The sequence below is a fragment of the Ranitomeya imitator genome, chromosome 6 (genome assembly GCF_032444005.1).
Source record: "Ranitomeya imitator isolate aRanImi1 chromosome 6, aRanImi1.pri, whole genome shotgun sequence".
Lineage (NCBI taxonomy): Eukaryota > Metazoa > Chordata > Amphibia > Anura > Dendrobatidae > Ranitomeya > Ranitomeya imitator.
The window spans coordinates 253605234-253749412 of record NC_091287.1 but is presented as its reverse complement, the minus strand read 5'-3'; the positions used below and the strand labels follow the sequence as shown (position 1 = coordinate 253749412).

At 45.2% G+C, this 144179-nt stretch overlaps 1 protein-coding gene across 1 annotated transcript; it reads right to left on the bottom strand.

Moving 5' to 3' along the window:
• Positions 1 to 24801: 24801 nt before the first annotated feature.
• Positions 24802 to 102070, bottom strand: UBE2QL1 (ubiquitin conjugating enzyme E2 QL1). The gene is made up of 2 exons (XM_069730581.1): positions 101145 to 102070; positions 24802 to 25636 (listed from the first exon to the last, which is right to left on the bottom strand). Exons 1-2 carry the CDS (start codon positions 101922 to 101924, stop codon positions 25505 to 25507), a joined length of 912 nt encoding a protein of 303 aa, XP_069586682.1. The 5' UTR covers positions 101925 to 102070; the 3' UTR covers positions 24802 to 25504.
• Positions 102071 to 144179: the final 42109 nt, after the last annotated feature.

Below are 144179 nucleotides of genomic sequence, written 5' to 3'. Positions count from 1 at the left end.
GTGTCCGATAGTTGGCGTAGTACCTCAGCCGTGTATAGTGTGTGGTCCATGACTACTATGGCCCCACCCTTGTCCGCTGGCTTGATAATGATGGACCTGTTGTTCCGTAGTGAAAAAAGTGCCTGTTTCTCGGCTGGTGTCAAATTAGCGCGTGTGGGGAATAGCCCTAGGCGGTGTTGATGTGACAGATCTTTAACATCCTTATCAACAAATGAAATAAATGTTTCGACCGCATGGAAAGTCTGTGGTGGATTAAAGGAACTCTGGTTCCTCAGTCCTAATGATGCAAGGGGAATCTCCGCAACAGAGACGTCCCCAGTGGGAGACACTCTGTGACCTTCACTTGTATCCCTCCATTTACCACTAGATTCATTGAAATGGGGACTCCACCATTAGATTTATAGATATTATATTGTTCTTTTTTTCCCTTGGATAGACGTTACTCTTTCAGACCCCATTCTCCCACACATGAGTGTAGCACTACTCCTCATTGTATACTGTCCAGCTACCTATACATTTTATGTTTTATCATGACAACAGGTTATGCTTAAGAGGATTTGGTCGCCTACTTTCTACTATTGCCACTCTTGTCTAGTTGTATCATAGGATCAGAGGTAAAATACTTATGTCTTCCTTGCCATTGTTTACCTAATGTGACCATAGTAGCGGACGTTGCTCCTTACCGCCAGCCCTCTACCATTATTGGCGGCTTTTAAGTTTTCAATTTTTTGTACCACTGTATATATTTTTGTCTTTGCATGTTGGTTGGTTTGTTTTTTCTTTAGGGAGTACTTATTAGTTATTTATCCAGTGTGTTTGTTTCTTTTATGATTACTATGTTGTATGACTTACGTTGTCTCCTTGTTTCCCCAGTAAAACCCATGAATAAGACCCAGGAGGGTCGAAACGTTGGGTCGTTGTCTGTACATATTTCTGTCTACCAAAAATCTGTGGCAATTTTGAAATTCTTTGTTTAAATAAAACCTGGCATATACCTTTTTTTTGCATCATACCAGTATTGTGTGCGGTAATTTTTCTCTACTTTGATTAACTGGACCACACGGTCCGTTTTACCAGCACCTACTTGTCCCTGACCAGAGTGCACACCATTATCCCTCTATATATGACTTTTTTCTTGGTGTAGCACCGGTCCACCAGATGACGTCGGACGTTTTTGCATATGATGCCGCTACCAGCTCAAGTATCCTATCCCAAGTATCTAACTCCAGTGAGTTCCTGAAAACCCCTCTTCACGAACTAAGGACGAGGGACTACGAGAAGGAGCGTCGAAAACTAATATCATACGACCTACATTGTGTTACCTTGGCAGAATACCATAAGCAAGGCAAGATCCCGAGGGGGCTAAGGTGTAACCTACGCCCAACACTTTTTTCCGAGAACCCTGATTTCTGTGACAAATATAAGAGGATACTGAACAAGTGTTCTCTGGACATCATAATCTTGACCATTGAATTCCTGCAAAAGGCCATCGCAGACACAAAAGAGAGTATCAGAGCTATAGAAACTCAATTATCTACAACGTTGGCCTCATCCGACTGGACTAACTTGAGAGAAAAAACCGATAAAGTACTTGCGGACCATCAGAAATTCCTGGAAGAAAGAAAGCGCCAGAAATTCCAACGTGATAACGAGGACTATACCCATAACAGGGTGTATAAATGGAGCGATACTGCAGGCAACAATCCCTGGCGCCGTCCATATCAGCGCAAAACAGGTTCCTTCAGCACGGAAAGCGATTCATCCACCGGTTCAAGCAGACCCCGTTTTTTACCGAAAGGCCGCAGGGGAGGATACCAGCGTACCGACCGACCAGAAGATCGAGAAAAAATGACAACCCGGTCACAGGTAAGATACCTAACCTAGTCATTAACATTTCAGGTTATACGCTCTCCCCTGCGGAACTCAACTTATTACAAAAGGGACTATCCTTCTGCCCTACTCCCAACTGGGACAGCTTCCAGCTGGAGAGGGATCTGCAACGACTCTACGGTCTAGTGAGGCTCAAGACTCACTTTGGGACACTCAGGGGCGACTCCGAGAACAGAGTGTCTCCCACTGGGGACGTCTCTGTTGCGGAGATTCCCCTTGCATCATTAGGACTGAGGAACCAGAGTTCCTTTAATCCACCACAGACTTTCCATGCGGTCGAAACATTTATTTCATTTGTTGATAAGGATGTTAAAGATCTGTCACATCAACACCGCCTAGGGCTATTCCCCACACGCGCTAATTTGACACCAGCCGAGAAACAGGCACTTTTTTCACTACGGAACAACAGGTCCATCATTATCAAGCCAGCGGACAAGGGTGGGGCCATAGTAGTCATGGACCACACACTATACACGGCTGAGGTACTACGCCAACTATCGGACACAAACACATACAGTATTATCCCAAGGGACCCTACGTTTGAGATACACAGGAAGATTCAGTCGGTTATTAATACATACGTCGACAATGGCACGATTGATCAGCAGACAGCTAAGTTCCTGACTAACCCACACCCAATAACCCCTGTCTTCTATGTTCTTCCAAAAGTTCACAAATCTCTAACTAATCCCCCCGGACGTCCCATAGTGGCGTCTACCGAATCCGTACTTGCGCCCCTATCTATCTTTTTAGAAAAAATCCTGACACCACTGATCAAAACCACCAAATCTTTTGTACTGGACACAGGTCATTTCCTCAGTATCATCAGGCAACATGGTAGCATACCCCCAGACAGCGTCCTGGTCACCATGGACGTTTCTAGCCTCTACACGTCCATTACACACGAGAAGGGCATTGCAGCATCAAAACGGCTATTGGAAAGGTCTGGTAGATCCAGTAATTCCACACAACTCTGTCTGGACCTATTAAGAATAGTCCTATACGAAAACTTCTTTCTCTATGGGGACACCTATTATGTACAGCGCCAAGGGACTGCGATGGGCTCCAACGTCGCACCGGCGTATGCTATAAAGGCACAGATGATTGGCCTCGGGGAGACCAAAACATCCAACACCGCGGAGACACCATCACGTGTTTCTCAACGCAGTGATTCCAGAACACTGCCCCCATCCCTTATGGGAAATATGCAGATGCAAGTAAAGAAGCTGCGGAGACACCATCACGTGTTTCTCGACGCAAGCAGTGAATAGCCAGGCCTTTCCCCGGGAAGGAACAACCACGGGAAGGGCAGCATCCTATGAAGGAAAGCCACCTATGCCAAGCATGGTATCCATCCACAGACAGCTGTTTCGGGGTTTTTGCCCCTCATCAGTGTGGAGTAGGAATCTGGCTAACGCATATATGGACTCTTTCGTGGAGACTTTTGTTTACACGGATGATAGGTTTAAGCGGTATGTAGATTGTTATCTCCGCTATATAGACGATATTTTCTTGATTTGGACAGGGCCCACGGATATACTACAAGCATTCCATCAGACCCTTAATTCAGTCTATCCAGAGCTTCATTTTACAATGCAATATGACCCGGCCCGGATCTCCTTTCTGGATACCCTTGTACAGAGGGACGATCAGGGTCGCCTCTCGACTGACATTTTCTCTAAACCTACAGACTGTAACAGTCTTCTGCACTATTCGAGTAGCCACCCTAAGGCTACACGTAACAGCCTCCCACGTTCCCAATTTACCAGAGTAGCCAGGATTGTATCGGATCGGGACGTACTCCCTACACGCTTAGACAATATGTCCGAAAAATTTCGAGAAAGAAATTATCCCCAGCGTCTTTTAGATCAGGAGAAATCACGGGTGCTTCAACCACAGTCACCATCACTGAGACCCACCAACGAGGATAGAGTACCGTTTGTCCACACTTTCCATCCTCTCATGCCCAAAATAGAGACCGCCATTAAAAACACTGGCCCCTCTTGGCTAGGGCCTATCCCAGTATTCCAAGCTTTACTAAACCACCCCTTATGTGCAATAGGAGAGCCACCAACATTAAAGACAGACTTGTTCGAGCTGACATTGGCAGCACACGCCCCTCAAATAACCAAAGTGTTTTGGCTCCACGACGCCAGGGGACATTCCCTTGTCTGAATTGTGCCTCCTGCTCTAACATAATTAAATCCGATAGTGTGACACATCCCAGAACGGGTAAAACATACCCCATCCGGGGTTACTACACGTGTAATACGAACTTCGTGGTTTACGTCATAAAGTGTCCATGCGGCCTCCTTTATGTAGGACGAGACAACCCAACACATCAAGGACCGAATAGCGAGTCACAAGTCTACCATCCGTTGCAATAAAACGTGGCTACCTATTCCTGAACATTTTGCTAAGCATAGGCATACGGTAGCACAACTACAGTACCAGGTGATTGAGCAGGTACCCAGACCAAGACGTGGGGGTAACCATATTAAACAATTAAAATTGAGGGAAGCATTTTGGATCCATAAACTTGAGACCCTAACCCCTAAAGGCCTCAACAGAGAGATGGACTGGCTGTTGTAACATCATACTAACCTTTGTACCATTTTACTTTCAGACACGTTGAATCCATTATCTTTTAGGTGAGTCCCCTTCATCCTCCATATTACCTATTTTTATTTTTGTATTTTCTTTTTCTTTTTTTATTCTCTATTTTGCATATTATCCTTCATTTTTTATTTTTTTATTTTTATTATATTTTATCCCATTTTTTCATTTTTGTCTTTATTTTTATTTTTATTTTTATCTTTTCCTTTTAGTTTTCTCTATTTTGTGCCATTATTTATTCATACAGGTGATATATTTTTTCTACCATTTACATTTCCCCCCTCCTCTTACATGCTTGTTTTCTGTTCCAGCATTTTGTTTCCATCCACCTACTCCTCCCACACCATTCATTAGCTTCACACTATGTAGATTACCATGCCACACCTCCTCCTAGTGCTCGCAGGGCGGCCAACCTCTGCACACTCCCACATCTGGGCACTACCATGCCCTTTCTAGCCTGCAGCGCCGTCTGCGCATGCGCGGCTCTCTCTGTGACATGACACCGCGTCACTTCCGGTCCAGGAGCACTTACTTCCGGTCCGGCGGTATTTCAGGGAGACACCGCTGCCTTCCCTCACTTCCTCTCCTGTTCATTGCTGCAGCAGGGCGCGGGAGCGCCGCTGAATACACACCTATACACAGGACTTACAGGTATTACGGCGCTGGTTCCCTCATCTCCCTTCCAGGCTTTACTGCACACTGACCTATGGGTACCTTTTCATTTCAGGCCATCCTTTAATGTGCTGGCTCCTGTTTCCAGCCTTTCTTCACCCGGGACATATAGGCCCCATACTGGCCCGACTACAAGGTATCCCACAGTGCTTTTATTCCCATTGTGCCCATTATATTAGGGGGTATTTTCCATTACAATCACGGCCCTCCTTGTACCTTGACACCATAACTTTTTAACCATTACGATGCCACTCTGTGACCTTCACTTGTATCCCTCCATTTACCACTAGATTCATTGAAATGGGGACTCCACCATTAGATTTATAGATATTATATTGTTCTTTTTTTCCCTTGGATAGACGTTACTCTTCCAGACCCCATTCTCCCACACATGAGTGTAGCACTACTCCTCATTGTATACTGTCCAGCTACCTATACATTTTATGTTTTATCATGACAACAGGTTATGCTTAAGAGGATTTGGTCGCCTACTTTCTACTATTGCCACTCTTGTCTAGTTGTATCATAGGATCAGAGGTAAAATACTTATGTCTTCCTTGCCATTGTTTACCTAATGTGACCATAGTAGCGGACGTTGCTCTTTACCGCCAGCCCTCTACCAATATTGGCGGCTTTTAAGTTTTCAATTTTTTGTACCACTGTATATATTGTTGTCTTTGCATGTTGGTTGGTTTGTTTTTTCTTTAGGGAGTACTTATTAGTTATTTATCCAGTGTGTTTGTTTCTTTTATGATTACTATGTTGTATGACTTACGTTGTCTCCTTGTTTCCCCAGTAAAACCCATGAATAAGACCCAGGAGGGTCGAAACGTTGGGTCGTTGTCTGTACATATTTCTGTCTACCAAAAATCTGTGGCAATTTTGAAATTCTTTGTTTAAATAAAACCTGGCATATACCTTTTTTTTGCATCATACCAGTATTGTGTGCGGTAATTTTTCTCTACTTTGATTAACTGGACCACACGGTCCGTTTTACCAGCACCTACTTGTCCCTGACCAGAGTGCACACCATTATCCCTCTACATCTGTACTATGAAGCGCCGTCCAATCAACTTTGCAGCATTTGGCTGAATCTGGGCTGAAAGTATATCCCGGTACACTTCAGAATTCATCCGGCTACTCTTGTCTGCTCTTATGTCATCAATAAACACAAGTGACCCAGTGCCATTGAAAGCCATGCATGCCCATGCCATCACGTTGCCTCCACCATGTTTTACAGAGGATGTGGTGTGCCTTGGATCATGTGCCGTTCCCTTTCTTCTCCAAACTTTTTTCTTCCCATCATTCTGGTACAGGTTGATCTTTGTCTCATCTGTCCATAGAATACTTTTCCAGAACTGAGCTGGCTTCTTGAGGTGTTTTTCTGCAAATTTAACTCTGGCCTGTCTATTTTTGGTATTGATGAATGGTTTGCATCTAGATGTGAACCCTTTGTATTTACTGTCATGGAGTCTTCTCTTTACTGTTGACTTAGAGACAGATACACCTACTTCACTGAGAGTGTTCTGGACTTCAGTTGATGTTGTGAACGGGTTCTTCTTCACCAAATTAAGTATGCGGCGATCATCCACCACTGTTGTCATCCGTGGACGCCCAGGCCTTTTTGAGTTCCCAAGCTCACCAGTCAATTCCTTTTTTCTCAGAATGTACCCAACTGTTGATTTTGCTACTCCAAGCATGTCTGCTATCTCTCTGATGGATTTTTTCTTTTTTTTCAGCCTCAGGATGTTCTACTTCACCTCAATTGAGAGTTCCTTTGACCGCATGTTGTCCGCTCACAGCAACAGCTTCCAAATGCAAAACCACACACCTGGAATCCACCCCTGACCTTTTAACTACTTCATTGATTACAGGTTAACGAGGGAGACGCCTTCAGAGTTAATTGCAGCCCTTAGAGTCCATTGTCCAATTACTTTTGGTCCCTTGAAAAAGAGGACGCTATGCATTACAGAGCTATGATTCCTAAACCCTTTCTCCGATTTGGATGTGGAAACTATCATATTGCAGCTGGCAGTGTGCACTTTCAGCCCATATTATATATATAATTGTATTTCTGAACATGTTTTTGTAAACAGCTAAAATAACAAAACTTGTGTCACTGTCCAAATATTTCTGGCCCTAACTGTACATACAGTGGGGCAAAAAAGTATTTAGTCAGTCAGCAATAGTGCAAGTTCCACCACTTAAAAAGATGAGAGGCGTCTGTAATTTACATCATAGGTAGACCTCAACTATGGGAGACAAACAGAGAAAAAAATCCAGAAAATCACATTGTCTGTTTTTTAACATTTTATTTGCATATTATGGTGGAAAATAAGTATTTGGTCAGAAACAAAGAATCAAGATTTCAGGCTCTCACAGACCTGTAACTTCTTCTTTAAGAGTCTCCTCTTTTCTCCACTCATTACCTGTAGTAATGGCACCTGTTTAAACTTGTTATCAGTATAAAAAGACACCTGTGCACACCCTCAAACAGTCTGACTCCAAACTCCACTATGGTGAAGACCAAAGAGCTGTCAAAGGACACCAGAAACAAAATTGTAGCCCTGCACCAGGCTGGGAAGACTGAATCTGCAATAGCCAACCAGCTTGGAGTGAAGAAATCAACAGTGGGAGCAATAATTAGAAAATGGAAGACATATAAGACCACTGATAATCTCCCTCGATCTGGGGCTCCACGCAAAATCCCACCCCGTGGGGTCAGAATGATCACAAGAACGGTGAGCAAAAATCCCAGAACCACGCGGGGGGACCTAGTGAATGAACTGCAGAGAGCTGGGACCAATGTAACAAGGCCTACCATAAGTAACACACTATGCCACCATGGACTCAGATCCTGCAGTGCCAGACGTGTCCCACTGCTTAAGCCATTACATGTCCAGGCCCGTCTGAAGTTTGCTAGAGAGCATTTGGATGATCCAGAGGAGTTTTGGGAGAATGTCCTATGGTCTGATGAAACCAAACTGGAACTGTTTGGTAGAAACACAACTTGTCGTGTTTGGAGGAAAAAGAATACTGAGTTGCATCCATCAAACACCATACCTACTGTAAAGCATGGTGGTGGAAACATCATGCTTTGGGACTGTTTCTCTGCAAAGGGGCCAGGACGACTGATCCGGGTACATGAAAGAATGAATGGGGCCATGTATCGTGAGATTTTGAGTGCAAACCTCCTTCCATCAGCAAGGGCATTGAAGATGAAACGTGGCTGGGTCTTTCAACATGACAATGATCCAAAGCACACCGCCAGGGCAACGAAGGAGTGGCTTCGTAAGAAGCATTTCAAGGTCCTGGAGTGGCCTAGCCAGTCTCCAGATCTCAACCCTATAGAAAACCTTTGGAGGGAGTTGAAAGTCCGTGTTGCCAAGCGAAAAGCCAAAAACATCACTGCTCTAGAGGAGATCTGCATGGAGGAATGGGCCAACATACCAACAACAGTGTGTGGCAACCTTGTGAAGACTTACAGAAAACGTTTGACCTCTGTCATTGCCAACAAAGGATATATTACAAAGTATTGAGATGACATTTTGTTTCTGACCAAATACTTATTTTCCACCATAATATGCAAATAAAATGTTAAAAAAACAGACAATGTGATTTTCTGGATTTTTTTTTCTCAGTTTGTCTCCCATAGTTGAGGTCTACCTATGATGTAAATTACAGACGCCTCTCATCTTTTTAAGTGGTGGAGCTTGCACTATTGCTGACTGACTAAATACTTTTTTGCCCCACTGTATATTTGCGGCACTTTTCTTCCTGTCGATATTCTATTTGTCACAGATATGAGCCCAGCCTAAGATAGTAAACAGACTAGGATGTGTAATGGCTGAAGCAAACAAAGAAAAAAGGGGGAAAAGATGGAAGAGGAAGGATCTCTCATGAGGTGAACAGCTTCATAGTTGTCTTCTAGTGTGAGAAAGCCTAGCGTATTGCCAAAAGGAAAAATATTTGTCAGGCAAGGGGACCATGCAACAGTTAGCTTTGCTTGGCTAATTTAATTCTTAAAGGGACACTGTCACCTGAATTTGGAGGGAACAATCTTCAGCCATGGAGGCGGGGTTTTTGGGGTTTTGATTCACCCTTTCCTTACCCGCTGGCTGCAATATTGGATTGAAGTTCATTATCTGTCCTCCATAGTACACGCCTGTGCAAGGCAAGATTGCACTGTGCAGGCATGTACTATGGAGGACAGAGAATGAACTTCAATCCAATATTACAGCCAGCATGCAGCCAGCGGGTAAGGAAAGGGTGAATCAAAAACCCCGCCTCCATGGCTGAAGATTGTTCCCTCCAAATTTAGGTGACAGTGTCCCTTTAACCTTTCATTTGTCTATTTTTATGCTAAGGGTCTATGACTATTCCACTAGTGGACACAGCCAAAAACCTCCCAAGAATATACAGACCCTTTGCAATCTATTAGCTCATAATAATGCACAATCCCACCTGTGTTGGAGGTGGAAATGGCTCTCTTTATGTTTTGGGCCCTTGATTGCACGAATGGTATGTCCACCCCTGAACTATCCTACTCATCTGCTAAGCTGTAATTCAGAGGTGCTGTACTTTTAGGTGGGGCCAAATAGTATGTAGGAAGTTAAATGGGACAGAGCAAGATCGATGAAAAGAGGGTAGATTGGTAGAAGGCAGAGTTAAGCTAAATGATTTGCAGGACCCTGGTTCAGCGTGCATGCTGGTGCTCTGTGGCAGCCAGACTAGGAGAATGTAAATTTTTTAGGTCAGTACTTGAATGTCAGCATCCTGGGCATCAATTATGATTACTAGTCCTTCGTGCCAGCAAAACGTAGGCCTCATGCGACTAGTGACAAGGTCTTATGCCAAGACATGATATGCGTTGCAAACAATGTCATAAACTTTCAAGGGACTAACCAAGTACCACTGCATGATTATCTTTCCCAAGTTGCAGAAACAGCATAGATCGCTGTGCTACATTAATTATGTAACTCCATGAATTTTTATGAGCGTTACACAAACAGTGCAGTGCAGCTGAGCATGGTATTTTTTTTTACCGCCACCTCTAGTGCCCAGGACCAAAAAGTAGTTATTCACATCTTAGCCATGAATGGCAGTGATGGAAATAACCCTTTAAGTAAGGCTTAATAAGGATTTTTTTTTACATTTCTTATGGGGGAAGAGATAGATGATCCACAAGCATTTTGGGAAACCCTAAATTACTATAATGTATGGGAATTTTTGGGGGACCATGATTTCAAGTATATAAAAGTTCAATTTCACTTCATCACTGTAAGCCGACAAGCAATCTGCACACTAAATGCTAATAAAGCATTTAAAAGGCCATTGTACTATTTGTCTACGCATATGAGTTCTGTGGTGCAGTGTCCATCTTTTTTAGATAGCTTTATAGTGCACAAAAGTGTAGTCTTACAGTTGAGTAAATCCATACACAAGAAAGAACACTGAATAAAAAGAGGCAAGAAAGAGTGAAATTGATTAACAAGTTATGAGATCATATTTCTCCTATTGTCAGATGTGGTGAAACGCTACCTGAGTGGGTTGGGGAACACTCGCTTGGCGTGGGAATTAAGCACTCAGGCACGATTTCTCCACGTAAACAGTCTTATTCGGTTTATTAGACATCATAAACTATAACACAAACAGTTAGTTACATAGATCAATGGAACATATTTACCATATTTACAGATCCGTGTCTGCCCGTAACCCCTTGTTACCTGGAGTTACCTTACAGGAGCTGCGGCTCCACACACTGACTCCTGCCAGTGCTGGTTCACAGGGGAAAGCTGCCTCACTAGGATCACCGTCCTTGTGACCAGGGCACCTCAGAAATTCCAGACCCACAGTTAGGAACTAAACTCTACTCAGTCACGAAGTGTTTAATAATTAAAAAGAAACCTTTATTCACATATAAACAATACACACAATTAAAAACAGTGCCTCAAAATCAGAACAAAATTTCATAGCAAAGGTAGACAAAGGGAACCGCAGGTATCCAGATAAGATTACTCAAAATTACTGCTGCACATACCCCCATGAGAATTCATTAATCATTGGAAGAAAATTCCTTGCAGCAAATATCAAAGTTTTCAAGTGACAATGCAAAATTGCTGCTACACATATATTCATAAATGTTTATAAAGAATATTCGGTCACTAGGTAAAAATTCCTTGCAGTATATACTCCAAGTATTAAGGTGACAGTGCATAATAGTTCATATTGGGTCAACAAATGACAGTGCAAAATGATCCTTATTGGGTTAAATCCCAATAAGGATCATTTTGCACTGTCATTTGTTGACCCAATATGAACTACTTTGCACTGTCACCTTAATACTTGGAGTATATGCTGCAAGGAATTTTGACCTAGTGACCGCTACGTCATCTGGGGCATTTTACCTAGTGACCGAATATTCTTTATAAACATTTGTGAAAACTTTGATATTTGCTGCAAGGAATTTTCTTCCAATGATTAATAAATTCTCATGGGTGTATGTGCAGGAGTAATTTTGAGTAATCTTATCTGGATACCTGCGGTTCCCTTTGTCTACCTTTGCTATGAAATTTTGTTCTGATTTTGAGGCACTGTTTTTAATTCTGTGTATTGTTTATATGTGAATAAAGGTTTCTTTTTAATTATTAAACACTTCGTGACTGAGTAGAGTTTAATAACTTTACGATCAATATGTTTATATCAAGTTTGGAGTGTTGCCCATCCGTAACCTAAGGAAAAGGGTTGGTGCGTTATGTTTACCACAGTAGGAACTGTAGCTTCCCCAACACAGAAACCGTCTCAGGCTCTGTAGATGCAGCCTCTCCCTGCGCTTCCAGGAAGTCCACTCACACGGAACTTCCAACACACAGGCCATCAGTCCATGATCTCACCTGGTGCTTGCAGGACTCCAGTCCATCCCAGGACAATCCAACACCCTGAGCGTTCAGGACTCACACTCTCACCAGGTGCTTGCAGGACTCCAGTCCATCCCAGGACAATCCAACACCCTGAGCATTCAGGTTAATGGTCTCTCAGGTGCTTCCAGGAAGTCTCCACTCACAGGAGACTCCAACACAGACCACCAGGTCCACGGTCTCTCAGGTGCTTCCAGGAAGACTCCACTCACAGGAGCTTCCAACACCAACCGTCCAGGACCTTGCACATGGACCAAACAGATCCATACACTCTGATCATGTGACCAGACCTCAGTCACATTATATGGTTGTAACCACTCCCCTAGATGGGAGTGTGTGTGGTTAGCTAGTCCCGCCCAGCTCACCAGCTAACCCTATAAGCCCGCCATTATAAGTAAACACAACAAACTCTTGTGGAACTATAAGTCCCAGCATAACCATATCATTTTGGGCTTACAGCGCAGAGCACCTCTGCGACACATACCGGCCATTTACAATCCTGCCGGACTTTGTCTCATCACCATAATTATGCCTCCAAGCACATCCTGAAGCACACACACAGCGCCCCCTGGCTGTAACATGGGTTACCGCACCACACAGAATATTACAAATTTAGGGCGAAAACAAAATTGTTGAGGATAAAATGCAATTTACTATTTTCATGTCTAAGGCTGTGTGCACACATTCAGGATTTTTCACTTTTTTTTATAAAAACGCAATAAAACTGTGAAAAAAAACGCATACATTAAGCATCCTGTTATTAGAATGCAATCTGCAATTTTTGTGCACATGTTGCCTTTTTTTCCGCGGCGGAATCGCATTCCGAAAAAAAACGCAGCATGTTCATTCTTTTTGCGGAATGACGGGGATTCCACACACATAGGAATGCATTGATCCGCTTACTTTCCACATGTGGCTATGCCCACCGTGTGGGAAGTAAGCGTATCATGTGCGGTTGGTACCCAGGGTGGAGGAGAGGAGACTCTCCTCCAGGCCCTGGGACCCATATAATTGTTAAAAAAATAATAATTAAAATGATAAATCGTGATATTCTCACCTTCCGGCGTCCCTCGCAGCGTTCCCGCTCTTCGCGATGCTTCCGTTCCCATTGATGCTTTGCGGCAATGACCTGTGATGATGTAGCAGTCTCGCGAGACCGCTACATCATCTGTGGTAATTTCCGCAAGGCATTACTGGGAACAGGAGCATCTCGAGGAGCTGGAACACTGTGAGGGATGCCAGAAGGTGAGAATATCACAATTTATTATTTTTTTAAATTATTTTTAACATTTAATCTTTTTACTATTGATGCTTCATAGGCAGCATCAATAGTAAAAAGTTGGTCACACTTGTCAAACACTATGCTTGACAAGTGTGACCAACCTGTCAATCAGTTTTCCAAGCGATGCTACAGACCACTTGGAAAACGCTAGCATTCTGTAAGCTAATTACGCTTGTAAAACGCTAGTGTTTAGCGGGAAAGCGGAAATTTCAGCTGCAATTCCGGACATGTGCACATAGCCTAAGTGTTGTTGCTGTTTTTAAAATAGCATTGCTTTTTGATGTTTTCTGAAATACAGGTGCTTCTTACAGAATTAGAATATCATAAAGTTATTTTATTTCAGTTTTTTTTAATACAAAATGCGAAACTCGTATATTATATAGAGTCATTACAAACAGAGTGATGTATTTCAAGTGTTTATTTCTGTTAATGTTGATGATTATGGCTTACAGCCAATGAAAACCCAAAAGTTATTATCTCAGTAGATTAGAATACTTTATAACAGGGGTGTCAAACTGCATTCCTCGAGGGCTGCAAACAGGTCATGTTTTCAGGATTTCCTTGCATTGCACAGGTAGTAATTTAATCACCTGCAGAGAATGATTCCAGCACCTTGTGCAATGCTAAGGAAATCCTGAAAACATGACCTGTTTGCAGCCCTCGAGGAATGCAGTTTGACACCCCTGCTTTATAACACCAGCTTGAAAAATTATTTTAAAACCTGAAATGTTTGCCTACTGAAATGTATGCTCAGTAGTGATGAGCGAGTGTACTTGTTGCTCGGGTTTTTCTGAGTACGCTCGGGTGACCTCCAAGTTTTTGTTAGTGTTCGGAGATTAAGTTTTCATCCCGGCAGCTGAATGATTTACAGCTATTAGCCAGCTTGATTGCATGTGGGAATTCCCTAGCAACCAGGCAACCCCCACATATACTCAGCCTGGCTGGTAGCTGTAAATAAAACAGCTGAGGCGATGAAAACTTAATCTCCGAACACTAACAAATACTAGGAGGTCACCCAAGCGTGCGCGGGAAAACCGGAGCAACGAGTATAGTGCTCAGTAAATGCACTCAATACTTGGTTGGGACTCCTTCTGCATTAATTACTGCATCAATGCAGCGTGGCATGGAGGCCATCAGCCTGTGTCACTGCGGAGGTGTTATCGAGGCCCAATTTGCTTGATAGCAGCCTTCAGATCATCTGCATTGTTGGATTTGCTGTCTCTCAGCTTCCTTTTGACGATACTCCATAGATTCTCTATGGGGTTAAGATCAGGCGAGTTTGCTGGCCAATCAAGCACAGTGATACTGTTGTTTTTAAACCAGGTATTGGTACTTTTGGCAGTGTGGACAAGTGCCAAGTCCTGCTGGAGAATGAAATTTCCATCTCCAAAATGCTTGTTGGCAGAGCAAAGCATGAAGTGCACTAAAATTTCCTGGTAGATGGCTGTGGTGACTTTGGTCTTGATAAAACACAGTGGACCTACACCAGCAGATGACATGGCTCCCCAAACCATCACTGATTGCGGAAACTTCACACTAGACCTCAAGCAGCTTAGATTGTGTGCCTCTCCACTCTGCCTCCAGACTCTGGGACCTTGATTTACAAATAAAATGCAATATTTACATTCATCTGAAAATAACAGCTTGGACGACTGAGCAACAGTCCAGTTCTTTTTCTCTTTGGCCCAGGTAATACACTTCTGGTGTTGTCTATTGGTCAGGAATGGCTTGACACAAGGAATGCGACACTTGTAGCCCATGTCCTGGATACCTCTGTGTGTGATTACTCCCATAAGCCTATACCTGCTGTCACTAATAACAGTGAGAGCAGGCAGCGGCTGATGGGAGTAGTTACACTATAAATAAATAAAAAAACCTGCTTGGCTCCCCTGTGTTTTGGACCACCAGCCAGGCAAAACTGACTGCTGTGGGCTGCAACCCTCAGCTGTCAGCTTCAGCAAGGCTGGTTATCAAGAATAGAGGGGTCCTCATGCTGTTTATTTTTAATTATTTAATTTAAATAAACACTGATGAATGAGCTACTGTGAGGGCAGGATCAGTGAGGCTGCATTCCCATGCGGGATGAACTGCGGTAACCTCAGCACCGTGCAAAAAAGTCACTGAGATCTTTGATCTGCAGTGAACTCACTGTGCTGAATTGCGGTGAACTCAGTGACTTTCTCACAGCGCTGAGGTCATCGCAGTTTAGGCCAGCTGGGAGCACTGCCTCAGTGACCCACAGTAACCTCGATGAGGTCACCGCTAGTCACTGATGCTGTACTCACAGCAGCTCATTCATCAGTGGATCTTAAGGTACCGTCACACTTAGCGACGCTGCAGCGATACCGACAACGATCCGGATCGCTGCAGCGTCGCTGTTTGGTTGCTGGAGAGCTGTCACACAGACAGCTCTCCAGCGACCAACGATCCCGAGGTCCCCGGTAACCAGGGTAAGCATCGGGTAACTAAGCGCAGGGCCGCGCTTAGTAACCCGATGTTTACCCTGGTTACCAGCGTAAAAAAACAAACAGTACATACTTACATTCAGCTGTCTGTCCCTTGCCATCTGCTTCCTGCACTGACTGCTGGCCGTAAAGTGAAAGCACAGCACAGCCACAGCGGTGAGTCACCGCTGTGTGACTCACCGCTGTGCTGTGCTTTCACTTTACGGCCAGCAGTCAGTGCAGGAAGCAGACGGCAAGGGACAGACAGCTGAATGTAAGTATGTAGTGTTTGTTTTTTTACGATGGTAACCAGGGTAAACATCGGGTTACTAAGCGCGGCCCTGCGCTTAGTTACCCGATGTTTACCCTGGTTACCAGTGAAGACATCGCTGAATCGGTGTCACACACACCGATTCAGCGATGTCTGCGGGGAGTCCAGCGACGAAATAAAGTTCTGGACTTTCTTCCCCGACCAGCGACAGCACAGCAGGGGCCTGATCGCTGCTGCCTGTCACACTGGACGATATCGCTAGCGAGGACGCTGCAACGTCACGGATCGCTAGCGATATCGTCTAGTGTGACGGTACCTTTAGTCTGGACGGTCTCATCTTGACACCATCCAGGTTGAAAACTATTTATCCCCCATGGATTACGGCATGGGACAGAATGTCAAACAGATGAGGAATATTGTTGTTTTTTTATTTTTGTTTTATTACAGTTGACATTGGCTTCAATGGAATGGTGGAGTATCAAAAAATAATTAACAGCAACAAGTCCATGTTGATGCATGATATTCGTGTACAACGATTCCACATCAATTGTCACTCATAAAGCTGACTCAGGTAAGTGTAAACTCCTCAATTTATGAATGAGGTCCAAATAGTCCCTCAAATAGGATGGCAATGTCAACACTATTAGTTGTAAAAAAAAAGTCCAAGTAGATACAGGCTCTCTCTCTCCAAGACTCCCAATCCCGGCCACAGTGGGTCTCCGGGAGGACAATTGAGGTTCTTATGCCCTTTGGGCAGGAGGTAGAAAGTCGGTATGACTGGTTTCCTTACAAAGATATAATCCATTTCCTGTTCATTAATAGTGCCCTCAGTCAAAGCCGCCAAAAGTAGGCGCTCAAGTTTTTGATTGAAAATGACTGTAGGAACAGATGGCAACTTTACGTAATAATTCTGGTTATTTAATTGTCTCCTTGCTTCATGAATGTACATATCAATGGGCCACAGAACTATATTGCCACCTATATTTTTCCTGCTTTGTGGAATGTGCTTTGTGTGACTGGCGCATGCGCACTGACTGTTTGCCATTCATCTAATTAGAGTATTCCATTTAACACTGCGCACATTGGTACGAACTGCGCATGTGCTGCCCAAGCCTTTCCGGTATGTGATACCCTACTATCTCCTGCTTTTCGGCATGCAATTGATGTAACTAGCGCGTGCGTATTGATTTCCTAAAATTTTTTTTTTCTCTCACTTCTCTAATCAGAGTCTCTCAGTGGATGCCGCGCACCTGTGTTGGCGTCTTAAGATTGACTAGGAAGTGCACTTGCTACCTATAAATTGGGCCTTTATGCGCACCATGACACTTCCCCTGATGAAGCTGTTTTGAGGCAGCAACACGCATTGGGCAGACCGAGGGCATGTTGATTTAGTAAGTATGACATGACACAATACTAGCACAGTCCACATTTACTACTCTTTGATAATGGTTTTTCATGGCCTATTCTTGCATGTGATTATATTTAGCCTATCTTTGCCTTGCTATTCTGTCATACACATAATTGATATGTTTACATGCATGTTTTATATTTATAAGTGCCATTCTTGTAACTGTATATGTATATTGGTATTAACTTCATACATGTCATTTTTTTTGATTAGTAATTTATATATTTGTATATTTTTTGGCTCTTAGGAGTGTACACCCTGGTCCAGGACCTATAAATCATAGCTTTACTATCGTCTTATTTACTAGTCTAATATCACTCTACACTTATTTTATGGTCCTGCACATTGGAGGCCACTTCCTTTTTGAGCTTTTTTCCCCCCTATTTATTATACATATTGTTTCTGCCATGTATGTGGTATGTGGACTGTCTCTGAGAACATTCAATATTTTTTGTATTGTTTGCACATTTCTTACCTGCCCTGCATTGTCTTGCATGTCGCTCCATCACAATTTTAAATGTTTTTAATTGTATTTTGCTGTCTAACTTGGCATTGTTGTTAATAAAGCTGCCTTTTGATATATCATCGCCTTGTGTGCACTATACTTTGCGCTTTCTTCTCATTTTTTTTACAGTCTACAGCACTCGGCTCCGGTGAAAGAGCACTAACTGTACTACTGATTCCCCGGTGCCGTACGTATCACACTGAAGACATCTGGATATCATCTGTGTGTCATCAGTGTGCACATGTGCGGGATGTCTTGCGGCCCGTGCTGCTGTTAAAAAATGGACAAGTCAGGGTATTTTGCTCACAGACACAGGGTCATTGGAAACACACTGACATGTGAACAGACCCATTCACTTGAATCGGTCTACATGTGTGTCTCTGGTTCGTGTGAAAACGGACACCACACGTACTGGACACACTAACTTGTCAAAGAGGCCTTATTCTTTGGTTCTGTATGATTACAGCAATACCAGATGTATATAGTATTTTTTATCATTTTTAGTTATTTTTGCACACTAAAAACAACATTTATTAATTTTTTGTTGGCATATTCTAAGTTATTAGGGACTGGTTTTGTTAGACGAGTTGAAGTTTTTATTTGTACTATTTTGGGGTATTTAATATTTTTTGATCACTTTCTATCCCAATTTTTGGGATGCAGAATGAAATAAACCCAGCAATTCAGGAATTGTTTTTAGTTTACCAAATATAGTCAGAAAGGGAGCCATCTCCCTCTGTTAAACATCTAGATGTTTCTGTCACAATTGACAGTGTCATCTATGGTGCTAAACGATCTGAACAATACTAAAACCAATTAAGACCAATGCATCTATGTCAAGACCTGCTGCATATTCATGGGAGGAGCTACTGTATTTACTAATTCTTCAGAACGATAAAAGGCAGCGCTGAAAATAAGGCCCATTAATGACCTCCTCAAATACACATATTGGCCATTAAACGGTTAAAGTAGACAAAATGCTGATGTGGGTCATAAATAAACAATAGAGGCCATGACACAAGGAATGCTGATCATTTACAGGATTAACTTGTTGGTCTTTGTTCACATTTTTCACAAGCCCTGTGGTGTTTTGCAAAGGTATCCATTGTTCTGGTGAATATATATCTGCCTCAATGTTCCTATTGGAAGGCACATTAGTGCTTGGAATGGTCAGATGACCTCAGACCTTGGTCATAAAGACCTGTCCTAAGTGCAAAGATACAATTCCCAGGTGGATGACGACCACTGCTACCATATTTGTTAATTAACCTTCCATCTGTAATCCATTTTTGACATAAATATGACCGTTGATGAAATGTCAACGCCAGCAGGAATGCTTATGCCCAAGGCCAGTGACCTGATGGGATGTGGAGGTGTCACAGTGATGGATATTGTATTGGCTATGCTTGAGTCTGCTTGATGAGATAGCCCAGAGCTAATCACTTTCCATCCTCCACTACCTTTCCCCTCTGTCTATACTCTTGTCCTTTGCTGTTTCTCCTATGTCCAGTATGTACATGTAAATACCCTGTTGATAATAAATCCAAATTTAAAAATGAAGTAGCTATATATATACACAGATTCTACGTGCAGTGCAGTGCCTAATAACTACCTAAAGTGGTCCAAAGAAGGACCTGGTGATAGGGTCATGGATCTATCTATCTATCATGGTACTAACCTCTTTTAGCAAAATAATGAACCCGACAAACTGCCAAAACTGTTCAGGAATGGTTTAATAGGAATTCAGATTTTACACAATACCTTCAGAGGTTGGATGGCGTTCATTCCTGAAGCCAGGGCTTTTCTGGTGGTAAGAGAGGTCCTACGCAATGTTAGGGAGACAGCTTTAATGTTATGGCTGATTGGTGTTGTTCATAGAATAAACTACGTGAGGCCAATTCATCAAAGGTTTTACGCCGACTTTTTGCAGCTTGAATCAACTCATACGAAATGGGCGGAGAAGAGAAGTAAGGACATGGCAGGATCATGGCCACATCAGCCCATCAAATGGGTCAGCCTTTTTTACATCAGAAATGCTACTGGGGATAGCCTTTAGGACAACCTGCACAACACTCAAAAGAGGTGCCAAATTTCTTAAGTTGTGTGCGCCTGTTAATGAATGCAGAACCTTCTACTCCAGCAAGAGAGGCATACTGCCAGCCTTAGCTATACCAGTCTTGATGAATCAGCTCCTTAATGTTTTTAGATTTAGCAGCCATTTTTAAAAAATGTAAAAGTAAGCATATACTGAACTTCCCAAGAACAGCGCTACTGTACACGATTTGTGACTGTTATTGTAGATCAGCTCCAATGATGTCTCCTGCAATGCCACATGCAGCCCATAAACTAGAATGGAGCCATTTCTGTTTAAAAAAAACAAGTTGGCATATCTAGGACTGTCAGCCGTCAGTCCCTCAAATAGGAAAGTGTCATTAATGTTCTAAGATAAAATATTTGCAATTATCGGAATATGCTAAATCAAACTGTGAAAACCTAAGTAAAGACCCCCATATACATTAGAACGTTGCCTGAACTCACTGATATCGACGGGTTTGGCAGACAGTCTGTGTATGAAGTATCCAGTGAAAATGAAAGTTAGCGGCACTCACCAATTTCCATAAAAAGTATTTATTTCAAATCTTTCTTAAAACCATCTCTGTGGCAGAGGGAACGATAAGAGGGGGAGGGTAGGAGGTGTTGCACAACAGACAGCCATTTTGTGCTGAAGTGCACTTCAACGGGTCTCTCCAACGTTGAAGTGCACTCCAACGCAAAACGGTTGGCGTCTGTTCTGCTGCACCTACCGCACTCCCTTTTCCCACTCCCTCTGCCAGAGATAGATTTAAGGAAGACTTGAAATTAAGAAAAACTTTTTATGGATATTGGTAAGTGCCAGAAACGTTCTTTTCACTGGGTACACTATAATACCTTTTGGGTCTAGTTAGCTGAGCACCTCCATACACTTTGGGCTTTGGAAGTCAGACCGTATTCACACAGGAGCTTCCCATGTGAATTACATGATAGTGCCAAGTCAATTCCCTTCTTTGTGAGACATCTACCATATAATTGTCTATGGGTCACTTCCGTCTATCCTTCTGTCACGGATATTCATTGGTTGCAGCCTCTGTCTGTCATGGAATCCAAGTCGCTGATTGGTCGTGGCAAAATGCCCACGACCATTGCCATAACCAATCAGCGACGGCCACAGTCTGGCGGCAATATGGCCGCTCTTTCCTCCCCGCAGTCAGTGCCCGCTCCATACTCCTCTCCAGTCATCCCTCACACAGGGTTAATGCCAGCGTTACCGGAGCGCGGTGTAAAGCACTCCAGTTACGCAGCTATTAACCCTGTGTGACCAACTTTTTACTATTGATGCTGCGTATGCAACAGCAATAGTAAAAAGATCTAATGTTACAAATAATAATAATAATAATAAAAAAATGTTATTCTCACCCTCCGATGTCACCCCTGTCCTCGGCAGTGCAAGAGGCAGGTTCCGGTGCTAAGGATGCTATGCGAGAAGGAGCTGCCATGACGTCATGGTCATGTGACTGCGACGTCATCACAGGTCCTGCGCTCATACCAACCCTGGGACTGGGAGCTGCCGCGTGCACCGCACACAGGCGACAGGACTACAAGGGCCCCTCAGAAGGTGAGTATGTTTCTTTTTTATTTTTTAACCTGTTACATACATATACTACGTGTCTGTGCTGTATACTACGTCGCTGTGCAATATACTACGTCGCTGTGCAATATACTACGTGGCTGGGCAATATACTATGTGGTTGGGCAATATACTACGTCACTGGGCAATATACTATGTGGTTGAGCAATATACTACATGGCTGGGCAATATTCTACGTGACTGGGCAAAATACTACGTGACTGGGCAATATACTACGTGGCTGGGCAATATACTACGTGACTGGGCAATATACTACGTAGATGGGCAATATACTACGTGGCTGGGCAATATACTACGTGGCTGGGCAATACACTATGTGGCTGGGCAATATACTACCTGTTCACACAGGTACTATACCGATGATCAGGTTTTTAAATACATCAGATAGGGACTATGTACATTAGACAGGACTGCTCTATTAAGGGTATACCTTGGCGATTGGTGGAGCAGCTTAACATGCTTTTTTTGCAAAAAAACGTATTAACTAAATACCCTGTATATTTTCATTTTTTGACTAGCACTTGCTTATTTACTGTGACTTTTTTACAAAAGAGTATTTTTTGACCTTTCTGTGCGCTTTTGTGTCTTCGTGGACATGCATATACTAGAATACCCGATGCATTAGAATTGGGCCACCATCTAGTCTGTATATAAAGGCCTTCTTATTGTCCCCTCACTGAAGATGTCTGTGGAAAGAGGATTGGATGGGTGAAATATGCTAATTTATTGAGACAGGTTTTTTGGGTTATCAGGAGTTGTATGCCAAAATCATCAGTATTAAAACAATAAAAGACCTGACAAATTTCAGTTGGTGGATAATGAATCTATAATATATGAAAGTTTAATTGTAATCATTACATTATGGTAAATAATGAAATTTAACACTATATGCTAATTTTTTGAGAAGGACCTGTACATAGCACGAGCATCTTCCATACCAGTATTGATGAATTGGCCCCATAGTTTTCAATGTATTGATAAACTTTCAGGTGAAACAACAGAAGAGTGGCAGAATACAAAGTTCAAAGAAAAGATATTCTATAATTACTTCATGGAGGAAATCTACTCAGATCTGTCAAGAAATCTAAAAGGTTCTCCTTTAGAATTAAAAGGAATCGGTCAGCACAAAATAACGTTTCAAACCAATCTCAGGTGCACAGCGCTCCCTTATTATGGCCAAAAAGTTCAGTGTACCTTTTCCGATCCATCATTGGCTATCATGAAGGAAGAGCGACATGAAGATAGATGCAAGGCAAGTAGGTGGGAAGGTGCGCTGACCTGTTTGGCCACACCAAGGGTGCAAGAGTAGTCTGTTCTTGGTTAAAAAGTCATTTTATGCTGATAGATTCCCTTTAACCATGAACGTAAAAGAACCAAATATATCGATAATTGTCACACGTTAGCCCAGACTGGTTGGCGCGGGCGTCCAGGGATGTGGCCCCACTGTGCCACAGACCAAACTACCCTGGAAGGGGCATAACTAAGTAGCTTCCTAGGTGTTCGCTGGATCCTCTGATGGTGAGGTCAGACTTGTGCGGCAGGAAGCTACCAGGTGCTACTCCAGAGTGGTGTCTGGCTGTGGCTGCTGATCCCACCAGGGAACGGAACATAGACAGGCAAGCGGGCACGGCTGGCAGACAGGTGGGCACGGCTGGGACACAGGCAGGCAGGCAGGCAGACGGTTACAACAGAGACACTGGCAGGCGGGCACAGCTGGCTCTCTGGCAGGCGGGCACGGCTGGCTCACTGGCAGGACAGGCGGACAAGGCTGGTACACTGAAAGGACCGGTATGCAGGCAGGTATGTAAAACGGGTAAGAACCTGTTCAGACAGGAGGGTATATGAGAAACAGGGAGAGAAAGACCACAAGGAGTGGAGCAAAGCAGAAACGCAGGAGGTGGAGCCAAGAGCAGGATGCAGAGCGAAGAACAGAAACGCAGGAGGCAGAGCCAAGAGCAGAGACCCAGGAAGCGGAGCCAAGAGCAGAGATGCAGACGGCGGAGCCAAGAGCAGAGACGTAGGAGGCGGAGCCAAGAGCAGAGACGTAGGAGGCGGAGCGGGGAAGAACCGCAAGGAGCGGAGCGAGAGCTGAGCGGAGCTGCAGAGCAAAGCCACAGAGTGCAGAGCTGAGAGCAGAGCAAAGTCAGAGTGCAGAGCAAGACACAGAGTGCAGAGTCAAGAGCAAAACCACAGAGTGCAGAGCAAGGTCACAGAATGCAGAGCAAAGCAAGGTCGCAGGGAGCAGAGCCAAAAGCAAGACACAGAGTGCAGAGCTGAGAGCAAAACCACAGAGTGCAGAGCAAGGTCACTGAATGCAGAGCAAAGAGCAAAGCAAGGTCACAGAGAGCAGAGCCGAAAGCAGAGAAAAGCAAGACACAGAGTGCAGAGCCGAGAAAGCAAACCAAGACAGAGATATAGACGAACACAGGAACAGGACTAGGCTAAGATAGAATCAGGAACGGGACAAGGCACAGAGACACAGACAGGCTTGTAAATACAGCCTATTCTACAGATAACCTTGATAATGGCCAACAGGGCCGAAACCTTGGTTTTTGCACAAGTGGTCCGATTTATAATAAAACAATTTTTGACCACATTTTATGTCCAGGTTAATTCTAGAACTGATATTTCCTTTTCCTGAAGGCATTATCATTTTGATAACAGCTGTCCCCTTACATTTCTTACCATAAACTGATGACTGGTTATAATTGAGGAAAATAACCGTAAAATGACTGTAAAATCGCAACTAATTTGCGATGCGGTATAATTTTACTTTACTTATATTTTTAATATATTTCATACTTTGTTATGGGAGCCAAACGTTGCATTGATCCTTGCTATAAGTAGATAACACTTTACCATCAGCGAAGATAACAGAAGCGCACAGGACAGAAAAGACACAAATATACACCTTACATTACACGCTAGAAGATTCCGTAATGAGCTAAGAGAAAGGTCAGGCTAAAATTCCTGCCAGAGTACATCTAATTACTGTATTAATGAGTCCATTTGAAAAGACAGGGGGACCGTTACTAATGGCCTGAAAGCCTAGACCGCGACCTCCTGGCTGCGGCTCATTAGTGGTCTCTATAATCAGTAGAAATCTGGAAACACGGTTGAAATGATTTTATTTTACAATAGTTCCACACTATAACTCGTAATTTTTTTTTCCCACTGTTATATTTCGTCAGTTATCCAACACAGATCACATCGAACACAAATGAGGTCTAAAGTTTGAGTCACAGCGGACCACAGCTCCACATAAAGACAAATCTTCAATGTTGTGTTGACCTGCCAGGAAAAGAGACAAAGATAAACAGCACAGCAAACATGTACCTGCAATGCACTGCTTGCCTATTAAATATTAAAGGCTTCATGTACATTTACATAAATTGAGCAGCAGTGACTAGGACTCCCACTGTTGCTTTTTGGCGCTGCTGTCAATGGAAGAAGCCGAAAAACCATGCGTCTAGGATGGACAATGAAGCAATCTCAGACTCCTCTACAGTGACCTGAAGATGTTCTGTCATCAGTCGTGAAGCACGACCGGAACGCAACATTCTGTGCCACGCACGCTTTCCTCCGCCATGTCTTCCAGTGTAAACACTTCTGAACATAAATAAATTAAGTCTTTCCGTCAATCACATTCTTAAACTGAAGCTGAAGTAGAAAAAGACAGATGGATGATGTATGATGTACAGCACTGAGGAGATGGCATGGTGATTTTTTTTTTCATATATATATTTAATTTTTCTCTTGGTGAGGTGGTTTTCTTCCGCCTGTCTTGAAGTCTATTTATCACCGGCGATATACGTCAACCATCAGACACTGGCGGAGTAACCCAACCGTATTTCTCATGGGTCTTCACCAAACTCTTAAACGTTGCTTCCGCCTCTTTACGGCTGAAGGCCTTTTTAGATTTTCCAGCTTTTCTGCAGATACGACCCTAAAAAGAATAAAAACATAGAACAGTATAAATAACCTTCAAATAATATGATTCGCGAAGCTAAATATTTATCAGGCTATTGTGACTAGGCATCTTTAGGAGTTCATTTAGTAAATTAAAACACATGAGTAATTTAAAGCATAATTTAAAAAAAAGTGTGACAATGAAATGATCTACATAATCTTAGCTTAACCAAATGCTCTTGGAATATATTAAATGAAACATGTCATTAAAGTAAGCTTTACTACACGGAATCAGTGGAAACAATTTCGGATTTTCAGTTGGTTTAAAGTATGTAACTCCTACAACCCATATCTATTCCAGCCTGTGTTTGAAGACTTCCATTGGAGGAGAACTCACCACCTCTCGTGGCAGCCTGTTCCACTCATTGATCATCCTCACTGTCAAAAAGTTTTTTGTAATATCTAATTTGTATCTTCTCCCTTAATGTGGCACAACGCAATGGAAATTAAGCTTTGATTCTATGTTCATGTAACCACCATGATCGTGCATATACGGTAGCTATGCTTCAACTGCTCGGACTGTCACCTTTTTTGTGAAAACGTCCATTAATAGAACAAAAATGTTGGCATCTGCTGATTAATCTAATGAAATAGGTGGCTTAGAACACAAAATCTCTTTCTGGTACGCGGAAACAAGTTAAAGATGAAAACTGCACCACTGCTACGTCTTTATAATAAGGATCCATTCACACATTGGCACAGATTCCTCAAAGCAATTTTGCCAGAATTCTTTGCATAAATTGGTTTGAAAGGTTTTAATATTTTGCACAATTTGTAGGTGAGCAACATATTTGCAACTTTTGGCGTTTTCACACCTTTTTCTCCCAGCTCTGCCCAAATGAGAGGAGCTTGGGGCAGGAGAGGGCCATGGTGCCACAGTATGTTTAATTAAGGAGCAGCTGAAAGCTTATGCCAGTCACTAACTGGCGTCAGATTTCCCGAGTGGCACACGGAGCCACATGATATACAGAAATCCCAACAATTCCAGCTTTATCACACAAATGATTATCTGGTGGGAACTTTGATGTATTTTACCAAAATATGCAGAAATGCACCTCCCCATCAGGACAGAATAAATTAATGGAGACATCAAAAGCTTGCCTGATTTTTTTTTATTCTTAGGAGAGTCAGGCCAGGAAAACTTCCATAGACATCAATAGAAAAATGACCAGAAAGTTAGAAATCGGTATTCCTGTAATTAGTTTAGTCCTATTATATCAACAAATCAGTTTACTATTACCTTGTGGCACATAGCCATTTCAGCTGAAATCGCCCCTCAACCTGCAGTGAATTGATCAGGTACTCTTTAAAGAGAACCAGCCACGTTGTACATGCATTACGAATTGTGGACAGCATGATATAGGGAAAAAGATGCCGAGCACAATGATGGTTTGTGGGAAAATCTTCAGTGAAACTTGTATTTTATTCATTGAAATCCCTGGAGTTTGTATGCATGAGTCCAGTGGGCGGTCCTACTCAGTGATTGACAGCTACCTCTTTATGTACAGTCATACAGGGAAGGCTGTCAATCACTGAGTAGGAACGCCCACAGGACTCATGAATACAAACACCATGGATTTCAATGAATAAAAAGCAAATTCTACAGAAACTTTTCCACACAAAAATGCATATTAATCTGATCAGCTCCTCCTGCTTTTTAACTTCCTGCGTGCCAATTGGAAACCATTTTCAACATGACAAATTCTTTTGCTTTGTAATTTGAAAGCATCATGATGTAGGGTCTTGGAGCCTGTTTCCAGTGATGTGTCACTTAACCCCTTACCGGCATCGGACGTACTATACCGTCCGATGCCGGCTCCCCTGCTTTGATGCAGGGCTCCGCGGTGAGCCCGCATCAAAGCCGGGACATGTCAGCTGTTTTGAACAGCTGACATGTGCCCGTAATAGGCGCGGGCAGAATTGCGATCTGCCCGCACCTATTAACTAGTTAAATGCCGCTGTCAAATGCAGACAGCGGCATTTAACTACCGCTTCCGGCTGGGCGGCCGGAAATGACGTCATCGCCGACCCCCGTCACATGATCGGGGGTCGGCGATGCTTGTATATTGTAACCATAGAGGTCCTTGAGACCTCTATGGTTACTGATGACCGGTGGCTGTGAGCGCCACCCTGTGGTCGGCGCTCACAGCACACCTCTATTTCTGCTATATAGCAGCGATCAGCAGATTGCTGCTATGTAGCAGAGCGGATCGCGTTGTGCCTGCTTCTAGCTTCCCATGGAGGCTATTGAAACATGGCAAAAGTAAAAAAAAAAAGTTTAAAAAAATGTGAAAAAAATAAAAAAAACATAAAAGTTTAAATCACCCCCCTTTCGCCCCAATCAAAATAAATCAATAAAAAAAATATCAAATCTACGCATATTTGGTATCGCCGCGCTCAGAATCGCCCGATCTATCAATTAAAAAAAAGTATTAACCTGATCGCTAAACAGCGTAGCGGGAAAAAAATTCGAAACGCCAGAATTACGTTTTTTTGGTCGCTGCGACATTGCATTAAAATGCAGTAACGGGCGATCAAAAGAACGTATCTGCATCGAAATGCTATCATTAAAAACATCATCTCGGCACGCAAAAAATAAGCCCTCAACCGACCCCAGATCATGAAAAATGGAGACGCTACGAGTATCGGAAAATGGCGCAATTTTTTTTTTTTTTTTTTAGCAAAGTTTGGAATTTTTTTTCACCACTTAGATAAAAAATAACCTAGTCATGTTAGGTGTCTATGAACTCGTACTGACCTGGAGCATCATAATGGCAGGTCATTTTTAACATTTAGTGAACCTAGCAAAAAAGCCAAACAAAAAACCAATGTGGGATTGCACTTTTTTTTGCAATTTCACCGCACTTGGAATTTTTTTCCCGTTTTCTAGTACACGACATGCTAAAACCAATGATGTCGATCAAAAGTACAACTCGTCCCGCAAAAAATAAGCCCTCACATGGCCAAATTGACGGAAAAATAAAAAAGTTATGGCTCTGGGAAGGAGGGGAGCGAAAAACGAACACGGAAAAATGAAAAATCCCCTGGTCATGAAGGGGTTAATAGGCGGTTTCAATAAAATCATTGCTTTATCCGCAAACAATTATCAGGACAGGACTAGGTGTCTTGTGCCTTCTAGTCAACTGCTGTGTGTAACCCCACCCACACCACTGATTAGCAGCTTTCTATCAAGAGTGCAGAGAAAGCTGCCAATCAGTGGAGTGGGCGGGGTTATCTGCCAATCAGTGGTGTGGGCGGGGTTATACAGGGCTCAGCATTCTGAGCACTTCTAGATCTGCAGCAGAGAAAACTGTGATTGTATCAAAAGGACAGCATGCAGACCAGCAAGTGACACATTGCTAGTAGCCGAGTCTCAACCCCTACACCATGCTGCTCTCAGGTTAATTAGCTAAAACCTTCTGACAGATTCCCTAATGCTTGCAGCTTAATGAGAGAAGTGCATTACACATGATATTAAGTCACGGTTCTTTAGCACATTAGTGTGATGTAACTTTAATTGATGCCTCATATTTTACTATCCTACTCCTGACTTCATTGTTTTATCGTGAGTGCTAAATAGAAAACTATCCCATTTACAAAGTGGAATGAGGCCATGGATGTAATTCCTGCTGGTTACTACTTCTCACAGGTGCCAAGCTTTTAATCTAATTTTAGTGGCAAATAAAGACAAAGAATGCTCCCAGCAGGATGACTATTTAAAGAGATTATTGCATTGAGCGATGGCAAATGTGTGGGTGGCAGTGACCCGAGCCTTTCTCCTGGTTAGGACAAACCTCTTTACATTTCCAAAAAGCAATCTGTTATTTGGTTGTTATCGGAACTAATGTTATAACATGGTTAGTAAATGTGTAGCTCATTTATATGGATGTTTCAGAAAAATGGGAATAGTTTTAAAATCTAGTTTTGTAAGGGATTGTCCTGAATTGTGTACAAAAAGGAATTTCTTCCAGCAGTCAATATTGGAGCAGTAAGTAGAGATGGCCATAATATGGTGATCACGTCGGGGCCAAACTGACGATGTGAAATATCCCAATTATGTGTATTACAGTCCTTGTCAAACGTCAATGATTTGCACTCCTGGTATTTAAAGGGGTTGTCCACTAAGAGACAGGCCCGGCTTAATCAGTAGGGGCTCATTTAAAATTAAAAACAATTGGTAGTAACCTCCTGTATTGGTGCCGTTGCAGTGATGTCGGCACACTATTCTCGGCAGGCTAAATGACACCGTTGTGTCACTCATCTGCTGTAGCCAATCACTGCTAGTGGTTGGCCATAGCTCATCAATATTCCATCAGCTGCTCAATGGCGACAGCAGCCCCATAACACAACAATGTCACATGACCTACCAACAAACAGTGAAGGAAATAATTATTTGATTCCTTGCAGATTTTGTATTATAAAGCTCTTTGGTCTTGCACATGTTGTAGAGGTTAGAGTCTGACCGATTAGTCAACTGTAGTGCCAAAAAATGTTTTGGTCCTCATTCAGGACCTTCATCAGTTACGTACTGTCAGGTGAGTATGTTTGATCATGTGTCCAAAGGACACTTATTGTAAGCCGCATCAATCAATGGCTGTGGGTGGCCGTGTATAAGAAGTTAGGTGAGGCGGCGTCCAGGCACAGACATACTCGCATTACAAGCCTCACCTAACCTCTTATACACGGCCACCCACAGCCATTGATTGATGCGTTTAAAATACGTGTCCTTTGGACACATGATCAAACATACTCACCTGCCAGTACGTAACTGATGAAGGTCCTGAATGAGGACCAAAACGTTTTTTGGTACTACAATAAACCTTTCAGAGCATTAAGTTGAGTGCCAGGTTCTATTTATTGGTATCACAAGGTGTGGGAACCTACCTTGGCACCGCTGACTGTAGTGCACACGGTTTCACTTCTCATGACTGATTAATTGAGTCTGTGGACAGGAGTCTTTTATAAAGTTGACTATGTAAGACAGCTGTCTTTAACCCCTTAGTGACCGAGCCAAATTTTTGAAATCTGACCAGTGTCACTTTATGTGGTAATAACTCTGCAACGCTTCAACAAATCCCAGTGATTTTGAGATTGTTTTTTCGTGACACATTATACTTTATGATAATGGTAAATTTTGTTAAACATTTTTTGTGTTTATTTATAAAAAATATCAAAAATTTTAGAAAAATGTTAAAAAATTAGCAATTTTCTAAATTTGAATGATTATCCCTTTAATCCAGATATTTATTAATGGTTTGCTGTTGTATGACTAACATTTCCCACATGTCTGCTTTACATCAGCACCATTTGTAAAATGTTATTTTATTTTGTTAGCATTTTAGGAGGTTTAAAAATGTAGCAACAATTTTTCATTTTTTCAAAGAAATTTACAAAATTTATTTTTTTAGGGACTTATCCATGTTTGAAGTGACTTTAGGGGTCCCACATATTGGGAAACCCACAAACGTGATACCATTTTAAAAACAGCACCCCTAAACATATTGAAAACTGCTGTCAGGTAGTTTATTAACCCTTCAGGTGCTTTACAGGAATTAATGCAAAGTGGTATGACAGAAATGAAAATGTGTATTTTTACCACCTAAATGCCTCTAACTTCTAAACAGATTACTACAGCTGTCAGACTCTAAGGCCACTATTTGGTCATGAATTGCCATGGCAAACATCAGGACAACAAAATCATGATATGAGGGCACCAATTGTGACAAAGAAGAAGCACCCACACATTGTTAACCATTTATAATGATGTAGTCACTATTGACAGCAGCATCTAAGGGGTTAAACAGATTTAGATGGTGCAAATACTGATCGTGGCTGGTACAGCAAGTTGTCAGTTATAGTGTACAACCGACAGATGCTGGATTGTCATCTGTATGGGGAGGCTATTCTCTTATATCTCAGGTCAGTTAAAAGACGTATTGGCGGTCATTAAGGGGTTAATGCAGGTAACAAGTTGATTAGGAGCGTCTAACTGGTCTGTAGGAGCCAGAACTCTTAATACTTATTTCTCACAGCAAAATGCAAATACATTTATATAATTGATACAATGTGATTTTCTGGATTTTATTTTTGATATTCTATCTCTCAATGTTAAAATTAACCTACCTTTAAAATTATAGACTGTTCATGTCTTTGTCGGTGGCAAACTTACAGTACAAAATCAGCAAGGGATCATATACTTATTTCCTTCACTGTAGCTAGAACGGCACCACTACAAGAGGTAAGTGTATATACATATATATTTTTAAATTGGGGATGGAAGTGATTAAGCAGGGGTTGTCCATTAGTGGACAACCTCTTTAATGCATGCACCGTTCTGTGTTCTGTTTGGTCTAACAGTGTATCGTTCTTCACACATAAGTGGTACTTAGATAGATAACAAGAATTTACTTAATTTCACGTGTAAGCACCACAGAGGATTCTAGTTAATGTGATCAGATAAATGATATCTAGGCTCCAGCCACTAGTTAGAGCTGTATGAGTAGAAGCAGCTCATAACTGAGAGTATTTTAATCTGAGATGCTGCGATCCAAGAGGTGATGTTTCTCCTTGTGGAGAGTGACATGTCAAGCCTGTCATGCCAAGGTAAATAGACTTTTAAGCCTTGCAATGCTCCTCTGGGAAATTACATATGCAAATTGTCTCTTCAGAGAGGAGGCGGACTAGAACTCTAGTGCCACCTATTGGAAGTAGCAACCTTAAAAGTCAATATCGACCCTTTAACGAGCCTTGTCACATGACTTAGGATAAAAACCAAACCAGAATCTCAGTTGCTCATTGGTTTGACTTTTACACATGACACTCGTTAAGAGGGTCAATATTGACTTTTAGGATTGCTACTTCCAACATGTGTCCTGGCCCTAGAGTTCTATTCCTTTTCCTCTCTGAAAAAGAAAATTTGCATATTTAATCTGAGATGCTGAAATAGATAACAGCAGCGACTAAAGGTACCGTCACACTTAGCGACGCTGCAGCGATACCGACAACGATCCGGATCGCTGCAGCGTCGCTGTTTGGTCGCTGGAGAGCTGTCACACAGACAGCTCTCCAGCGACCAACGATCCCGAGGTCCCCGGTAACCAGGGTAAACATCGGGTAACTAAGCGCAGGGCCGCGCTTAGTAACCCGATGTTTACCATTGTTATCAGCGTAAAAAAACAAAAGGACATTACATTCAGCTGTCTGTCCCTTGCCGTCTGGTTCCTGCACTGACTGCTGGCCGTAAAGTGAAAGTGAAAGCACAGCACAGCGGTGACTCACCGCTGTGGCTGTGCTCTGCTTTCACTTTACGGCCAGCAGTCAGTGCAGGAACCAGACGGCAAGGGACAGACAGCTGAATGTAAGTATGTACTGTTTGTTTTTTTACGCTGGTAACCAGGGTAAACAGCGGGTTACTAAGCGCGGCCCTGCGCTTAGTTACCCGATGTTTACCCTGGTTACCAGTGAAGACATCGCTGAATCGGTGTCACACACGCCGATTCAGCGATGTCTACGGGGAGTCCAGCGACGAAATAAAGTTCTGGACTTTCTTCCCCGACCAGCGATCTCCCAGCAGGGGCCTGATCGCTGCTGCCTGTCACACTGGACGATATCGCTAGCGAGGACGCTGCAACGTCACGGATCGCTAGCGATATCATCTAGTGTGACAGTACCTCAAGTCTGAAAGCCTTGATGCCTAAATTCCCTCAACTGAGTCTGCATACTCTCTGAAAAAGGAGACTGCTAGAATATCCAAGAAAGGAGACCATTAGAATGCCCATAGGGCAGACTGCTAGAATGCCTACATGGAACTGTCCTATATTTTAAGCCGATAAAGCAGCAAAGGCAGTGGTAGGAGGAAGGAAGAGGTAGGAGAACACCACGGATGTAGATAAGGAGCCTAAGGCCTGCACTTGTGAGAAAACTGCACTGTACACAACCATCAAATGAATCTGATACGCATGTCCACTTAATGTGATTTTGGCTTAAACTACTGCTTCTCTCCTGTTCTTCTGGATGCTTTAACATATTGGGGTACACCACACTGCAGCAACACCAGAGGATGTAGTGCAGTGTGGTGTCACCTACACATTCCTATTTCCAATTATGTTGTAAGTTACGTGAGATATAGAAGGAACAGCCACCGCCTAAGTCAAGTATTGCCCCTTGCGCATTACTTTCATATCTGAGCATCACAAATACTTATACAATATATGTGCGACGCGGAGTCACTACTCATGGATAAGCCGTGTGGCAGGGTAATCAAGACGTCTGGGATCAGATACCAAGATAGCTCATCATAAACCGTGGGGTGAGACAAAGGCATAGTCACGTCACAGTCCAGGGTCAGAATTCCAAGAAGGTACTGGATCTACGTAAAAGAGTAGTCAAGGGAACAACCTAGGTCACGCAACAAAGATCAGAGCTCAGGAACTTATAGCACAGAGCAAATGAACATCACTTGAGCTAAGCTACAACTGGCACTAACAAGAGGCAGAGAGCCAGCTAAATAGCTAGATAATCACCAAGAACAGGAGACACATGGAGGGAACCCCGCACATCCTGGCCCTGATTGGGCAGCTGGACTGTCACTCAACAACACTGACAGCTCAGCATGCCCCAGCCTCCGAGTGGACGGCTGAGCTATCCATCACCATCCTGACAGTTCAGCACGCCCTTGCCCTAGACTGGAAAACTGAACTGGCACTCACTGCGTCCAGACACACCAATAGGAAAAATCGTGACAATATGTAAACTTAATGTTTTGTAAAATAGGTTGCCATAAATAATAGTAGATATTATAGGGAAAAACAGTAAAGGCATAGATTTTTTTCAACATAAACACATGCTCAACATAAAAGAGTTTGTTATTTTTAGATAGAATCCCTCAGCTTTCTGGTAAAATAGGTCAGCGTGCATTACAGTTGCAGGTAATTCATATATGTCAAAACTCTCATACAAAAGGTTGGTATCAACCAGGGCCTCAGTTGGGAGGATATTGTCTCACACAATTTACTGTTTCACTGAATGAATAATAAATTCTACACAAAGGAGATAAAAATCAAGGCCGAAAATCAATCGAGAAAACATCTTTACTTGTCATTGTGTGTTCTGAAGCCTTAAGCCTTATATTGATGAAGGGGTTCCATTAGGTATGAATACAGTATTTCAAGGCCACTATCAGCAAGACTGCAATACTTGAATGTCTCTAACTAGAAGAGAAGTAGCAGAGAATGCCTCCCCGCTTCACCTACAGAATGAGTAACCTTGATCTGCTTAACCCAAAGATGTAATGAAGTGAAGCTTAGCTTCCTGCTGAAATCAGTGTGTCAGTGAATAATAGTTTTAGATAAAGCTGCAAACATTATAAAGAACACAGTTATCGCAATAAGTGGTCAGCACAGAAAAAGCGACCCATTACATCTCTACCTGGAACTTCTCCAGAGACATCTGCTTCTGTCCCCATGCACCATTTTATTCACTCTGTGGGTGTTGGAAGACACGTTATGGCCAATATATTACGATGGTGGAAGCACTGTCCAGTCAGAAATACTGGTGTGGCTGAGACTTCTAATGCTGTCCATCAAGACAAAATGGATGTGTAAGCTGTCAACAGATGTAATGTTAAGTGAGGCAGTACCACACCTTATTTAAACTCCCTGCATACTACTGCTGGGAGCTGCCAGTGGTACTTGGTTTCTCCAAGTACTCTGCCCCTATTCTTCTATTGTGCTCATCTTATTCTTGACCCTGCTTGTGATCCTGACTATCTGCCTCCGTGGTCCCACTGATGTGACTTTAGATTATCTGATTTTGCTTTTGACTGGTCTTCTGGAATCCAAAACGGGTTATTCCTCTGACTATGGTACGGTATTCTGATTCTGTCCTTGGCTAACTCAGATAGTTCAACTATTCTTGGCTCAGGCACTCTCTTCTGGCTAGCAGCTACTCTGTGGATGCAACTTAGTGGCCCTGCTGTAAGTCTAGGACCCTGTATAGGGATTAAAGTGTGAAGGCCAAGGATCCTCTGGGAATCTGCTAGATGGGAGTTGCTAGTGCAAGGTCTATCCAAGGTAGACCTTTTGAGTTAATGGTCTCAGGAACTTTAAAGTGAACCTAACAGCTGCATCTGACGCTGACTGTATGATTTCATCTACATATGTTTAACTCTGCGGCTATTCAGAAAATAGGACAATTTAATAGTCAGTGGGGAATGACAGGTCTCTCCCTGTAGACACATGCAGGGAGAGACTTGTCACCTGTCATTTCAGGGCAGCTCGCGAGGATAAACCACTATGGACATGCCTGTTCGACTAGACTCCTGTACGGCTCGGTTCCTACCAGCTATTAAACAACCGTATGTTTATCTCTGAAACACTGCAGCATTTCAGAGTGAAACCTATATAGCTGAAATCATACAGCCAGAGTGTGATACATGCTGCCTGTGGATCGGGCATGTATTAGCTGTCAGGTTTCCGTATAATCATATTTTTTCCTGGAACAGAATACAATTTACTTAAATAAATATTAAAATGTGTTGACAAACATACACATACAATGACATACACATACAGTGACATACACATACAGTGGGGAAAATAAGTATTTGATACACTGTCACTTTTTGCAAGTTTTCCTAACTACAAAGAATGGAGAGGGCTGTAATTATTATTGTTGGTACACTTCAACTGTGAGACACAGAATCTAAAAATAAAAAAAAAACTAACGAAAATTGCACTGTATGATTTCTACATAATTCATTTGCATTTTATTGCATGAAATAAGTATTTGATACAATAGAAAAACAGAAGTTAATATTTGCTACAGAAACCTTTGTTTGCAATTATAGAGGTTAGATGTTTTCTGTATTCTTAACCAAGTTTGCACACACTGCAGCAGGGATTTTTGCCCATTCTCTATATAGATCTTCTCCAGATCTTTCAGGTTTCGGTGCTGTCGCTCCAAAGATTTTCTATTGGGTTCAGGTCTATAGTCTGGCTAAGCCACTCCAGGACCGTGAAATGCTTCTTATGGAGCCACTCCTTAGCTGCCCTGGCTGTGTATTTCAAGTCATTGTCATGCTGGAAGGCCCAACCATGACCCATCTTCAATGCTCTTACTAAGAGAAGGAGGTTCTTGGCCAAAATCTCAAGATAAATCCTCCCCTTTAATATGGCGCAGTCGTCCTGTCCCTTTTGCAGAAAAGCACCCCCAAAGTATGATGTTTCCCCCATCATGCTTCACGGTTGGGACGGTGTTCTTAGGGTTGCACTCATCCTTCTTCTTCCAAACATGGCGAGTGGAGTTGATACCAAAAAGTTCTATTTTGGTGTCATCTGACCATATGACCTTCTCCCATGCTTCCTCTGGATCAGCCAGATGGTCATTGACAAATTTCAAACGGGTCTGGACATGTGCTGGCATGAGCAGGGGGACCTTGCGTGACCTGCAGGATTTTAATCCATGATGGTGTTGTGTGTTATTAATGGTAATGTTTGAGACTATGGTCCCAGCTCTCTTCAGGTCATTGACCAGGTTCTCCTGTGTTGTTCTGGGCTGATTCCTGACCTTTCCCATTATTATCCTTACCCCATGAGGCGAGATCTCGCATGGCGCTCCAGACTGAGGAAGATTGACAGTCATCTTGTGTTTTTTTCCATTTTCTAATAATTGTGCCAACAGTTGTTGCCTTCTCGCCAAGCTGCTTGCCTATTGTCCTGTAGACCATCTCAACCTTGTACAGGTCTACAATTTTGTCCCCGATGTCCTTAGACAACTCTTTCATCTTCTCCATGGTCGAAAGGTTGGAGTGTGATTGATTGAGTGTGTAGACAGGAGTTCAGAGTAGGAGGTATAACAGGTCTGTGAGAGCCAGCATTCTTTCTGGTTGGAAGGTGATCAAATAGTAATCTGCAATAAAATGCAATTTAATTATTTAAAAATCATACAATGTGATTTCCTGTTTTTTATTGTTACATTCTGTCTCTCACAGTTGAGGTGTACCTAGCATAAAAATACAGACCTCTCCATTCTTGGTAGGTGGGGAAATTTGCAAAATCGTCAGTGTATCAAATACTTATTTTCCCCACTGTATATGCCCAACCATTCAACAGGATATAACACTCAAAATAATCCAAATACTCAAAAAAAAAAAAAAAAAATCAAAAACAAAAGGGAATGTATGTCTATGGGAAAATAGTCATTCTCAATGTCTCCAAGTCAATCTAAATACTGGATGACAAATGTCGGCTTAACCATGAGGTATATAGACACTGCAGCTAGACATACAGTACATAGATATTTATTGTGATTCTACCAGATTTTGAACTAGCTGAACATGCAGATTCATAAGTTCCAGTCAAGACAAATCAGGCAATTGTAAATCTCCCCTGTGGAAATAGAATATTGTGAATGCTTTTGCAGAAATGTGAGATAAATAAGCAAACCATCAATATTCCTTTAAAATAAGGATACAATTTAGTTATGGCTATGGGTTTAGCTACAGCATAAGCTTTGATCACCATAAAGTGTATATGAATGCAAAATGGTACCGTATCTGGATTCTGAATATTTAAATTACTTTCTATGGACAACTGAAGGGCAGAGGGATAATAATATCCTTTATTTAGATTCACTCAGGGTTTTGTCTTACAAAATGTTTTAAGATGTACAATAACAAATTGTATTGTGGTACTGTGTTAGCCAAAAAAATCAATGTGAATACTTTTCAATGTGAATACTGTAATCTTGCCTGAAGAAGGAGCCTCTGTGCTCTGAAAGCTTGCAAACATATTATTTTCTGGTTAGCCAATAAAGGTATCACTCCCAGAATACTTCTGTCATCACTGGGCAGAAAAGTATTCACATCGATAAAATGTTTTAAAAATTAGACTTAGGCCATGTTCACACTATGCGTTCTGTCCTGCAGGTTCTCCCGCAGCGAATTTGATAAATCTGCAGAGCAAACCCGCTGCGGTTATCCCTGCAGATTATATCGCGGTTTGTCCTGCGGGTTCCGCTGCGGGTTCCGCTGCGGGATTTACTCCTACTATTGATGCTGCATATTCAGCAATATGCAGCATCAATAGTAATGTTAAAAATAATAAAATCATGATGATATACTCACCCTCTGACGTCCCGATCTCCTCGGCGCTGCAGGCGGCGGTCCGGTTCCAAAGATTCTGTGCGACCAGGACCTTCGGTGACGTCACGGTCATGTGACCGCGACGTCACCGAAGGTCCTGGTCGCATAGCAAACCTGAGACCGGACGGCCGCGTGCAGCGCTGAGACTACAGAGGTGAGTATAACATTATTTTTTATTTTAATTCTTTTTTTTTTAACACAAATATGGTTCCCGGGGCCTGGAGGAGAGTCTCCTCTCCTCCACCCCGGGTATAACCCGCACATTATCCGCATTACTTCCCGCATGGTGGGCACAGCCCCATGCGGGAAGTAAGCGGATCAATGCATTTCTATGGGTGCAGAATCGCTGCAATTCTGCACAAAGAAGTGACATGGTCCTTTTTTTCCGCAGCAATTCAGCGTGGTTTTTTTCGGGTTTTTCCGCATCATGTGCACTGCGGTTTTTGTTGGCACCAATGACACGGCAAGGAAGGACCTACCGACAATCTGCAAGGACTTTGAAGAGTTGGGGAAGAAAGTAAAGGAACTGGATGCACAGGTAGTTTTTTCTTCTATCCTTCCAGTAGACGGGCATGGCACCAGGAGATGGAACAGGATCCTTGATGCAAACAACTGGCTAAGACGATGGTGCAGACAACAAGGATTTGGATTCCTGGACCACGGTGTGAATTACTGGTATGATGGACTCCTCGCCAGAGACGGACTACACCTCAACAAACCTGGGAAACACACATTCGCCAGAAGACTCGCTACACTCATCAGGAGGGCGTTAAACTAGAAGAAGAGGGGACGGGAAGAAAAACATTAGACTCGAACAAAGACAACCCAGGAAAACATACTCAGAAGGGAGGTAAGAACATTTCTAAAACAATCCACAGTGAGGAGATTGGAACAAAACAAAATCCTCTAAACTGCATGCTCGCAAACGCCAGAAGCCTGACAAACAAGATGGAAGAACTAGAAGCAGAAATATCTACAGGTAACTTTGACATAGTGGGAATAACCGAGACATGGTTAGATGAAAGCTATGACTGGGCAGTTAACTTACAGGGTTACAGTCTGTTTAGAAAGGATCGTAAAAATCGGAGAGGAGGAGGGGTTTGTCTCTATGTAAAGTCTTGTCTAAAATCCACTTTAAGGGAGGATATTAGTGAAGGGAATGAGGATGTCGAGTCCATATGGGTTGAAATTCATGGAGGGAAAAATGGTAACAAAATTCTCATTGGGGTCTGTTACAAACCCCCAAATATAACAGAAAGCATGGAAAGTCTACTTCTAAAGCAGATAGATGAAGCTGCAACCCATAATGAGGTCCTGGTTATGGGGGACTTTAACTACCCGGATATTAACTGGGAAACAGAAACCTGTGAAACCCATAAAGGCAACAGGTTTCTGCTAATAACCAAGAAAAATTATCTTTCACAGTTGGTGCAGAATCCAACCAGAGGAGCAGCACTTTTAGACCTAATACTATCTAATAGACCTGACAGAATAACAAATCTGCAGGTGGTTGGGCATTTAGGAAATAGCGACCACAATATTGTGCAGTTTCACCTGTCTTTCACTAGGGGGACTTGTCAGGGAGTCACAAAAACATTGAACTTTAGGAAGGCAAAGTTTGACCAGCTTAGAGATGCCCTTAATCTGGTAGACTGGGACAATATCCTCAGAAATAAGAATACAGATAATAAATGGGAAATGTTTAAGAACATCCTAAATAGGCACTGTAAGCGGTTTATACCTTGTGGGAATAAAAGGACTAGAAATAGGAAAAACCCAATGTGGCTAAACAAAGAAGTAAGACAGGCAATTAACAGTAAAAAGAAAGCATTTGCACTACTAAAGCAGGATGGCACCATTGAAGCTCTAAAAAACTATAGGGAGAAAAATACTTTATCTAAAAAACTAATTAAAGCTGCCAAAAAGGAAACAGAGAAGCACATTGCTAAGGAGAGTAAAACTAATCCCAAACTGTTCTTCAACTATATCAATAGTAAAAGAATAAAAACTGAAAATGTAGGCCCCTTAAAAAATAGTGAGGAAAGAATGGTTGTAGATGACGAGGAAAAAGCTAACATATTAAACACCTTCTTCTCCATGGTATTCACGGTGGAAAATGAAATGCTAGGTGAAATCCCAAGAAACAATGAAAACCCTATATTAAGGGTCACCAATCTAACCCAAGAAGAGGTGCGAAACCGGCTAAATAAGATTAAAATAGATAAATCTCCGGGTCCGGATGGCATACACCCACGAGTACTAAGAGAACTAAGTAATGTAATAGATAAACCATTATTTCTTATTTTTAGTGACTCTATAGCGACAGGGTCTGTTCCGCAGGACTGGCGCATAGCAAATGTGGTGCCAATATTCAAAAAGGGCTCTAAAAGTGAACCTGGAAATTATAGGCCAGTAAGTCTAACCTCTATTGTTGGTAAAATATTTGAAGGGTTTCTGAGGGATGTTATTCTGGATTATCTCAATGAGAATAACTGTTTAACTCCATATCAGCATGGGTTTATGAGAAATCGCTCCTGTCAAACCAATCTAATCAGTTTTTATGAAGAGGTAAGCTATAGGCTGGACCACGGTGAGTCATTGGACGTGGTATATCTCGATTTTTCCAAAGCGTTTGATACCGTGCCGCACAAGAGGTTGGTACACAAAATGAGAATGCTTGGTCTGGGGGAAAATGTGTGTAAATGGGTTAGTAACTGGCTTAGTGATAGAAAGCAGAGGGTGGTTATAAATGGTATAGTCTCTAACTGGGTCGCTGTGACCAGTGGGGTACCGCAGGGGTCAGTATTGGGACCTGTTCTCTTCAACATATTCATTAATGATCTGGTAGAAGGTTTACACAGTAAAATATCGATATTTGCAGATGATACAAAACTATGTAAAGCAGTTAATACAAGAGAAGATAGTATTCTGCTACAGATGGATCTGGATAAGTTGGAAACTTGGGCTGAAAGGTGGCAGATGAGGTTTAACAATGATAAATGTAAGGTTATACACATGGGAAGAGGGAATCAATATCACCATTACACACTGAACGGGAAACCACTGGGTAAATCTGACAGGGAGAAGGACTTGGGGATCCTAGTTAATGATAAACTTACCTGGAGCAGCCAGTGCCAGGCAGCAGCTGCCAAGGCAAACAGGATCATGGGGTGCATTAAAAGAGGTCTGGATACACATGATGAGAGCATTATACTGCCTCTGTACAAATCCCTAGTTAGACCGCACATGGAGTACTGTGTCCAGTTTTGGGCACCGGTGCTCAGGAAGGATATAATGGAACTAGAGAGAGTACAAAGGAGGGCAACAAAATTAATAAAGGGGATGGGAGAACTACAATACCCAGATAGATTAGCGAAATTAGGATTATTTAGTCTAGAAAAAAGACGACTGAGGGGCGATCTAATAACCATGTATAAGTATATAAGGGGACAATACAAATATCTCGCTGAGGATCTGTTTATACCAAGGAAGGTGACGGGCACAAGGGGGCATTCTTTGCGTCTGGAGGAGAGAAGGTTTTTCCACCAACATAGAAGAGGATTCTTTACTGTTAGGGCAGTGAGAATCTGGAATTGCTTGCCTGAGGAGGTGGTGATGGCGAACTCAGTCGAGGGGTTCAAGAGAGGCCTGGATGTCTTCCTGGAGCAGAACAATATTGTATCATACAATTATTAGGTTCTGTAGAAGGACGTAGATCTGGGTATTTATTATGATGGAATATAGGCTGAACTGGATGGACAAATGTCTTTTTTCGGCCTTACTAACTATGTTACTATGTATGTTACTATGTTACTCAGGGTTTTGTCTTACAAAATGTTTTAAGATGTACAATAACAAATTGTATTGTGGTACTGTGTTAGCCAAAAAAATCAATGTGAATACTTTTCAATGTGAATACTGTAATCTTGCCTGAAGGAGGAGCCTCTGTGCTCTGAAAGCTTGCAAACATATTATTTTCTGGTTAGCCAATAAAGGTATCACTCCCAGAATACTTCTGTCATCACTGGGCAGAAAAGTATTCACATCGATAAAATGTTTTAAAAATTAGACTTAGGCCATGTTCACACTATGCGTTCTGTCCTGCAGGTTCTCCCGCAGCGGATTTGATAAATCTGCAGAGCAAACCCGCTGCGGTTATCCCTGCAGATTATATCGCGGTTTGTCCTGCGGGTTCCGCTGCGGGTTCCGCTGCGGGATTTACTCCTACTATTGATGCTGCATATTCAGCAATATGCAGCATCAATAGTAATGTTAAAAATAATAAAATCATGATGATATACTCACCCTCTGACGTCCCGATCTCCTCGGCGCTGCAGGCGGCGGTCCGGTTCCAAAGATTCTGTGCGACCAGGACCTTCGGTGACGTCACGGTCATGTGACCGCGACGTCACCGAAGGTCCTGGTCGCATAGCAAACCTGAGACCGGACGGCCGCGTGCAGCGCTGAGACTACAGAGGTGAGTATAACATTATTTTTTATTTTAATTCTTTTTTTTTAACACAAATATGGTTCCCGGGGCCTGGAGGAGAGTCTCCTCTCCTCCACCCCGGGTATAACCCGCACATTATCCGCATTACTTCCCGCATGGTGGGCACAGCCCCATGCGGGAAGTAAGCGGATCAATGCATTTCTATGGGTGCAGAATCGCTGCAATTCTGCACAAAGAAGTGACATGGTCCTTTTTTTCCGCAGCAATTCAGCGTGGTTTTTTTCGGGTTTTTCCGCATCATGTGCACTGCGGTTTTTGTTTTCCATAGGGTAACATTGTACTGTACCCTGCATGGAAAACAGCTGCGGACCCGCAGCGGCAAAATCGCCGCGGTTCCGCAGTAAAAACCGCATAGTGTGAACATGGCCTAAAGTTGCCCATATTCCAACTATCTCCCTTAACTTCCCCCAAAAAATGCATGCAAAAACTGATGCGTTTGCAACTTTAGGGGTAAGGTAAGCAGATGCCAGACACATACAGTGCCAATCATTACCTTATGGGGAGATTTTAAAATGCCCAATCCTCTTCCTCCTGACAGCAAAAATAAGGAGACACGTGTAAAGCCTTCCACATTAGATGGCTGCTCAATCAGCAGCTATCTTGGCTGTGTCTGCCATACACAGGAGCACTTGCTCGGACAAGCTCTCATGTGGTCTATCAGAGAGTCGCTGGCAAACATGTCTGGTAGCAGCTTATCTCAGGGAGAACACAAAGAGAGCACATAGAGCTGCGATATATATCACAAAAGAGACATGGGGCTGTGGCATATACATCACAAGAGACATGAGGCTGCAGCATATACATCACAAGAGACATGGAGCTGCGATATATATCACAAAAGAGACATGGGGCTGTGACATATACATCACAAGAGACATGAGGCTGCAGCATATACATCACAAGAGACATGAGGCTGCAGCATATACATCACAAGAAACATGAGGCTGCAGCATATACATCACAAGAGACATAGGGCTGCGATATATATCACAAAAGAGACATGGGGTTGTGGCATATACATCACAAGAGACATGAGGTTGCAGCATATACATCACAAGAGACATGAGGCTGCAGCATATACATCACAAGAGACATGAGGCTGCAGCATATACATCACAAGAGACATGGAGCTGCGATATATATCACAAAAGAGACATGGGGTTGTGGCATATTCATCACAAGAGACATGAAGCTGCAGTATATACATCACAAGAGACATGGAACTGCAATATATCTCACAAAAGAGACATGGGGTTGTGGTATATACATCACAAGAGACATGAGGCTGCAGTATATACATCACAAGAGACATGGAGCTGTGATATATATCACAAAAAGACATGAGGCTGCAACATATACATCACAAGAGACATAGGGCTGCGATATATATCACTAAAGAGACCTGGGGCTGTGGCATATACATCACAAGAGACATGAGGCTTCAGTATATACATCACTAGAGAGGCATGGGGCTGCAGCATATACATCACAAGAGACATGAGGCTTCAGTATATACATCATAAGAGACATGAGGCTTCAGTATATACATCACTAGAGAGACATGAGGCTGCAGCATATACTGTTATGATCCGGTGGCCTTGGAGCTGCATGAGAACTTTCACTGGAGAAAGTGGCCACTATACTGACCGCAATCATGAACTTAACATCGCAAATAGAAGTAGCCGTGGAGTGTACCTAACACACCTAGACACCTCGTCACAGCCGGAGAACTAAAGATGGAAATGGAATACTATTTTGCCTCAGAGAAAATCCCCAAAGGATAGACAGCCCCCCACAAATATTGGTGGTGAGTCGGAGAAGAAAAAACATACACAGGCAGAAAAACAGGATTTAGCACAGGAGGCCACTCTAGCTAGATAGGACAGGATAGGACAGAGTTCTGTGCGGTCAGTATTAAAACCCTACCAAAACATCCACAGCTGAATATACAAAAAAAACTTCCTACATCTAACTAAAAGATGTAGGAGCGTAAATCTGCAACTCCAGTGAATCCTACAATCAGAGCAGGAATAAAACTGAACCAAGCACACAGCAGTGTGCCACAGATACAAAAAACCAAACACTTATCTTTGCTGAATTTGGCAGCAAGCAGGAGAAGCCAGAAAGTGATCCAACACTTCACAAGGAACATTGACAACTGGCAAGGGCTAAAGGATCCTGCACACCTAAATATCCCAGTCAGAATTGTAATCATCCGATACACCTGGCCAGGACTGCGAGTCAGAGACAACTGCATTCCCACCTACAACCACTGGAGGGAACCCAAGAGCAGAATTCACAACAGTACCCCCCCCCCTTGAGGAGGGGTCACCGAACCCTCACCAGGGCCCCCAGGACGATCAAGACGAGCCAGATGAAAGGCACGGACCAAATCAGCAGCATGGACATCAGAGGCAAAAACCCAAGAATTATCCTCCTGGCCATAACCCTTCCATTTGACCAGGTACTGAAGCTTCCGCCTCGAAAAACGGGAATCCAAAATCTTCTCAACAACATATTCCAACTCCCCATCAACCAACACAGGGGCCAGAGGATCAACAGAGGGAACAACGGGCTCCACATATTTCCGCAACAAAGATCTATGGAAGACATTATGGATAGCAAAAGAGGCCGGAAGCGCCAGTCGAAAAGACGCCGGATTAATAATCTCAGAAATCCTATGAGGACCAATAAACCGAGGCTTAAACTTAGGAGAAGAAACCTTCATAGGAACATGACGGGAAGACAACCAGACCAGATCCCCAACCCGAAGCCGGGAACCAACACACCGACGACGATTAGCAAAACGTTGAGCCTCCTCTTGAGACAACACCAACTTGTCCACCACATGAGCCCAAATCTGCTGCAACCTGTCAACCACAGAATCCACACCAGGACAATCAGAAGGCTCAACCTGCCCAGAAGAAAAACGAGGATGAAAACCAAAATTATAAAAAAAAGGCGAAACCAAAGTAGCTGAACTAGCCCGAATATTAAGGGCAAACTCGGCCAATGGCAAGAAAGCCACCCAATCATCCTTATCAGCAGACACAAAGCATCTCAAATAAGTCTCCAAGGTCTGATTAGTTCGCTCGGTCTGGCCATTTGTCTGAGGATGAAATGCAGAACAAAAAGACAAATCAATGCCCAGCCTAGCACAAAAGGCCCGCCAAAACCTAGAAACAAACTGGGAACCTCTGTCGGACACAATATTCTCCAGAATACCATGCAAACGAACCAAATGCTGAAAGAACAACGGAACCAAATCTGAAGAGGAAGGCAATTTAGGTAAGGGCACCAAATGAACCATCTTAGAGAACCGGTCCCAAACAACCCAGATAACAGACATCTTCTGGGAGACCGGAAGATCAGAAATAAAATCCATAGAAATATGCGTCCAGGGCCTCTCAGGGACTGGCAATGGCAAAAGCAACCCACTAGCACGGGAACAACAAGGCTTGGCCCACGCACAAGTCCCACAGGACTGCACAAAAGAACGCACATCACGTGACAATGAAGGCCACCAAAAGGACCTACCAACCAAATCTCTGGTACCAAAAATGCCAGGATGACCGGCCAACAGGGAACAGTGAACCTCAGAAATCACTCTACTAGTCCATCTGTCAGGAACAAACAATTTCCCCACAGGACAGCGGTCAGGTTTGTCAGCCTGAAATTCCTGAAGAACCAGTCGTAAATCAGGGGAAATGGCAGAAAGGACCACCCCTCTTTCAGAATACCGACCGGCTCTAAGACCTCAGGAGAATCAGGCAAAAAACTCCTAGAGAGGGCATCAGCCTTAATATTCTTAGAACCCGGAAGGTACGAGACCACGAAACGGGAAAAAAACAAGGACCATCGAGCCTGTTTAGGATTCAGCCGTTTAGCAGACTCGAGGTAAATCAAATTCTTTTGATCGGTCAAGACCACAATTGTTGTGAATTCTGTGGCAGAGTTCACTCCTGTGGTCACAAGTGGTACTTCGGCTGATTCTCTCTGGGAGCTTCTGTTTGTGGAGGAAAGTGGTACTGCTGCTTCTGAGTTTCCTCCCTCAGGTGATCTGGTGAGGTCGTTAGCTGCTTCTCTACTTAACTCCACCTGATGCTTTGATCCATGCTTCCTGTCAATGTTCCAGTGTTGGACTTGTGTTTCTCTGGATCATTCCTGTGGCCTGCTGCTCTGCATAGCTAAGTGCTTCTTTGCTATTTGTTGCTATTTTTTCTGTCCAGCTTGTCTATTTGTTTTGCTGGAAGCTCTGGGACGCAAAGGGTGTACCTCCGTGCCGTTAGTTCGGTACGGAGGGTCTTTTTGCCCCCTTTGCGTGGTTTTCTTTGGGGTTTTGTGTAGACCGCAAAGTTATCTTTCCTATCCTCGTTCTGTCTAGAATATCGGGCCTCACTTTGCTGAATCTATTCCATCCCTACGTTTGTCTTTTCATCTTACTCACAGTCATTATATGTGGGGGGCTGCCTTTTCCTTTGGGGTATTTCTCTGTGGCAAGGTAGGCTTATTTTTCTATCTTCAGGCTAGTTAGTTTCTCAGGCTGTGCCGAGTTGCATAGGGAGCGTTAGGCGCAATCCACAGCTGCCTCTAGTTGTGTTTGGAGAGGATCAGGAATTGCGGTCTACAGAGTTCCCACGTCTCAGAGCTCGTTCTATTATTTTGGGTTATTGTCAGATCACTGTATGTGCTCTGATCGCTATGTACATTGTGTTACTGAATTGCCTATCATAACACACAATACGGTGCTTAGCTCCCTCAAGCCAATGTCGCCACTCCTCAAACGCCAACTTCATAGCCAACAACTCCCGATTGCCGGCATCATAATTGCGTTCAGCAGGTGAAAACTTACGGGAAAAGAAGGCACACGGTTTCATTAAGGAACCAACAGGATCCCTCTGAGACAAAATGGCCCCTGCCCCAATCTTAGAAGCGTCAACCTCAACCTGAAACGGAAGAGAAACATCCGGTTGGCGCAACACTGGAGCAGAAGTAAAACGACGTTTAAGCTCCTGAAAGGCAGAGACAGCCGCAAAGGACCAATTCGCCACATCAGCGCCTTTCCTCGTCAAATCGGTTAAAGGTTTAACCACGCTGGAAAAATTAGCAATGAAACGGCGATAAAAATTTGCAAAACCCAAAAATTTCTGAAGGCTCTTCACAGATGTGGGCTGAATCCAATCATGAATGGCCTGAACCTTAACCGGATCCATCTCTATAGACGAAGGAGAAAAAATGAAGCCCAAAAAAGAGACTTTCTGGACCCCAAAGAGACACTTAGACCCTTTCACAAACAGGGCATTGTCACAAAGGATCTGAAATACCATCCTGACCTGTTGCACAAGACTCCCAATCATCGGAAAAAATCTCAATATATTGTCCAAATATACAATCAAGAATTTATCAAGATAAGTCCGGAAGATATCATGCATGAAGGACTGAAAAACAGATGGAGCATTAGAGAGTCTGAATGGCATCACAAGTTATTCAAAATGGCCTTCTGGCGTGTTAAACGCAGTTTTCCATTCATCACCCTGCTTAATACGAACTAGATTATATGCCCCTCGAAGGTCAATCTTGGTAAACCAACTAGCTCCCTTAATCCTAGCAAACAAATCTGAAAGCAAAGGTAAAGGGTATTGAAACTTGACCGTGATTTTATTCAAGAGGCGATAATCTATACAGGGTCTCAAGGAACCATCTTTTTTAGCAACAAAAAAGAACCCCGCTCCCAACGGTGAAGAAGATATCCGAATATGCCCTTTCTCCAAAGACTCCTTAATATAGCTTCGCATAGCGGTATGTTCAGGCACAGACAGGTTGAAAAGTCGTCCCTTAGGAAACTTACAGCCTGGAATCAAGTGAATAGCACAATCACAGTCCCTGTGCGGTGGAAGGAAACTGGACTTGGGCTCATCGAATACATCCTAAAAATCAGACAAAAACTCTGGAATTTCAGAAGAGGAAGAAGAGGAGATTGACATCAAAGGAACATCATTATGACCCCCCTGACAACCCCAACTAGTCACAGACATGGACTTCCAGTCCAACACAGGATTATGTACCTGCAACCATGGATAACCCAGCACGATAACATCATGCAAGTTATGCAACACCAGAAATCGACAATCTTCCTGATGGGCTGGCGCCATGCGCATGGTCACCTGTGTCCAAAACTGGGGCTTATTTTTAGCCAAGGGTGTAGCATCAATGCCCCTTAAAGGAATAGGCATCTGCAAAGGCTGCAAGGGAAAAACCAAAACGCTTGGCAAACTCAAAATCCATTAAATTCAAGGCGGCGCCTGAATCCACAAACGCCACGACAGAAAATGATGACAATGAGCAGATCAAGGACACAGATAACAGAAATTTAGGTTGTACAGTACTGATGGTAATTGAACTGGCGATCCTCTTTGTCCGCTTAGGACAGACAGAAATGACATGACATTTTGACATCTGAAACCTTGTCGTTCCGTTCTAGACAGAATTCTATCACATTGCATAGGCTCAGAAATTTGCTCTCAGGATAACGCCACAGCGCGCACAGTTCTGCGCTCCCGCAGGCGTCGGTCAATCTGAATGGCCAGAGACATAGAATCACTCAGACCGGAAGGCGTGGGAAACCCCACCATAACATCTTTAACGGATTCAGAAAGCCCCCTTCTGAAAATTGCCGCCAAAGCATCATTATTCCATTTAGTCAACATACACCATTTTCTGAATTTCTGACAATACAATTCTGCCGCCTCTTGACCCTGAGACAGGGCCAACAAGGTCTTCTCAGCTTGATCCACAGAATTAGGTTCATCATATAATAGTCCGAAAGCCTGAAAAAAGGAGTCAATATTAAGCAAATCCGGATTCCCAGATTCCAGGGAAAACGCCCAATCCTGCGGGTCGCCACGCAGCAGGGAGATCACGATGTTTAACTGCTGAATGGAATCACCAGAGGATCGAGGTCTCAGGTCAAAAAACAGTTTACAGTTGTTTTTAAAACTCAAAAATTTAGACCTGTCACCAGAAAACAAATCAGGAGTAGGAATCTTCGGTTCTAAAGCAGGAGTCTGAAAAATATAATCAGAAATACCTTGCACCCTAGCAGCAAGCTGGTCTACACGAGATGCTAATTCCTGAACATTCTTGCTTGCACAAGGCTCCTCAGCCACCCAGATACTAAGAGGGAAGAGAACACAAAACAGACTGGAGAAAAAAAAATGGCTCAAGAGCTTCCTTCCCTTCTTCTGAGATGCATTTAACTCATTGTTGGCCAGTTGTACTGTCATGATCCGGTGACCTTGGAGCTGCATGAGAACTTTCACTGGAGAAAGTGGCCACTATACTGACCGCAATCCTGAACTTAACACCGCAAATAGAAGTAGCCGTGGAGTGTACCTAACACACCTAGACACCTCGTCACAGCCGGAGGACTAAATACCCCTAAAGATGGAAATGGAATACTATCTTGCCTCAGAGAAAATCCCCAAAGGATAGACAGCCCCCCACAAATATTGGCGGTGAGTCGGAGAGGAAAAAACATACACAGGCAGAAAAACAGGATTTAGCACAGGAGGCCACTCTAGCTAGATAGGACAGGATAGGACAGAGTTCTGTGCGGTCAGTATTAAAACCCTACCAAAACATCCACCGCAGAATATACAAAAAAACTTCCTACATCTAACTAAAAGATGTAGGAGCGTAAATCTGCAACTCCAGTGAATCCTACAATCAGAGCAGGAATAAAACTGAAACAAGCACACAGCAGTGTGCCACAGATACAAAAAAACAAACACTTATCTTTGCTGAATTTGGCAGCAAGCAGGAGAAGCCAGAAAGTGATCCAACACTTCACAAGGAACATTGACAACTGGCAAGGGCTAAAGGATCCTGCACACCTAAATATCCCAGTCAGAGTTGTAATCATCCGATACACCTGGCCAGGAGTGCGAGTCAGAGACAACTGCATTCCCACCTACAACCACTGGAGGGAACCCAAGAGCAGAATTCACAACAATATACATCATAAGAGACATGGAGCTGCGCTATAGACATCACTATTGAGACATGGGGCTGCATCATATACATCACCGGAGACATGGGGCTGCATCATATACATCACAGGAGACATGCGTCTGCGACATATATCACTTTAGAGACATCGGGCTGTGGCATATATATCACAGGAGACATGAGGCTTCAGTATATAGTATATACATCACTAAAGAGACATGGGGCTGCAGCATATACATCCGAGGAAACATGGGGCTGTGATTTAGGCATTATTAGAAAGACATGGGGAGGCACATATACATAGCACGAGACAAGGGGCTGCGGTATATCAATCACTAGAGAGAGATGGGGCTGCAGCATATACAGTGGGGGAGAAAAGTATTTAGTCAGCCACCAATTGTGCAAGTTCTCCCACTTAAAAAGATGAGTGAGGCCTGTAATTGACACCATACTGTAGGTAGACCACAACTATGAGATTCAATATGAGAAAACATCCAGAAAATCACCTTGTCTGATTTAACATGATTTATTTTACAAATTATGGTGGAAAATAAGTATTTGGTCACCTAAAAACATGCAAGATTTCTGCCTCTCACAGACCTGTAACTTCTTAAGAGGCTCCTCTGTCCTCCACTGATTACCTGTAGTAATGGCACCTCTTTGAATTTGTTATCAGTATAAGACACCTGTCCACAACCTCGAACAGTCACACTCCAAACTCCACTATGGTGAAGACCAAAGAGCTGTCGAAGGACACCAGAAACAAAATTGTAGCCCTGCACCAGGCTGGGAAGGCTGAATGTGCAATATGCAAGCAGCTTGGTGTGATGACATCAACTGTGGGAGCAATAATAAGAAAATGGAAGACATACAAGACCACAGATAATCTCTTTCAATCTGGGGATCCACACAGGATCTCACCCTGTGGAGTCAAAATGGTCACAAGAACGGTGAGCAAAAATCCCAGAACCACACAGTGGGACCTAGTGAATGATATGCATAGAGCTGGGACATCCTAACAAAGGCTACCATCAGTAACACACTATGCCACCAGGGACTCAGATCCTGCAGTGCCAGACGTGTCCCCCTGCTTAAGCCAGTACATGTCCGGGCCCGTCTGAAGTTTGATAGAGAGCATTTGGATTATCCAGAAGAGTATTGGGAGAATATCTTATGGTCTGATGAAACCAAAGTAGAACTTTTGGTAGAAACAAAACTCGCCGTGTTTGGAGGAGCCAAACTGCTGAGTTACAGCCAAAGAACACCATACCTACTGTGAAGCATGGGGGTGGCAAGATCATGCTTTGGGGCTATTTCTCTGCAAAGGGACCAAAACAACTGATCCATGTACTGTACATCAAAGAATGAATGGGACCATATATTGTGAGATTTTGAGTACAAACCTCCTTCCATCAGCAAGGGCATTGATGATGAAAAGTGGATGGATCTTTCAGAAAGATTTTGATCCCAAGCACACTACCAGGGCAACGAAGGAGTAGCTTTGAAAGGAGCATATGAAGGTCCTGGAGTGGCCTAGCCAGTCTGCAGACCTCAAGCCCATAGAAAACCTTTGGAGGGAGTTGACAGTCCGTGTTGCCCAGCGAGTAGCGACAGGTCCAAAACATCACTGCTCTAGAGGAGATCCGCATGGAGGAATGGGCCAACATAGCACCAACAGTGTGTGCCAATCTTGTGAAGACTTACAGAAAACGTTTCACCTCTGTTGTTGCCAACAAAGGATATACAGTATAACAAACTATTGGGATGAACTTTTGTTAATGACCAAATACTTATTTTCCACTATAATTTGCAAAATAAATCTTTCCAAATCAGACAAGGTGATTTTCTGGATTTGTTTCCTCATTTTGACTCTCATAGTTGTGGTCTACCTATGATGTCAATTACAGGCCTCTCTCATCTTTTTAAGCGGGAGAAATTGCCCAATTGGTGGCTGACTAAATACTTGTTTTCCAAACTGTACATTATAGGAGACAAGGGGCTGCACTTCAAGACATCACAGAGAGACATGGGGCTGTGGCATATACACAACAGGAGAAATGGGACTACAGTATATACTTCACCAGAGAGACATGGGGCTACGGCATATACATCACAGAAGACACAGGGCTGGGGTATATACCGTGTATACTCAAGTATAAGCCGAGAGTTTCAGCCCATTTTTTTGGGCTGAAAGTCCCCCCCTCGGCTTATACTCGAGTCATATACCCGGGGGTCGGCACAGGAGGGGGAGCGGGGGCTGTCTAGTTATACTTACCTGCTCGGGCGCGGTCCCTGCAGTCCCTGCTTCTCCCGGTGCTGCATCTTCTTCCTGTATTGAGCCGTCACATGGTACCACTCATTACAGAAATGAATATGCGGCTCCACCTCCCATAGGGGTGGAGCCGCATATTCATTGCTGTAAATGAGCGGTAAATGTGACCGCTCAATACAGGAAGAAGATGCAGCGCCGGGAGAAGCAGGGACCGTGCCAGGAGCAGGTAAGCATACGGGGAGGGGAGCGTAGCGCTGCGCGATATTTACATGCTCCTCGCTCCGGTACGGCTCCGTCTCCAGCATCCTCTGGCAGTGACGCTCAGGTCAAAGGGCGCGGTGACATAGTCAGTGCGCGCCCTCTGCTGAGCATCAGTGCTGGAGACGGAGCCGCACGAGGAGCAGGTAAATATTGAAAGCGCCGGCGTCCTGAGCGAAGAGAGGTGAGTATGTGATTTTTTTTTTTTTATTGCAGCAGCATTCTATATGGCACAGCTTTATAAGGAGTATCTATGGGGCCATAATCAACGGTGCAGAGCATTATATACGGGGCACAGCTTTATAAGGAGCATCTATTGGGGCATAATGAACGGTGCAGAGCATTCTATATGGCACAGCTTTATAAGGAGCATCTATGGGGCCATAATCAACGGTGCAGAGCATTATATATGGGGCACAGCTTTATAAGGAGCATCTATGGGGCCATAATGAACGGTGCAGAGCTTTCTATATGGCACAGCATTATAAGGAGCATCTATGGGGCCATAATGAATGGTGCAGAGCATTATATATTAGGCACAGCTTTATATGGAGCATCTATGGGGCCATAATGAACGGTGCAGAGCATTATATGTGGGGCACAGCTTTATATGGAGCATCTATGGGGCCATAATGAATGGTGCAGAGCATTATATGTGGGGCACAGCTTTATATGGAGCATCTATGGGGCCATAATGAACAGTTCAGAGCATTCTATATGGCACAGCTTTATATGGAGCATCTATGGGGCCATAATGAACAGTGCAGAGCATTCTATGTGGCACAGCTTTATATGGAGCATCTATGGAGCCATAATGAACAGTGCAGAGCATTATATATGGCACAGCTTTATATGGAGCATCTATGGGGCAATAATGAACGGTATGGAGCATCTATTTTTATTTTTGAAATTCACCGGTAGCTGCTGCATTTCCCACCCTAGGCTTATACTCGAGTCAATAAGTTTTCCCAGTTTTTTGTGGCAAAATTAGGGGGGTCGGCTTATACTCGGGTCGGCTTATACTCGAGTATATACGGTACATCGCAGGAGACATGGGGCTGTGGGGTATACATCACCAGAGAGAAATGGGGCTACGGCATATACATCACAGAAAACATGGGGCAGCGGTGTAAACCCTACTAAAGAGACACTAGGCTGCAGCATATACATCAAAGCAGACATGAGGATGTGGCCTATACATTACCAAACAGAACCATGGAGCTGCAGTATAGACATCATTAGAGAGATATGAGGCTGCGGTAATTACATCATAGGAGACGTTGATGCTGATGTCTTCTACTGTACGACGGGAGCACATCACGCGCTATCTCCACCCAGAAAGTACGTCCTACTGCTTTATTCTGCATAGTAAAGATTATCATTCAAAGTAATCTAATCTGTTCCTTATTAAATAACCATCCTGAGTGAATTTACATAAGATAAACATGTGAAGACTAGAGTAAGGATCGCTTCAGATTAATCCCTTTCCGAAATTGAAATTTTACATTTTTTCCAACTGAATGTCTTGGGAAAATCCACTCAATAAGGTGAATGTGAATTTTGCCCAAACTGCTCATCTCTATCCAGCACACTTCTGGCTAGAAGTTGCCAAAACAAGTTCCTTTCAGTTCATTGCTTTGGAGGAATCCATATCTGTTACTAGCTGTGTAAAGAAAAACTACATTAACTGAGTTATCCTTTAAAGCCTGTAAATGACATCAAGTCAAATCTACGGTATATACATACTGCATGGCCGTATCTGAAGACTTGCTATGGTACAGTATATGCATGAGTAAACAGTTTTCTAAGCCGGCCGTACGCTCAGTCCCGCCAGCTATTCATCACTGCTCGCCAAGCTTGCATAATATTTCAACAGAGAGTATGGAATAACCAAATAACAGACACCTTGTGCAACAGCTTATCTTCACCGCGGGAAAAGATTAGGCATGTTGAAATCTAACATGCCCGATCATGTTTTCATTTGCCGTCAGTGGTAATCCAGGAGGCCTCTATACATATTAGATAGTGTATTATGCACAAAGTGCTTATTCTAATTAAATTACGGTACATAGCGACTTACATAAGGGTGTTTCAGTATTCACTAGGCCTTAGAATAATCATAGTGGGGTATAGTATATACTGAAAAGATGTCATATACAACATGTCAATCCATGCAGTACGTGGTGTACTTACTATGCTATACGTTAAAGGGAATCTTTTGCTACCCCGAGAGCGGCATTTTGTAGGGGCAGAGACCCTGATTCCAGTGATACAGTTAGGGCCAGAAATATTTGGACAGTGACACAAGTTTTGTTATTTTAGCTGTTTACAAAAACATGTTCAGAAATACAATTATATATATAATATGGGCTGAAAGTGCACACTCCCAGCTGCAATATGATAGTTTCCACATCCAAATCGGAGAAAGGGTTTAGGAATCATAGCTCTGTAATGCATAGCGTCCTCTTTTTCAAGGGACCAAAAGTAATTGGACAATGGACTCTAAGGGCTGCAATTAACTCTGAAGGCGTCTCCCTCATTAACCTGTAATCAATGAAGTAGTTAAAAGGTCAGGGGTGGATTCCAGGTGTGTGGTTTTGCATTTGGAAGCTGTTGCTGTGAGCAGACAACATGCGGTCAAAGGAACTCTCTATTGAGGTGAAGCAGAACATCCTGAGGCTGAAAAAAAAGAAAAAATCCATCAGAGATAGCAGACATGCTTGGAGTAGCAAAATCAACAGTTGGGTACATTCTGAGAGAAAAGGAATTGACTGGTGAGCTTGGGAACTCAAAAAGGCCTGGGCGTCCACGGATGACAACAGTGGTGGATGATCGCCGCATACTTAATTTGGTGAAGAAGAACCCGTTCACAACATCAACTGAAGTCCAGAACACTCTCAGTGAAGTAGGTGTATCTGTCTCTAAGTCAACAGTAAAGAGAAGACTCCATGACAGTAAATACAAAGGGTTCACATCTAGATGCAAACCATTCATCAATACCAAAAATAGACAGGCCAGAGTTAAATTTGCAGAAAAACACCTCAAGAAGCCAGCTCAGTTCTGGAAAAGTATTCTATGGACAGATGAGACAAAGATCAACCTGTACCAGAATGATGGGAAGAAAAAAGTTTGGAGAAGAAAGGGAACGGCACATGATCCAAGGCACACCACATCCTCTGTAAAACATGGTGGAGGCAACGTGATGGCATGGGCATGCATGGCTTTCAATGGCACTGGGTCACTTGTGTTTATTGATGACATAAGAGCAGACAAGAGTAGCCGGATGAATTCTGAAGTGTACCGGGATATACTTTCAGCCCAGATTCAGCCAAATGCTGCAAAGTTGATTGGACGGCGCTTCATAGTACAGATGGACAATGACCCCAAGCATACAGCCAAAGCTACCCAGGAGTTCATGAGTGCCAAAAAGTGGAACATTCTGCAATGGCCAAGTCAATCTCCAGATCTAAACCCAATTGAGCATGCATTTCACTTGCTCAAATCCAGACTTAAGACGGAAAGACCCACAAACAAGCAAGACCTGAAGGCTGCGGCAGTAAAGGCCTGGCAAAGCATTAAGAAGGAGGAAACCCAGCGTTTGGTGATGTCCATGGGTTCCAGACTTAAGGCAGTGATTGCCTCCAAAGGATTTGCAACAAAATATTGAAAATAAAAATATTTTGTTTGGGTTATGTTTATTTGTCCAATTACTTTTGACCTCCTAAAATGTGGAGTGTTTGTAAAGAAATGTGTACAATTCCTACATTTTCTATCAGATATTTTTGTTCAACCCTTCAAATTAAACGTTACAATCTGCACTTGAATTCTGTTGTAGAGGTTTCATTTCAAATCCAATGTGGTGGCATGCAGAGCCCAAATCGCGAAAATTGTGTCACTGTCCAAATATTTCTGGCCCTAACTGTATATCACTTACTAGGCTGCCTGCACTCATTTTGATACAATCCCTGTTTCATCTGCTGCAGATCTACCAGTTCTCTGTATGACCTCGCCCCCCACTGATTGGCAGGTCTCTACCCATGTACAGTGCATACAGATAGCTGCCAATCAGTGGGGGGCGGATTCTTCTGAGCTCAGGAATATGGAGGACTACCTGGCATCAGTCCTCTAGTGATAATCTCCTGCTGATAAAACAATGATTTTTATCAAAACAACAGCAAGAAGTCCAGTAAGTTACAAATGCTAGAATCAGGATCTCTGTCTATACACTATGCTTCTTTTATATTAGGTGGCAAAAATCTGGTGACCGAATTAATTAAAGAACTGATGCCTACAGTAGAAACACATGATAAACCACCTCTCTGTGGAACTCTATTGTAGTACTGTCAAGTGTCATCATTGTAGATACATACTGCATATAACAATGTAATGTGATATCACCGTATAGGCGATGTGTGGAAGAGTGACAGATCCGCACATGCTCAATGTTATCAAACGGGCAAGCATCCAGGGGAACAGTGAAGTGTTAGGGAGGAGAGTTCAATGGAAAAGTAGGATATTAGTTACAGGGAAACATCCTGAGACCTTCACTATTAGTGACAATCAGGAACATTGCAATTATAAAATTCCAAAGTGTCCTACACAAGTGCTACTTGCAGACTTATGAATACCCCCGGGCAAGCATTGTGCGCTGCGGGGATTCACCAGTTTCTTACCTGGGAGCGGCGGATGTGTATGAGTTATACATACTCCCGGGCAGTGGGTGTGGCCTCATTTCCATACACTTGTATGGAACGAGGCTACGCCCTCTAGTCAGCCCATGCCCACTGACCGGTTGCGTCAGTAGACAGGGCACGTCCTCGCTCAATACAAGTGTATGGAAGTGAGGCCGTGCCCACTGGCCGGGAGTATGTAGAACACATACCCTCAGGTCAAAACTGTTGAATCCCAGCAGCATAGAGTGTGTGCATCGGAGGAATTCATAAGTCTGCAGTCGCACAGAGTGACAGCAGACATTGATTTGGACTGGACGACCCCTTCTTAAACTAAATGTAATGTCCCGATAAAATAATAAAGCCTATACTCGCCTCCCGTGAAGGCGCCGTTCCCACGGTGTTGGCACCCACGGTCCTGGGGCTGTGATGCGGTGGAATGACACATGACGCCTGGCACCCAATCAGCGCTGACGTCACTGAACATGATGGGCAAGTCTGGGCTATAGCTGAACCCCGACTTCCTCTTCATATTCAGCGTCACCAGCGCTGATTGGATGCCAGGCATCACGTGTCATTCCACCACATGACAGCCCCAGGACCGTGAGTGCCAACACCGCGGGAACGGCGCCGGCACGGGAAGCGAGTGTAGGATTTATTATGTCATCAGGTCCGAACATTTCGTTTAAGAAGGGGTTGTCCTAGTAGTGGACAAAGACTTTAATTATTTTCATTTATGTATATATTTCATTTTGGCTGTTCACCTCAAAGAGGTTTCACTATATAATGCAAAAATAACCTGAATAAATTTCCAAATATCATGAGCCACGCTAAAAGTACTGATCCAATCTGTATAGTAAGTATGGGTAAAATTTTACAGAGCGGCACCCTCTTTCAGTGGCAAAAATTATAAACGGCCATTGTGTAACCATGCCATGCAGAGTCAGCGGTGAACTTGGCGCAGAGGTGAATGGCAGGTACAGGTCAATCCCAGTGTGAGTGGATCAAACATTTGCAAATCCCGGCTTACAGAGGCCATAATTACACATAAGCAATGCTAGCTTAGTGCATTCCTAATATATCCCATGCAATGCACACATTCTAGTCTTAAGGTACCTTCACACATAACGATATTGTTAACGATATCGTTGCTATTTGTGACGTAGCAACGATATCGTTAATGAAATCGTTATGTGTGACAGTGACCAACGATCAGGCCCCTGCTGGGAGATCGTTGGTCGCTGAATAAAGTCCAGAACTTTATTTCGTCGCTGGACTCCCTGGAGACATCGCTGGATCGGCGTGTGTGACACCGATCCAGCGATGTCTTCACTGGTAACCAGGGTAAACATCGGGTAACTAAGCGCAGGGCCGCGCTTAGTAACCCGATGTTTACCCTGGTTACCATGCTAAAAGTAAAAAAAAACAAACACTACATACTTGCCTACAGCCGTCTGTCCCTGGCGCTGTGCTCTGCACTCCTCCTGTACTGGCTGTGAGCCGGAAAGCAGAGCGGTGACGTCACCGCTCTGCTTTCCGGCTCCCAGACAGTACAGGAGGAGAGCAGAGAAGCAGAGCGCAGCGCTGGAGGACATACGGCTGTAGGTAAGTATGTACTGTTTGTTTTTTTTTACTTTTAGCATGGTAACCAGGGTAAACATCGGGTTACTAAGCGCGGCCCTGCGCTTAGTTACCCGATGTTTACCCTGGTTACCGGCATCGTTGGTCGCTGGAGAGCGGTCTGTGTGACAGCTCTCCAGCGACCAAACAGCGACGCTGCAGCGATTCGGATCGTTGTCGGTATCGCTGCAGCGTCGCTAAATGTGAAGGGGCCTTTACGCCATTTCATACTGGGGAATAAAGGAGCAATGCTATTTCACAAGTTTACACAGAGCTTGGTTTTGTTATCTACTGTACAGCAGCATATAAAAACCACCCACCTCTATTACAGATCGCCAGGAGCCCATTCCCACAACCAAAAAGCTCAAACTTACCAATTACAATGAAAGAAAATGTGTCATCCAGAAATTTCCTGTTTAACCCCTTCCCGCCAAAGCTTGCTTTCACCGTTTTCAATTCTGACCACTGTCACTTTATGTGGTAATAACTCTGGAACGCTTCAACGTTTCCCACTGATTCGGAGACTGTATATTCATGACATTGTGTGCGTTCTATTTAGGTTGATAAGATTTGTAACAATTGTTAAAAATATCAGAAATGTGATGAAAAGTTTGAAAAATTAGCAATTTTCCAACTTAATAATAATAATAAATAATAATTGTCTACTTTACGTCAGAATCATTCTTGAAACTTTTTTTTGTTAATATGTTCAAAGGCTTAAACAGGTTGTCCACTACATTGGCATTGATGACCTATCCTTAGTCATCACCCTATCCCTAGGAAATATTGGTCGGGGGCGACCACTCCTCACCCCGCCAATCAGCTGTTACTGGTATCAGCAGCGGCGGTCGCTGGTTGGAAATACTCACTTGCGGAGCTGGCCGTCTTCTGACAATGGCAGAGGCTGAGCACTGCACATCCGCCTCCTATTCAAACCAATAGTAGTATCCTGTGGCGGCCACTATCAAAAGACGGAGCAGCTTTGCAAGTGAGTACTTCCTGCTGGCGCCCGGCTGATCAGCAGGGGTGCTAGGTGTCGGACCCCGACCGACCAGACATTGATGACCTATCCTAATGATGGGTCATCAATGTTAACGTAGTGGACAACCTCTTTAAAAGATTAGCAATTTTTAATTTTTTCAATGAAATATAAAAAAAAAAAAAAATGATCTTTTTTATGACCAGCTTCAGTTTGAAGGGGACTTTAAGGAAATGATATACTGGACAACTCCCAAACAATACCCCATTTCAAAAAACGCACCCACCAATGTTTTCAAAAACACAAACAGGTACATTGGTAATCATTAAGGTGAGTCATAGGAATGTTGCTTTAGCCCCAAATTTTTTTCAATTCTAACAAGAGACTATGAATCCCAAATTAATTTTGAAATCTCTCTGGAATATGCCAATACCTCAAATGCGATTGGAAACATCTGGGCACACAGCAGGGTATGGAAGAGAAGGAGCACTATTTGACTTGTGGAGCACAAATTTGCCTTGGATAAACGGCCAGAGCCATGCTACATTTTCAGAGTCTATGAAGAACCAAAGCAGCATCAACACCCACAACTAATCAAATTTTAGAAACTACACCCATCGAGCAACTTACTGTATATATATTACAATTGTGTTTTGTATGGGATTTGAATTATCAAAAAACAAACTTTAGTCATTTGGATTTAAAACATAAGAAAAAAAAAAAAAAATCGATCTGCCATTGAGAATAGTTGCTAATCATCAAATAGTAATAACAATAATAAAAGGGGAATGGAAAGCAAATTCTATTCCAGTCAAATTAGAATATAACTACAAAAACATGCAAAATACATATATTTATATATAAAAATCTTTTAGAAAATAATACACTGAATGTATGATTTAATAGAACTAAAAACTATTAGGTCATAAAACAATGTTTGTTAATAAAAAAATAAAATCAAATGAAGCTGTTAATAGTATTATATGAATAGTACGTGTAGAGGATTGATCCAATATTCACAAAAATGAATCCTCACTCAACTACAATGCATACAATTCAATTTCACGATTCAAGCCTTTAGGAGCCATAGTTTCCAGGAGAAAAATCCATCTTTGATTCTACTCTGGACATTTGTTTTAAATAGTCCCCGCCCCTAATGTTCGGTCGAACAGTTTCAATACCACAAAACGAGGTTCCCTGACAGGACCGATTGTGAATGTCCAGAAAATGGCATAACAAGGGGTGGCCCTTGAAGCCTTTATTAATTATTATTATTATTATTTATGTAGCACCATGGATTCCATGGTGCTGTACATGAGAAGGGGTTACATACAAATTACAGATATCACTTACAGTAAGCAAACTAACAATGAAAGTCTATTAATATTGTCTAGATGTTCTTTGATTCGATCTGTGAGTCGTCTCTTCGTCTGCCTACATACATCTTATTGCAAGGGCATTTGAGTATATAAATGACCCCTTTAGATTGGCAAGAGATGGCAGTTTTTATATTGTACTAGATTGTGGCCCGATTCTAACGCATCGGGTATTCTAGAATATGCATGTCCACATAGTATATTGCCCAGCCACGTAGTATATTGCCCAGCCACGTAGTATATTGCCCAGCCATGTAGTATATTGCCCAGTCACGTAGTATATTGCCCAGCCACGTAGTATATTGCTCAGCCACGGAGTATATTGCACAGCGACGGAGTATACAGCACAGAGCTATGTAGTATACAGACATAAAATACAAAATAAACATATTCTCACCCTCCATTGAAGTCCTGGCCCTGTGTGCGGTGCATGCGGCAGCTTCCGGTCCCAGGGTTGGTATGGGCGCAGGACCTGTGATGACGTCACGGTCACATGACCGTGATGTCATGGCAGGTCTTTCTCGCAGGACCTGTGATGACGTCGCGGTCACATGACCACGACAGGTCCTTGTCGCATACCATTCTTGACACCGGAACCTGCCGCTTGCATGGAGCGGTCACCGGAACGTCGTGAGGAGCGGGAAAGGTGCCGGAATGTGAGTATATGATGACTTTTTTTATTATTATTATTTTTAACTTTAGATCTTTTTACTATTGAGGCTGCATAGGCAGCATCAATAGTAAAAAAAGTTGGTCACACAGGGTTAATAGCAGCGTTAATGGAGTGCATTACACCGCGGCACAAAGCGGTACATTAGCGCTGCCATTAACCCTGTGTGAGGGCTGACTGGAGGGGAGTACGGAGTGTGCAATGACTGCGGGAAGGAAGGAGCAGCCATGTTGCCGCCGGACTGCGCCTGTCGCTGATTGGTCGTGGCAATGGTCATGGGTGTTTTGCCACGACCAATCAGCGACTTGGATTCCATGACAGACAGAGACCGCGACCAATGAATATTCATGACAGACAGAAGGACAGACAGAAAGACGGAAGTGACCCTTAGACAATTATATAGCAGATTCTTTAGTCTGGTTGGAATCATTGAAGGTAGTCTGAAGTTCTTTTTTTATAGAGGCGCGTCCATTAATAGACAATAGTAGAAACTTCTCAAGTGGAAATTACACTCCTATCAAAATTCATCTTCGGGTGTAATAACTACACTGCTCCAAAAAATAAAGGGAACACTAAATCCCATATCCTAGATATCACTGAATGAAATATTCCAGTTGTAAATCTTTATTCATTACATAGTGGAATGTGTTGAGAACAATAAAACCTAAAATTGATCAACGAAAATCACAACTAATATCCCCCGGAGGTCTGGAATTGGAATGATGCTCAAAATCAAAGTGGAAAATGAAGTTACAGGCTGATTCAACTTCAGTGGAAATGCCTCAAGACAAAGAAATGATGCTCAGTAGTGTGTGTGGCCTCCACGTGCCTCTATGACCTCCCTACAATGCCTGGGTATGCTCCTGATGAGTCGGCGGATGATCTCCTGAGGGATCTCCTCCCAGATCTGGATAAAGCATCCGACAACTCCTGGACAGTCTGTGGTGCAACGTGACGTTGGTGGATGGTGCGAGACATGATGTCCCAGATTTCTTCAATCAGATTCAGGTCTGGGGAACGGGCGGGCCAGTCCATAGCTTCAATGACTTCATCTTGCAGAAACTGCTGACACACTCCAACCACATGAGGTCTGGCATTGTCCTACATTAGAAGGAACCCAGGGCCAACTGCACCAGCATATGGTCTCACAAGGGGTCTGAGGATCTCATCTTGGTAAATAATGGCAGTCAGGCTTCCTCTGGCAAGTACATGGAGGGCTTTGCGGCCCTCCAAAGAAATGCTACCCCACGACATTACTGACCCACTGCCAAACTGGTCATGCTGAAGGATGTTGCAGGCAGCAGATCGCTCTCCACGGAATCCCCAGACTCTGTCAGGTTTGTCACATGTGCTCAGTGTGAACCTGCTTTCATCTGTGAAGAGCACAGGACGCTAGTGGCAAATTTGCCAATCCTGATGTTCTGCGGCGATTGCCAAGCGTTCTGCACGGTGTTGGGCTGTGAGCACAACCCCCATCTGTGGACGTTGGGCACTCAGACCATCCTCATGGAGTCGGTTTCTAACAGTTTGTGCAGACACATGCACATTTGTGGCCTGCTGGAGGTCATTTTGCAAGGCTCTGGCAGTGCTCCTCCTGTTCCTCCTTGCACAAAGGCTGAGGTAGCGGTCTTGCTTCTGGGTTGTTGCCCTTCTACAGCCCCCTCGACGTCTCCTGATGTACTCGCCTGTCTCCTGGTATATGGCTGAAAGACACAGCAATCCTTCTTGCCACAGCTCGCATTGATGTGCCATCCTGGATGAGCTACACTACCTGAGCCACTTGTGTGGGTTGTAGAGTCCGCCTTATGCTACCACGAGTGTGAAAACACAACCAACATTCAAAAGTGACAAAAAAAATCAGCCAGAAAGCATTGGTACTGAGATCTGGTCTGTGGTCCCCACCTGCAGATCCACTCCTTTATTGAGTGGGTCTTGATAATTGCCAATAATTTCCATCTGTTCTCTATTCCATTTGCACAACAGCATGTGAAATTGATTGTCAATCAGTGTTGCTTCCTAAGTGGACAGTTTGATTTCACAGAAGTTTGATTCACTTGGAGTTATATTCTGTTGTTTAAGTGTTCCCTTTATTTATTTGAGCAGTGTATATATCAGCCCTGAAAGGTGATGGCCATATCTCTTATGGGCCAAACCTAGTGATAGATTAAAGTGAAATTGGCGCAGATACTTTGAGACCCTCACAATCATAAGGTTAAAAAAATCAAGGCACTTGAACAAGGTAAAGCAGCAAAACTATACAGTAGGAAAACTATACAGTGTGCTAAAAAGAGTAAATGGTACTGCTCTACTTGTCATAGAGCACATATTTATGTCACATATGTGACATTGTTTTCATAAGTGGAAACAATTAGTTTTATGTTAATACATTCCCACAATGGTAGTCTAAGCATTACCTTTGGTAATATAACAACTGCTAATGAGCTAAGGTGTTAATTCCCATGTTTCCCTCACAAATGTCATACAAAATAATTAAACCATCTCAGGAGAGATACATAACGTATAGCACAGTCCCTTCCAACTCTATCATTCTATTCTAACCTGTATCTTATATACTGGGATTATACAGGTCCTTCTCAAAAAATTAGCATATAGTGTTAAATTTCATTATTTACCATAATGTAATGATTACAATTAAACTTTCATATATTATAGATTCATTATCCACCAACTGAAATTTGTCAGGTCTTTTATTGTTTTAATACTGATGATTTTGGCATACAACTCCTGATAACCCAAAAAACCTGTCTCAATAAATTAGCATATCAAGAAAAGGTTCTCTAAACGACCTATTACCCTAATCTTCTGAATCAACTAATTAACTCTAAACACATGCAAAAGATACCTGAGGCTTTTATAAACTCCCTGCCTGGTTCATTACTCAAAACCCCCATCATGGGTTAGAGTACCGTCACACAGTGCAATTTTGATCGCTACGACGGCACGATTCGTGACGTTCGAGCGATATAGTTACGAGATCGCAGTGTCTGACACGCTCCTGCGATCAGGGACCCCGCTGAGAATCGTACGTCGTAGCAGATCGTTTGAAACTTTCTTTCGTCGTCTAGTGTCCCGCTGTGGCGGCATGATTGCATGGTGTAACATGTATCGTATACGATGTGCGCATAGTAACCAACGGCTTCTACATCGCACATACGTCATGAAATTATCGCTCCAGCGTCGTAGATTGCAAAGTGTGACAGCAGTCTACGACGCTGGAGCGATATTGTTACGACGCTGGAGCGTCACGGATCGTACCGTCGTAGCGATGAAAATTGCACTGTGTGACGGTACCCTAAGACTAGCGACCTGACAGATGTCAAGAAGGCCATCATTGACACCCTCAAGCAAGAGGGTAAGACCCAGAAAGAAATTTCTCAACAAATAGGCTGTTCCCAGAGTGCTGTATCAAGGCACCTCAATGGTAAGTCTGTTGGAAGGAAACAATGTGGCAGAAAACGCTGTACAACGAGAAGAGGAGACCGGACCCTGAGGAAGATTGTGGAGAAGGACCGATTCCAGACCTTGGGGAACCTGAGGAAGCAGTGGACTGAGTCTGGTGTGGAAACATCCAGAGCCACCGTGCACAGGCGTGTGCAGGAAATGGGCTACAGGTGCCGCATTCCCCAGGTAAAGCCACTTTTGAACCATAAACAGCGGCAGAGGCGCCTGACCTGGGCTACAGAGAAGCAGCACTGGACTGTTGCTAAGTGGTCCCAAGAACTTTTTTCTGATGAAAGCAAATTTTGCATGTCATTCGGAAATCAAGGTGCCAGAGTCTGGAGGAAGACTGGGGAGAAGGAAATGCCAAAATGCCTGAAGTCCAGTGTCAAGTACCCACAGTCAGTGATGGTGTGGGGTGCCATGTCAGCTGCTGGTGTTGGTCCACTGTGTTTCATCAAGGGCAGGGTCAATGCAGCTAGCTATCAGGAGATTTTGGAGCACTTCATGCTTCCATCGGCTGAAATGCTTTATGGAGATGAAGATTTCATTTTTCAGCACGACCTGGCACCTGCTCACAGTGCCAAAACCACTGGTAAATGGTTTACTGACCATGGTATTACTGTGCTCAATTGGCCTGCCAACTCTCCTGACCTGAACCCCATAGAGAATCTGTGGGATATTGTGAAGAGAAAGTTGAGAGACGCAAGACCCAACACTCTGGATGAGCTTAAGGCCGCTATTGAAGCATCCTGGGCCTCCATAACATCTCAGCAGTGTCACAGGCTGATTGCCTCCATGCCACGCCGCATTGAAGCAGTCATTTCTGCCAAAGGATTCCCGACCAAGTATTGAGTGCATAACTGAACATTAGTATTTGATGGTTTTTTTGTTTGTTATTAAAAAACACTTTTATTTGATTGGATGGGTGAAATATGCTAATTTATTGAGACAGGTTTTTTGGGTTATCAGGAGTTGTATGCCAAAATCATCAGTATTAAAACAATAAAAGACCTGACAAATTTCAGTTGGTGGATAATGAATCTATAATATATGAAAGTTTAATTGTAATCATTACATTATGGTAAATAATGAAATTTAACACTATATGCTAATTTTTTGAGAAGGACCTGTATATATATATATATATATATATATATATATATATATATATATATATATATAGTACAGACCAAAAGTTTGGACACACCTTCTCAATTAAAGATTTTTCTGTATTTTCATGACTATGAAAATTGTACATTCACACTGAAGGCATCAAAACTATGAATTAACACATGTGGCATTATATACTTAACAAAAAAGTGTGAAACAACTGAAATTATGTCTAATGTTCTAGGCTCTTCAAAGTAGCCACCTTTTGCTTTGATGACTGCTTTGCACACTCTTGGCATTCTCTTGATGAGCTTCAGGAGGTAGTGACCGGGAATGGTCTTCCAACAATCTTGAATGAGTTCCCAGAGATGCTTAGCACTTGTTGGCCCTTTAGCCTTCTCTGCGGTCCAGCTCACCCCAAACCATCTCGATTGGGTTCAGGTCTGGTGACTGTAGAGGCCAGGTCATCTGGCGTAGCACCCCATCACTCTCCTTCTTGGTCAAATAGCCCTTACACAGCCTGGAGGTGTGTTTGGGGTCACTGTCCTGTTCAAAAAAATAAATGATGGTCCAACTAAACGCAAACCCGATGGAATAGCATGCCGCTGCAAGATGCTGTGGTAGCCATGCTGGATCAGTATGCCTTCAATTTTGAATAAATCCCCAACAGTGTCACCAGCAAAGCACACCAGCACCATCTCCTCCATGCTTCACGGTGGGAAAAAGGCATGTAGAGTCCATCCGTTCACCTTTTCTGCATCGCACAATGACACGGTGGTTTGAACCAAAGATCTCAAATTTGGACTCATCAGTCCAAAGCACAGATTTCCACTGGTCTAATGTACATTCCTTGTGTTTTTTAGCCCAGACAAGTCTCTTCTGCTTGTTGCCTGTCCTTAGCAGTGGTTTCCTAGCAGTTATTTTACCATGAAGACCTGCTGCACAAAGTCTCCTCTTAACAGTTGTAGAGATGTGTCTGCTGCTAGAACTTTGTGGGGCATTGACCTTGTCTCTAATCTGAGCTGCTGTTAACCTGCGATTTCTGAGGCTGGTGACTCAGATAAACACCTCAGAAGCAGAGGTGACTCCTGGTCTTCCTTTCCTGTGGCGGTCCTCATGTGAGCCAGTTTCTTTGTAGCGCTTGATGGTTTTTGCCACTGCACTTGGGGACACTTTCAACGTTTTCCCAATTTTTCGGACTGACTGACCTTTATTTCTTAAAGTAACGATGGCCACTCGTTTTTCTTTACTAAGCTGCATTTTTCTTGCCATAATACAAATTCCAACAGTCTATTCAGTAGGACTATCAGCTGTGTATCCACCAGACTTCTGCACAACACAACTGATGGTCCCTACCCCATTTTTAAGGCAAGAAATCCCACTTATTAAACCTGACAGGGCACACCTGTGAAGTGAAAACCATTCCCGGTGACTACCTCTTGAAGCTCATCAAGAGAATGCCAACAGTGTGCAAAGTAGTCATCAAAGAAAAAGGTGGCTACTTTGAAGAACCTACAATATAAGACATATTTTCAGTTGTTTCCCACTTTTTTGTTAAGTATATAATTCCACATGTGTTAATTCATAGTTTTGATGCTTTCAGTGTGAATGTACAATTTTCATAGTCATGAAAATACAGAAAAATCTTTAACCCCTTCCCGACCTTTGACGCATACGCTGCGTCATGAAAGTCGGTGCCATTCCGACCCATGACGCAGCATATGCGTCATGGAAAGATCGCGTCCCTGCAGATCGGTTGAAAGGGTTAACTCCCATTTCACCCGATCTGCAGGGACAGGGGGAGTGGTAGTTTAGCCCGGGGGGGGGGGGCTTCACCCCCCCGTGGCTACGATCGCTCTGATTGGCTGTTGAAAGTGAAACTGCCAATCAGAGCGATTTGTAATATTTCACCTAAAAAAATGGTGAAATATTACAATCCAGCCATGGCCGATGCTGCAATATCATCGGCCATGGCTGGAAACACTAATGTGCCCCCACCCCACCCCACCGATCGCCCCCTCAGCCCCTGATCTGTGGTCCGCTCCCCTCCGTCCTGTGCTCCGCTCCCCCGTCCTCCTGTCCGCTCCCCCCGTGCTCCAATCACACCCCCCGTGCTCCAATCAAACCCCCCGCACTCCGATCCCCCCCGCACAGCGATCCCCCCCGCACAGTGATCCCCCCCGTGATACGATCCACCCGCCCGCACAGCGATCCCACACTCCGTGCTCCAATCCACCCCCCCGTGTTCCGATCCACCCCCCCATGCTCCGATCCACCCCCCGTGCTCCGACGCCCCCCCGTGCCCTGATTTCCCCCCCCCCCTTATACTGACCTGGCCTCCCGGGGTCCGTCCATCTTCTTTCCTGGGCGCCGCCATCTTCCAAAATGGCGGGCGCATCTGCAGTGCGCCCGCCGAATCTGCCGGCCGGCAGATTCGTTCCAGAGTGAATTTTGATCACAGAGATAGGTTATTGTTGTGGATTCTGTTTTTGGGCTCCCTCTGGTGGTTACGGATGGTACTGGGTGACTTGTGTTCTCTGTGGTCTCTGGTGTCCACCTGTTCTATCAGGATATGGGAGTTTCCTATTTAACCTGGCTTTCTTGTCATTTCCTCACCGGCTATCAATGTAATCAGTGTGTCTTGTTACCTCTGCTTCCCGCTTCTGTATTCCTCAGGACAAGCTAAGTTTTTGATTTTCCTGTTCCACGTTTTGCTTAATTTTTTTCTTAGTCCAGCTTGCAGATATGTGATTCCTTTTTGCTGGTTGCTCTAGTGGGCTGATATTACTCCTCATGTTCCATGAGTTGGAACATGAGTTCAAGTAATTTCAGGATGGGTTTTTGTAGGGTTTTTCGCTGACCGCGCAGTTCACTTTTGTATCCTCTGCTATCTAGCTTTAGCGGGCCTCATTTTGCTGAATCTGTTTTCATAACTACGTATGTGCTTTCCTCTCATTTCACCGTCATTACATGTGGGGGGCTGCTATTTCTGTGGGGTGTTTCTCTGGAGGCAAGAGAGGTCTGTGTTTCTTCTAATAGGGAAAGTTAGCTCTTCGGCTGGCGCGAGACGTCTGGAATCATCGTAGGCACGTTCCCCGGCTACAGCTAGTTGTGTGTTGAGGTTCAGGATCGCGGTCAGCTCAGTTTCCATCACCCTAGAGCTTGTTTTGTTTTTTGTGCTTGTCCTTTTGTGATCCCCTGCCATTGGGATCACGACAGTATAGCCGGCCAAAAAGTGGTAATCGTATTGGCTGAAGTAGGAGGAAAAGTAGTCTGAGGAAGTTTTTTTTTTTTTTTTTTCCCCTCAGAGTTTGCTGCATAGCCTTAATTGCAGCCTGGCTGCGTCTTACCTCCTCTTAATCCTTGAATGGCTCTGACCTCAGCTGTTTATCATGGACGTCCAGAGTTTGGCTTCCAGCCTGAATAATCTGGCTGCTAAGGTTCAAAATATACAAGATTTTGTTGTACATGCTCCTATGTCTGAACCTAGAATTCCTATCCCAGAGTTTTTTTCTGGAGATAGATCTAGTTTTCTGAATTTTAGGAACAATTGCAAGTTGTTTCTTTCTTTGAAATCTCGCTCTTCTGGAGACCCTGCTCAGCAAGTCAAGATTGTTATATCTTTCCTGCGGGGTGACCCTCAGAATTGGGCATTTGCATTGGCACCAGGGGATCCTGCGTTGCTCAATGTGGATGCATTTTTTCTGGCATTGGGTTTGCTCTATGAGGAACCTAACCTAGAGATTCAGGCTGAAAAAGCTTTATTGGCTCTCTCTCAGGGGCAAGATGAAGCAGAAATATATTGTCAGAAATTTCGGAAATGGTCGGTGCTTACTCAGTGGAATGAGTGCGCCCTGGCTGCAAGATTCAGAGATGGCCTTTCTGAGGCCATTAAAGATGTCATGGTGGGGTTCCCTGCGCCTACAGGTCTGAATGAGTCTATGACTATGGCTATTCAGATTGATCGGCGTTTACGGGAGCGCAAACCTGTGCACCATTTGGCGGTGTCTTCTGAACAGGCACCTGAGACAATGCAATGTGATAGAATTCAGTCCAGAAGTGAACGGCAAAACTATAGGCGGAAAAATGGGTTGTGTTTTTATTGTGGTGATTCAGCTCATGTTATATCAGCATGCTCTAAACGCACAAAAAAGGTTGATAAGTCTGTTGCCATTAGTACTTTACAGTCTAAGTTCATTCTGTCTGTGACTCTGATTTGTTCATTATCAGCCATTTCCGTCGATGCCTATGTGGATTCAGGCGCTGCCCTGAGTCTTATGGATTGGTCATTTGCCAACCGCTGTGGGTTTAGTCTGGAGCCTCTGGAAGTCCCTATTCCTTTGAAAGGAATTGACTCTACACCTTTGGCTATGAATAAACCTCAGTACTGGACACAAGTGACCATGCGTATGACTCCCGTTCATCAGGAGGTGATTCGCTTCCTGGTACTGTATAATTTACATGATGTCTTAGTGCTTGGTCTGCCATGGTTACAAACTCATAACCCAGTCTTGGACTGGAAAACGATGTCTGTGTTAAGCTGGGGATGTCAGGGGGTTCATGATGATGCACCTCCGATTTCTATCGCTTCATCTACTCCTTCTGAGGTTCCGGTATTTTTGTCTGATTATCGGGATGTTTTTGAGGAGCCTAAGCTCAATTCGCTTCCTCCTCACAGGGATTGCGATTGTGCTATAGATTTGATTCCTGGCAGTAAATTTCCTAAAGGTCGTTTGTTCAATCTGTCAGTGCCAGAGCATACTGCTATGCGGGATTATGTTAAGGAGTCCTTGGAAAAGGGACATATCCGTCCATCTTCGTCCCCTTTGGGAGCAGGTTTTTTTTTGTGGCCAAAAAAGATGGTTCCTTGAGGCCTTGTATAGATTACCGTCTTTTGAATAAGATTACAGTTAAATATCAGTATCCTTTGCCATTGTTGACTGATTTGTTCGCTCGCATTAAGGGGGCTAAATGGTTCACTAAGATTGATCTTCGGGGTGCGTATAATCTTGTGCGGATAAAGCAGGGTGATGAGTGGAAAACCGCATTTGATACGCCTGAGGGCCATTTTGAGTATTTGGTGATGCCTTTTGGACTTTCTAATGCTCCTTTTGTCTTCCAGTCCTTTATGCACGATATTTTCCGTGAATATCTGGATAAATTTATGATTGTGTATTTGGATGATGTTTTGGTTTTTTCGGATGACTGGGAGTCCCATGTTCAGCAGGTCAGGAAGGTGTTTCAGGTCCTGCGGGCCAATTCTTTGTTTGTAAAAGGTTCAAAGTGTCTCTTTGGAGTCCAGAAGATTTCTTTTTTGGGGTATATTTTTTCCCCTTCTACTATTGAGATGGATCCCGTCAAGGTTCAGGCTATTTGTGACTGGACGCAGCCTACATCTCTTAAGAGTCTACAGAAGTTCTTGGGCTTTGCTAATTTTTATCGTCGTTTCATAACTAATATTTCTAGTGTTGTTAAGCCTTTGACGGATTTGACTAAGAAGGGTGCTGATGTTGCTGATTGGTCTCCTGCGGCTGTGGAGGCCTTTCAGGAACTTAAGCGCCGGTTTTCTTCAGCTCCTGTGTTGCGTCAGCCAGATGTTTCGCTTCCTTTTCAGGTTGAGGTTGATGCTTCCGAGATTGGAGCGGGGGCGGTTTTGTCACAGAGAAGCTCCGATTGCTCAGTGATGAAGCCATGTGCGTTCTTTTCTAGAAAGTTTTCGCCCACTGAGCGGAATTATGATGTTGGTAATCGGGAGCTTTTGGCCATGAAGTGGGCATTTGAGGAGTGGCGTCATTGGCTTGAGGGTGCTAGACATCGTGTGGTGGTCTTGACTGATCACAAAAATCTGATTTACCTTGAGTCTGCCAAGCGTCTGAATCCTAGACAGGCTCGTTGGTCACTGTTTTTCTCCCGTTTCGATTTTGTGGTTTCATACCTGCCAGGTTCAAAGAATGTGAAGGCGGATGCTCTTTCTAGGAGTTTTGTGCCTGACTCCCCTGGAAATTCTGAGCCCACTGGTATCCTTAGGGATGGGGTGATTTTGTCGGCTGTCTCCCCAGACTTGCGACGTGCTTTGCAGGAGTTTCAGGCGGATAAACCTGATCGTTGTCCGCCTGAAAGACTGTTTGTTCCGGATAATTGGACCAGTAGAGTCATCTCCGAGGTCCATTCTTCTGCGTTGGCAGGTCATCCTGGAATATTTGGTACTAGAGACTTGGTGGCCAGGTCTTTTTGGTGGCCTTCCTTGTCGAGGGATGTGCGTTCTTTTGTGCAGTCTTGTGAAGTTTGCGCTCGGGCTAAGCCTTGCTGTTCTCGGGCCAGTGGATTGTTGTCACCTTTGCCTATTCCGAAGAGGCCTTGGACGCACATTTCCATGGACTTTATTTCGGATCTCCCTGTCTCTCAAAAAATGTCCGTCATCTGGGTTGTGTGTGACCGCTTTTCTAAGATGGTTCATCTGGTACCCTTGCCTAAGTTGCCTTCCTCCTCTGAGTTGGTCCCTCTGTTTTTTCAGAACGTGGTTCGTTTGCATGGGATTCCGGAGAACATCGTTTCTGACAGGGGATCCCAGTTTGTGTCTAGATTTTGGCGGACGTTCTGTGCTAAGATGGGCATTGATTTGTCCTTTTCGTCTGCATTCCATCCTCAGACGAATGGCCAGACTGAACGAACTAATCAGACCTTGGAAACTTATTTAAGGTGTTTTGTTTCTGCTGATCAAGATGACTGGGTTACCTTTTTGCCGCTTGCCGAATTTGCCCTTAATAATCGGGCTAGTTCTGCTACCTTGGTTTCTCCTTTCTTTTGTAATTCGGGGTTTCATCCTCGTTTTTCCTCTGGTCAGGTGGAGCCTTCTGATTGTCCTGGAGTGGACATGGTGGTGGATAGGTTGCATCAGATTTGGAGTCATGTGGTGGACAATTTGAAGTTGTCCCAGGAGAGGGCTCAGCAGTTTGCTAATCGCCGTCGCCGCGTGGGTCCTCGACTTCGTGTTGGGGACTTGGTGTGGTTGTCTTCTCGTTTTGTTCCTATGAAGGTCTCTTCTCCTAAGTTCAAGCCTCGGTTCATCGGTCCCTATAGGATCTTGGAAATTCTTAACCCTGTGTCGTTTCGTTTGGATCTCCCGGCATCGTTTGCTATTCATAATGTGTTCCATCGGTCGTTGTTGCGGAAGTATGAGGTACATGTTGTTCCTTCGCTTGAGCCTCCTGCTCCGGTGCTGGTGGAGGGAGAATTGGAGTATGTTGTGGAGAAGATCTTGGATTCTCGTGTTTCCAGACGGAAACTCCAATATTTGGTCAAGTGGAAGGGTTATGGTCAGGAGGATAATTCTTGGGTGGTTGCCTCTGATGTTCATGCTGCTGATTTGGTCCGTGCATTTCATAGGGCTCATCCTGGTCGCCCTGGTGGTTCTCGTGAGGGTTCGGTGACCCCTCCTCAAGGGGGGGTACTGTTGTGGATTCTGTTTTTGGGCTCCCTCTGGTGGTTACGGATGGTACTGGGTGACTTGTGTTCTCTGCGGTCTCTGGTGTCCACCTGTTCTATCAGGATATGGGAGTTTCCTATTTAACCTGGCTTTCTTGTCATTTCCTCGCCGGCTATCAATGTAATCAGTGTGTCTTGTTACCTCTGCTTCCCGCTTCTGTATTCTTCAGGACAAGCTAAGTTTTTGATTTTCCTGTTCCACGTTTTGCTTAATTTTTTTCTTAGTCCAGCTTGCAGATATGTGATTCCTTTTTGCTGGTTGCTCTAGTGGGCTGATATTACTCCTCATGTTCCATGAGTTGGAACATGAGTTCAAGTAATTTCAGGATGGTTTTTTGTAGGGTTTTTCGCTGACCGCGCAGTTCACTTTTGTATCCTCTGCTATCTAGCTTTAGCGGGCCTCATTTTGCTGAATCTGTTTTCATAACTACGTATGTGCTTTCCTCTCATTTCACCGTCATTACATGTGGGGGGCTGCTATTTCTGTGGGGTGTTTCTCTGGAGGCAAGAGAGGTCTGTGTTTCTTCTAATAGTGAAAGTTAGTTCCTCGGCTGGCGCGAGACGTCTAGAATCATCGTAGGCACGTTCCCCGGCTACAGCTAGTTGTGTGTTGAGGTTCAGGATCGCGGTCAGCTCAGTTTCCATCACCCTAGAGCTTGTTTTGTTTTTTGTGCTTGTCCTTTTGTGATCCCCTGCCATTGGGATCATGACAGGTTATATCTCAGTGATCAAAATAAAAAAAAAGTAAATGACCCCCCCCCTTTGTCACCCCCATAGGTAGGGACAATAAAAAAAATAAATATTTTTTTTTTTCCACTAAGGTTGGGGTAAGAACTAGGGTTAGGGGTAGGGTTAGGGGTAGGGTTAGGAGTAGGGTTAGGGTTAGGGGTAGGGTTAGGGTTCGGGATGTGCACACGTATTCTGGTCCTATGCGGATTTTTCCGCAGAGGATTTGATAAATCCGCAGTGCTAAACCGCTGTGGATTTACCGCGGTTTTTCTGTGCATTTCACTGCGGTTTTACAACTGCGATTTTCTATTGGAGCAGTTGTAAAACCGCTGCGGAATCCGCAGAAAGAAGTGACATGCTGCGGAATGTAAACCGCTGCGTTTCCGTGCAGTTTTGCCGCAGCATGTGTACAGCGATTTTTGTTTCCCATAGGTTTACATTGAACTGTAAACTCATGGGAAACTGCTGCGGATCCGCAGCGTTTTCCGCAGCGTGTGCACATACCTTTAGAATTAGGCTATGTGCACAAGGTGCGGATTTGGCTGCGGATCCGCAGCGGATTGGCTGCTGCGGATTCGCAGCAGTGTTCCATCAGGTTTACAGTACCATGTAAACATATGGAGAACCAAATCCGCTGTGCCCATGGTGCGGAAAATACCACGCAGAAACGCTGCGTTGTATTTTCCGCAGCATGTCAATTCTTTGTGCGGATTCCGCAGCGTTTTACACCTGTTCCTCAATAGGAATCCGCAGGTGAAATCCGCACAAAAAACACTGGCAATCCGCAGGTAAAACGCAGTGCCTTTTACCCGCGGATTTTTCAAAAATGGTGCTGAAAAATCTCATACGAATCCGCAACGTTGGCACATAGCCTTAGGTTAGGGTTGGGTTGGAATTAGAGTTGTGGTTAGGGTTAGGGGTGTGTTGGGGTTAGGGTTGTGATTAGGGTTACGGCTACAGTTGGGATAAGGTTTAGGGGTGTGTTGGGGTTAGTGTTGGAGGTAGAATTGAGGGGTTTCCACTGTTTAGGCACATCAGGGGGTCTCCAAACGCAACATGGCGCCACCATTGATTCCAGCCAATCTTGTATTCAAAAAGTCAAATGGTGCTCCCTCCCTTCCGAGCCCCGACGTGTGCCCAAACAGTGGTTTACCCCCACATATGGGGTACCAGCATACTCAGGACAAACTGCGCAACAATTACTGGGGTCCAATTTCTCCTGTTACCCTTGAGAAAATAAAAAATTGCTTGCTAAAACATCATTTTTGAGGAAAGAAAAATGATTTTTTATTTTCACGGCTCTGCGTTGTAAACATCTGTGAAGCACTTGGGGGTTCAAAGTGCTCACCACATATCTAGATAAATTCCTTGGGGGGGTCTAGTTTCCAAAATGGGGTCACTTGTGGGGGGTTTCTACTGTTTAGGCACACCAGGGGCTCTGCAAACGCAACGTGACGCCCGCAGACCATTCCATCAAAGTCTGCATTTCAAAAGTCACTACTTCCCTTCTGAGCCCCGACGTGTGCCCAAACAGTGGTTTACCCCCACACATGGGGTATCAGCGTACTCAGGAGAAACTGGACAACAACATTTGGGGTCCAATTTCTCCTGTAACCCTTGGGAAAATAAAAAATTCTGGGCTAAAAAATTATTTTTGAGGAAAGAAAACGTATTTATTATTTTCACGGCTCTGCGTTATAAACTTCTGTAAAGCACTTGGGGGTTGAAAGTGCTCACCACATATCTAGATAAGTTCCTTTGGGGGTCTAATTTCCAAAATGGGGTCACTTGTGGGGGGTTTCTACTGTTTAGCCACATCAGGGGCTCTGCAAACGCAACGTGACGCCCGCAGAGCATTCCATCAAAGTCTGCATTTCAAAACGTCACTACTTCACTTCCGAGCCCCAGCATGTGCCTAAACAGTGGTTTACCCCCACATATTGGGTATCAGCGTACTCAGTAGAAACTGGACAACAACTTTTGGGGTCAAATTTCTCCTGTTACCCTTGGGAAAATAAAAAATTGCGGGCTAAAACATCATTTTTGAGGAAAGAATTTTTTTTTTTTTCATGGCTCTGCGTTATAAACTTCTGTGAAGCACTTGAGGGTTCAAAGTGCTCACCACACATCTAGATTAGTTCCTTTGGGGGTCTAGTTTCCAAAATGGGGTCATTTGTGGGGGATCTCCAATGTTTAGGCACACAGGGGCTCTCCAAACGCGACATGGTGTCCGCTAATGATTGGAGCTAATTTTCCATTTAAAAAGCCAAATGGCGTGCCTTCCCTTCTGAGCCCTGCCGTGCGCCCAAACAGTGGTTTACCCTCACATCTGGGGTATCTGCGTACTCAGGACAAACTGGACAACATTTGTGGTCCAATTTCTCCTATTACCATTGGCAAAATAGGAAATTCCAGGCTAAAAAATCATTTTTGAGAAAAGAAAAATTATTTTTTATTTTCATGGCCCTGCATTATAAACTTCTGTGAAGCACCTGGGGTTTAAAGTGCTCAGTATGCATCTAGATAAGTTTCTTGGGGGGTCTAGTTTCCAAAATGGGGTCACTTGTGGGGGAGCTCCATTGCATAGGCACACAGGGGCTCTCCAAATGCGACATGGTGTCCGCTAACAATTGGAGCTAATTTTCCATTCAAAAAGTCAAAATGCGCGCCTTCCCTTCCGAGCCATGCCGTGTGCCCAAACAGTGGTTTACCCCCACATATGAGGTATCGGCGTACTCGGGAGAAATTGCTCAACAAATTTTAGGATCCATTTTATCCTGTTGTCCATGTGAAAATGAAAAAATTGAGGCTAAAATAATTTTTTTTGTGAAAAAATAGTACTTTTTCATTTTTACGGATCAATTTGTGAAGCACCTGGGGGTTTAAAGGGCTCACTATGCATCTAGATAAGTTCCTTGGGGCGTCTAGTTTCCAAAATGGGGTCACTTGTGGGGGAGCTCCAATTTTTAGGCACACGGGGGCTCTCCAAACTTGACATGGTGTCCGCTAAAGAGTGCAGCCAATTTTTCATTCAATAAGTCAAATGGCGCTCCTTCCCTTCCAAGCCCTGCCGTGCGCCCAAACAGTGGTTTACCCCCACATATGAGGTATCAGCGTACTCAGGACAAATTGGACAACAACTTTCGTTGTTCAGTTTCTCCTTTTACCATTGGGAAAATACAAAAATTGTTGCTGAAAAATCATTTTTGTGACTAAAAAGTTAAATGTTCATTTTTTCCTTCCATGTTGCTTCTGCTGCTGTGAAGCACCTGAAGGGTTAATAAACTTCTGGAATGTGGTTTTGTGCACCTCCAGGAGTGCAGTTTTTAGAATGGTGTCACTTTTGGGTATTTTCAGCCATATAGACCCCTCAAACTGACTTCAAATGTGAGGTGGTCCCTAAAAAAAATGGTTTTGTAAATTTTGTTGTAAAAATGAGAAATCGCTGGTCAAATTTGAACCCTTATAACTTCCTAGCAAAAAAAAATTTTGTTTCCAAAATTGTGCTGATGTAAAGTAGACGTGTGGGAAATGTTATTTATTAACTATTTTGTGTCACATACCTCTCTGGTTTAACAGAATAAAAATTCAAAATGTGAAAATTGCGAAATTTTCAAAATTTTCGCCAAATTTCCGTTTTTATCACAAATAAACACAGAATTTATTGACCTAAATTTACCACTAACATGAAGCCCAATATGTCACGAAAAAACAATCTCAGAACCGCTAGGATCCATTGAAGCGTTCCTGAGTTATTACCTCATAAAGGGACACTGGTCAGAATCGCAAAAAACGGCAAGGTCTTTAAGGTCAAAATAGGCTGGGTCATGAAGGGGTTAAATGAGGTGTGTCCAAACTTTTGGTCTGTACTGTACTTCTGTATAAGCAGAGTTTTTCAGCACATTTTCAGCAGGTGCCAGGAGCCGGCGCACACATCATACACACCTACCTGCACGCCACCTCGGTGCTGGCACTGCTCATTAAGGTGATGAATATGGACGCGTCTCCACTCCGTAGGCAAGGAGCGCATATTCGTCACCTTAATGAGTGGCGCTGGCGGCCGGAACAAGATGCAATGCCAGCATCTAGGGCGCACAGGTAGCTGAGTATGATGTTTTGCTTTTTTTTTTTCAATACATGCACTCAGGGATAGGGGATAAGGAGGCATGCATACAGGGATGGAAATGGGAGGCATGCATACAGGGACAGAATGGGGGAGGCATTCATACCAGGACAGGGAAGGGGGGCATGCATACAATGATAGGGACAGGGGAGGCATGCAGAGAGGAACAGGGATGGGGAGGTTATTCATACCAGGACAGCGACGGGGGGAGCCACGCATAGCAGAACAAGGATGAGGGGACGGTGCATACCCGGCTTATACTCGAGTCAATAAGCTTACCCAGTTTTCTGTGGCAAAAGTAGGTGCCTCGGCCTATTCTCGGGTCAGCTTTTTCGAGTATATAATAAACATATATATATATATATATATATATATATTCATCTTTTGCATTTTAAAAAATTACAAAAAGGAAAATGGGTCAGTACGAACGTTTAGGCACCCTGCATGTTTAGTACATAGTACCACCCCCTTTTGCAAGTATCACAGCTTGTAAATGCTTTTTGTAGCCAGCCAAGAATCTTTCAATTCTTGATTGAGGGATTTTCATCTATTCTTATTTGGAAAATTCTTCCAGTTCTGTGAGATTCCTCATTCGTCTTGCATGCACTGCTATTTTGAGGTCTAGTCACAGATTTGCAATGATGTTCAGATCAGGAGACTGTGAGGTCAATTGAAAGCCTTCAGGTTGTGCCTTTTGAGGTAGTCTATTGTGGATTTTGACTTGTTTAGGCTCATTGTCCATTTTTAGAAGCCATCCTCTTTTCAGCTTCAGCTTTTTTACAGATGGTGTTATGTTTGCATCAAGAATTTGTTGAAATTTAATTGAATCCATTCTTCCCTCTACCTATGAAATGTTCCCCGTGCCATTGACTGCAATGGGTGGCAAAATGTTGTTTTCCTAAAAATCATGTGCCCTTTTTTACTTCACACATACCTTTGATCATTGTGGCCAAATAGTTCTATTTTAATATAATTGGCTGACAGGACTTGTTTCTAAAATGCATCAGGCTTGTTTAGATGTTCCTTTGCAAACTTCTTATCCTGAATTTTATGGGGAGACATTTTCTTCTGATGACTGCTCCATGAAGGCCATATTTGTGCAGGTGCCTCTGAACAGTAGAACAATGTACCACAACTTCGGAGTCTGCTAAATCTTTCTGAAGGTCTTCTGCAGACAAGCCAGGAGTTCTGATTTGCCTCTCTATCAATCCTACGAGCAGTTCTCACTGAATTGAATCCTCGGTTTTCCAGACCTTATCTTGACCTCCACTGTTCTTGTTAACTGCAATTCCTTAATTACATTTCAAACTAAGAAAATGGCAGCTTGAAAACACTGCTATCTTCATATACCCTTCCCCTGCTTTGTGAGCTTCCACCATTTTTATTTTCAGAATGCTATGAAGCTGCTTAGAAGAACCGATGGCTGCTGTTTTTTTGGCTCAAAGTTAGAAAAGGTTGAGTTTTTATGGAGCTGGGAAATTTGTATCACCTTGTCTTTCCAAATGAACAACCCTACATGCAGATTAAAAAGGGCTGCATCAATGAACAGTGGTCATTCCTCGCGAAAACATATCCCAATATCCCTGAACTTAACAACCATCCCCTCAAATGTAACAAAAAACAACCCAACCTCACGAATCTCTTAGCTAGGACTGATATTGGTTCAAGTAAACTCATTAGTTGTCAGAGAACTCTTCTCACACAAAAACAGGGAATGTTCCCCTCCTTACACTGCCTTTAGTGTTCTAATATTACTAAAGGTGATACGTTTACGCATCCAAGATCGGGTAAATGGTTCTCCATCAAGGGATTCTTCACGTTTGACTCATCACACGTGACTTACCTCATCAAGTGCCCATGCGGTCTCGGATATGTTGGTCAGACCACCCAGTATATCCGAGATCGCATCTCTCAACACAAATCGACTATCCGATGTAAAAGAGTGATGCTACCTATCCCAGCACATTTTGCCTCAGCAGGCACACTGTGGCCCAACTGAAATATCAGGTACTTGAAAGTGTAACAATTTTAAGGAGGGCTGGGGATAGGGTCAGGATGTTGAGAGACAGAGAAGCGTATTGGATATACACCTTACAGACCTTGGAACCCAGGGGGTTGAATAGAGAATATGAAGTCTTCTTTTAAATAACATTCTTTTGAATTCGATTTATACCCGTTTCATGACTTTTTGGTTTTATGACTTTTCCTCTAATGTAATTGTTGTTTATCTTATCTTTTAGATGACACAGTGATTTCCGAACCTAGCAATAGGTTTTCCAATTTTTCCTTAAAAAATAATTCCCTATTTTTCCTTCCTCTCTTTTCATACCTGTTTTCTGACCCTCGCTTTTTCCTTTCTTTTCCCTCTCTTCAACCCCTCGACTTTTCCCCCCTCGTTTCTTTCTCCCTTTTTCTTTGTACTTTTCTGATTCCTAGCCCCCCCTTTCCCCCCCTCCTCTTCTTCATCAGTTGTTTCCACTGTCCCATTTTTTTACATCACTTAATGCATTTATCATATCCTTTTCCCTCCTCCTTTCTTCCCCCTCCCCGTCTTCCACTCGCCTTTTGTCCCCTTCCCCTCTTTCTCTTTTCTCCTCATTCTTCCTTTTTGTTCACCCCCTCTCCCCCTTGTTTTCCTTTTTTCCCCCCTTTTCCCCTTTGTTTTCCTTATTTTCCCGCTATTCTCTCTCCTTTTCTTCAGAACACCTTTTTTTTCTCCCAATTCATTTCATATTGTGGTTCCTATTTTAGTTTAATTCCCTTAAAAACTCTTTACTCACCCATTTATGGTATAAGGCTTCTTTGGACCATGTTGGAGTCACCTGTCATTCATTCTTTATGTTAAAACATTTGTTTCATGTTGTCTTATGAGCATAATGATACCATCCTCATTCACGATGTGTAGCGCATGCGCACTACTGCATTCGGCAGCTCAGCACTACCCGACAGACTGCACCCTCGGTTACATGACCTGTCCCAAACACGTGTCGCGCCCAAAAGTGCCGAGGACACCCGGCAAGTTAAAAACCAGTGTGGAGTTCCCATTATACACCCACCACCGCTCTGGACAGCAAGCTGACGCACCATGGGACAGGTAACCCCTTACTCTCCATTACTTGTATCTAGCTCAATTGTCTTTCTTCTTCACAGTAACCTTCCCATGCTTAGACATATAGTGGGGAACTGATACACATAGGGCTTCAAACACCTTAGACTTTCTTCCACCAACATCCATGACTGCTCTCCTCCTCTGGGATTCTGAGGGATCCCCATGTCATGATCTCTACAGATAAGAATCACTCTCTGAAACAGAGACCTCGGCTACTCAGACTGAAATTATTTACCTGTATTATCCCACTGGCTTGTGTGTTGTGTATTTATATGCTTACACTTACCTTCATTTCTTTGGATGCAGGGCCGCCATCAGGGCATGACAGCCGTGACTGGCGTATGGGGCCCGGTGAGCAGAGGGGGCCCGCATCGGGCCCCGTCTCATCTGCTCACCGGGCCCCCCCTGCAGGCGCTGCGGGCGGCACAGTATTGACGTGCGGGCCCGCGCCCGCACGTCAATAGTTAACAGCCGCCAGCCAGTCAGAGGCTGGCAGCTGAATAGGGCCCCGGCCGCAGTGCGCACTCGCCGGCGTCGCCGGCATCTGACGTCATTGTCAGCCGCCGGGCCCGGCGAGTGCGTCTGTGTGGAGCCAGGGGGGGATCTTCGCCCGGCGCTGGAGCATGGCCAGGTAAGAAGTCGTGTTTTTTTTTTTTTCTGAGAGCAGCATCCAGGGGGGCCCGGGGGGCAGAATGCTGGACACACAGGGGCAGAAATGCTGGACACAGTGGGGCAGAAATGCTGGACACAGTGGGGCAGAAATGCTGGACACAGTGGGGCAGAAATACTGGACACAGTGGGGCAGAAATGCTGGACACAGTGGGGCAGAATGCTGGACACAGTGGGGCAGAAATGCTGGACACAGTGGGGCAGAAATGCTGGACACAGTGGGGCAGAAATGCTGGACACAGTGGGGAAGAAATACTGGACACAGTGGGGCAGAAATGCTGGACACAGTGGGGCAGAATGCTGGACACAGTGGGGCAGAATTTTGGACACAGTGGGGCAGAAATGCTGGACACAGTGGGGCAGAATGCTGGACACAGTGGGGCAGAATGCTGGACACAGTGGGGCAGAAATGCTGGACACAGTGGGGAAGAAATACTGGACACAGTGGGGCAGAAATGCTGGACACAGTGGGGCAGAATGCTGGACACAGTGGGGCAGAATGCTGGACACAGTGGGGCAGAAATGCTGGACACAGTGGGGAAGAAATACTGGACACAGTGGGGCAGAAATGCTGGACACAGTGGGGCAGAATGCTGGACACACATTGGGGCAGAAATGCTGGACACAGTGGGGCAGAAATGCTGGACACAGTGGGGCAGAAATGCTGGACACAGTGGGGCAGAAATGCTGGACACAGTGGGGCAGAAATGCTGGACACAGTGGGGCAGAAATGCTGGACACAGTGGGGCAGAAATGCTGGACACAGTGGGGCAGAATGCTGGACACAGTGGGGCAGAATGCTGAACACAGTGACAGGGGCAGAATGCTGGACACAGTGACAGGGGCAGAATGCTAGACACAGGGGCAGACTGTGAGACCCAGGGGCAGTATGCTGGACATTGGGGCAGAATGCGAGACACGGGGCAGAATGGAGATACGGGGCATGATTGGAGACACGGGGCAGGATGAAAGACATGGGGGCATGACTGGAGACAGATGGGGCAGGATTGGAGACAGATGGGGCAGAATGGAGACACAGGGGGCATGATTGGAGACAAGTGTCAGGATTGCAGACATGGGGGCATGGTTGGAGACATAGGGGGCAGAATGGAGACATGGGGCATGATTGGAGACACTGGGGCAGAATTGGAGACAGAGCGTGCAGGATCATGGGGCAGGATGGATATGATGGAGACAGATGGGACCGGATGGAGAGATCACATGGGGCGATCATATGGGGCAGGATGGGGAGATCATATGGGGCAGAATGGATACTCATGAGGGCAGGATGGGAGAACATCTGGCTGACGCCAGGAATGAGACACACAGGGCCAGGATGGGGGATATTATTAATACCATAGGGGATAATTTAGGGATATTATTACTGCAGTGATGTATTTATTTTATTTTTTGAGTATACTGTTTTAAATGGGGGGCGGTCCTGTTACTGTATAGAGTGATACTATGTCGCCTTCTTCATGTGGTGTAATGTAGAAGTTGTGAAAAATTAAGTAATGTGTTCTGCAAGCGGAGCTCGAGATAACTGTGTTATTTCCTGCAGAGAGAAGTCCTGGCTGGATGAAATGATGGCGGTCTGTGCTGGATGAAAGATGAAGGACTTCACCTAGAGACGTCACTGGTGAGTCAGTGTGTTACCTATACACTGACACTATACACTGTGTACTGTATACAGAGCTCCTGTGTATAATTTCACTAGTGATCACTATATTATCTGTACACAGACACTGCTTACTAATTACAGATCTCCTGTGTATAATGGCACTTATGGTGATAGTATGGTGCTTTTTTTAAATTACTGATCAGAATTGTAGTATTCAGTCACTATGTGGTGGTAATATGTGGTCTGGACATGGTGTTGTGGTATTTGTTCCTTGTATGTGATATTATTCGATCCTTGTGGTGGTAATATGTGGTCTGGTCATGGTGTTGTGGTATTTGTTCCTTTTATGTGATATTATTCGATCACTGTGGTGGTAATATGTCATCTGGTCATGGTGTTGTGGTATTTGTTCCTTCCTTCCTTTTAAAAATTGAAAAATAAATAAAAATATACCTAAATTGTATTGCATATTTTAACAAATATTTAATAGGTTACAGCAGAGTAGGGCCCGGCCAAAAGTGTCTACCTTGTTATGGTCGCAGCTTAAAAAATATTATGGCCAAAACAAAAGCTGCCGGCTATATGTGTGATCTGGTGATGGGAACTGTCAATGTGTGATAGGTGAGAAGTGGAGTTTTTCCAAGAGAAAGCGGTGGGACTGTGGACAGTTCGAGGGGTGGAGCCTGGAGGCGGGGCTGGGGTGGAGCCTGGAGGCGGGGCTGGGGTGGGGCCTGGAGGTGGGGCTGGGGTGGAGCCTGGGCGGAGTCTCAAGGGGGCCCCGAAAATTTTGCCAGTATGGGGCCCCGAAATTTCTAGTGGCAGCCCTGTTTGGATGTATTTCGAAGATGATTCACTTCTACCTCCTACATAAAATGAATGTAAAATGATTTCATGTATATTGAACATCTGAGTAAACATATCATACATATTCATGATATTGATAAATTAAATTTAATGGTGACTGAATTAGATATATCAGGTTTTTTGCTAATTTTTGGTTTCATTACGGTATTGTTTCACACATAGAAATCCTTGATAAAGGCCTATGTGCCGAAGAGTTGGGAAGTATGCTCTGTTATTTTCAACTGTCGGCTGTGAATTAAAAATCTTTTGATTCAATTTGAACACACCCAAAGTGTCATGTTTTGAGTGCCGAAGGTTTTTTCTGGAAATCGGTCATTTTTCCTTCTGAGCATCAACATCTACAAGAGACTATTTCTACTACAACTTAGTAATGTAGTCTTCACAAGTTATGTGCTTTATTTCTGAAGCCACACTCCATTGCCATGAAAGTCTGCCTACTGCACTCCCTGGATACCCCCCCTTTCCAATTTTGCAAATGACCATTAATTTAGGTGGGAGGAGGTTGTGATTATTTGTTAACTGTGAGCCCCCAAGGGCAGGGCCCTCTCTCCTCTGTAGCAGTCTGTCACTATTAGTTTGTTCACTGTAATTTATATCTGTATTTTGTATGTAGCCCCTTCCCCATGAAATCAATGGTGCTCTAAAAATAAATAATAAAAATATAAATGGGAGGAGGTTATGACTCGGCAACTGCACCTTGACAAACGCTCAATTACTTATTTGAGCCAAAACGTTGCCATTATGCACGAGGGTAAATAAATCTAAGCCGTCTGGATTTTCCTAGATAGATAGATGAAAGCTGTGGAAGATGATATTCACAAAGATTGCAATAAATAATTGTGACACAGAAATGCCTAGAAAACTAAAATTAGAGCTGTAAATGTCCGCTTTTTCAATAGCGAGGGCTGCACAAATATATCACCTTCATTTCAGTAAAATAATCTTATAACCCTGCCGTTACGGTTCTGTGGCTTTTCCACTTCTATTATAACTGCCTGGCCACCCTTTTATGTTTTACCTTAAAAAAAAAACAAAGTCTCCGCTCCTTGGATTTCTGGTTCACCTGCCAGTGTAGTATTTTTACAATGCAGTGAATTTGTTTATACCCTGTCCGAAGACATGAAAATGAGCTGCCTTACTGAACACAGGAGGTAGACAGTAAGATTAATAATGTATTCAACAAAGGTGGCCTGAAGGTGAATCACCGAACATCCGCAGTAGAATATGTGATCAGCAGGTACAAAGCAAACACGACAAATTGCAACAAATAACACATGTGCTGCTTATGATTCACATGTCACCACCGGTGATATTAAGGTTACATTCTCACCATGAGTATTTGGTGAGTTTTTGATAGAAATTCTGTAGTATTTCTGTTTCTATTCAGTAAATTAGGTTACTACTGTATTTTTTTAATTGCATTTTATTTATTTTTTTAATCACACAATTTAACAGCATCTCTTTTACATTTTACTTAACATTTAGTCTCACATTTATCCGATGCTCTATGCTGAACAACATTTTACATAACATTTAGGATCACATTTATCCGGCGCTCTATGCTGAGCACTTACTTTAGGGTTTCCATCTTAATCTCCCGAGTGATGTGATTTAGATGAAACCTCCGAGGGATCCATTTACTATAATGAGGCAGCAGAATTACTCTGGACTTCGTATGTCCTCTGTTCATCAGTGTCCTTCTTTGCAGAAGTGCACAAAACTGTGGCCGACTGCACTCTTAAAAAGATGAATACAGCCGGACAGCGTCCACAGTGCCTCCATCTGCCTCATTATAGGGAATCTTCCTCCGGAGATTGCGTCTGAATCACGTATTTCAGAGATTTACATGGAAACCCTGCTGTAAGCGCTCAGCGTAGTGCGCAGGATAAATGTGAGCCTTACTTAGATCTTGGGGAGCCAGAATGAACAAATCAACAGTAGGTGAAGAATTAGTTTTGTTAATTTTTACGCCATTCCTCGTATAGTAAAGTGATTGGATGACTATTTGTCAGGTCGGTAATATTATAGCAATACCAGATTTATATCGGGGTTTATTGTTTGGCTGCTGTCACACACTAAAAGACGCCTTTTTTGCAAAAATAAACTTTTGCATTACCATATTTTGCAAGCTATAATTTTTCTATATTTCTGCCAACAGAGTCATGAGGGCTTGTTTTTGGAGAGACGAGTTGATGTTTTTATTGGTGCTATTTTTAGACATTTTTCAATCACTTTCTAGTCAGATTTTTGGGAGGCAGACACCTATGGGAAATCCTGAAGAGACAAGTTGAGCATCACTCTCCATCCAGCATCCAGGTTCTACAAGAGGTTGTTTTTGATCAATGGAAAAAGATAGATGTTGCAATATGTCACCAACTTGTTCACTGCATGCCTAAAAGACTTGGTGCAGTCCTTAACCCCTTCACGACATGCGCCGTACTAGTACTACGCATGCCGTGAATCCCCCTTTGATGTGGGCTCCGGCAGTGAGCCCGCATCAAAGTCGCGACATGTCAGCTGTTTTGTACAGCTGACATGTGCGCGCAATAGCGGCGGGTGAAATCGCTATTCACCCGCCGCTATTAACCTGTTAAATGCCGCTGTCAAACACAGACAGCGGCATTTAACTACCGCATCCGGCCGGGCGGCCGGAAATGACGTCATCGCCGACCCCCGTCACATGATCGGGGGTCGGCGATGCATCAGGAAGGTAACCATAGAGGTCCTTGAGACCTCTATGGTTACTGATGCAGGCCTGCTGTGAGCGCCCCCCTGTAGTCGGTGCTCACAGCACACCTGCATTTCAGCTACATAGCAGCGATCTGACGATCGCTGCTATGTAGCAGAGCCGATCAGGCTATGCCAGCTTCTAGCCTCCCATGGAGGCTATTGAAGCATGGCACAAGTAAAAAAAAAATGTTTTTAAAAATATGAAAAAAATATAAAAAATATAAAAGTTTAAATCACCCCCCTTTCGCCCCATCCTAAATAAAACAATAAAAAAAAATCAAACATACACATATTTGGTATCGCCGCGTTCAGAATCGCCCGATCTATCAATTAAAAAAAAGCATTAACCTGATCGCTAAACGGCGTAGCGAGAAAAAAAATCCGAAACGCCAGAATTACGTTTTTTTGGTCACTGCGACATTGCATTAAAATGCAATAACGGGTGATCAAAAGAGCGTATCTGCGCAAAAATGGTATCATTAAAAACATCAGCTCGGCACGCAAAAAATAAGCCCTCACCCGACCCCAGATCACGAAAAATGGAGACACTACGGGTATCGGAAAATGGCACTTTTTTTCTTTTTAAGCAAAGTTTGGAATTTTTTTTCTCCACTTGGATAAAAAATAAACTAGACATATTAGGTGTCTATGAACTCGTAATGACCTAGAGAATCATAATGGCAGGTTAGTTTTAGCATTTAGTGAACCTAGCAAAAAAGCCAAACAAAAAACAAGTGTGGGATTGCACTTTATTTGCAATTTCACCACACTTGGAATTTTTTTCCCGTTTTCTAGTAAAAGACATGGTAAAACCAATGGTGTCGTTCAAAAGTACAACTTGTCCCGCAAAAAATAAGCCCTCACATGGCCAAATTGACGGAAAAATAAAAAAGTTATGGCTCAGGGAAAGAGGGAAGTGAAAAACGAAAACGCAAAAATGAAAAAGGGCCGCGACTTGAAGGGGTTAAAAATCATGGAGATCATACAAAATACTAGATGTCATTGTTTTTGAGGTGGAATATTCATTTTTGCATCAACTAATTTGAGTAAAACTGAAGATTCTGTAATAAAAGTAATATTATTAACAAAACCTTCATATTATGGGTTAAAAATGTTCTATGAAACTTGTATTGTACAGAAATTTGGATGTGGTTCTTGTATTCAGTGAGATATTGATTAAAATCTTAATTTTCAAAAGGGGGAGTACTCATTTATGCTGAGCACTGTATTAATATTTGCTGTTTTTCATGTGATTTACTATAGATTTATGAAATACAAATGAAAATAAAGGTTACTCTTAAAGAATTATATTTTACTAGTACCATTGCTTCAGCCTCGGCTGAAATAGTCGCATGATGCCCGAACTATGTTGACCTGTCCATTAAAGGTTCTCGATATTCCTCCATTTCTCACCACAAGAGACTTCTGTTAATAGCAAACAGGAGTCAGATAAAGTACGGTGCCTCTACAGGATGCAAACGTCGTTAGTACCGCTATTTTCCACAATGGAACATTTTTTAGAACTGAAAATATGTCAATGCTTTCAAAACTAAGCGCTAAACTTAAAGGGCTAGTACTATCCAGCATCGAAGAGTGACAGCCAATGATTTAATACTTCCACATATGCAGAATTCGGTTTCCAAAGATTTGCGCCATGTCTTGGCAAAGCCAAAGCTGACTGAAATGTTTTCTCTAATTTCACCTTATAGCATTTGTAGCTTGGCAAACTGTACAAATACTACGCCATAATTTATCAAGTGCTAACAAGCTATTTGGGTGGTGTGAAATCAATGAAAGGCCTCGTTTAAAACAGATTGAACAAAATATGTCTGAGGTATGTCTGGGTGTGTACAGCACAATGCTCAGGCTGTTCTTATAGTAAAATCATGTAATATACAAATATTACATAGTGCCAAGAAAAAAAATATATATATCTTTATTAAGAAAGTTATTTAATTATTCACAGAACAGTATCAGTCTTATTCATGGGCTGTGCCTAGCACTGCACAGAAGCCATCAGCCACAATATTGTGTCTTGTTTTAGGCTCTAGAGAAGTAACGCTACAAGATACTTACATAATGAATATTATAAATTGAAAAAAAAATCCCCTTCTGCAGGCAGGCGGAGGCGCCTGCGCTGCAGCATGATCATGCGATCTATAATGTGTATTGAATTCTTTACTTTGATGGTATTCATGAAAAACAAAAAAAATATCAGTTTGAAAATGGCGCTGGCCATGCCTGAGCAGTAGCAGCTAGAGAAAAAAAAAAATGCCTCCTCCTGTGCTGCAGCATAATCGCATTTATAATGTACATTTAATTATTTTCTTTGATGGTATCCATAAATTCATTAAAAAAAAAACAGTTTTAAAATTACACCCGCTGTCTTTTTTTCAACTGTATTAACTATATGATTGCATAAATGTCAAAAAGAAAAAAAAAGATAATATAGAAATATTAAAAGAGGACCACAGGAATACAAGTCTGATATATTAACTCATACCCGACGTGTCATGCAATGGTACATCACAAGTGTATGCAGCGTGCTCAGGTGCTGAGCCTGCACCATACATACCTGGGAGATGTTGGCTCACTGATACGCAGCCAGCATACTGTCGTAGCGGTAGTTCCATCAATGGGTCTCAGAGAACGGTAACACAACCACCCACCTTTTTTAGTTATTTTTATACATTTCAGGATTTTTTTCACCACTTGAAAAAACAGAATAAAAAAAGAAAAAGTATAGATATTTGGTACCACCATTATGGTACTGACCTGGAGTACCATGTTGCCTGTTTTTTTAATGGATAATGAAAACCGTAATAACAAAACCCCCAAAAAACAACGGTTGAATATTTTTGTTTTTACCGTTTCAAAATACTTCAAATTGTCACTGTCAATTCAAATGTTATTCAAAACTAGAACTCATCCAGTAAAAAACAAGAGCACATTTGGCTATGACGTCGAAAAAAAAAATGATATGGCTCTTGATAAAGGGGAGGAAATATAAGAAAAACCAAAGCACTAAAATAAAAATCTGCCCTTCTATAAGGGTTAAACGTGTACTTCAGATCTGTGCTGACAAAATGAGCAGGAAGTGGCATATATTATTCACTAAAGGTGTAATCAAGTTTGAGCACCAATTATTAACACCACAAGAAGAAGTACGACGGCATCTGAGCAAATGAAATATTGACACATCTCCCAGGCAAGAAGACATTCATCCATGGATATTGAGGGAGTTGAGCTTAGTAATTGACAGACCACTGTATCTCATTTTAGACTTTCTTGAAATACAGTTGGTGCCACAAGAATGGAAGGGTGGCTGATGTGGTAAGAAGGTGGTTCCAGGTTGCTACCATCCAATAAGTTTGACATCAGGGGTGTCAATACACCAGCAGTACTCAATGTCAAGCAGCAGCTACAAACAAGATTTTAGGGTTTATAAAAAGAGAGATAAAATACCACGATCCCAATGTATTGTTACCTCTTTATAAATCACTGGTGAGGCCACATCTAGAATATGGGATCTAGTTTTGGTGCCAGATTTTAAAAAGGAAATTCGAAAAAAAAGGATGGTTCAAAAATGAGAAGTTGAGAACGTTGGGCTCGGTCTCAGATGCAATCTCATTTATATGTATGTTTACATGTGTGGTCAATACAATGAACTGGGGCATGATTTATTCCTTCGAAAGACCTTACAAAGGATCGGGGGACATTACGTGTGGAGGAAAAGCGATTCCAGCATCTAAACAGCAAAACAGAAAAGGGGCATGGCGGGTGCCAGCTTATTGGATATTTTGGATTATTGGATAGTTATTGAGAAGTAGATAAAACTCACTTTCAGGAGTGGAAAAACTTCAGAAAGACATCCCAAAATAAAACGACTTTAACTTCAAAGTTATTTCCAAATTTGTTCTATCTGCTCAGTTTTTTTGCTTTCGATTTTGTGAAAATTCCTCATTATATTGCAGTGATGGGAAAAAAATGGTGGATTATCATACTATGTAGATTACGCACGGATTCCACATGCCGGTGTAAAGCAATTTTACTATAAATTAAATGTATACAATGATATGGATTTTTTTTAATCTCTTGTTGCCATTGGTCATTCATGTACAGTGGTATGATAGCTGCCCTTCCCCTTTACGGCAGACGTTACGTGTACGTTAGAGGGGTTGTCCTGTGTTAGGCTACAAGTGTGTCGTCACTTTATGTTACTGCAGACTTGTGAATTCTCACATTGCACAGACTGTGGGCTGTGGGAATTCACTGGTGCCAGGGCCAGGAGTGGCAGGCTAGAGGCCGCAAGTATGCGATTTGCATACATATTGTTATGTGCCAACTAGATGGGGTGGCCTGGCTCAATACAAGTGACACAGTCTAGTCTGAATGTGGCTGGAAGCAAGAAGATCCCCTTATTGGGTCACATAACCATCCACTCCTGGCGCTGCTAAAAAATATATATATATATATATATATATATATATTAAAAACAGCTTAATAAATTATTTTACAAAAATCAACAGAAAACATAAAAAAATGCATTATTATGTTAAAAAATGTACACATAATTGGTATTGTTGAGTCCATGCTGATCTTAAAGGGAATCTGTCATCCCATTTTAGGCCTTTAAGCTAAGGCCACCGCCATCGGGGGCTTATCTACAGCATTCTATAATTCCCTTTAACTATAAACTTAACATTTTCTAACCTTCAGGACCAAGAACTTGCGAATAAAAAAGAAAATAAAGCATTTTTTTTTTTTAGTTCATACATCCTCCCAAAAACATGGAATAAACATTGATTAAAAGTTCGCACTCCAAAAATGAAAACAATATCTAATCCCTCAATGAGGAAAGTCTGGCAACTCAAAAAGATTATTTTGTAAAAAAATATTTTTTTTTTACTAATTTGCATGTAAATATGTGATTGCCAAAAAAAACAGAACCCGAAAGACAAATCTTAGAACTGAGGAAGTGCTGACTTTCTCTACTACACCTTACCCCTGCTAAAAAAAAAAAAATAGTGCTCTAGCAGTGCAAAACTGGCGCCATTAAAAAAATACAAGCCCTCATAGGGCTCGACGGAAGAATAAAAGTTATGGTCAAAACATTGGTTAAAAAAAATGAAATAAAACTGAAAGTGGTGGTAGGGGGTTGTTATAGTTTCAGTAAAATAGTTTTTTTTATTTTACGTTTTTTTGTTCTTGGTAACTTTTACTTTGTTTTGTTTTATCTATATAAGTTTTAAATGGTGCATACTATTTGCACTTTATACTTTTACTACATCTTGTAGCCTTAAAGCCAATAAATAAGGGTAAAAGTTTTGGTTTGTTGGACACAATAGACAAATGCACAATCGCCGGTCACTAATACCAGATCATGCCCCATAGACAGAGTCAATACAGCATGTATCAGTACAGGAAGAGTTTTGGGATCTCCAGCTTGGATGAGCAGAGATATGGAAGGTGGGTGGCCCTCTAGGTCAGAGGTCCCCAACTCCAGTCCTCAAGGCCCACCAACAGGTCATGTTTTCAGGATTTCCTTAGTCTTGCCCAGGTAATAATTGCATCACCTGTGCAATGCAAAGGAAATCCTGAAAACATGACCTGTTGGTGGGCCTTGAGGACTGGAGTTGGGGACCTCTGCTCTAGGTGACCGCGTAACCCTCTAGGTGACCGGGTGACAGCGAAATTAGCCCCAAGAGAGCTACTTGCCTGACAACTCCTTCCTCCAGAATCTGAAGGCAGGACTACAAGCCTGGAGTAATCCCAGATTTCTGGCTGTATGTATCCTTTAAGGACGGCACAGAATATAGAAAAATCTATGTTGTTATCTTAGCTTCTTTCTACTGAAGAATGCATCTAGAAGCCGGCATGCCTTCAAAGACCTCTTTTACCAGTACGACTAGTCTCTGAAAAACAATTATTTTTCATTTCTGCTGTACACCCACACGACAGCCCTCATACATAGCTATGAAAACCTAAAACACGGGAATTAAAGCTTCACAAAGGCCAATAGAAAACAAAGGCCCATTTACACTTTATCAGGATTTCAGGACATTGACAATGAAGCTTTACCCTAATGTGGAAATGCCATTTTATCACAACTATTGTGCAAATGATGGCGATTATGAAGGGGAACGCTGCTGGGGATCTGATCTCTGGAAGAGGAATTGGGGGAATATGATTGTAAGAGGGCACCAGGACCAGAGCCAAAATGTAACCGATAATAGCTGGAAAAGGAAAGACTCTGGTACCTGCCAACAATGAATAAATAAACACCTCAAAATCTGGCCTCCATTACCTATTAGGGAAGAAGTCGCCTGATTATTACATATTTTTACCATACAGATAAACACAGAGGAAATATGATAACACTCAGAATAAAGTCACTTTTTTATTCAATCCAAGTATGCATAGATTTTATGGAATTGCATTTGGCGCAACTACTTGCTATACCACCTACACCTTGAAGGTTTTTTTTTCAGTTCTATAAAAGTGTGCTTATGGTGTAAAATAACAAATGGACGGTTTCCTTTTAGCTATCCCACTGATCTGGCGGCAGTGGTTAAATGGTTAAAGAGAAAATGCCATCCGACGTGCAGGCACCACGTTATAGAGAAGGGGGACCGCCCACCAGACCGAAAATTCCAAAAAGGGATTAAATGGTTAGATCATGGGTTATACTGAATATTTGATCACAAATCTATATATGAATCTGCTCAGCGCCATAACATGACTGCATTTTCATAGTGACACATTCCCTTTAATGCTGGTCCCTGTTCACATCAGTGCAGTATTCAGGGGCTTTACATAATGGCATCACTTCTACAGCCAGTGATTGCAGTGGTCACATGTTGGCACAGCCCAGTGCTATACTAAACAGCAATCAGAGACCAGCAGAGAAATGAAAAATATAAGTATGTGCATATTTTACATTTTCCTTACTATGGAAGTGTCAGAATCTTTTTTATACTGAAACCCCCCCCCCCCTGTGCGGTGACAGAAGACGCGTCAGTCCTTGTAGTGATGTGCATGAGACGCAGCACAGACCTGCACATTCTCCAAGGAAGCATTTTGACTACAACCATAAATTAGGGCAAATCTGAAGGATGTGAACTAAATATATAACAGGTGCGGCCTCCAGCACTAATTTAGTAACATAAAAGACAATGGTGACTGTAACAGCTGGCTTCCCTTGCCGTCCTGGTAGGCCAAAAAATGGCATCATGCATAAAGAGCTAATTATGGATGCCGAAAAAAAAAACACCAATGGGATTGGCCAACGGCCCTGTAGGCAAAGCACGACATTAATGACAAGGGCACAGCTCAGGGGTGTCGGGGACGCAGTGTGTACACAGCCCAACCCATCCTTTCTCTACAAGATCCCTTTTATTAAGAGGAGGATCCTCAAGATAATCAGATATGTACTTGGTGGGTCACTGAGGGGTTCTGCCGTCAGGAACGATCCCCTTCCTCAGCTCTTGCCTATGAGAGGTCACCAGTCACTGATAACAATACACGCCTATTGATTTCTTTTTTTACTGCAGTGTTAGCACACACACATTGAAGCCCCTGGTAATAACAGCTGTCCATTTTGGGGGCTCCTTATTCAAAATAGGGATGTTGGGATTGGGTTTCTACGTGCATTTCCATAACATAAAATATCCAATGTGCATTCTACAGTATATTATGTACGTGATACTTTCCTATATTCATTTACCCTAAAATATCTTTAGAGTGATTCTAGAGTGCTCAGGCTGAGGACAGTGTGCTCAGGCTGAGGACAGTGTGCTCAGGCTGAGGACAATGTGCTCAGGCTGAGGACAATGTGCTCAGGCTGAGGACGGAGTGCTCAGGCTGAGGACTGAGTGCTCAGGCTGAGGACGGAGTGCTCAGGCTGAGGACGGAGTGCTCAGGCTGAGGACGGAGTGCTCAGGCTGAGGACGGAGTGCTCAGGCTGAGGACGGAGTGCTCAGCCTGAGGACGGAGTGCGCAGGCTGAGGACAGAGTGCGCAGGCTGAGGACAGAGTGCGCAGGCTGAGGACAGAGTGCGCAGGCTGAGGACAGAGTGCTCAGACTGAGGACAGAGTGCGCAGGCTGAGGACAGAGTGCTCAGGCTGAGGACAGAGTGCTCAGGCTGAGGACAGAGTGCTCAGGCTGAGGACAGAGTGCTCAGGCTGAGGACAGAGTGCTCAGGCTGAGGACAGAGTGCGCAGGCTGAGGACAGAGTGCGCAGGCTGAGGACAGAGTGCGCAGGCTGAGGTCAGAGTGCGCAGGCTGAGGTTAGAGTGCGCAGGCTGAGGTTAGAGTGCGCAGGCTGAGGTTAGAGTGCTCAGGCAGTGGGTAGAGTGCTCAGGCTGCGGATACAACAATTAGGCTGAGGATAGAGCGCTCAGGCTGAGGATAGAGCGCTCAGACTGAGGATAGAGCGTGCAGGCTGAGGTTAGAATGCGCAGGTTGAGGTTAGAACGCGCAGGCTGAGGTTAGAGCGCTCAGGCTGAGGGTAAAGTGCTCAGGCTGAGGATAGAGTGCTCAGGCAGTGGGTAGAGTGCTCAGGCTGCGGATACAACAATCAGGCAGAGGATAGAGCGCTCACGCTGAGGATAGAGCGCTCAGACTGAGGATAGAGCGTGCAGGCTGAGGTTAGAATGCGCAGGTTGAGGTTAGAGTGCGCAGGCTGAGGTTAGAGTGCGCAGGCTGAGGTTAGAGTGCGCAGGCTGAGGTTAGAGTGCTCAGGCAGTGGGTAGAGTGCTCAGGCTGCGGATACAACAATCAGGCTGAGGATAGAGCGCTCAGGCTGAAGATAGAGCGCTCAGGCTGAGGATAGAGCGCTCAGACTGAGGATAGAGCGTGCAGGCTGAGGTTAGAATGCGCAGGTTGAGGTTAGAATGCGCAGGCTGAGGTTAGAGCGCTCAGGCTGAGGGTAAAGTGCTCAGGCTGAGGATAGAGTGCTCAGGCAGTGGGTAGAGTGCGCAGGCTGAGGTTAGAGCATGCAAGCTGAGGGTAGAACGCTCAGGCTGGGGGTAGAGCGTTCAGGCTAAGGGTGGAGTGCTCAGGCTGAGGGTAGAGTGTGCATGCAGAGGTTAGAGTGCGCATGCAGAGGTTAGAGTGTTCAGACTGTGGGTAGACTGCTCAGGCTGAGGATAGAGTGCTCAGGCAGTGTGTAGAGTGAGCAGGCTAAGGTTAGAGTGCTCATGCTGAGGATAGAGTGCTCAGACTGAGTATAGAGTGCTCAGACTGAGGGTTGAGTGCTCACAATTAGGATAGAGTGCTCATGCTGAGGATAGAGTGCTCAGACTGAGTATAGAGTGCTCAGACTGAGGGTTGAGTGCTCACAATTAGGATAGAGTGCTCAGGCTGAGGATAGAGTGTGCAGGCTGAGGACAGAATGCTCAGACTGAGGGTAGAGTGCTCAGACTGAGGGTAGAGTGCTTAGGCTGAGGATAGAGTATGTGCAGAGATTCATCATTTATTGCTTGGCTCCCAGTATTGACTTTGGCTCATTTTCCCCATACATGACTGTATGTTCCTCTATGCATTTTCCATCACACATTTTTACACTGAATATAACCTTTATCATAAAAGCTTCTCCATTCACACCACTCATCATCTAAAACCCCCTCACCAATATTTTTATTTCCAATTTATCAATCTAGAAATGTCATATCAGCTGTGCCCTAATAGAGCAGATATGGAAAAATTCACATTTCCAGTGATAATTCTGGGCAATGTCGTGTAATTCAGAAATCGAGATGCAGGATTGCTGTGTGATGGGGCAGCACATACAAACACGACGGATTCTGTATACACGACAATGGCATTAGGTAAGGTGGCCACTACCTATTGTAACATGTGCAGATATAGAATGTACGAGTGTCTATATTATACTGGTACACGAAGTCCCATTGAAAAAAAAAAATTAATTAATATATTTTATTGTTAAAGCTTTGGTTTATATCAAACATTTTGCTCAGATATAGGCAAAGTTAGAGATTTGGTTCGATTTCATAAACACTAGGAAGAAAATGAGGGTAAGCCCCTGAAAATGTCTACGGAACGCAATGACCATCAATTACGGTCGAGGGCTCTTTCTTTAGACTGCGTCCTTTGTAACACCACCCATCACATGGCTTGTCGGCTCAATGAACAAAAGTCCATTAACATGTATCAATTCCATAAGACATAGTATCACCAGCCATGTATCAATGGTGATAACAAGCTTGAACATTATGATCAGCAGTTCTTGGTCTATCTAGTCATCACAAGAACAAAACTTCCATTTTCTGCACACCAAGCAAATATGACATATCGGGCACAAAACCAGTATGGGTTAAACCAGCACTTTGGATTCTGCAATCACCGGAGGTGGAAGTGCCTGAGGAGAGCAAACCTCACTCTACATAATATTCCTTTGGGTGCTGTAACCTCAATCTCAGAAGCAGATGTGATCTGAAAATAAGTGACAAAGGCTAGACAATGAATGAAAATCTGAGGTCAGCAAGTGGTCACTGGCTCATTACAATCTTCCCAATCTTGTGGAGCTCGCTGATGATCTGAGAACAATGCTCCGGGCCTGATATCACATCAGCACCTAGGGCTCGGGAATTGTTCTCCATGGGGACCCACTGGCTTGTATTGGCAGATTGGGTACAATAAACCATAAAGGATGGTGATAACACCTTAGTAGATATGCAGCAGATAGGTGGCAATTGCTCTACAGGCTCAGATTTCCAGTCAAGGGTGCCATATTGTACAATGAGCTCCACAAGGGATGACAATTCACGGTAGGTCTAATAGAGCTGGACCGATGTAGGAACATGAGGCTACTACATTACCAGGTCTGCAGAATACCTAATGGAACTAGCTCCGTAATGGCATCCTTACATCTGATCTGCCCATTACAGAATGTGGAACATATGGCTAAGCAATGGTGGAACATCTAGGAAAGACTTAGGAGAAGGCTGGCACCACCACTGCCCATGACAGAATGTGGAACATATGGCTAAGCAATGGTGGAATATCTAGGAAGGACTTAGGAGAAGGCTGGCACCACCACTGCCCATGACAGAATGTGGAACATATGGATAAGCAATGGTGGAATATCTAGGAAAGACTTAGGAGAAGGCTTGCACCACCACTGCCCATGACAGAATGTGGAACATATGGCTAAGCAATGGTGGAACATCTAGGAAAGACTTAGGAGAAGGCTGGCACCACCACTGCCCATGACAGAATGTGGAACATATGGATAAGCAATGGTGGAATATCTAGGAAAGACTTAGGAGAAGGCTTGCACCACCACTGCCCATGACAGAATGTGGAACATATGGCTAAGCAATGGTGGAACATCTAGGAAAGACTTAGGAGAAGGCTGGCACCACCACTGCCCATGACAGAATGTGGAACATATGGATAAGCAATGGTGGAATATCTAGGAAAGACTTAGGAGAAGGCTTGCACCACCACTGCCCATGACAGAATGTGGAACATATGGCTAAGCAATGGTGGAACATCTAGGAAAGACTTAGGAGAAGGCTGGCACCACCACTGCCCATGACAGAATGTGGAACATATGGATAAGCAATGGTGGAATATCTAGGAAAGACTTAGGAGAAGGCTTGCACCACCACTGCCCATGACAGAATGTGGAACATATGGCTAAGCAATGGTGGAACATCTAGAAAGGACTTAGGAGAAGGCTGGCACCACCACTGCCCATGACAGAATGTGGAACATATGGATAAGCAATGGTGGAACATCTAGTAAGGGCTTAGGAGAAGGCTTGCACCACCACTGCCCATGACAGAATGTGGAACATATGGATAAGCAATGGTGGAACATCTTGGAAAGACTTAGAAGGCTGACACCACCACTGCCCATGTCAGAATGTGGAACATATGGATAAGCAATGGTGGAACATCTAGGAAGGACTTAGAAGGCTGGCACCACCACTGCCCATGATAGAATGTGGAACATATGGATAAGCAATGGTGGAACATCTTGGAAAGACTTAGGAGAAGGCTGACACCACCACTGCCCATGACAGAATGTGGAAGACTGATCCTCACACTTACCTGCCCTTTAACTAGGCTGGCTGCAAACTGTCTCATAACTGCCTCCACCGTGTAGGCACTGGACCATCCCCTGGGGGTGAGGAGCTCCATGCAGATAGCCCCACCATCCAGCACATAGCCATTCTCCAGCCGGGGGCTCAGCACCCTCATGAAAGGTGGGGAGAAGGGGAAGTTGTCCGGGAAGGTGAGGTTGAGCAGGATGAACTCCGTGTTGGTCTCCTTCATGTCCTGCCACAGGGTGGAGTCCTTGTCCACCTGGTGCAGCTTGACGTTCCAGTCAAACAGGCTGTCATCCACCAGCTCCACCGAGATGAAGTGGTCGCTGAGTTTGCGGATGTCTTGGAGCTCCTTCATCAGCCGCCGGCTCCTCACCTGGGTGCAGTGCTGCCTGTTGGGGGGCAGCAGGGGTTGCAGCGCGGAGCCCCCGCCGGGCTTGTTGCCCCCTCCCGCAGTGCCGCCCCCCTGCTGCCTGGGCTCCTTGGTGATAGTGGGGGTGCTGGTCTCTTTGGCGCTGCTCTTCTCGTGCTTGTGGCACTGCTCGTTCTTCTTGCCCTTGAGGTCGGCCTGGCTGAGGATGCCCTCCGTGCTGCAGCCCCCCGCGCTGCCCCCGCCGCCGCTGCCCCCCGCGGAGCCCCCTTGCTGCTTGTTGCTGCAGTTCTTGCCCTTCTTCAGCGATCCCTGCTGGCTGCGGTGATGATGATGGTGGTGGTGGTGCTTGGGGTCCTCCGTATCTCGGTCGTGGAGACGGATCAGTCCTATTTTCCGCAGCAGTGTGGCCATTTTCCAGTGCGGCACAATGTGAGAGTGCTGATGCTGTGCGCGGAGACGGAGCCTCGGATGGCACTATGCTGGCATAGCGGACACACAGCCCCCGAATCACACGGGCATCGCCCCCTACAGAGGTGTCGTCAGTGGCCCGGGCATCCTCCTCCCTGGCAGCGGCATGCTGTGGTGCAGTGATATCGCAGTGGTCGCCTGCTGCCAGTCCTAGCCCTCCTGTCTCTTATCTGCAGCCCTCACAAAGAGGGGAGGGGGGAGGGACGGGGCGCTGCAGCTCACACAGGCCGCGCACACCACTGGCTGCTGCAGCCGAGTCCTGCACTGGCCCCGCCCACTGCCCGTCACCGCCCCGCCCCCGTTACCTGCGCTGCATCCGAAATCGCCGGGTCTGCAGCTAGTCTGCATCATGAGGGGCTGGAGCGGCAGCGAACAGGTTACACCTTCCCAGCCGAGCCCTGCCTGCGCAGATAAGCGAGGGCTCCATTTCTTCTGCTGCTGACCCAGTTTCCTAGCAGTCATTCCTGGTACAGGAAGAAGCAGACGGACAGACAGCTGCTGATCTGCAGGCTGAGGGCCACACTTCACCCACAATGATGAGTGCCTGCCCTTATATACATTATTCAGTGGAGCCCCCAGTAGCAGAAGCCCCTGCCCACCTGTCAGCAGACCACCAGCACCTTACATGCTGTGCAGACCCCTGAGGTCCGGCTCCTCTCATCAGCAGATGTCTGCCTGACACCAATGCATCTAAAGCAATGGTTCGGTGGGATGTGTGGGCGACTGTGACGCTGAGGGTCCGGCTGGTCATTTGTGGGGTGTGGGGGACTGTGACACTGAGGGTCCGGCTGGTCATTTGTTGGGTGTGGGCGACTGTGACGCTGAGGGTCCGGCTGGTCATTTGTGGGGTGTGGGGGACTGTGACACTGAGGGTCCGGCTGGTCATTTGTTGGGTGTGGGCGACTGTGATGCTGAGGGTCCGGCTGGTCATTTGTTGGGTGTGGGTGACTGTGACGCTGAGGGTCCGGCTGGTCATTTGTGGGGTGTGGGCGACTGTGATGCTGAGGGTCCGGCTGGTCATTTGTTGGGTGTGGGTGACTGTGACGCTGAGGGTCCGGCTGGTCATCTGTGGGGTCAGTTGGATAGGAAATACATTGTGGTACCCGTCTATAATCCGCTCTCCACAATGTCACAGCTGTCAGAGATGACTCAGAAATGCATGTACATTACAATGGGATGTTACGTCACTATGGACGAAATCAGTGTCGGACCCCAATATTGTTCCCGGGGCCAACTGTTCCCTAGTACACACATTGTTTCCTTATAGTACCCCGGGGGTGTCTGATGCAGGATTAGATGCTGCCTTTGTCCTTAAATAGGGAACCAAGTGTATCAGCACGGCTCATGCAGGTATATGGTCACCCACTCCTTCACAGGAGCCCACCGGGGGATCCACCAGTTCCCCTATGTGCCAGTACAAGTGGAGCACCCCCAAGGGCTAGGGGTACTCGGTACCAGGTCCTTCGGTTCTCAAGGGGGATGTCACGGTGGCTGACCCGGTCCGTGGCCCTCGGGAGGTCCGGTGTAAAAGGGGGGAAAGGTCTTTAAAGGGGAAATGTTAGAGACGCCACCTGTGGTATTCGGTCAGGGTGACCGACGCTGCCTAGGGGTTCACTGGGGTGATGTTATGGCAGCTAGATGGTATACCTTCCCACAGGTGAAGTGTGTCCCCAGTGCTTCCCGGTGTGTAGATGGTGGATGGTGAATGGCGCAGTCAAGAATGAGGACACAAGGTTGCAGTCTCTTTACCTTTTACTGAAGGTTCAGCATCCACAGTCCAGAGCACCAGATCACAGGGCAGGCAGAGTCCGGCCGGCTTGGAGGCAAATCCAGAGTCCCCTTATCCAGGTGGAAATCAGTAGCCTTTCTCTAGCGCCTGGGTGTTGTAGTACCTTATTGCTGAGCCTCTCATAAGGTCCTCACAGCTGTTGTAGATGTTCTAGATGTTGTGTCTCTCTCTGTCCCCCAGACGGATAGGACAACCCATATGACCGGTGGCTGGAGGCTTTTTACAGGGACTCTAGCACGCCCCAGCATCTCGTGGGTGCCACCTTGCCTCCTGGGTATAGGGCGGATCAGTAACTTGCAGTTAGCTGTCCTGCCGGTCTCTGGAGCAAGGCATAAAGAACTGTTGCTCCCTCGGTGTTCCGGCTACCGGGCGGGATCCTGCGCCTCAGAAGGAGGCAACCTGTGCAGGGCAGAACTCCTTCTGGTTTCCACTCCTTTTGCTATGACTTCTTTCTCAATCTCTACAGTTCTCTGTCGTGTCCTTTCTTAGGAACTGCCGCATGTGGGGCAGGCGCAGCTCCGTGACCTTCTGTCTGGGCCTCTGACAGGATCCCACCCCTGCCAGGGACCAACTTCCTGAGCCGAAGCTCAACCAGCAACTGCCTAACTTCCTATCCAGGCCACCAGTTTTACCTAAGTGTGAAGAGTGCCCTAATAAATAGGAGCATAGCTCCCCCTGGTGAACTAGAGTGTGAAATGTGTTGTATGTTTGTGTTACCTGGTAAAGAGATCTCCTTTATTGCCGCCAAACGTAACATCACTCCCCCCTAGAGGAGAATGATATTACTGCAACGACCAGGACCCTGGGGCGCTGCACAAGCGTGAACAAAATATCACGCGGCATTAACAAAGATTTTGTACATAAATACGTGTATGGGCTCGTGTGCATGGCCGTCTTATCGGTCTGGTCCGGACCAATATTAGCCTAATGGTATGTGCACATGTCCAATTTTCTTCCTTAAACAGAGATCTGGTGAAAAAAAATAGCTAAAGACAAGAGTTTGATCTGATGTTCGGATCACACTCGGCCATGCAAGACAATGAGTTCATAGAAATCATCAGCCTGCACTCAGATGACATCTAAGTGCATTCAGATTTCCACAGAATGACATTTCTTTCTCCATCTTCTCCTAGATTTCTCATGACTGACACATCACTACAATAAAGGTAGCATTTTATTGGGGGGGCAAACACCTATACAATCTCATCACAAGATCCACAAGTAAAAACGTGCTGAGCGGTTTCCTTCAATGCGTCGGTCTCGGCACCCTTAGAGAATGTTTACAAGATTTGTGGCAGATATTTCTTCGATAGTCCCCGTCATCTGAATGGTGATTACAGGGAACCAGGCACATGCTGCAGAAACAGCCGCATTCACACATGGCATTGATTTTCAGCTGCAGAAATGAACATCCCCTTTAAGTGAGGGGAGCTGGGATCTGCTGTATGGAGTCAGAAAGGCGCTGTAGCGTCCTGGGCGATGCTTTGTTATTCCATTGCTGAATGATTTAGCGTCATGGTATATTACAACTGCTGCATCATATAACAAGCGTGGCATAGAGAAAGAGGCCGACCTCCATTTACAGCTCTACGCCACAAATAGATGGGAAATAATGACTTTCTCAAGGTCATAATGAACAAAAGTCATCAACCGATTGCTGTAGTAACTGAAACAATGGCTCTGTGCAAAAATGACAGATGGGGACTTATCAGGTGTAGACCATGCCAATCTGTGAGGGAAAAAATGGTAAAATGAGTGGTACATACTCTGATCATGGCGAAGCCTATGCTGGGGTAAAGGTGGTGCATTCATGATGAGATGCCTCTTGCTGTCCATGTTACATCCTTTCATTACCGAGACTTTGTCTACTTGGCCTTACTATGTGCATGACAAAGCCAAGGTGCCATATTGTACCACGGAGCGCCATCATATGGCCAAGTGCAGTTGTCCTATGTATGTCATTTTTAGGCTATGTGCACACAATGCCTTTTTTTTCCTGAGGATGAATCAGCCAAGTTTTTCAGGAGGAAACAATATTCAACACCTTTAACAACCTGAGGTCCTTTTAGCATCTTTACAGTGCTTTTGTTGTATCTTTTTACTACTATTTCCAGTCTATTTTTTAACTTCATTCCACAATTAGGAAACCGAATGTGTTTTTGCAAGAAAAAATGCTTAAAGGGAACCTGCAGTTCGCGCTGCCCGACCACTGACATCACTTGATGTCTTGCTTACTGCGCCTGCGTGAACGCGCAGCCCGAGATCCCGCCCCGCAGTGTGAATAAATCATAAGAGACCGCGGGGTGGGATCTCGGGCCGCGCGTGCGCGCAGGCACAGTAAGCAAGACATTAAGTGATGTCAGTGGTTGGGCAGCGCAAACTGCGCATGCCCAAGGCAGAATATGACAGCGCAGGCGCCGGGACAATTCAATAACGCTGACGAGGCAGCGCTCGGCTCGCAGAGTGACAGATGTGGTGCGTCTGGGTTAGGGGGGAAAAACCTAAGTTTATAACGTAGAGCTGTAAAATTTAAAAAAAAATCATAGTTTTTCCTCAAAAATGATGTTTTCACCCCCAATTTTAATTTTACCAAGGGTAACAGGACCCAAAAAGTTATTGTGCAATTTGTTGTGAGTATGCTGATACCCCATATGTGGGGGTAAACCACTGTTTGGGCACATGGCAGAGCTCGGAAGGGAAGGAGCGCCGTTTGACTTTTTCAACGTAAAATTGGCTGGAATTGAGATCGGATGCCATGTCACATTTAGAGAGCCCCTGATATGCCCAAACAATGGAAACCCCCCTAAAGTGACACCATTTTGGAAACTAGACCCCCCATGGAACTTATCTAGATGTGTGCTGAGAACTTTGAACCCCCAAGGGCTTCACAGAAGTTTATAACGTAGAGCCGTAAAATTAAAAAATCATATTTTATCCACAAAAATGATATTTTCACCCCCAATTTTAATTTTCCCAAGGGTAACAGTACCCAAAAAGTTATTAAGAAATTTGTGCTGAGTATGCTGATACCTCATATGTTGGGGTAAACCACTGTTTGGGCTCATGGCAGAGCTTGGAAGGGAAGGATTGCCGTTTGACTTTTTCAACGCAAAATTGTCTGGAATTGAGATCAGACCCCATGTTGCATTTGGAGAGCCCTTGATGTGCCTAAACAGTGGAAACCCCTAACAAGTGACCCCATTTTGGAAACTAGACCCCCCAAGGAACTGTGTACCCCTTGGTGTTTCACTAAAGTTTATAACGCCCCGGCGTGAAAATAACAAAAATCATATTTGTTCCACAAACATGATTTTTAGTCCCCAATTTTTTATTTTCTCAAGGGTAACAGCAGGAATTGGACCCCAATAGTTGTTGTCCAATTTGTCCTTAGTATGCTGATACCCCATATGTGGGAGAAAACTACTGTATGGCCACACGTCGGGGCTCAGAAGGGAAGTAGTGAAGTTTTAAAATACCGGCATTTGATAGAATGGTCTGCGGGCGTCATGTCACGTTTGGAGAGCCCCTGATGTTCCTAAACAGTAGAAACCCCCCACAAGTGACCCCATTTTGGAAACTACTTTATTAGGACATAAGAAAAGATGAACAGCAGGGAGGGACGGGATCAGCTACGGACAACGGCCGTTTCGTGCTCAACGGCACTTCAACGTGTCCAGCCCTGAGACATAAGAGACACCTTCACAGTATGCAGCCTTAGTGCTGCTGAAGGTAGCTATTTTACTTTAATAGGCCCTGGGGGGGGGTGATGGGTTCCCTTCAGGTGAGGATTTGCCTTTGGATCCGCAGCAAATTGGCCGCTGCTTATTCACAGCAGTTTTCCATCAGGTTTACAGTACCATGTAAACCTATGGAAAACCAAATCCGCTGTGCCCATGGTGCTCATCAATAGGAATCCGCAGGTGAAATCCACATAAAAAACGCAGGAAATCCACGGTAAATTCGCAGGTAAAACGCAGTGCGTTTTACCTGCGGATTTTTCAAAAACGGTGCGAAAAAAATAGTTTTGCCCCTAGACAATGAAAGTAACCTATCGGTTTGCACTTTACATGAAATTATTATCAGCCTCTGAGCTCACTATATGGCATGCATTAGATTCTGGTTGTTCTGTAGCTGCATGTATGGTCAGTACAAATCCAGCTGTGATGGCTTGACCTGGTTATATGGCTACACTTAGGCAACTTTTCCTCTGGGTCATGTGTTGTGGCAAGGTTGGTTTTGTTCTAAACATATAGAGATCTACAGAGAAGCAGCAAACATATTTATATAGTTTGAATTTTTCTTTTATTAGCAGCGTACCAAACCAGAACAGGTTTTGGCGCCAATAGAGAGAGAGGTGCAGACATGCACAGGAGAAGATGCTGCAGCCATGACAGGCTGCAGCAGTAAGCGAGTGGTAGCAGGTTGCTGGCTGCTTTCAGATGGGATCCAGATGACACCAACTCAGATCCAGGCCGCGACGATGCTGGTCAAGACCCATGGCCTCGATCTACACTGGACAAGACTCAGAGTTCAGACTGTGCCGGTCAAGGCACAAATCCCAGACCCGCGCCAGTCAAAATGCAAAATGAAGGTCAAGATCCTAAGCCAAGCCCTCTTCTTCCCAGATATGGAAGACAACCATCACTGGTCAGGCACCAAAGACCCCTAAGGAGACTCAGCTAGGAGGAGGATTGTTGTGGTGGTAGAAGGAAGGCACAAGTGAGCCACAGGGGTCGACCTCGGCTAGGTCAGCAGACACAGTTTGGGTCAGCTGGAGCGGAGGATCAATATGCATTGGTAGACTTTTTCAGGAGGACTTATGGCCTAGGCCTAGGGGGACCAACTGGCGATCCCCCGCTAAGGCCATTGCTTCAGGAGTAGCTTCAACAGAGAGTGGTGTGCCTCCCCTGTCAGAGGAACACTAGTATAATTTCTGATAGATTTTACTGCTGTTCTAATTGTACTTTAAAACTCATTATGTGTCCTGTACTTTATAATCTACTTGTGAATACCCTATTTAAACTGTTTCTTAACAATTGCAAGTTCTTGTCAAAGCAAGGGAAATAAATAGTTCATTGGCTGTTCCTGCCTTGTGTCTATCTGTGTGTTGCATCCAGTCAGCTGCATTACAGTTATATTGATATTTTGGTTTGCCCCCAAAAATCATGGTTTCCGGCATTGCATTGTCCTGTGAAAACAGGACCTGTGATTCCATGGCAAATATTTGCAGATTGGTGATCATTTCTCGCTGCAAATTGGCTAATGTAAATGCATCCTTAGACTGTGCTGATGCCAAAACCAGATATTATTTGTGTTTATTGTGGCTGATATCTTGTTTTATAGATTTGCAGCTTTACATGTTTTTGAACATGCAATTTTTTTGACTACCCATGGAAAATTTTAGAGATAAAACAGCACCAGGAGTTTTTATGAAATCACATCAACTTTTATTTGACACTTAGACTATGTCCACATGATGCGGATTTGCTGCCGATCCGCAGTAGATTTTTCCGCGCAGAAACGCTGCAGATCCACACTGTGATGTACAGCAGGGCTGCCACTAGAAATTTCGGGGCCCCATACTGGCAAAATTTTCGGGGCCCCCTTGAAACTCCGCCCAGGCTCCACCCCAGCCCCGCCTCCAGGCTCCACCCCACGAACTGTCCACAGTCCCACCACTCTCTCTTGGAAAATCTCCACTTCTCACCTATCACACATTGACAGTTCCCATCACCAGATCACACATATAGCCGGCAGCTTTTGTTTTGGCCAAAAGATTTTTTAAGCCGCCACCACAACAAGGTAGACACTTTTGGCCGGGCCCTACTCTACTGTAACCTACTAAATATTTGTTAAAATATGCAATACAATTTAGGTATATTTTTATTTATTTTTCAATTTTTAAAATGACCTATAATACTACATACAAGGAACAAATACCACAACACTATGACCAGATGACATATTACCACCACAGTGATCGAATAATATAAAATACAAGGAACAAATACCGCTACACCATGACCAGACCACATATTACCTCCACATCATGACCAGACCACATATTACCAACAATGACTGAATACTACAATACTGATCAGTAATACAAAAAAAACCCACAATGCTATCACCATCAGTGCCATTATGCACAGGAGATCTGTAATTAGTAAGCAGTGTCTGTGTACAGGTAATACAGTGATCACTGGTGACATTACACACAGGAGCTCTGTATATAATGTATAGATAATACAGTGATCACTGGTGACATTGTACACAGGACCTCTGTATATAGTATACAGTGTATAGTGTAAGTGTATAGGTAACACTGACTCACCAGTGACGTCTCTAGGTGAAGTCCTTCATCTTTCATCCAGCACAGACCGCCATCACTTTATCCAGCCAGGACTCGTCTCTGCAGGAAATAAAACAGTTATCTCGAGTTCCGCTTGTAGAACACATTACTTAATTTTCCCAACTTCTACATTACACCACATGAAGAAGGCAACATAGTATCACTCTACACAGTAACAGGACCGCCCCCCCATTTAAAACAGTATACTCAAAAAATAAAATAAATACATCACTGCAATAATAATATCCCTTAATTAGCCCCTATGGTAATATTCGCCATCCTGGCCACCGTGTGTCTCATTTCAGGCTCCAGCCATATGTTCTCTCATCCTGCCCTCATGAGTATCCATTCTACCCCATATGATCTCCCCATCCTGCCCCATCTGTCTCCATCGTATCCATCCTGCCCCATCTGTTTCCAATCCTGCACCATCTCTGTCCAGCACTCTGCCCCATCTCTGTCCAGCACTCTGCCCCATCTCTGTCCAGCACTCTGCCCCATCTCTGTCCAGCACTCTGCCCCATCTCTGTCCAGCACTCTGCCCCATCTCTGTCCAGCACTCTGCCCCATCTCTGTCCAGCACTCTGCCCCATCTCTGTCCAGCACTCTGCCCAGCACTCTGCCCCATCTCTGTCCAGCACTCTGCCCCATCTCTGTCCAGCACTCTGCCCCATCTCTGTCCAGCACTCTGCCCCATCTCTGTCCAGCACTCTGCCCCATCTCTGTCCAGCACTCTGCCCCGTGTCCAGCTTTCTGCCCCCCATGTGTCCAGCTTTCTGCCCCCCATGTGTCCAGCTTTCTGCCCCCCATGTGTCCAGCTTTCTGCCCCCCCCCCGTGTCCAGCTTTCTGCCCCGCCCCCCCCTGTCCAGCTTTCTGCCCCCCCCGTGTCCAGCTTTCTGCCCCCCCCTGTGTCCAGCTTTCTGCCCCCCCCCGTGTCCAGCTTTCTGCCCCCCCCCGTGTCCAGCTTTCTGCCCCCCCCGTGTCCAGCTTTCTGCCCCCCCCGTGTCCAGCTTTACTGCCCCCTCTGTGTCCAGCTTTACTGCCCCCTCTGTGTCCAGATTTACTGCCCCCTCTGTGTCCAGATTTACTGCCCCCTCTGTGTCCAGATTTACTGCCCCCTCTGTGTCCAGATTTACTGCCCCCTCTGTGTCCAGATTTACTGCCCCCTCTGTGTCCAGATTTACTGCCCCCTCTGTGTCCAGATTTACTGCCCCCTCTGTGTCCAGATTTACTGCCCCCTCTGTGTCCAGATTTACTGCCCCCTCTGTGTCCAGATTTACTGCCCCCTCTGTGTCCAGCTTTACTGCCCCCTCTGTGTCCAGCTTTACTGCCCCCTGTGTCCAGCTTTACTGCCCCCTCTGTGTCCAGCCTTCTGCCCCCCCTGTGTCCAGCTTTACTGCCCCCCTGTGTCCAGCCTTCTGCCCCCCGTGTCCAGCCTTCTGCCCCCCGTGTCCAGCTTTACTGCCCTTCTGTGTCCAGCGGCCTTCTGCCCCCCCCCCCCCCCGTGTCCAGCTTTACTGCCCCCGTGTTCAGCGGCCTTCTGCCCCCTCTGTGTCCAGCTGCCTTCTGCCCCCTCTGTGTCCAGCTGCCTTCTGCCCCCTCTGTGTCCAGCTGCCTTCTGCCCCCCTGTGTCCAGCTTTACTGCCCCCCTGTGTCCAGCTGCCTTCTGCCCCCGTGTCCAGCTGCCTTCTGCCCCCTCTGTGTCCAGCTGCCTTCTGCCCCCCTGTGTCCAGCTGCCTTCTGCCCCCCTGTGTCCAGCGGCCTTCTGCCCCCTCTGTGTCCAGCGGCCTTCTGCCCCCTCTGTGTCCAGCGGCCTTCTGCCCCCTCTGTGTCCAGCGGCCTTCTGCCCCCTCTGTGTCCAGCCTTCTGCCCCCCCTGTGTCCAGCTTTACTGCCCCCCTGTGTCCAGCCTTCTGCCCCCCGTGTCCAGCCTTCTGCCCCCCGTGTCCAGCTTTACTGCCCTTCTGTGTCCAGCGGCCTTCTGCCCCCCCCCCCCCCGTGTCCAGCTTTACTGCCCCCGTGTTCAGCGGCCTTCTGCCCCCTCTGTGTCCAGCTGCCTTCTGCCCCCTCTGTGTCCAGCTGCCTTCTGCCCCCTCTGTGTCCAGCTGCCTTCTGCCCCCCTGTGTCCAGCTTTACTGCCCCCCTGTGTCCAGCTGCCTTCTGCCCCCGTGTCCAGCTGCCTTCTGCCCCCTCTGTGTCCAGCTGCCTTCTGCCCCCCTGTGTCCAGCTGCCTTCTGCCCCCCTGTGTCCAGCGGCCTTCTGCCCCCTCTGTGTCCAGCGGCCTTCTGCCCCCTCTGTGTCCAGCGGCCTTCTGCCCCCTCTGTGTCCAGCCTTCTGCCCAAACCCCCCCCCACCCCCCGATCGCCGCTCTCCGCTCTTAATAGAAAAAAAAAAAAGTTCTACTTACCTGCCGCGCTCCTCTCTCCACGCAGCTGCACTGTGCACTCGCCGGCGACTGACAATGACGTCAGACGCCGGCGACCTGCACGCTGCGGCTGGCGGCTGTTAACTATTGACGTGCGGGCGCGGGCCCGCATGTCAATAGCGTACAGCTGCAGCGCCGGCCGCCGCTAAGGGCCCGGTTCAGCCTGCGGCTGCCGGTAGGGGCCCGGTGAGCAGGTAAGAGGGGGCCCGATGCGGGCCCCCTCTGCTCACCGGGCCCCTTACGCCAGTCACGGCTGTAATGCCCTGATGGCGGCCCTGATGTACAGTATAATGTTATTCAATAGAAAGAAAAAAAAGATGTGCAGATAGTGCAGAAAAATCAGTGTGGAATTGCTGCGGATTTCAAAGAAGTGCATGTCACTTCTTTTGTGCGGATCTGCAGCGTTTCTGCACCCCTCCATGTTAAAATTCCACAGAGGCAAAAAACGCTGAAAATCCACACAAAATCTGCATCAATTCCACACAAAATCCGCATAAAAACCGTGGTAAATCCGCGGCTGCGGATTCTACCAGGAGATGCGGATTTTGTGCAGAAAATTCTGCACCTCTTTTCCTACGTGTGCACATACCTTTAAGCAGCAAATTTTCTGATAAAAAAAAATGCAGCATTTATGCTACAATGTAAATACGGCCTACCTGTCCATGAAAAGTAGATGTCCTTTTATGAAAACTGCCCACTGTGCATTTCAGGAAACTGTTTAACGGAGTGGTTTGTTGCATTTTTTCTCTATAAGCTGCTATGGTGAGCCTGAAAAAAATGCATGCAAAAAAAAAAAAGCGCACTTGTGTTTATAAATGCAGAATCAATACTTTTATATTCTATAAAAAAATAATTAAAAACACTGTCTCCAATCTGCACCAAAAGCACATCAAGCAAAGTAGAAAAGTCCTAAAAAACAAAGCTAAAGCACAATAAGATTGTTATTGTATAGTGTGGTGTGGACACTAGTGTTGAGCATTCCGATACTGCAAATATCGGGTATCGGCCGATAGTCGCTGTATCGGAATTCCGATACCGAGTTCCGATACTTTTGCGATATCGGATACCGGAATCGGAAGTTCCTATAGTGCAATGATGCACTATAATGGAGTGTGGGCGATGCGTGGGCGGAGACTGCGTGTCTGTGTGTGCGGGCGGGGTCTGTGCGTGACCGTGGGGGGTCTGTGTGGGCCTGTCGGGGCTCTGTGCGGGCTGCCAGGGGTCTGTGCGGGCTGCTGGGGGTCTGTGCGGGCCTGCCGGGGCTCTGTGCGGGCTGCCGGGGGTCTGTGCGGGCCTGCCGGGGCTCTGTGTGGGCTGCCAGGGCTCTGTGCGGGCCTGCCGGGGGTCTGTGCGGGCCTGCCAGGGGTCTGTACAGGCCTGCCGGGGCTCTGTGCGGGCTGCCGGGGCTCTGTGTGGGCTGCCGGGGGTCTGTGCGTGTGTGCAGGCATCGTCCGATGGGACTACAAGTCCCATCAGATGATGCCTGCTACAGTGACAGTGATTGACACACTAGCCAATGATGGGACAGTAGTAGTCCCATCATCCGGCCATTGTGTTGAATGTAAAAAAAAATACTACATACATACTACATACATACATACAACATACTACATACATACATACAACAGACTACATACATACTACATACATACTACATACATACATACATACTACATACATACATATTACATACATACTACATACGTACAACATACTGCATACATACATAGAACATACTACATACTGTAGCGTGGCTAAAGGTTGTGTAGTCGACGGGAGGTATGTGTCACATAGGTGGCTTGTTGCTGTGATGTAACCCAGAGTGTTTTCTTTGATGCACATAACCATGCCTATCAATATGTGCTTCAGGACCTGTGGTAGTCATAACCACATGTCTAATCATGTGATGGGTTCCTGGGTGTGGTTAGATCCATAAAAGACAGGCTAATGCTTAACACAGGAGGTGTGTGTGGAGGTGAAAGCCTCCAGAGTGTGTTAAGGCTCCAGGACTGAGCCTGAAAGACTGGACACTTGTATTTTCCTTTCCTGAGCTAAAGGCTATTTGTTTTCTGTTATTTACTATGTGGTTTATGGAGCAATAAACCATGTGAACTTTTAGTGGAACGTGCCTCCTGAGTGTCAGCCGTCGCACCTGAGCGAGTACAACCCCTACAATTGGTGGTAGATGTGCGGGCAGTGTTCCCAGCGGAGACGTAAGTCTGTTACTGAATGTCCTGGGTCAAGTCTGTTGCAAGCCAGCAAGCATTGCTGGGGAAAATGTAGGAACTACTGAAACACTTGGTCCAGTCACAGTCACAACAGCAAGAGACCAACAGGCTGTTGCTGCAGGAGATACAACAGAGCCAGCAGGAGCAACGGCAGCAGATACAACAGAGCCTGCATGAGCAATGGCAGCAGGTGCAGCTTCTGGCAACCGCCATACAGGGCAGGACGAGCGCCCCAACCCCAGGTCTGGCTGATGACACCCACATCCGGAAGACGGTAAGACGCGCATTGCAGAAAATGACCCCCGGGGATGATGTTGAGGCCTTCCTGACGGTGTTTGAGAGGGTCGCTGAGAGGGAAAAACTTCCGCCAGAGCAGTGGGCAGAGGTACAGGCGCCATACCTCTGCCCACTGCTGACCTTTCCGGCGCCTGCGCACTGCAGTACTATCCTCTGCCCTCAAGAGGGCAGAGCAAAGTACGCCTGCGCCGGAGCCGTGGCTGAAGATCAGAAGAGGACGTCTTGTAATGAAGATGAGAGGCGCCGCAGCAGACCGGAGACGCCCGTTTGACCTGACCAGCAGCGGGACCGCCCCTGGGTGAGTATAATATAACGTCTTTTTCTCCTTTTTCAGGTAATATCGGGGGCTTATCTACAGCATTACAGAATGCTGTAGATAAGCCCCTGATGCCGGTGGGCTTACCTCACCGGCGATTTTCGGGGTGACAGGTTCCCTTTAATTACCCAGACAGCTACGTTTTTGCATAAACAAAAGAACTGTTTTTTTATCTGTATATTGGCTTGTGAATTTAAGTGTTTATGTCTGGTGGGTCAAAAAGACAGACTGCCCACTGATATACTATCTAACATACTGTGTAAGTCTGTAATAGTGACTGTACATTGAGTGGGTTAAGCTTTGTTTATTGATGTGTGCTTATATGCTAATAGTGCTACTTAATCCCATCACCATTGTTTGCCATATCTTGATGTTGAACTAAAGGACACTGGGTAATTCTAAAAATAGCTTACATGCTTTGGGTATAAATTGACTCAGAGTTCACATCCTAGGAGTCTGGAGTAATACAGAGCTACCAGCCGGACATTCTGCAAACCACCCAAGAGACAAGAGAAAGGCCTGCAGCCAATTCATGATGGCACCATCACGAGGGACAATGATCTAGGATTCTAAAGGATACAACCTAGGAGTTTTTGTCTCCGGTTGGAAGGACACAGATCTGATCCAGTGACCATCTCTGCACCATTGACAGTTCTTGGTCATCTCCCTATGCTTGTCGCTGCCCCTTCTCTGTGCGTTCATCCACAGATGGAGTAGCGACCCTGGGAGCTCTGACATCATGTCAACTGGCTTTGGACCTGGTATGGACTCTATGGACAGTTCTTGGTCATCTCCCTATGCTTGTCGCTGCCCCTTCTCTGTGCGTTCATCCACAGATGGAGTAGCGACCCTGGGAGCTCTGATATCATGTCAACTGGCTTTGGACCTGGTATGGACTCTATGGACAGTTCTTGGTCATCTCCCTATGCTTGTCGCTGCCCCTTCTCTGTGCATTCATCCACAGATGGAGTAGCGACCCTGGGAGCTCTGATATCATGTCAACTGGCTTTGGACCTTGTATAGACTCTATGGACAGTTATTGGTCATCTCCCTATGCTTGTCATTGCCCCTTCTCTGTGCGTTCATCCACAGATGGAGTAGCGACCCTGGGAGCTCTGGCATCATGTCATACTGGAAACACGTGGAGACGCAGCGATATTTTATATGCGCCCATGTACCCATGCAATTCCAGGAATGCTCTGTTTGCTATTGTGTGCTGTGGTTCAATAAAGTATTGCCACCCTGTTTTACCTTAACCCTGTGTTGTCTGTGTAGTGTATTGCCCACTGGGAGATAGAGCGGGCGTTCAGTGGTATGAGCCGTGGTCCATGCAGTCTTGCTAAAGACAGCCGGGCCAGCAGACAAGAGCACCCACTGACCCCGCTTCTCCGTAACAACAAACAACCAATATACTCCCTGATCCGCAGAATCCATGACGATCACCCGTGGAGAACGGCAGCATCAGCTGATGCGACCGCTCTCCAGGAATCCAATGATGGGAGGAAGGTATCCTTCTGCACTGTATTCCTCCGCCGCTGTAAAAAAAATAGTCCCTAGTCTCACTTTTGGCATTGCTGTGTGAGAAATTTTCCCATGCAGCAATTGCCATAAAGTGAGACTTTGAACTCTAGTAACCTCTCAGTGATGCACTGCAGGAGCCATTGTCTCCTGTCAGTGTGTCACTGAAGGTCCTTTAGAGCAGTGACATCACCCGATGTCACTGTTCTATAGGGGATATCGTCGTTGGACACTCGTTATTATTTGGACTACGGTGGACAGGTAGTATACGGTTTATTATTTTATGTTTTTTGCAGGCGCTGCAGTATGGTAAGTATGGTTAAATGAAGAATATTAAAATCCTTTTATCCTAATGTGTGTGTGTTTTATTAACCCTTTACTAGTATTGTATTAATAATGGATAGGCGTCTTATTGATGCCTCTCTGTTATTAGCCCGGCTTAATGTCACCTTACAAGGTGACATTAACCCCTTATTACCCCATATTCCACCGCTACACATTTCTGGGGCGGCTGTGGACTGGTATTTGTAGCTGGGGGGGGGGGGGCAATATCCATGGCCCCTCTCTAAGCTATGAATATCAGCCCGCAGCTGTCTGTGTAGCCTTTCTGGCTATAAAATATAGGGGGACCCCACATCATATTTTGGGGGGTCCCCCTATTTTAAAAGCCAGTAAAGGCTACGCAAACAGCTGCGGGCTGATATTCATAGCAGGCTACAAATATTGGCCCCCGGCCGTCGGGTTTCCCCCTCTAGCGCAGAAAATTGCACGGGAGCCCACTCCGTTTTTTTCCAATTTTTTTAAATTAAACACTCATTAAGGCCTCTTTCACACTTGCGTTGGTACGGGTCCGTCGCTATACGTCGGGCCTATGTACCGACGCACGTTGTGAAATTTCTGCCCCGACATGGGCAGCGGATACAGTTTTTCAACGCATTCGCTGCCCATTCTGAAGTCCAGGGAGGATGGGGCGGAGTTTCAGCTGCACATTAGCGGTAGAAAATGGCGGACGCGATGGACAAAAAAAGTTCACTTGAACAATTTTTTCGTGCCGACGGTCCGCCAAAACACGACGGATCCGTTGCACGATGGACGCGATGTGTGGCCATCCGTCGCTAACACAAGTCTATGTGTAAAAACCGCATCCTGTGAGCACATTTGCAGGATCCGTTTTTTTCCCAAAACGACAGATTACGACAGATTGCTAAAAACGCAAGTGTGAAAGTAGCCTTAGAAACATCGGCTTTTCTATTATATATCTATGGATATATCTATCTATAGATACATAGATGTATCTATCCATATATCTGGCTGCCTTCACACATCTGGTTTTTGCCGTCAGGTACAATCCGGCGAGTTTTGAAAAAAACGGATCTGTTTTTTTCCGCCGGATCCGTTTTTTTCCGCCTCATCCGTTTTTTTCAAAACTCGTCGGATTGCGCCTGATGGCCTCACGTTTCATCCGTTATTTTCCGGATCTGTCAAAAAAGCTGTAAAACACATACAGAGGAACGTTTTTTCTGTCTGGCAAAAAAAACGCACAGCGACGGATCCGGCAAAAAACGGATGAAACGTGTGGCCATCAGGCGCAATCCGGCGCTAAGGCTGGGTTCACATTGCGTTTGTGGCTGTCCGCTGATGGAATCCGTTACATGGATCCTAAAAGTAAAAAAAACAAACGCTTCATACTTACCTACCGCTGTCTGTCCCCGTGCTGTGCTTCTCTGCTCTGGCTGTGAGCACAGCGGCCGGAAAACAGAGCGGTGACGTCACCGCTCTGCTTTCCGGCCGCTGTGCTCACAGTGAGTGCAGGAAAGCACAGCGCCGAGGGACAGACAGCCGAAGGTAAGTATGAAGCGTTTGTTTTTTTTACTTTTAGGATGGTAACCAGGGTAAACATCGGGTTACTAAGCGCGGCCCTGCGCTTAGTAACCCGATGTTTACCCTGGTTACCAGCGAAGACATCGCTGAATCGGTGTCACACATGCCGATTCAGCGATGTCAGCGGGAGATCCAGCGACGAAAGAAAGGTCTGGCCCTCTAGCCCCGACCAGCGACATCACAGCAGGATTCTGATCGCTGCTGTGTGTCAAACTAAACGATATCGCTAGCGAGGACGCTGTAACGTCACAGATTGCTAGCGATATCGTTTAGTGTGAAGGTACCTTTACAGTTGACAGTGCAGCCTATGGCTATTATTGCTGCCTCCATTGTTACAGGATAAGCAGTCAAATCCCAATGAAGAGCACATTTCAACAAAGGAGATGAATGCGACAATTAAATGAACTTAAATTTGCAGAGAGATGGGGGCAATGCACTCAGTAAGGCACACAGTGAAGTCTGCACATCAGGAAATGAGGCATCACACAGAGGAAGGACGGGGTCAGACCTAACGTATCAAAATACGGCCCGTTTTTTATGGCCGAAATACGCAGAAAAGTCCCGAACAGCGATCCGTATTCAATGCGAGGATGCGATTTTTTTTTTCTCCAAAAATTATCCGTGTGTAATCTGTATTTTTCTTGCCCCCCTAGATTTTCATTGGTGCTGCGATTTTCTCAGCCCGTAAAATATGGCCAAGAAATATATGGCTGATGGAAGCTGCCCCATAGAGAAACATTGGTCCGTGTGCAATGCGTTGTTTTTGCTCCTCTCCCTTGTCCGTATTTCTCTCTAGTGTGACCCACGGCCTAAATGAAAGACAGGACATAGTCCTGAACTCTTGGGACACTGCGACAGTTCCTTCAAAATGGGACTATCCTTACTGGATCCAGGACATTTGGGAGCTATGTATTACACGGTCTTCTCATAGTCTTTTTAGTGATGCCTTCCTCACAAATTGCACAGAGCTCCATGGACAATGCTACCAAGTGCATATATTGTAAGATAAATGCATGCCTTGATCAGCCATTTTAGGGTGAGTATACAGTGGATATGGAAGATATTCAGGCCTCTGTAAATTTTTCACTCTTTGTTTCATTGCAGCCATTTGGTAAATTCAAAAAAGTTATTTTGTTCTCATTAATGTACACCCTGCACCCCATCTTGACTGAAAAAAAACAAATGTAGTAATTTTTGCAAATTTATTTTGAAAAAATTGAAATATCACATGGTCATAAGTATTCAGACCCTTTGCTCAGTATTGAGTAGAAGCACCCTTTTGAGCTAGACAGCCAAAGTCTTCTTGGGAATGATGCAAGTTTTTCACACCTGGATTTGGGGATCCTCTGCCATTCTTCCTTTCAGATCCTCTCCAGTTCCGTCAGGTTGGATGATGAACGTTGGTGTACGGCCATTTTCAGGTCTCTCCAGAGATGCTTAATTGGGTTTAGGCCAGGGCTCTGGCCGGGCCAGTAAAAAATGGTCACAGAGTTGTTCTGAAGCCACTCCTTTGTTATTTTAGCTGTGTACTTATGGTCATTGTCTTGTTGGAAGGTGAACCTTCGGCCAAGTCTGAGGTCCAGAGCACTCTGGAAGAGGTTTGCCTCCAGGATATCTCTGTACTTGGCCGCATTCATGTTTATTTAATGACAACCAGTCGTCCGGTCCCAGCAACTGAAAAACACCCCCATAGCATGATGCTGTCACCGCCATGTTTCACTGTTGGGATTGTATTGGGCAGGTGATGAGCAATACCTGGTTTTCTCCACACAACTAATTTGAATTATCACCAAAACTGTCTACCTTCATCTCATCAGAGCAGAGAATCTTATTTATCATAGTCTGGGAGTCCTTCATGCGTTTTTTTTTTAGCAAACTCTATGTAGGCTTTCATATGCCTTGCACTGAGGAGAGGTTTCCATCTGGCCACTCTGCCATAAAAACCTGACTGATGGAGGGCTACAGTGATAGTTGACTTTGTGGAACTTTCTCCCATCTCCCTACTGCATCTCTGGAGTTTAGCCACAGTGATCTTGGGGTTCTTCTTTACCTCTCTCACCAAGGCTCTTCTCCCATGATTAGGGTTGAGCGAAACGGGTCGGCCAGATTCAGAAGTCGCCGACTTTTGGCAAAGTCGGGTTTCATGAAACCCGATTCGACCCCTGTGTGGGGTCGGCCATGAGGTCGGCGATCTTCTGATCTGGAATCGGAATTCCGATACCGAGTTCCGATATGTTTAAGATATCGGGAATCAGTATCGGAATTCATATTTAAGTGTAAAATAAAGAATAAAAAAAATTGATATACTCACCCTCGGACGCGCCCTGGTTCTCACCGGCAGCCTTCCTTCCTAAGAATGAGCGCCTGAAGGGCCTTTGATGACGTCGCGGCTTGTGATTGGTCGCGTGAGCGGTACATGGGCGTCACGCGACCGATCACAAGCCGCGACGTCATCTAAGGTCCTTCAGGCGCTAATTCTTAGGAAGGAAGCGTCCGAGGGCGCGTCCGAGGGTGAGTATATTCCTAATAGGTATATACTCACCCTCGGACGTGCCCTGGTTCTAACCCGCAGCCTTCCTTCTTAAGAATCAGCGCCTGAAGGACCTTAGATGACGTCGCGGCTTGTGATTGGTCGCGTGACGCCCATGTGACCGCTCACGCGACCAATCACAAGCCGCGACGTCATCGAAGGTCCTTCAGGCGCTCATTCTTAGGAAGGATGGCTGCCGGTGAGAACCAGGGCGCGTCCGAGGGTAAGTATATCAATATTCTTTATTTTGATTCTTTATTTTACACTTAAATATGGATCCCAGGGCCTGAAGGAGAGTTTCCTCTCCTTCAGACCCTGGGAACCATTAGAAACCCAATGCACTGCATTGGGTTTCATGTTTCGGCCGACCCCGACCCCGACTTTTCTATAGGATCGGCCGATTTCACTCGACCCGACTTTTGAAAAAGTCGGGTTTCGTGAAACCCGACCCGATCCTATAAAAAGAAAAGTCGCTCAACCCTACCCATGATTGCTCAGTTTGGCTGGACGGACAGGTCTAGGAAGACTTTTGGTGGCCCCAAACTTCTTCCATTTAAGGATTATGGAGGCCACTGTTCTCCTAGGAAACTTGTGTACTGCAGAAATTCTGTTTTAACCTTAGCCAGAACTGTGCCTTGCCACAATTCTGTCTCTAAGCTCCTTGGCCAGTTCCTTTGACCTCATGATTCTCATTTGGTCTGACATGCACTGAGAGCTTTGAGGTCTTATATAGACAGGTGTGTGCCTTTCCAAACTAAAGGTACCTTCACACTAAACGATATCGCTAGCGATACGTGACATTGCAGCGTCCTCGCTAGCGATATCGTTTAGTTTGACACGCAGCAGCGATCAGAATCCTGCTGTGATGTCGTTGGTCGGGGCTAGAGGGCCAGCACATTCTTTGGTCGCTGGCTCTCCTGCTGACATCGCTGAATCGGCGTGTGTGACCACACACAAACGCTTCATACTTACCTACCGCTGTCTGTCCCTCGGCGCTGTGCTTTCCTGCACTCACTGTGAGCACAGCGGCCGGAAAGCAGAGCGGTGACGTCACCGCTCTGCTTTCCGGCCGCTGTGCTCACAGCCAGTACAGAGAAGCACAGCGCCGGGGACAGACAGGGGAACGTAAGTATGAAGCGTTTGTTTTTTTAACTTTTAGGATGGTATCCAGGGTAAACATCGGGTTACTAAGCGCGGCCCTGAGCTTAGTAACCCGATGTTTACCCTGGTTACCGGCATCGTTGGTCGCTGGAGAGCTGTCTGTGTGACAGCTCTCCAGCGACCAAACAGCGACGCTGCAGCGATCCGGATCGTTGTCTGGATCGCTGCAGCGTCGTTTAGTGTGAAGGTACCTTAAGTCCAACCATTTCAAGGAGGATCACAAGGAAATGGACAGCATGTGACTTAAATAGGAATGCCGGAGCAAAGGGTCAGAATACTAATGACCTTGTGATATTTCAGTTTTTCTTTTTCATTTAATTTGCAAAAATTTCTACATTTCTGTTTTTTTCAGTCAAGAGGGGGTGCAGAGTGTACATTAATGTGAAAAAATGAACAATTTAGAATTTACCAAATGGCTGCAATGAAACAAAGAGTGAAACATTTAAAGGGGTCTGAATATGTTCTGTACCAACTGTATATAAAATAGATGTCAGCATGAAGCCCAGGTAGTTGAAAGCCCAGGTAATGAATCTAAATATGCAGCTTGCAATATCGGGCATAGCAAATTTGGAGAGGAGATTAGAGCTCGCTGGGCATACTCATGCTGTGACCAGTGATGTGGACATTGGCAAAATCAGGACCCAACAGTAGGGTAGGTAGCTAGGTAACTGTTAAAGGGGTTAGAGGCAAAAGTGTAATGGAGTCTAGTCCTGATCTGGCACATTCTAGTAAATATACCTATTTTGCTGATATTAGTGATACAAGTCTAGGAATAGGATAACTACAGCATTAATCCACTGTAGGAAGGATGGAAATAGGAGTGTAGCAAGGTATTGATGGTAGGAGACTCTATTATTAGGTAGACATACAGATAATCTGCTGCTAAGGCTAGGTTCACATTGCGTCAAGTACATAGCGTTAAACGGATCCGTTAAACGCATGTACAGAAAAGGAGCCAAATTTGTGTAAAAATCATCGTCACGGTAACGCTTGTGTGTGATCGCGTTTTTCTCATTTGGATGTCCGTTAGCGAAGTATCCGTTTGTCTGCGTTTGTCACTGTCAATAAAGTTGTTCTTTTTTTTTTTTTCCTTTTGTCAGCGTCGGGTGTGGGTGCATACACATTCTCCATTTTGAAAGCATTGAGTGAACTTCTGCTAGCAAGATGTTTGTGTTCTGCTCTCACATGTGAAGGATGAGATACATCATCGGATTTCCTGTCACATAACCACATGGACCACCCTCAAACACTAATAAAACGTGTGGTTCTATTTGGAAATTTTTCATGATTTGCGTTTGCCATAGCCTTCTATGGCAGAATGAATGCTTCTGTTAGTATTGCGTTAGCTTGGCCGGACCTGAAAACGCTGCAAGCCGCGTTCCAAGGTCTGTCAGAAAAAAACGTTATGTGACAAACGCATGCCAATTTTGGCATGCGTCACGATGCGTCAGACAATGCAAGTCTATGGGCGCGTTAGTATGTGCGTTATATTGCATTTTCAGTACTTAAAAACGTGTCCGTTAGACCGACTCACCTAGCGCAATGTGAACCTAGCCTAAGGCCATGAATACCAAACAGTGTATTGTCTATCAGGTGCTTGGGTTCAGCATATTGCAGATCAGATAGATTGCTGGATGAAGTTTGGAAAACCGAGCAGTCTTGGTATACATTGGTACCAATAACAAAGTCAAAGGGAGATAGAAGGTTCTTAGAATTATCATAGGAAACCAGGAAGAAACTGAAGTCAAGGACCTCCAAAGTTCTGTTTTCAGAAATACTGCTAGTGCCACAATGCCATGAGCGTTACTAGAAAGGCAGCCTCATCTGTCAGCTACACGCTCTACAAAGGGATGGGCTGCACTTCAAAGTGGAGGGTACAGGTGTGCCAGAGGAAATAATGGTCACACAATTGGAGAAGCTTTTAAACAAGGATTGGAAGAGAGAGAGTGGCTGTGCAAAAAAAAGGATATGTGGACTAGATGCTCGGTGTAATAAGGGATTTAGTAGGTGCTGATGTAAGGAGGAAGACCAGACTGCAGGTACCTGTGCCAGACCGGATCCAAAACTGCTCAAGCTGCGTCCCATGTTGTCCAGGGGAAGGCAAAAAGGCCCGGACAGGTACCCAACCCGGAAGCTGGGGGCGCTGTTCTAAGTAAAAGCCCTCGAACCATCGGGCGATTTACCGCCGACGGTGACAGTGTCAAGGTGCGTGCGCAGCAGGCTCCAAGGGGCACGCAGCCGGGCCAATCCAATGCCGTGACACTGCCGGAGCCCACCACAGTGATAAGGAAAGAGCTGGGAGCCCTTTTCAGCTAAGCATCGCACGCCAGCCTAAGAGCCAGGGCAGAGTTCAGGACTGTTCGCTGCTGCCCTCGTTGTTGGACCTTGGTCTGCAAGACCTCGTTGGAGAAGCATCGTGCCAGCTGTTGTCAGCGCTTCAGTCTTGGTGGGAACAGGCAGCGTGCAGCACAGAAAGAGAAGTGCAGCGCGCCTGGTGGCTGGCAGAGAGCGAGGTGCCATGTGCTTTGTGACTATGAATACTGCGCACGTGCTGCAAAGAGAGACCTGGGTAATGGATATACGTTCTCAGCTGGGGGGCTCTGATCATGCTTCAGCCTTGTTTGCTCCGGCCGCATATGTTCATGGACTAGGGGCTCGGTGAAAGGTACAGGAGACCGACCGCTGCCGCCAGAAGATGTACTACAGTTACCAGCTGAACCTTCTTGTACCAGCTCCGCGCCAGCCATTGTTTTGAAGTCCATTCTGTCCGCATCTACTCTCCCTCCAACCTCCAATTGGCCGTCATATACCGACCTCCAGGCCCTGCCACTGCCTTTATTGACCAATTCTCCACCTCGCTTCTTCAATTTCTCTCTGATGACATTCCCACCATCATCATGGGTAACTTCAACATCCCCACTGATACCCCTCAGTCAACAGCCTCCAAACTTCTGTCCTTTACTTCATCTTTTGGACTTACTCAGTGGTCCTCCGCAGCCACCCACACAGACGGACATACCCTAGACCTGGTCTTCACCCATCTCTGCTCTCTATCTAACTTCACCCCCTCCCCGCTCCCTCTATCTGACCACTATCTGCTCACTTTCTCATCCCTGTCCTCCTCTCCGGTCACCCATGTCCAGCAACATGTGCACCCCTGCAGAAAACTTGCATACTTAGACTCCCACACGCTCTCTGACTCTATCCTACCACTGGCATCCATATCCTCACTCCATGACACAGACACTGCCACTGCTTTCTACAATGCCACTAAAAAGCTCTGGCAACTGTCCAGGGTTGCAGAGCGGCATTAAAAGAAAACACATTTGCAAGACTCTGCATTCAATCAGGCAGCACTCGCTTTTAAATCTGCTCTCACCTCTGCTAAACAGGCCTACTTCACAACTCTCGCATCCTCCCTATCCTACAACCCCAGTTATTCAAAACCTTTAACTCCCTCCTCCGCCCCCCCACTTACCCCTTCAACCTCCCTCATCTCTGCTGAGGACTTTGCCACACACTTTAAAAATAAGATCGACCAAACAAGGCAAGTCTTCATTGTTCAACCACCACAACCCCTTTGTATACTAGACCAATGCCCAAACCCCATAACCTCCCTCTCCAAGATCACTGAAGGGGGGCTTAATTGTCTCCTCTCCAAATCGCACCTCACCACCTGTACGCTTGACCCCATCCCATCCCACCTCCTCCCCAACCTCACCACCAGACTTATCCCATCCCTAACCCACCTCTTCAACCTATCACTAACTTCTGGCACCTTCCCTTCTGCTTTCAAACATGCCACAATCACACCTATCCTTAAAAGCCAACCCTCGACTTAACAGCTATGTCCAGCTATCACCCAATATCGCTGCTCCCATTCGCTTCCAGACTCCTGGAGCAGCATGTCGATGCTGAAGTTTCCTCCCACCTCTCATCTAACTTGCTCTTTGACAATCTACAATCTGGTTTCCGCCCCATCACTCAACTGAGACAGCCCTGACCAAAATCACTAATGACCTACTTACAGCCAAAGCTAACGGACAATACTCTGTACTCCTCCTTCTAGACCTGTCCTCTGCTTTTGACACAGTTGAGCACTGCCCCCTACTATAGATCCTCTCCTCCTTTGGCATCAAAGACCTCGCCCTATCCTGGATCTCCTCATACTTTTCCAACCGCACATTCAGCGTCAGCCACTCCCACACTACTTCCTCATCCCACCCTCTCTTTGTTGGAGTCCCCAAGGCTCTGTTCTAGGACCCCTACGCTTCTCAATCTACACACTTGGCCTGGGACAACTCATAAAGTCTCATGGATTCCAGTACCACCTTTATGCAGATGACACTCAGATCTACCTTTCTGGCCCAGATGTCACCTCTCTGCTGTCCAGAATCCCAGAGTGTCTATCAGCCATATCCTCTTTCTTCTCCTCTCGCTTCCTCAAACTCAATGTGGACAAATCTGAACTCATCATCTTTCCTCCATCTCATAGATCTTCCATACCTGACCTATCTATCGCAATTAACGATATCACGCTTTGCCCCGTACCGGAAGTCAGCTGCCTTGGGATGACTTTTACATTTTTTAATCAAAAGTATGTTAACTAAGTACCCTATATTATTTTCATGTGCTTTTACTATTTATTTACTGCAGGGTATTTGCTTATCTTGCTTTTATCTTAGGTTTTGTCTGTTTAGCGGTCAGTGTGAACATGCGCCTGCAAGCTGTATGCACCCCAACTTATATTCCACTTACTGTAATCTCTTTAGGTTTTTATCATAATGCAGCGCCCCAGAGATCTGGTCGTTGCTGTATGACACTCTGCCACTAAGGGGAGTGATGGTACGTCTGATGGCACTGAAGGAATTCTACTGACCAGGTATCACCAGCACACATTACACTTCACACTCCGGCCACTAGGGGGAGCAAAAGGCTTTATTTATTGGGCCCCTCCTCACACTGGTAAAACTAGGAGTTGGATAGAAAGTTAGTCAGAAGCTGACTGGGTTGGATTCAGGCAACATCCCGTGGCAGGGGGTGTTGCAAGGAGAAGACACAGGGGGGTCCCTGTCAGGCGTGGGAACCTGGCAGGCACCTAGCGACCAGAATAGAACATTACGGAACCGCGCCTGCACACCCTGCGGCGGTATCCTAAGAAAGAGACATGAAGCGAAGGATATTGTGAGACAGTGAGAAACGAGATCAAGCACAAAGGAGAGCCAGTAGGAGTCGTGCCGTGAGACCGAGGCAACATCCTACTGAGGCGCGTAGCCGGTGGCCGGAAAACCGAGGGAGTAACCAGCTCTACGCCTTACTCCAAACTCCGCAGGACAGTTAATTATAGGTTGGCTGTCTCACCTAAACACCTACGAAGACATAGGGGGCAACAGTGGGAGAGGGGCGTCTCTAGGGTCCCGGAAGACCTCCAGGCCTTCCCGTCATACGGGTGCGTCCTAGCCATAACATATCTGGGGGACGTTGAACTAGAAACATCTGGAACATATTAGAAAGAACGAACGAACGAGAACAGAAGTTGTGAGGACTATTCCGAATGCTCAGCAGGGTAGCACTACGACACACAGGCGCTATTGGTAGGCAACGATTTCCACCTGCAAAGGGAATTCTGGAAGTGCCCATCGGACCGGCCGGTCTCAGATAGCCCTGTTAAGCGTGCTCTGGATTGTGAATCCTGAAGTCTTCAGTAAAGAGGTAAAGAGACTGCAACCTTGTGTCCTCGTTATTGACTGCACCTCACACCATCACCATCCACCTTACTGGGAAGCCCTGGGGACATACTTCACCTGTGGGAAGGTATACCATCCAGCTGCCACTCCATCACCCCAGCGGACCCCACAGCAGCGTCGGTCGCCCTGACCGAACACCACAGGTGGCGTCACGAATCCCTGACAGACTGTACCACCTTTATTGGACGCCACTTAGCAGGGTCGAGGACAGGCACATCATAACTATGCTCCTATTCTCAACTAGGCAGTCAATGGAGGGGCATCAGACTAGTCCTGTTCATCAGCATACTCCATTTGTAAAACATTAGGAAAACTGCACAAAGAAAAAGATTTGTGGCACAATTAATCAGTTATGTTTAAGTCTTTAAGGCCGGGATTAGTGAATCATCTCTTTGATTTTATTGTCGCATTTGTACTATATTGTGTCTTACTCATTGTGGTTATTTAAAAAGCATCTCCTTGTATGTGGTCATGAGTAGGGTTGAGCGAAACGGGTCGGCCTTTTTCAGAAGTCGCCGACTTTTGGCAAAGTCGGGTTTCATGAAACCCAACCCGACCCCTGTGTGGGGTCGGCCATGAAGTCAGCGATCTTCTGAATCTGGTATGGGAATTCCGATCCCGAGTTCCGATATGTTTGCAATATCGGAAATCGGTATCGGAATCCATGTTTAAGTGTAAAATAAAGAATTAAAATAAAAAATATCGCTATACTCACCCTCTGACGCGCCCTGGTACTAACCGGCAGCCTTTCTTCCTTCGAATCAGCGCTTGCAGGACCTTGCGGTGACGTCGCGGTGACGTCGCGGCTTGTGATTGGTCGCGCGACCGCCCATGTGACCTCTCGCGCTACCAATCACAAGCCGCGACGTCACCGCAAGGTCCTGCAAGCGCTGATTCTTAGAAAGGAAGGGTGCCGGAAAGAAGCAGGGCGCGTCCGAGGGTGAGTATATACCTAATAGGAATATACTCACCCTCGGACGCGCCCTGCTTCTTTCCGGCACCCTTCTTTCCTAAGAATCAGCGCTTGCAGGACCTTGCGGTGACGTCGCGGTGACGTCGCGGCTTGTGATTGGTCGCGCGAGCGGTCACATGGGCGGTCGCGCGACTAGGGTTGAGCGACCTTGACCTTTTTAGAGTCGAGCCGTGTTTCGCGAAACCCGACTATCTTAGAAGTCGAGTCGAGTGGAATCGGCCGATTATCGCGAAAAGTCGGATATCGCCCGAAACACGAAACCCAATGCAAGTCAATGGGGGAGCATGGTCGGCAGTGAGTGGAGGCCAGGAAAACACCTACACTGCCCATTTTAATGGCAAAAACATCCATTCTTGTTAAAGAAGCTTGTCAATCGTAATTTACCTTATAATAATTGGAAGGCATTTGAAATTGGGGGTCATTTGGCTAAAGTTGTGGGGGGTAGGGCTGGTTCAAGTAATTAGTGGGCCCAGTAAATCTGGACCACGTCACGGCAGTGGAGCAGGGAGAGGTAAGTATTTCAACTTTGCAAGTGCTGTGATCCTGAGCAAGCAGGGGGGGCCCACTCGTTGGCATTGGCACTGGCACAGGGCCCCTCAAAGTACAGCGGTGTGTTTGCATGGCGGGGGCGCCTCCCACCGGCAGCAACACTTTTGCGTACTATGAGAGGCCCTGTGCCAGTGACGTCGCCAACTAGTATTCCTCCCCCCACCTGATGAAGGAACCTGCACTTTCATCTGCACCTTCCTCTTTGTCCCCGTGTAAGGTGGTATGGTATGCGGGAAGAGGAACCTGACTTTCAGCAGGGTCACAATCTTGCTGTGTAGCGTGCACGGGGAATTTTGCGTTATGGGTCAATGTACCAGCAGACTCATCTATCACTGGCTGGGCAATGGGCAGGATGAGGAGGAAACACAGATATAGGCCCAAAGAATAAAGTTGGCTAAATGCAGTTCAAACTTGGTAACACAGGACTAACCAGGGGGCATTGCAGTGGAGGACAACTGGAATGAGAGGCTGACACAGAGAGTAGGCCCAAATCAGTAAGTAGTCGAAATACAGTTCAAAATTGGCAACCGTAGTAAACAGGCGGCACAGCTTTGTTCAGTGGAGGAGAACAGCAAGGAGTGGCAGACACCGATAGTAGGCCCCAACCCAACTAGTAGGCCAAATGCAGTCTAACATTAACAACTACTTAACGAGAGCCTGAAAATGGAATTTCAGGACAGGAAACCAGGAGAACAGCAAGGAGTGGCAGACACCGATAGTAGGCCCCAAACCAACTATCATACAATTATTAGGTTCTGTAGAAGGACGTAGATCTGGGTATTTATTATGATGGAATATAGGCTGAACTGGATGGACAAATGTCTTTTTTCGGCCTTACTAACTATGTTACTATGTTACTATGTAACTAGTACGCCAAATGCAGTTGTTCCGTTTAACCACAATTTAATGAGAGCCTGAAGATAGAAGTTCAGGAAAGGCAACCTGGAGAACACCTTGGAGTGTAACACACCATCTCTCTACACCCCATACCCAATTTGTAGGCCTAATGCAGCGTAGTTTCCAACAACTACTAAACGAGAGCCGGAAGATCGAAGCTCAGGAAAGGCAACCTGGAGAACACCTTGGAGTGGAACACACCATCTCTCTACACCCCATACCCAATTTGTAGGCCTAATGCAGTGTAGTTTCCAAGAACTACTAAACGAGAGCCGGAAGATCGCAGCTCAGGAAAGGTAACCTGGAGAACACCTTGGAGTGGAACACACCATCTCTCTACACCCCATACCCAATTTGTAGGCCTAATGCAGCGTAGTTTCCAACAACTACTAAACGAGAGCATGAAGATCGAAGCATTGGCGAGGAAACCTGGGGAACACCTTGGAGTGGAACGCACCATCTCTCTACACCCCATACCCAATTTGTAGGCCTAATGCAGTGTAGTTTCCAAGAACTACTAAACGAGAGCCGGAAGATCGAAGCTCAGGAAAGGCAACCTGGAGAACACCTTGGAGTGGAACACACCATCTCTCTACACCCCATACCCAATTTGTAGGCCTAATGCAGTGTAGTTTCCAACAACTACTAAACGAGAGCATGAAGATCGAAGCATTGGCGAGGAAACCTGGGGAACACCTTGGAGTGGAACACACCATCTCTCTACACCCCATACCCAATTTGTAGGCCTAATGCAGCGTAGTTTCCAACAACTACTAAACGAGAGCCGGAAGATCGAAGCTCAGGAAAGGCAACCTGGAGAACACCTTGGAGTGGAACACACCATCTCTCTACACCCCATACCCAATTTGTAGGCCTAATGCAGTGTAGTTTCCAAGAACTACTAAACGAGAGCCGGAAGATCGAAGCTCAGGAAAGGCAACCTGGAGAACACCTTGGAGTGGAACACACCATCTCTCTACACCCCATACCCAATTTGTAGGCCTAATGCAGCGTAGTTTCCAACAACTACTAAACGAGAGCCGGAAGATCGAAGCTCAGGAAAGGCAACCTGGAGAACACCTTGGAGTGGAACACACCATCTCTCTACACCCCATACCCAATTTGTAGGCCTAATGCAGTGTAGTTTCCAACAACTACTAAACGAGAGCCGGAAGATCGAAGCTCAGGAAAGGCAACCTGGAGAACACCTTGGAGTGGAACACACCATCTCTCTACACCCCATACCCAATTTGTAGGCCTAATGCAGTGTAGTTTCCAAGAACTACTAAACGAGAGCGGGAAGATCGAAGCTCAGGAAAGGCAACCTGGAGAACACCTTGGAGTGGAACACACCATCTCTCTACACCCCATACCCAATTTGTAGGCCTAATGCAGTGTAGTTTCCAAGAACTACTAAACGAGAGCCGGAAGATCGAAGCTCAGGAAAGGCAACCTGGAGAACACCTTGGAGTGGAACACACCATCTCTCTACACCCCATACCCAATTTGTAGGCCTACTGCAGTGTAGTTTCCAAGAACTACTAAACGAGAGCTGGAAGATCGAAGCTCAGGAAAGGCAACCTGGAGAACACCTTGGAGTGGAACACACCATCTCTCTACACCCCATAACCAATTTGTAGGCCTAATGCAGTGTAGTTTCCAAGAACTACTAAACGAGAGCCGGAAGATCGCAGCTCAGGAAAGGTAACCTGGAGAACACCTTGGAGTGGAACACACCATCTCTCTACACCCCATACCCAATTTGTAGGCCTAATGCAGTGTAGTTTCCAACAACTACTAAACGAGAGCATTAAGATCGAAGCAATGGCGAGGAAACCTGGGGCACACCTTGGGGAGGCAGACACCGTTAGTAGGCCCTACCAAAGTTGTACCCCCAATGCAGTTTTAAAATTCCTAGAGGCTGAAAACAAGACTATTGACGCTCAGCTTTTTTCAAAGGAACACAGCTGAATTGAGTGACGCAGACAGACACAGGTAGTAGGACTTAACCCAAAAATGTGGCTCACTGCAGCTTAAAAAAGTTACAGGGGTACACAACCAGCAGTGCTCTGGGCAGTGGAGGACAATTTCAATAGTGGACCGCAGACAGACTTTGTACGCCTACTATTAAAAAAAGGATGCTCTATGCAATTAAAAATAGGTTCCAGGGGTCCACGGGCAGCAGTGGTGTGGTCAGTGGACGAGTATTGGAAGGAGGGACCGCAGACAGGCGTAGTAGGCCTAACATAACAAAATTAGGCTGTAGACACTGTAAAATTGGTTCCAGGGGTACACGGGCAGCAGTGGTGTGGTCAGCGGAGGAAAATTGGAATTAGGGACTGCAGACAGACTTTGTAGGCTGTCCCCTGTGGACCATGCATCCAACACATTAACCCAGTGCGCCGTAATGGACACGTAACTTTTTATGGACATGCCTACTGGTCCATGCGTCTCTTGTCAGGTGCACCTTTCTACTGTTTGATTGCCTGAGTGCTATGACAATGCAGACTTTTTCATGCCGGTGGAGGGCTGGAATGGCTTTTCTCGCAAAAGAAATGTCGACTGGGTAGCTTGAACCGTTGCACAGCGTAGTTCATCTGGGCTTTCTAAATATAAAACAAAAAAAAAAAAGGAGGCTACATGCACTTTCAGCTGGGTTCCAGGGGTACACGGCCAGCATTGGTCTGGTCAGTGGAGAACTATTGGAAGGAGTGACCGCAAACAGGCATCGAAGGCCTAACATAATAACACATTGCTGTTGGCAATTTTAAATTGGTTCCAGGGGAACACGGGCAGCAGTGGCCTGGTCAGTGTAGTAGTAGTAGAAAGAACGGACCGCAGACAGGCATCGAAGGCCTAAAATAAAAAAATTGGGCTGGCTGTAGGCAATTTTAAATTGGTTCCAGGGGTATACGGGCAGCAGTGGTGTGGTCAGTGGAGGCCTAGTGGAAGGAGTGACCGCAGACAGGCATCGAAGGCCTAACAATAATAACACATTGCTGTTGGCAATTTTAAATTGGTTCCAGGGGAACACGGGCAGCAGTGGCCTGGTCAGTGTAGTAGTAGTAGAAAGAACGGACCGCAGACAGGCATCGAAGGCCTAAAATAAAAAAATTGGGCTGGCTGTAGGCAATTTTAAATTGGTTCCAGGGGTACACGGGCAGCAGTGGTGTGGTCAGTGGAGGCATATTGTAAGGAGTGACCGCAGACAGGCATCGAAGGCCTAAAATAATAACACATGGCTGTAGGCAATTTTAAATTGGTTCCAGGGGTACACGGGCAGCAGTGGCCTGGTTAGTGTAGTAGTAGTAGAAAGAACGGACCGCAGACAGGCATCGAAGGCCTAAAATAAAAAAATTGGGCTGGCTGTAGGCAATTTTAAATTGGTTCCAGGGGTACACGGGCAGCAGTGGTGTGGTCAGTGGAGGCCTAGTGGAAGGAGTGACCGCAGACAGGCATCGAAGGCCTAAAATAAAAAATTGAGCTGGCTGTAGGCAATTTTAAATTGGTTCCAGGGGAACACGGGCAGCAGTGGTGTGGTCAGTGGAGGCATATTGTAAGGAGTGACCGCAGACAGGCATCGAAGGCCTAAAATAATAACACATGGCTGTAGGCAATTTTAAATTGGTTCCAGGGGTACACGGGCAGCAGTGGTGTGGTCAGTGGAGGCCTAGTGGAAGGAGTGACCGCAGACAGGCATCGAAGGCCTAAAATAAAATAATTGGGCTGGCTGTAGGCAATTTTAAATTGGTTCCAGGGGTACACGGGCAGCAGTGGTGTGGTCAGTGGAGGCATATTGTAAGGAGTGACTGCAGACAGGCATCGAAGGCCTAAAATAATAACACATGGCTGTAGGCAATTTTAAATTGGTTCCAGGGGTACACGGGCAGCAGTGGTGTGGTCAGTGGAGGCCTAGTGGAAGGAGTGACCGCAGACAGGCATCGAAGGCCTAAAATAAAAAAATTGGGCTGGCTGTAGGCAATTTTAAATTGGTTCCAGGGGTACACGGGCAGCAGTGGTGTGGTCAGTGGAGGCCTAGTGGAAGGAGTGACCGCAGACAGGCATCGAAGGCCTAAAATAATAACACATGGCTGTAGGCAATTTTAAATTGGTTCCAGGGGTACACGGGCAGCAGTGGCCTGGTCAGTGTAGTAGTAGTAGAAAGAACGGACCGCAGACAGGCATCGAAGGCCTAAAATAAAAAAATTGGGCTGGCTGTAGGCAATTTTAAATTGGTTCCAGGGGTACACGGGCAGCAGTGGTGTGGTCAGTGGAGGCATATTGTAAGGAGTGACCGCAGACAGGCATCGAAGGCCTAAAATAATAACACATGGCTGTAGGCAATTTTAAATTGGTTCCAGGGGTACACGGGCAGCAGTGGCCTGGTCAGTGTAGTAGTAGTAGAAAGAACGGACCGCAGACAGGCATCGAAGGCCTAAAATAAAAAAATTGGGCTGGCTGTAGGCAATTTTAAATTGGTTCCAGGGTTACACGGGCAGCAGTGGTGTGGTCAGTGGAGGCATAGTGGAAGGAGTGACCGCAGACAGGCTTCGAAAGCCTAACATAACAAAAATGTCAATACAATGGTATTGTCAGTGGCAGGCATTGAAGGATGTCAGCGCATAGACTAAACATTGGTGGAGCTGTGAGATAATTTTGCAAGTGGTAGAGCACTGTTTGAGCTGGGGGGGGGAACTGTCTTGTGGCCGGCGGTACAGGCCCAGGGCCCCTCATATTACAACGGTGTGTCTGACGTTGGGTGCGCACCACCACCGCCAGAGACACTTTATTGTACTAGGAGGGACCCAGTGGCAGTGCCGTCGACCAAAAGTGGGCACACCCACCTCTTCAGACAAACAGCACTCTCACGGGTGCTGTCGCCAAGTGTCGATACCACGGCCCCGTGTGGGGAGTTTGGCCATTTAGTGAGGTGTAAACATGTCGTATGATGGACAATCAGGTGCAGAAAATTACGAGATTGGAAAAGGCATTCAGAATAGTCCACAGGCAAGACCTTTTCATAGGAAAGCTGGGTGTCAGCCGGGCAAGGTGGGGCAAAAGATTTCGAAATCCAGTTGTGGTTCATTTTAATGAAGGTTAGATCATCTACATTTTGGGTAGCCAGACGAGTCCTTTTTTCTGTTAGTATTGAACCTGCAGCACTGAATACTCTTTCTGATAGGACACTAGCTGCCGGGCAAGCAAGCTCCTGCAATGCATATTCTGCCAATTCTGGCCAGGTGTCTAATTTTGATGCCCAGTAATCAAATGGGAATGACGGTTGAGGGAGAACATCGATAAGGGATGAAAAATAGTTTGTAACCATACTGGACAAATGTTGTCTCCTGTCACTTTGAATTGATGCTGCAGTACCTGTCCTGTCTGCGGTCATAGCAAAATCACTCCACAACCTGGTCAGAAAACCCCTCTGGCCAACGCCACTTCTGATTTCTGCCCCTCTAACTCCTCTGGTCTGCTGGCCCCTGCAGCTCGTGTGAGAACGATCAAGGGCGCTGTGTGCAGGGAATGCCAGAAGCAAACGGTCAACAAGAGTTGATTGTTTGGTTGCTAATATTAGTTCCAAGTTCTCATGTGGCATTATATTTTGCAATTTGCCTTTATAGCGAGGATCAAGGAGGCAGGCCAACCAGTAATCGTCATCGTTCATCATTTTAGTTATGCGTGTGTCCCTTTTGAGGATACGTAAGGCATAATCCGCCATGTGGGCCAAAGTTCCAGTTCTCAAATCTGCGGTTGTGCTTGGTTGAGGGGCAGTTTCAGGCAAATCCACGTCACTTGTGTCCCTCCAAAAACCAGAACCCGGCCTTGCCGCGCCACCAATTTCCAGTGGCCCCGGAAAAGCTTCCTCATTAAAAATATAATCATCCCCATCATCCTCCTCGTCCTCCTCCTCCTCTTCGCCCGCTAACTCGTCCTGTACACTGCCCTGGCCAGACAATGGCTGACTGTCATCAAGGCTTTCCTCTTCCTCAGCTGCAGACGCCTGATCCTTTATGTGCGTCAAACTTTGCATCAGCAGATGCATTAGGGGGATGCTCATGCTTATTATGGCGTTGTCTGCACTAACCAGCCGTGTGCATTCCTCAAAACACTGAAGGACTTGACACATGTCTTGAATCTTCGACCACTGCACACCTGACAACTCCATGTCTGCCATCCTACTGCCTGCCCGTGTATGTGTATCCTCCTACAAAAACATAACAGCCCGCCTCTGTTCGCACAGTCTCTGAAGCATGTGCAGTGTTGAGTTCCACCGTGTTGCAACGTCTATGATTAGGCGATGCTGGGGAAGGTTCAAAGAACGCTGATAGGTCTGCATACGGCTGGAGTGTACGGGCGAACGGCGGATATGTGAGCAAAGTCCACGCACTTTGAGGAGCAGGTCGGATAACCCCGGATAACTTTTCAGGAAGCACTGCACCACCAGGTTTAAGGTGTGAGCCAGGCAAGGAATGTGTTTCAGTTGGGAAAGGGAGATGGCAGCCATGAAATTCCTTCCGTTATCACTCACTACCTTGCCTGCCTCAAGATCTACAGTGCCCAGCCACGACTGCGTTTCTTTCTGCAAGAACTCGGACAGAACTTCCGCGGTGTGTCTGTTGTCGCCCAAACACTTCATAGCCAATACAGCCTGCTGACGTTTGCCAGTAGCTGCCCCATAATGGGAGACCTGGTGTGCAACAGTGTCAGCTGCGGATGGAGTGTGTTGTGAATTCTGTGGCTGAATTCACTCCTGTGGTCACAAGTGGTACTGCAGCTTCTGAGCTTCCTCCCTCAGGTGTTCTGGTGAGCTCGTTAAATGCTTCATTACTTAACTCCGCCTGATGCCGCTATCCTTGCTCCTTGTCAATGTTTCAGTGTTGGATCTGAGCTTCTCCTGTTTGTTCCTGTGACCTGCTGCTCTGTATAGCTAAGTGCTTTTTGCTTTTTGGTTGCTTTTTTTCTGTCCAGCTTGTCTTTTGTTTTGCTGGAAGCTCTGAGACGCAAAGGGTGTACCGCCGTGCCGTTAGTTCGGCACGGTGGGTTTTTTTTGCCCCCTCTTTGCGTGGTTTTGCTTTAGGGTTTTTTGTAGACTGCAAAGTTCGCTTTACTGTCCTCGCTCTGTCCTAGAATATCGGGCCCCACTTTGCTGAATCTATTTCATCCCTACGTTTTGTCTTTTCATCTTACTCACAGTCATTATATGTGGGGGGCTGCCTTTTCCTTTGGGGAATTTCTCTGGGGCAAGTCAGGCCTATTTTTCTATCTTCAGGCTAGCTAGTTTCTTAGGCTGTGCCGAGTTGCCTAGGTAGTTGTTAGGCGCAATCCTCAGCCGCTTTTAGTTGTGTTTAGGATAGGATCAGGTGTGCAGTCTACAGAGTTTCCACGTCTCAGAGCTCGTTCTTGTATTTTTGGGTATTTGTCAGATCACTGTGTGCGCTCTGATCGCTAAGCACACTGTGTTTCTGGATTGCCTTCATAACACCTGTCATTAGCAAACATAACAGTACAAGGAGCCAAACTAATGATTCTCAATAGAGGGAAAGAAAAAGTTCTGACATCATTTTTTTTTTTCTTCTGCTCTGTGTTCACTTTTTTTTTTTTCCCCTAGATATTTGGGTGATTCTGGACACAGGTGTGGACATGGATATTCAGGGTCTGTGCTCTTCAATGGATAATCTCGTTATAAATGTACAAAAAATTCAAGATACTATTGATCAGAAATCTATGTTAGAACCAAGAATTCCTATTCCTAATTTGTTTTTTAGTGATAGAACTAAGTTTCTTAATTTCAAAAATAATTGTAAGCTATTTCTGGCCTTGAAACCTCATTCTTCTGGTAATCCTATTCAACAGGTTTTGATTATTATTTCTTTTTTGCGCGGCGACCCTCAAGACTGGGCATTTTCTCTTGCGCCAGGAGACCCTGCATTGAGTAGTGTCGATGCGTTTTTCCTGGCGCTCGGATTGCTGTACGATGAGCCTAATTCAGTGGATCAGGCTGAGAAAAATTTGCTGGCTTTGTGCCAGGGTCAGGATGATATAGAAGTATATTGTCAGAAATTTAGGAAATGGTCAGTACTCACTCTGTGGAATGAATCTGCGCTGGCAGCTTTGTTCAGAAAGGGTCTCTCTGAGGCTCTTAAGGATGTCATGGTGGGATTTCCTATGCCTGCTGGTTTGAATGAGTCTTTGTCTTTGGCCATTCAGATCGGTCGACGCTTGCGCGAGCGTAAATCTGTGCACCATTTGGCGGTACTGCCTGAGGTTAAACCTGAGCCTTTGCAGTGCGATAGGACTATGACTAGAGTTGAACGGCAGGAATACAGACGTCTGAATGGTCTGTGTTTCTACTGTGGTGATTCCACTCATACTATTTCTGATTGTCCTAAGCGCACTAAGCGGTCCGCTAGGTCTGCCGTCATTGGTACTGTACAGTCCAAATTCCTTCTGTCCATTACCTTGATATGCTCTTTGTCGTCGTTTTCTGTCATGGCGTTTGTGGATTCAGGCGCTGCCCTGAATCTGATGGATTTGGATTATGCTAAACGTTGTGGGTTTTTCTTGGAGCCTTTGCGGTGTCCTATTCCATTGAGAGGAATTGATGCTACACCTTTGGCCAAGAATAAACCTCAATACTGGGCCCAGCTGACCATGTGCATGGCTCCTGCACATCAGGAAGTTATTCGCTTTCTGGTGTTGCATAATCTGCATGATGTGGTCGTGTTGGGGTTGCCATGGCTACAAACCCATAATCCAGTATTGGATTGGAATTCCATGTCGGTATCCAGCTGGGGTTGTCAGGGGGTACATGGTGATGTTCCATTTTTGTCGATTTCGTCATCCACCCCTTCTGAGGTCCCAGAGTTCTTGTCTGATTATCAGGATGTATTTGAAGAGCCCAAGTCCGATGCTCTACCTCCGCATAGGGATTGTGATTGTGCTATCAATTTGATTCCTGGTAGTAAATTCCCTAAAGGTCGATTATTTAATTTATCCGTGCCCGAACACGCCGCTATGCGCAGTTATGTGAAGGAATCCCTGGAGAAGGGACATATTCGCCCATCGTCATCACCACTGGGAGCAGGGTTCTTCTTTGTAGCCAAGAAGGATGGTTCGCTGAGACCGTGTATTGATTACCGCCTTCTTAATAAGATCACTGTTAAATTTCAGTATCCCTTGCCATTGTTATCTGACTTGTTTGCTCGGATTAAGGGGGCTAGTTGGTTCACTAAGATAGATCTTCGTGGTGCGTATAATCTGGTGAGAATCAGGCAAGGAGATGAATGGAAAACTGCATTCAATACGCCCGAGGGTCATTTTGAGTATCTAGTGATGCCGTTCGGACTTGCCAATGCTCCATCTGTGTTTCAGTCTTTTATGCATGACATCTTCCGTGAGTATCTGGATAAATTCCTGATTGTTTACTTGGATGACATTTTGATCTTCTCAGATGATTGGGAGTCTCATGTGAAGCAGGTCAGAATGGTTTTTCAGGTCCTGCGTGCTAACTCTTTGTTTGTGAAGGGATCAAAGTGTCTCTTCGGTGTGCAGAAAGTTTCATTTTTGGGGTTCATCTTTACCCCTTCTACTATCGAGATGGATCCAGTTAAGGTCCAAGCCATCCAGGATTGGATTCAGCCGACATCTCTGAAAAGTCTGCAAAAGTTCCTGGGCTTTGCTAATTTTTATCGTCGCTTCATCTGTAATTTTTCTAGCATTGCCAAACCATTGACCGATTTGACCAAGAAGGGTGCTGATTTGGTTAATTGGTCTTCTGCTGCTGTGGAAGCTTTTCAGGAGTTGAAGCGTCGTTTTTGTTCTGCCCCTGTGTTGTGTCAGCCAGATGTTTCTCTTCCGTTCCAGGTCGAGGTTGATGCTTCTGAGATTGGAGCAGGGGCGGTTTTGTCACAGAGAGGTTCTGATTGCTCAGTGATGAAACCATGTGCTTTCTTTTCCAGGAAGTTTTCGCCCGTTGAGCGTAATTATGATGTGGGCAATCGAGAGTTGCTGGCCATGAAGTGGGCATTCAAGGAGTGGCGTCATTGGCTTGAAGGAGCTAAGCATCGCGTGGTGGTATTGACTGATCATAAGAACTTGACTTATCTCGAGTCTGCCAAGCGCTTGAATCCTAGACAGGCCCGTTGGTCGTTATTTTTTGCCCGCTTCGACTTTGTGATTTCGTACCTTCCGGGCTCTAAAAATGTGAAGGCGGATGCTCTGTCTAGGAGTTTTGTGCCCGACTCTCCGGGTTTATCTGAGCCAGCGGGTATCCTCAAGGAAGGAGTCATTGTGTCTGCCATCTCCCCTGATTTGCGGCGGGTGCTGCAAAAATTTCAGGCGAATAAACCTGATCGTTGTCCAGCAGAGAAACTGTTCGTCCCTGATAGGTGGACTAATAAACTTATCTCTGAACTTCATTGTTCGGTGTTGGCTGGTCATCCTGGAATCTTTGGTACCAGAGAGTTAGTGGCTAGATCCTTCTGGTGGCCATCTCTGTCACGGGATGTACGTACATTTGTGCAGTCCTGTGGGATTTGTGCTAGGGCTAAGCCCTGCTGTTCTCGTGCCAGTGGGTTGCTTTTGCCCTTGCCGGTCCCAAAGAGGCCTTGGACACATATTTCGATGGATTTCATTTCTGACCTTCCCGTTTCTCAAAAGATGTCAGTCATTTGGGTGGTCTGTGATCGCTTTTCTAAAATGGTCCATCTGGTGCCCTTGGCTAAATTGCCTTCCTCCTCTGATTTGGTACCTTTGTTCTTTCAGCATGTGGTTCTATTGCATGGCATTCCTGAGAATATTGTTTCTGACAGAGGTTCCCAGTTTGTTTCAAGGTTTTGGCGAGCCTTTTGTGGTAGGATGGGCATTGACCTATCCTTTTCCTCGGCTTTCCATCCTCAGACTAATGGCCAGACCGAACGAACCAATCAGACCTTGGAAACATATCTGAGATGTTTTGTTTCTGCAGACCAGGATGATTGGGTGTCCTTTTTGCCGTTGGCTGAGTTCGCCCTTAATAATCGGGCCAGCTCGGCTACCTTGGTTTCTCCATTTTTTTGCAATTCTGGGTTCCATCCTCGTTTCTCTTCAGGACAGGTTGAGTCTTCGGACTGTCCTGGTGTGGATTCTGTGGTGGATAGGTTGCAGCAGATCTGGACTCAGGTAGTGGACAATTTGATCTTGTCCCAGGAGAAAGCTCAACTTTTCGCTAATCGCAGACGCCGTGTGGGTCCCCGACTTCGTGTTGGGGATCTGGTTTGGTTATCTTCTCGTCATATTCCTATGAAGGTTTCCTCTCCTAAATTTAAACCTCGTTTTATTGGTCCGTATAGGATTTCTGAGGTTCTCAATCCTGTGTCTTTTCGTTTGACCCTCCCAGACTCCTTTTCCATACATAATGTATTCCATAGGTCGTTGTTGCGGAGATACGTGGCACCTATGGTTCCATCTGTTGAGCCTCCTGCCCCGGTTTTGGTGGAGGGGGAATTGGAGTATATTGTGGAGAAGATTTTGGATTCTCGTGTTTCTAGACGGAAACTCCAGTATCTGGTTAAATGGAAGGGTTATGCTCAGGAAGATAATTCCTGGGTTTTTGCCTCTGATGTTCATGCTTCCGATCTTGTTCGTGCCTTTCATGCGGCTCATCCTGGTCGGCCTGGGGGCTCTGGTGAGGGTTCGGTGACCCCTCCTCAAGGGGGGGGGTACTGTTGTGAATTCTGTGGCTGAATTCACTCCTGTGGTCACAAGTGGTACTGCAGCTTCTGAGCTTCCTCCCTCAGGTGTTCTGGTGAGCTCGTTAAATGCTTCATTACTTAACTCCGCCTGATGCCGCTATCCTTGCTCCTTGTCAATGTTTCAGTGTTGGATCTGAGCTTCTCCTGTTTGTTCCTGTGACCTGCTGCTCTGTATAGCTAAGTGCTTTTTGCTTTTTGGTTGCTTTTTTTCTGTCCAGCTTGTCTTTTGTTTTGCTGGAAGCTCTGAGACGCAAAGGGTGTACCGCCGTGCCGTTAGTTCGGCACGGTGGGTTTTTTTTGCCCCCTCTTTGCGTGGTTTTGCTTTAGGGTTTTTTGTAGACTGCAAAGTTCGCTTTACTGTCCTCGCTCTGTCCTAGAATATCGGGCCCCACTTTGCTGAATCTATTTCATCCCTACGTTTTGTCTTTTCATCTTACTCACAGTCATTATATGTGGGGGGCTGCCTTTTCCTTTGGGGAATTTCTCTGGGGCAAGTCAGGCCTATTTTTCTATCTTCAGGCTAGCTAGTTTCTTAGGCTGTGCCGAGTTGCCTAGGTAGTTGTTAGGCGCAATCCTCAGCCGCTTTTAGTTGTGTTTAGGATAGGATCAGGTGTGCAGTCTACAGAGTTTCCACGTCTCAGAGCTCGTTCTTGTATTTTTGGGTATTTGTCAGATCACTGTGTGCGCTCTGATCGCTAAGCACACTGTGTTTCTGGATTGCCTTCATAACACCTGTCATTAGCAAACATAACAGGAGTGGTTGTGCGACTGCGGTCTGTGGACGAGCTCTCGCTTCTGCAGGATGACGAAGAGGAGGAGGAGGGGGTGCGAACGGCTACAGCCAACTGTTTCCTAGACCGTGGGCTAGGCAGAACTGTCCCAAACTTGCTGTCCCCTGTGGACCCTGCATCCACAACATTCACCCAGTGTGCCGTGATGGACACGTAACGTCCCTGGCCATGCCTACTGGTCCATGCATCTGTTGTCAGGTGCACCTTTGTGCTCACAGATTGCCTGATTGCATGGACGATGCGCTCTTTAACATGCTGGTGGAGGGCTGGGATGGCTTTTCTGGAAAAAAAGTGTCGACTGGGTAGCTCGTAGCGTGGTACAGCGTAGTCCATCAGGGCTTTGAAAGCTTCGCTTTCAACTAACCGGTAGGGCATCATCTCTAACGAGATTAGTCTAGCTATGTGGGCGTTCAAACCCTGTGTACGCGGATGCGAGGCTAAGTACTTCCTTTTTCTAACCATAGTCTCATGTAGGGTGAGCTGGACTGGAGAGCTGGAGATCGTGGAACTAGCGGGGGTGCCGGTGGACATGGCAGACTGAGAGACGGTGGGAGATGGTATTGTTGCCGCCGGTGCCCTAGATGCAGTGTTTCCTACTACGAAACTGGTGATTCCCTGACCCTGACTGCTTTGGCCTGGCAAAGAAACCTGCACAGATACTGCAGGTGGTGCGGAAAATGGTGGCCCTACACTGCCGGAAGGGATGTTGCGTTGCTGACTAGCTTCATTGGCCGAGGGTGCTACAACCTTAAGGGACGTTTGGTAGTTAGTCCAGGCTTGCAAATGCATGGTGGTTAAATGTCTATGCATGCAACTTGTATTGAGACTTTTCAGATTCTGTCCTCTGCTTAAGGTAGTTGAACATTTTTGACAGATGACTTTGCGCTGATCAATTGGATGTTGTTTAAAAAAATGCCAGACTGCACTCTTTCTAGCATCGGATACCTTTTCAGGCATTGCAGACTGAGCTTTAACCGGATGGCCACGCTGTCCTCCAACAGGTTTTGGC

What these genes read in the sequence shown, in the direction of transcription:
- UBE2QL1 (XM_069730581.1), bottom strand. Translation starts at nt 101,924, where the DNA reads ATGGCCACACTGCTGCGGAAAATAGGACTGATCCGTCTCCACGACCGA. An exon ending in CCAGCCTAGTTAAAGGGCAG is followed by an intron (nt 25,637 to 101,144) that starts GTAAGTGTGAGG and finishes TATTCTTTTTAG; the next exon opens with GGTCGTATCTGCAGAAAAGC.